The sequence below is a fragment of the Brienomyrus brachyistius genome, chromosome 9, assembly GCF_023856365.1.
Source record: "Brienomyrus brachyistius isolate T26 chromosome 9, BBRACH_0.4, whole genome shotgun sequence".
NCBI lineage: Eukaryota > Metazoa > Chordata > Actinopteri > Osteoglossiformes > Mormyridae > Brienomyrus > Brienomyrus brachyistius.
Genome location: NC_064541.1, coordinates 18,822,923 through 18,964,573, shown reverse-complemented (window position 1 = coordinate 18,964,573; position 141,651 = coordinate 18,822,923). Strand labels below are relative to the sequence as shown.

The window sequence follows — 141,651 nt, the reverse complement described above, 5'->3', positions numbered from 1 at the left end:
GTAGCAGCTTGTGTGGCTGTCTTGGGTTTAATGTATGACCTCTTCAAGAGGAGACAATGAAAAAGCAGATCTCAGAGCAGTGTTTACATTGAAAGGAACAGTGTGGTAAGCAGAGGAGAGCAGAGAAACCTCGCTTTTCCTGAGGGGAAATGCTCTTCTCTGCCTCATTCCCTTGCCCTGTATGTCCACTTTTGCATTAAATGCATTTGTAAAGTTTCATATTTACTGAAGCAAATGAGCTTTCCTATTCATCTGAGATTGAACACTTCTGAATGCAGATACAGGCTCCTGAATCACTGTTTCATCTTGCAGGACCTTCGCGGGAGACTCTAGTTCACTGTAAATTTCAGACTGGCCCAGCATGTTAAGGAAAGAGGGTCAGTGTATTATGAGCAGGTCATTTTCAAACTATAACAGAACTTTGAAGCAATAAATGAGAGCTGAAATGTTTCTGACTCAACATTGATTTCACTGAGTAAGACTTATTCACAATAAATGAGAAGCGTCGACCCGTCTTCATTTCCTGTAATCATCTATACTGGACTGTCTCTTGTTGGTTGTAGTGTCTTAAAGGTCCCCTGTAAATTGATATTTTCTTTGTTCATTTTCTCCATATATTAGCCTTTAAGTATGTCACTTTGAAAACAAACTAACAAACATAAAGTTAATTACAGTCTTTGAGGTTGAAAAGAAATGAAAGCATATGTAAGCAGAGTTGTCACAGCCTTTGCTTAACACATACGTTGAGATCAGCTGTGCTGATTCACGCTACCTGTTAACTATACCACCATTTCTCACTGAGTGGCGGGGTCCCTAAGTATATGGCGTGTGTGGGTGTGTGTGTGGACCAAATATACCTCACCTTGTGGGGACCAGACTGCAGTCAAAAAACTAAAAATGCGATTGTTTGGTTACTCGTGGTTATGGTTAGGGCTGGGTAGGGTTAGGGTTAGGGTTATGGTTAGGGCTGGGTAGGGTTAGGGTTAGGGTTATGGTTAGGGCTGGGTAGGGGTTAGGCTTGTCATAGTTAGCATTAGCATTTTTCACACAAAGATATGATTACAGGTCTGTGTGTGTGCATGTGTGTGCGTATGTTTGTGTGTGCGTATGTGTGTGTGTGTGTGCGTATGTGTGTGTGTGTGTGTGTGTGTGTGTGTTATCGCTGTATGTATTGAACAGTTGCTAAATAAATACAGCGTTTATACAGAAATAGCATATTAGCCAGTGGTCTGTGATAAAACTGAATCTCTGCTTGGGTCTTGATTCCATTCATGTGCCGGTTCACCGTGCTGTAACCTCAGTGCCTCCCGAACCGACCTCCGCCGTCTCCCCGGCTCGAAGGGACGCGCATTCAAAGGAGGACTTTTCAAAGACTGTTTAACTGTGCTTGATCTCATGTTTTATGTAAAGGAAAGCTGAGCAGGGACCGCAGAGCCTTCCGGAGCCCTTAAGGAAAGCCCCCCCCCCCCCCCCCCCCCTCCAGCCAATTTTAGAGTATCAGCGTTATTTCGTGGACCTCGGAGCTCGCAGCTGACTGCTGCGCGTGGAGATAAGCGAAGTAAGCGCTCTTTCGTACCTGGAGAAGCCTCGCCTTCGAAAATGAGAATCTCAGGCTGACTTTTGCAGGCGTACCCAGAAGCTGCACTGCCCTCGAGCTGGTGGTGGGGATTCGTTTAAGCGTACCCTCATAGGAGCCTCTGACAGGCGTTTGCGGCAGTTTCACACTCCTCGTTGCTGACAGATTTTCATGATACTTGCAATTAAATAATTAAAAATGGTTTTTACTTCAGAATAACAATGTATAGTGCTGAAATAAACTGAATTGGGTTGTTGTTTTAAGCCATACACATTCAAATAGGCAATTATATTAATGTTGTATACATTTTAATCACATGAATATTGTACAACAATCTTCAAAATGTTTTTCATATTCATATGCACCTGATTGCATAAATATCAGTGGTTGTACTTTTAGTGTATTAATATAGTGCAGAAATGTTAGCATTTTTTTGACTTTTTATCCATTAATGATTTATGCTTTATGAATAATGTTCAGCAGTATAATATGTCTGCCAGATGAGTGGATTGGAGCCACAGGAACCTGGGCAGCAGTGTTCCCAGGCTGACGGGCTTTCGGCTGATGCTCTCAGCTGGTCAGGGGTGATCAGGCTCACTGAGGTCAGATCGCCTTCATCACCGCCAGCATTTGTGAGCACATGGGGAGTGATCAGTCTAGGAGACACAAAATCGTGAAACACGCTATACAGTTGGATGGCTGGATAGACCCTCTCATCCCATCCTGGGTCACGAGGGTGCAGAGCATATCCTGGAAGCTATGGGTGCAGACAGGGAATAACCCAGGATGGGGGGCCTCCCATCACAAATTGCTGGTCTACTTCAGCGATTTCATTGTTGGTGAAGGCTGTTGGTACGCTCCTTAGTTCTCAGTATTTTTACAGGCACCTGTGTTGTTCTGTAGAACATTAAAGCCAGGTTAGAAAGACACCATGCACATGATTGGAAGGTTGCCGAATCCTGGGACCTTGACAGACTGTTATCACCATTGGGCCCCGTGAACAAGGCCCTTAACCCCCAGCCCCGGGGGGCCGCATGCTGTCTGACGTACTGTGCTTTGACCCCCAAGTTTGCTCCCACCTGTCTGTGTATCTAATGGAGAGCAAGATGCGACAAGACAGTTTCCCCAGGGGTGAACATCTCGGTGCAGGGTTTCCCAATCCAGTCCTCCCTCCCAGCAAAAACGTGGACCATCTGTGGGTCCCCGCAGACCGGGTTGTGAAATACTGCAATGGTGCTTTCTGACAGATATTGCGATCAAAATGTAGTTTTTACCATGCACATGATATGGAAGAACGTATTTTTTTACCACAGACACAGAGTCTTGCTACGGACATGTTCGTCCGCGCACAGGCAGTTCGGCGGTCCCTGCCCCTCCATTCTCAAATGCGAGGCGTTAGTTGACTGCTGCCCCAGTCCTCGTTTTGTGGTTTCTGTGCCCCCCTCCATTGTGATCCTCGCCCGCCTTGCCCCCCGCCATGTGTCCACCTGCAGATGTCCGCATTTGAGGGGGGTGGCCGGTTTGGGCACACGCTTCGTTCGCGCCTGCCAGCGTCCTGGCCAGGCTGTAGCGGCCGCTGTGTGCTTCAGGGGAGATAGCCGGACCCCACAGCCACCCCCGATGCTCTCAGGCACCTGGAGTGCGGGGGCTCCCTGTTTTCCTCCAGCGCGCATAAACAATGAAACTGACCCCTCTAATTGAGCATGTTTGTCTTGGAGGGACGCCAGTGGGCTCACTTAGCTGCCTCATCGGGGATATGAACAAAAGTTGTTTCTGTGGGGAAATGTTCTCCCTCAGGGGTGGGAGGGGGGTGGCAGGGGTGGGGCGGTGGGAGATGGGGGGGGGGGGGTAATGATGTTTGTTAGACCAGATCCTGCACGGTGAGACGCTATAGATCAGGCGGTCAACACAGATTCCTCATTGTGCCTGAAAACCTGAATCATCACATTTGAATTGAATTACGTCGATCTGCACAGCTAATTCATAAAACTTATCATGAATACCAACGTATAAAGATAAGTAATGAATGCGTAGCCTAAGCCAGGATGGGAACTCAAGCCCCACTGAAACCAGGCCACAAAATAATTTCATTTTGCAGACATTTTAAACGTAAAATATTTGTAAGGAAAATTAGAATCAAGATTCAGGGAATTCCAGCCTAATCATACCAGGGAACACGGAAGCTCGTCCTCGTGCCATTTCTGAAATGAGTGGCGACAGAAGAGATGGACGCGGTATTTGTTCATTGCAGGTTTCATTTACAGATGATCATCATATATCAGTGACATGATCTTAGGTCAAACCAAAACATGTTTTTTTTTTTTTTTTTTTGGGGGGGGCGGGGGGGGGTTTGAAGCAGATTTGGTTTGGGGACCTAAGGAATTTTTGTTTAAATCCTGGTGTGGGAGAAGAGGAGGTGGTTGAGGAAGATGGAGGAGAGCAGGGAGACGGTCACTTGGGAAGGGGAATTAGGGTGGGAGGGGGGTCATCCTCATGTCTGGGCACTGGCCTAAAGAAAGGGCAGGCATGCCTGTCCTCTGCGTGACCCCTCAGCGAGGAGCGCGGGAGTTATTAGGTAATCAGCCGGCACTGGCACCTCCGCCGCGCTGCCTGGGCTCAGCCAATCGTGTGCGCGGCCCCCACGCGCCCACAACCAGAAGCAACTTTTCTCCACAAAGCTCCACACTTTGTTTTTCCTGTCCTTTTACTTTTCTCCTGTTTCTCCTCTTTTTTTCCCCCTGCCTACTCGCATTACGTTATTGATTTATTTTTTTCATCTTGTCATTTACCTCACTGACCATGTGTTTTATTAGCTGGCGTCCTGACACCCGCATTTGGTGTTTGTCTTTTTTTTTATTAAAAAAAAAAAACAGAACTTCAAGAGGAGAAGTGAGAAGAAGCAGCACAGCTGAAGTGTATTGATTTTGCCCCAGCAGTTGGGTTAGATTAAGATGCCAATACTGGAATCTCCCTTATCCTCTGGTTCATGTTGAGTTCACTTGTCATTTTCTATAATTTGAAAAAATAAAGGCCTTTAATGGTGACGCTCAGAGTCTCCACCAAGCAACGGAGACGGAGCTGCAGAATCTCCGACATTCTGAGGGAGTCGTAGAAGTGTTTTACATCCGGCTTGTAAATTTTGCAAATCGGTAAATTAAAGTTGTAAATTTCTGCTGCTGGTACTGAAGATTCTTCATTACTAATTAAATTCCGTTGCCAAGAATCCTGACACGCTGTCAAAAATGCAACAAGTGCGATTAGCATTCTTAAAGAAGAGTAGCCAATTCCTGTACGTGTGTGAGTAAGCATGCAGCTAAATGAAGACCCTACAGCTGCACGAGCTGAATATGATGCAGTTAAGTGGCCATTGATTATATCAGAGCAGAGGGAGATTAAGGGTGTCTCTGTGTTAATCTCTCTGAGACGGAAGGCTTTGAAAGTGAGCTGCAGATAATGCCCGGTCCTGATGGAAGAAACCAGCCATATCATCCAAATCCGCCTGAGCGTGAGTGATTTCGCCCAAAGCTACAGAGCCCATCCAGACCCGAGAAGCTGGTCCAGTGGAACCTTAGAGGAAATCCAGTTTAAAGGCAGACTTTCACAGATCATGTGACACTGGTTTAGTGGGCTGTTGGGATCTGCAAACACTGTTTGCTTCTGAGGTGCTGAGAGGATTGTCTGCGATTTTTCTGTTTTCTCTGGGTTGCGATCAATGTCTTTAATTAAAACAACATAAATGACTGCAAAGGGAAAGTAAATTTAAAATTTTCACAGAAACCAGATCTGAATATTGAGCCGCTTTGGAGCATTTTGGAGGAGTCAGTAAACGTATTGACCTGCCCACTGTTCTGCAAGAGGAACGGCTCACAATCCCCCTGGCCGCTGTGCAGGACGTGCATCTATCATTCCCAAGACAAACTGATGCTGTATTGGCTGCAAAAGGAGGCCCCACATCATACTAATAAATTATTGTGGCCTAAATCCAGGTATTTCAGTGTCATTGTCCATCCCCTGTAAGACTTTGCAGATTTGTCTTGGTCAAGTCCAGTTAAAATGTATCCCCCATCACGCCATGCTTATAGAACATGCTCCGCTATGTGAGACTCCCCAGCTGTGAAGCATTTTTATTTATGTGGTAGTTTGCATTATTCCACAGCAATAAAAATGAATCTCGTTTTAGAGTGTACATGTCTGCGACTTCCTCCTGTGACCCTGCTTTCTGGTGGAGAAGGTGTCATAGAAATGAGAGGGGCATGTGCTCACTGTCAGGCTCTGAGCAGGATCCGGTTAAGCGTGGTGAAAAGAACAGAATGACTCTTTTAGGCAAAGCGCGGACCAGGACTCTTTAACAAGGGCAACATCCCTTTAAGAGCTTATAAAGCAAACACAAAAATAACCTGCACTGTTGGACTGTCATGGATTGCAGGACCATTTATGGACTGTCTTTTTAAATTATCTGCATACTTCTAATCGTTCCTACTGCTGAAGCTTTCCGATGCGCTTGCTGCCCGTGGCCAATAAAACGACTCGAATCTTGAATGAAAGTACAAAAATCCGGACCGTTCTTCAGTGCAGAATATGCCACCCATCCTCCCAGAAACATCCCGCCTACACCCTCAACATGAAGAGCTGCTCATTCCAGACAAGCTGGCTCGGTATCATTACCTGAGGTGATCGATTGCAATGGAAACGCAAAAGAAGATCTTTGACGTTCTGCCGCCTACCGGTTCACATGTGACATAGAAATGCGAAGACGGTCTGTACTGTAACGGGCGGGTGAGTCATGATTCTGGCGTATAATCAGAAATAGAGAAATTTCATTATAAAATAATTTTATAATGTGGTTGTATTTTATTTTGTATTCACACAGTGGTCTAGTAACATCAGCTCTATGTTAAGAGAAGGAAAATTAAGCTGTAAAATCAAAGAACATCATGCCTACTATGAAACATGGAGGGGGGGTCGGCTTTGTTCTGGGGCTGCTTTGCTGCATCTGACACAGGGAACCTAGAATCTGTGCAGGATACAATGAAGACTCAAGACTACCAAGGCAGCCTGGAGCGAAACATACTGCCCAGTGTCAGAAAGCTCAGCCTCAGTCGCAGGTCATGGGTCCTCCAGCAGGATAATGACCTAAAACATACAGCTAAAAGCACTCAGGAATGGCTGAGGAAAAACATCGGACTCCTCTTAAATGGCCTCCATGAGCCCAGGTCTTAATCCTGTTGAACTATCTGTGGAAAGACCTGAAAATTGCAGTGTGGAGACGCTACCCTTCGAACCTGAGTCAGCTTGAGCAGTTTGCTCAGGAAGGGTGGGTCAGACCACCTGCTGGCAAATGCAGACGCCTCACTGTGAAGTGCAGAGATCGCTTGTTTGCAGTGATTGCGGCAAAAGGTGATGCCACAACATATTAAATTAAGGGTCTTTTTTTGGCTGCACCATTTTTATTTGTTCAATTATATAAAATATTCATTAATCAAAAGCAAAGTCTGATTTGTTTTAAATATGGAATAAACATTAAACGTTTGTCAGTTTCAAGTAATTTTAGAGAGTTTTTTTTGTGGAAGGGTACCAACAAATTTGTCGACGTCTGTATATATAAAGCTTGTCCTCTGTTGAAATGTGATGCAGGATTTGAAAAGAGTGGACTGGTAAGTAGGCCTGAAGTGCTTCTTTAGCAAAGTTTAGCCCTGTGACATTTCAGATCATTGAGATAACGGAGGACCGACCGCAGGAAAACACACAGACTTTCGCTCCACACGCACCTCATCCATAACTGAGCCTCGCAGTGCTGTGTCCTTGTAAATCAGCACTAACTGCACATATTACACTGATCCCCACTTCATGGAGCGTAGGCGTATTCAAAGGGGAATTACAGCTGCACTGAAAACCTGTCATCTGGCCAAGGAGGAATTCTGTGTAACTGGAGTTGTTACACTATATGTTACACAAGATTTTACTTTTTACCGGCATTTCCATTTGTCTCACTATTTGACCAGTTGGCTCAGTTCCCTCTAAATCTGTAATTAAGGGCCCTGTGAGAGATTAAGAGCTGCAAAAGGGCCAATTTGGAACATTTCACTGAATTTTTCATTTCAGATACACATGCTAATCTCATCCGCAAAAGCTTCGCCATTTCGTTCCTGAACATATCTGTACTATATGCTCTGTGTTAATACATGGATGCAGGAGGGGCATGCTTTCCATGACAAATTCGGGGGGGGCAGCACATTGTAGAGCCCCAAAATACCCCCCCCCCCCCCCACCTTATGGCAAAATCAAAGAGCGATTGAAAGTGCCAACCCAAGCAGGGGGCCCGAGGTCACCATTTCTCAGGGGGCCTGAGATGTCTCGCTTCTCCCCTTCACACACACGCAGATTTGTGTTCATATCTTTGTGGGAGACTCTCCATTCATTTCTATGAGGAAAACCCTAATCCCAAACAATAGTAAGGTTCAGATCATTTATATATTCTGCTTTTGCCTCACAGCATTTATCCGAATACAGGATGAATCAATCATTCATGAAAACTTTAATGTACATGTTGCTCTGTATTCATGGAGCAGCATTTCTCCCTCAGTGTCACTCTGCCCACACTGCTGCAGTCCACTGTTCATTTCCTATTAGTCTATTAGGAAGCTGCTATAGGGCTATGAGGTCACACTGCCATACGGTCACAGGAGGGAGGTTCTTTGCCTTTCAAACAGTCATGCATTACAGACCCCTGATCTGTGGAACTGATGGTGCCGGAAGATGGGCCTGAAGATGTACCTCTGTATATGACTCATGCATATCAAGGCTTGTCCTGTGCATGCTGAATGACAATGCTGGTTTTAAGATGGTAATACACAAGCGAAATTTTAATTATTGACTCTCGTATTTTCTGGGTTTCCTTTCATTGGACCTCAGGATCAGAATTAGCCCAAGACAAGTGTAGCTGTCAAGCAAAAAATTAGTACTGAGAATAGAAATATCTTTAAGATTAAAATGCACTTCATTGATCCCAGTGGGAAATTTGGTAACACTTTACTTGAAGCTTTCACCTATAAATACTTTCACTATAAATGCTTTCATAATGCATTATAATGGTCGTTATAAGAACTGCTTTTGTTTAGTTGTGAGCTTCATAAAGCATTCGTAATGCCCGCATCAACACGGGTTATGCCTTTTTGTAAATATTTTTAGCCATGTTTATAATGTTTTATGACTGTATTACAAGGTGTTATGAATGTGTTCATAGATTCTTATAAACATGGCATTTATAGAATGTGTTACCAAGAAAAACTGGAAAACCCTTCTCATGTCAGGGCTACTGGAGCCAGGCTTGGGGGGGGGGGGGGGGTCAGGGAAATATAGCCCATGTTTTAGGCTCATGACAGTGGAGACTTCGGCAACATGGAAGGACCCTAAGCTGGTGTGTAGATATAGTCAGCCTGACCTTCTCATATAGTTCCATGGGCTCAGGAACTAAATTTCTTGATTGGGGTGAAATCTCTCCAGTTCTCCATGGTGAAACCCCTCGGGCGTGGGACGTGGGATACCCACAAGTGTCAAGCTGGCGTCTACGCAGCTGGGGCATCCCCCAGGCTATGTGATGATCGCCTCTCTCCAGCCTCGAGGTGCGGGGAGGGAAATATTCGGGCTCTCTTTGTGTACGCGGCACTCAGCTTTGTAGAGAAAACGGGCAACATGCTCAGGAGGATCCCTCCTACGGACTCTGTGGTCCTACTGGGAGACTTCAACGCTCATGCTAGGAGCAACAGAGATACCACTTGGGTCCTGAATTGGAAGTGGCGCATGAGGAGGAGGCAAGATGTGCTAGGATGACCCATGAGCAATAAAGCAAATTTCGGCGTGGCTGTGGAATAATGAACCGACTCCCAACACACACACAGTTGAATGAGGGTTCCTGGGACTACATGTGCGCTTTTGGCATATCATATGACCGCATGGCTTGGCGCAAACGGAGGTGCTGCTGGAGTATGAAGTACTTGGGCTAGTAATGTATGCTGTTTGATCCCTGTATGAATACAGCAAATTGTTTAGAGTGGGTGTTGGCATCTAGCACCTTGTCTCCGGTCTAGTTTGCGGTTTTCATGGATAGGATTTCAGCTGGAATGGTGTCCAGTACGGGGGATAAAGGTGACATCTCTCCTATTTTCATATCATGTGCTTATAGCCTCATCCAACATGGACCTCCAGCATAAACCTGAGCAGTTGCATGCTGAGTGTGAAGTACAAGGGATAAGAATCAGCACTTATAAATCCACGGCTATGGTGCAAAGAGAATTTCTGTTTTCAGGTAAGGGGGAAGAGTGAGCCTTTTAGTGAGGGTGTGTAATCACCATGGGATGTGGTTCACGAGTGCTGAGAGTGTACGTGACAGGAAGTTTGGTTCGGTGGGGGCATTTTGCGGGCAGCAAGCCGGTCCTTGGTGGGGATGTGGGTGTAAAGTCATCCGATGAAGTTCACGGTTTACCGGTCAATCTGTGTCCCTTCCCTCACCTACGGTCATGAGCTGTGGGTAATGACCGAAAGAACAAGGTCGCAGGTACAAGCGGCCGGGATGAGGTCTCTCCATAGGGTTTCCAGGCTCACCCACCGTGACAGGGCGAGGAGTTTGGGGATCCGGAGGGACCCAGGAAATAGATAAGCTGTTCTTTCATATTGAGAGGAGTCAGCCAAGGTAGTTCAGGCACCTAAGGATGCCACTCGGTCAGTTCCCAGGGGATCTGTTCTACACTGGGCCGAGGTCCCAGGGTGGACCTGGAACATGCTGGCATGGGAAGGTCTGGGGATGCCGTAGAACAACCTGGAACCTTTTATCCTTGGAAGGAGAAGGCTGGTCTGACCAGCTCAGCATGCTACCCCCGTGACCCTCACCAGGAGAAGGGCTTCACAGGTCGTGGTAAGAAATATCTTTCGAATCTTATAGCAGCTGTTTTACACTATGTTAAAAGCAAGGGTAACTTGCCTTAAATTCAACTTATAGTTGATGTGTTTGGAATTGTTAAATATGGATGCATTGAATGCAGGCCCGACTGCCCAGGGTTGGTTCCTGCCTGCGCCCGTTGCTCCCGAGATAGGCTCCGGTCCCCCCTGCGACACCAGTTGGGGTTGAGTGGTTATGGTGATGGAGGGATGGATGCAGGCCTTTAAAACTGACATAGTCAAATGATATAGCTGCCATATGTCGGAACAGTGGCAATAAAGAAAATATTATCAAAGTTCAGCCTTGCATTTGCATCACATAATCATCACTATGTCTTATCAAAGTACAACAACTGGCCGGTTCGTGATAGAAGCACGCAAAGCATAGACGATCGACCTTGAGCTGTGCAGTGTCGATCCTCAACTGACTCCAGGCGTATAGGTGTATTTATTTCCTGGTACGATACTGACCAGTGAAGACTGTGAGGAGGGTTAGGGTTACAATGGGCAGGTGTCCGTGGACTGGTCACGATATCCCCCCCCCCCCCCCCCCGTCACTGGTGCCATTATACCATGGAGCTCTGCAGGATCACTCTCACTCTCTCTGTCACTCAAGCCCTGAAACTGAGCAGCTCTAAACGAGTCCAAGGAATAGTGTTTCCAACAGGTGAGGAGCTGCCGGAGGCCCAGTGACATGTCAGAGTCGACCAAGCCGCAGCCAGTAAGGAGAAGCCACCTATGGAAGGTATAGCTTTTGTGTATTTGGAAAAGATCCACACATTTTTAATACCACACACTTCATGTATAAATACACATTTTGTAAATATGCATAATGTTTAATGTACCTATACATTTTTTGTATGATTGCATGATGCGGTTTTGCTAATAAAGAAAAATGTTCATTTTATTTCAGTGAAAATCACAGATAATTGCGGGTGGCGAAACAAACATTACCGGCACGATCTAGCATCTCAGGGCTCTCCACGTAAGAGATACGACCTACGTATGACATACATCAAAGGGTTACGCTTTAAAGGATTCAAGAAACAAGCTAAGAATCACTAAAACGTTACAGTTCTTCATCTGGTCAGAAAGCCACTTCTGATAAATTATTGCTCAAGAAAAAAAAAAAAAAAAACAGACGTCACAGTACTGGCTTTGTGAAAACCTGTCAAAATCCAGTGAATTGCCGGAGTGCAAGTTAATGAGACGCATAGCGAGCGGTTATTAGTCTTCCTTTCCAGCACCGGATTCATTAAAATGTCTGATTTAAGGCGAAACAGCTGGCAAAAACTGCTATTAAGATCCCTTCTCAGTTCTCTAACTTCAACACCTCTGCAGCAATGAGTCTTTAAACTACATTGCTGTGTGTGTCTGACCAGGCTGTGGTTCCATTTATATCTATGATTAATGGTGTCCTTCCTTATTGCTATGTGCAAAACCCACACACTTAAGGAGAAGGAAGCAGTAACCGCAATTCAGATGAAGCTCCATTCTTTCATCCCCCATAACTGCTGAACCAGTACAGGGTCGCAGTGAGCCTGGAGCCCGTTACAGTGCTGGAGGTAGGGGGCTCCCTGGATGGGCTCTCCAGCTGTATAACCACCCGAAATGCATGACTGCATCATCCTGGACACTCATGGTGTAACCAGCTCTACATATGGGTCAAATAACCAACACAGAACCAAGATTATAATGCATGCCAGGCAATTTCTGCTTAGCTTTCCTGTGCCTTTTTAAAAAATGATTTAAAGCTGAATAATTGAACATATTGTAATTTGTCAGTGTAATTAACACAACGCATGTTTCACAGCAAGAAATGAAAGGTCCAAATATTTCATTAATATTTTATAGACGGGAATGTACACTCCTCTGTTAGCACGAATTGTTACAATTGTTGTTATTTAATATTACATTCTCTCTTTGTACATAACAGAGGATTGTGGGATCGTATTTTATTATGTTTAACTCATCAATATTAATAACAATAAATTATTGAAGCGACTGCAAAACGTGAATGGCTCAATTAACTGCATTTTCTGAAAAGCCTTGAAAAACCATCCAAATCTAATTTAAAAGAAAGCGTCGGTTTTAAAAAGGGAAACCTATGTTTGTATTGTTATATTCTATGTGCATGGCTAAGACTGCATGCCAATATGATAATGTTCCTCTTGCAAGCAAGTAAATATAAGAGAATTTTGTAGGAAAATGTATTCAATGCTGACGGTTGTCATTGGCACTATAGCATCTCACTGCTTGTCATTAATAAGAAAGTATAAATTAGTATAAAAAGAAAGTATATATCTTCAAATATATTCATAAGTTTGACGCTTTGGGTTATTTCTTCGCGCGACATAAGGCTGTCAAAATCTCCCGCAAATATCATAAGTGCAAATAAAATAATATCCAAGTATTACAAGGGTCGGTGTTAATGCATTTGTCGATGCAACGAGAAAGTAACTGACGTGTAACAGGCAAAACATATCGATCAGTTACGGTGCTCCAAAGCGTTTGAGGACAAACACCAGAAAAAATGAAACTGCTGAAAGTTAACGATCGATCCGTCAGTAAGTGTCATGCTTTATTTAACTCATCGCATATAACGTCTGAGTCACGGCAGGGGATTTCGTGTTTTGCGGTTTTAATCTCACTTTCAGCAGCAAGTTGCTGTGCTGGTACAAAAAGTACGTGTCTTGTGGTGCTACAGAGTCTGATCCATCGGCAGAACTATGGAGCTAATATAATATAACATATACACACACACACACACACACATATATATATATATATATAAAGAGAGAGAGAGAGTGTGTGTATAGACACACACACACACACACATATATATATATATATATATATATATATATATATATATATATATATATATATATATATATATATATATATATATAGAGTGTGTGTGTGTGTGTGTGAGAGAGAGAGAAAACACGCGGGTGTCGTTAGCGGTATTTAAATTAAAGGTTTTCTCGTTCCTATCGGCAACTTCCAGCTAAAAAAAAAAAAACAAGCAGTCGACACGTTTCCGTCATCTTACCAAAGATCAGACTCGTTTCATATATGAATTTGTTTTTAAAAAGGTATAAATAAATGCACAGAGCGCCCACGGTCGGAGCGCCGCGTACGGGCGCCAGTGCTGCCGCAGGGCCGGCGGCGGAGCGGCCGCGCCGAGGATTGCGGCGCTCGGTGATGTCACGGCGCTTTTGGGTCATTTGAAGGTTAGCAGCCCCACAAGGGTTCATATAAAGTTCACTCGCATATATTAGGCGATCCGATCTTTCATTCCCTGCGACAAAACTAGTAGGAGGTGAGCAGCGTGGTCGGATGAGCCATCCGTCACCAAGGGGCGACTCCGTATTTTTTTCTTTTTTTTAATACGCAAAGTGTATGATGGAAATTGTGCATGTATGTATTTTAATCGCGCTCACAGCGCCAGACGCTCAGACCATTTAATGCTCCGGCGCGGAGGGGGATAAGGACCGGGGAATCCCGGGTACCCACGGCAGCGAGAGGTTGGCGGAACATGGCAAGCGGTCGCCGGGATCCATCGCAAACTGTCATCGACGTCGTCTGTCATAATTCATTATTATAAGACTTGGGGGAGGAAAAAAAGCACCAAGAACGGACGTGCCAAAAAAAGGGGGCAGAGTTTGATGGAGTTGCGTCGACTTTTTTTTTTTTTTTTACACATGACTCCAGTCGGGTTTGAGCTGAAAGATCACAGCGTGTAAAGAGGGACTGTCGCGCCGGGACAACATGTTTGATTGCATGGATGTGATCGCAGTGAGCACTGGACAAATGCTGGGTTTTTACTCTCCGAGTCCTTCCTCATGCATGCTTCAGGAAAAGGCTCTCAAAGCCTGCCTCAGTGGGATAGCTCAAGCAGACTGGCCGCATCGTCGGAGCAAGCACTGTACGTTCATTTCTTTCCATGCTTGTTATTTCCCCGTTATTCGTGCATGCAAGACGGTCTCCAAGAGGGCATCTGCCGGCGTGCCTTTCGTAATATAGCGCCTTTCGCCGTGAAACAATGCAGCGCTTTGCCCTTAAATAAATTAACTTATACCAGCCTTGTGTGCGTGTATCAAAAGATATTAAACTGTGCATGTGCAACTTTAGGACAAAGTCGCAGAGAGGTATTGACCATTTTGTGAAAGTGAAAAGGAATAGTTGCACGTTATCTAATTATTTTAATATAAAATCATATTAAAATATTATTATTGCAGATATGTATCTTGTAGTTTGCAGATATGACACACTGGCGCTTTGTTCATGATTCCCGTCATATATTTATGTCTATGAGCAGACAACACCCAAACTGTGATGTTTGTACAGCCTTCTTTGTCACCTTTCTCTGTGTTTAAAAGCCTTCTAAGAGGTTTTTTTTTTTTTAAAGGATTACATAATTTCATTTGTACTACCGTGGTTTACGTAAGATTGCATATATTTACACGAGTATATAGATTTTAGTCACGATTTTAGTTTATTTGAACTGGCAATATCTTAATCACTCATCCAGTGAAAGTAAATGCCCACAGCCTTGCATAATTATACATATCATTTTCATTAATGCGTGCGAGCGCTAGGCGTTAAAGGTAATAATAGTAACTATGGTGATAAGTACATTTTTACTGCAGTCATGAGAAAAACTATAGATTGTGTGTCTCAGCTCTGGGCACTTTGCGGGGCTGGTTAGGTTTACAGATATGCTAGAAAGCCTGCAGGATGTATCCCTAATTTCCATAAAAAGTTGTTATTGTCATTTTTAATAGGAACCTGGGAAAAAACACTGTTCAGCGTCAATGAATAGCCATAAAGGGGAAGACTGGTTCAAAGTGAATGAATACCCTTCTTTGTTTCCTGAGTGATGTTGTGCTCGTTTAGGAGCACGTATGTGAACATATGTCAGGTGAGCCAGTCAGGTTAGTCTATCGCAAAGTCATTGAATTAAACACAGACAGCGGTTGCACATATTATATGTAGCCATATGTCCCCGGTGTTACACTAATAGTCATAAAACTATGTCTCTGCATTGTTTTGGATGCAGAGATGGGGCGCAGAGAAGTTTAATGTTTTGTTAGAAGGTGTTTTTATGGTCTCTTGTCGTTACGGCACGTTACGTTTTTCCCCCTAAACATTCCATAGATTGTTATAGTTGCGGCAGAGCTTCATTAATTCAGTACTTTTTAAATATATTCTGCGCAAGAAATTGGGTGATTCCAAATAACCGGTTTTTAAACCGACCCTCAGCTATACCCCCCCGGGGAGCCTGGTTTAGGGGGCATGCCGTGTGTTATATTTTAGATTTATTAGACTGTGTGGCTGGGTGGGCAGCTCAGTCACTCCCACATCTGCCTGTTTGTGGTTGTGCACTTGGCTCCATGTTCTCCTCGTTCGGGTGTGAGTTTCCTCTGGGTGCTCGGGTTTCCTTCCAGAAATCCAGAGATGTGCCGTACGTGTCTGTCGCCGGTGATGTGTTGCCCTAATGCCCCAGATTGGGGTTGCTGTACCTGCATCTATCCCTGCGTTTGCAGTGATGTACCCCGGACCACTATGACCCTGGCTGGATGCACATTACTGAAAAAGCAAAAATAATTAATAGTGCTCTATTGGACTGTGACCATATCTGGACATTTCGGGTTTTCACTGGAGATTTGTACTGATAAAGTGGAGATTTTTTTTACCTCCGCATAGTCTCTGTGCACCCATTAAGATTAATAATAGAATTTCAGTGTGATGGACACCAGTTTTCTGCATTTATTAAAAGAGATGTGTAATAGTAGCCCAGACCCGCTGGTGACAGCTCAGTTTGCACTGCGCACGCTGTAAAATGTATTCTCTGCATTGGTATTTTTGCAAATGCTGATTGACGCATAATTAATAAGAAGTTTAACTGGAGTAAACATGGTAAGAGGACTGGTATTGAGTGGCACTCATAGGTGAACACGAGGCTGCCTAATCGGCCGAGGTGTTACGAGGAGTCGTTGCAAAGGGGGGGGGGGGGGGCATCACTGCCCCCTTTAATGGCTGACAGGACATAACCGGAAGGCGAGGATTGATTACTTATTTGTTACCTTCATAGGAGCGGTGCGATTAAGCAGTGCAAATTGTGGAGAAAACAGACAATTAAGTACAGGCTGCTGGGGTGTTCGGAATAGACGAGCTATAATTTATAATGCACCTTTTTTCACAGATTGTAAACTTTGAAAAGCAGCTTGTGTGGTTGGAGGAGACAGGAGACTCCTTTGAAAAGCCTGTCTGTCAGAGTCAGACGCATCGGGAAGCAGGCAGTCTGCGTGTGGGTGTATACATATGATATTCTGTGTTCTCTTATGGCTCTTGCCTTTGCTGTGTCCTGTCCTCTCATTCTGTCTAAATTTACTACATTCAGACACAGACGAATCCAGATATCAGAGCCTTCCATACATATGGATGTTATTTTAAGATTTTGTTGTATTTTATCACGGTTGCATAATATTTTCTGGACTGGGAAGCATAATTTTTTTTTAAATGGAATTGTGTTTATGGAAATTTTGGAATTAATCTTGTGGGCTGTTTTCCAATTATGCTGAAAGTCTGGCAGCCCCTGTGAGCTCAAGGCTGTGTGACAAAGGCAGAGCACTGTTTGTCGCTGCGTGCGAAAACCCTGCCTTGGAATTATCGATTACTGAGTTACACCTCAATTATATGTGTACAAGAAAGCCGCATGGATTCATGTAATTATAAATTGGACGCGTGATCTTTACTCCAACCATTTTCAGTTCAGCTGATCAATCGAAAACTGGCCCATTAACGCAAAAGATGTTTTGCCCCTTAACGGCACTGCAGAGGTTTCGGACATAGCTGCTGCATTCTCCGACTTGAAGATGCAGATATGACCGTCATTATCCAGCCTGTGCAGATATATGCATCTGTTTGGCCGATGATGCTACCAGGCAGGTGTATGTGTGCAGACTAAATAAATAGCAGATAAAATGGAGCTGATCTGCCCCAGTAGTTTTCCTGTCCTCTTCGGGGTCACATGTCATGGTTTTCAGGGAGCAGAATTGTGTTTTCATTCTTTGGCATCAAATCGATTGGTTGCAAGTGAAAATATCTTATTCTGAATGTGGGAATGTAATTTTGGTTTTATATAGTTGTTTTAATTAAGCTCCTCTGGAATTATGATTCAGAAGTTTTGATAATCAGTATAGACACATGATGTTTATGTAATTTGTTGCATAGCAGAAATGCTTTACAGTCAGTGGCTAGAATACTGTTTACTGTACACCTGTTTGCTAATTCAAGTAGTGTGCTCCTCCACACAGCAAATGGCGTGGCTGCAGCTGAATACATACAGCACACAGGCAGGGTGAAGAAGTGCGCTTACTGTTTGGCTAAGCTTTTCGACGGCTAAGACGCCTGGTTAAAGTGATTTTTGAATGCAATGTGATGTTTGGTGCCATATGTTGAGGTTCCAGCGTCGCAGATATAGCTTCCCTCCTGGGATTTTCACGCACTACAGTATCCAGAGTTTACAGAGAATGGTGCGATGGACAAAGCACATCCAGTCCATGACATTTTTGTGGCCAAAATCGCCTTGGTATTGAGAGAAGTCAGAGGTGAATGGCCAGACTTGTTAAAGCTAATCTTAATCTTAAGGCAACAAGTGCAGAAATATCACCTACAGTACTGTACAGACTTGTCTACCATTAATGCAGTTCTGGAAGTAAAAGTGGATCCTACCCAGTACTAGCTAGGGGAACCAAGCACAGTGGTAACTGAGTGTATTTTAAGTAATGGTAGCATTGATCATGAATTTTATTTTTGAGGGGGTTTCAAATGGCTGTGCTATCACTGAATAAATACAGTTATGCCGGCTAATGGCAATTAGCTTGGGTTAGCGCTTACGTCATCTTCAGCATGACCCGGTCAGGACGGTCTCCGTGAGGTCAAGGCAGGGTCATCGGAGAGTCAACCCCAGACCCAAGCCTTGTGAGAAGCCATTCTTCCTTGAATGGCATTCTGTCTTTTAACAGTGCTTTGGGTGTAATGATCTCCTGCAGGTACGGCTTTTTTAGAGTGACGATGGTGCTGGAATTGTAGTACAAAAAAATTGTCGCTCCATCACTGCCAGAAATCTCTGGAGGTTTTCCTTAGACGAGGCATAAAAGAGAAGTTTGAATAGACTCTGTGCAGTGAAATACAGTGGCGGTGTGAGGGGAAGCTGCTTCAGACTCCCTGTACTTTCCGTCTTTACATACTGAGCTCCCCCCCCCCCCCCCCCGCCCCACTCGCCTGACATTGGGCTCTGAAGTACTTTTATTGCTGATCTGAGAAAAATATACAGCACTGTGCAAAAGATTTAGGCAGTCAAAGCAAATGTTTAAAGCGATTTATTTGCTCAGTAAGCTTGTATTTGGCCCAGAAAAAAAAACAAATTAACATTAGAACACGTGAAAATGAACAGTAGCAGAATAAAAACCAACAAGAATTTCTTCAGTTCTCACAAAAAGTCACTAATATCTCGTTGGACAGCTAGATGAACGTTGCTTCTTTCCCAAACCTCTCCCCCAGGGTCACCCCAGCCATTACATGTAGCTCAATTAATTAAATTCATCTAATAACTTAGTGAGGTATTGATTAGCCAATCAGAGTGTGCCAAGTCAAAAATACACGCGTGCATTGGAAGGTGCAAATAATGCGTTGGTGTTAAGAGAGGTTTCGGAATGGCTCAGCCAACACACTTCGACAGACATCATAGATAACGTGAAGATCATTTAAACGTCATTTGCTGTGACTGCCTTTCGTACAGTGAGGCATATACTTAATTTCCAAATCTTCACTTCCCCTTTCCTTTTGAGGTTACAGTGGTCCTTCACTCAGATTCCAAATGGTGCCTCACTGCCATACTCATTGAATGCCCTGGTGTTTTACAGTGTTGTTTTTCTGTTACATGGAGGTAGTTGACCTTGCTGGAATGTCACCTTCTACTATCTGGTCATTGGGGGTGTTTCAGGCTCTGCTTCATCATGGTCCAGTAACATGATAAACATCATTGTGGCTTAATGTTCTGCTGCTTAAAGGGCTTCGGAATTCCAGAGACCAAAACTAGAGAGTCCTTCTGGAGCGTCATCTTTTGTTCGACCATCGTCGCAGTTCCCCGATGGAGTGAGGCAGCTGGAAGGGCAGAGGTGTCGTGGGAAGGAAGTATTTCGTGCTGTACTCAAGTCATTAGGCCCGCTAATGAAAAAGGGGGCCTATCTTGAACCAACAGGAACCACTGCGCCTTGTCCTCTTAAGACACCGTGAGACACAGAGCACCTCGAAGTCCTTGTGGCCGAGCGGCGAGTTCGGAACTTGGTTCCGCCTCGGCCGTACGGAGAACGGCCATTAATTGGTGTGTTTTCCTGTCTGACCCTGACTGCAGGTTCAGCTGGGGGCTAAAAGTTCAAGGGAAAGACACCAGCCATTTTTCTTACTCCTCTAAAAGGGCTCCCATTCAGTTACACGCCAGCTATCTTTATTCATCTAATGGTTGTTTTAGCTCAGCCTAGAAGTCGCCTTGCAGATTTAAGTGGTTCCTTAAATCTATTGCTATACAGCAAGAAAAAAACAGCATTTCATGTGACCTGTGTCCCCCCCCCCCCCCCGCCCCCCTCCTGTGTTGCGCATCAGTGATTTGTCCATCTGGATAAACTACATTGCACATTCCTTTCCTGTGTGAATTTCAAGTGTGAAATGAGGTCTGGCCAACAGAGATGGCAGTAAAATCCAAGCTCTGGTTATCTCTGCTTCTGTTCTTAGACGTTGCTGTTCCTTACTTAATATCCACGGAGATATCATGTGCACGCTCTGCACTTACATGCACGCGGTTGGAAAGTTCTAGTGCTGTTGTTGCACTAGATTCCAGCAGTGTGTAAAAATTGCAGGCGTCCCTGTTCTGGGTTATATAAAAGGGCATCTCATTTTCATATTACACTGGGTGTTGAACATAAAAGGTTTAAGGTGAGAGATTTATGACCGAGGATAGTGCATAACTTTTTGCATGTTTATGCCTCATATGTTAACAGTGTGAGGGACCTAGTATTATGAACTGTAAATTACACCCAAAGTTACTATTTCCAAAGGGATTATATATAATTTTATTTATAACTAGTCTATAAACATGAACAACCAGTTCATAAAATATAGCTTATTTATGTATTCATTTTATATTTCTCTGCTTAAAAAGTAGGACTCTGAAAGCAAACCTAGAAAACCTTGATAAATATTACCTTAAAATGAAGTCTTACTCTTTCAACTTTTAGTCCACGTGTCTTACTTTCAGATGACTACTTAGGTGACCTTGTATTCAGAAGAAACCTCTCTTTTTTTGGGTACGGATTATAATCTGTGGCTCGATGCTCAGAAAATGGACTGAGGAAAAACACCAGCCCCGTGGCAATGAAAGGGCTCCATCTGCTAGCTAACGCTAGCACCGTGCTCAAGGTTAGGGGATACTGGAGGTTTTGGATTCGAGGCCATTTGTGGTCCCTAATCAATCGCCTTTCAAGATGTACAGTGGCTAGGAATTAAATGTCACTTAACCCGTCTAATATCAGATTTTTTTTCAGCTACACGCACTAAATATGCTCTAAATAAGCACCTGCCTGGAAGCACCTACCCACTTATCTCGCCTTTTATCTAGAAAGTGGTACAAGCTCTTTATAGAGATGCTATTAAAGATTTATGTGTGTTTTTGCTTAAGGCTGCGTCATTCCGGGTTTAGGTTCATTGCGCAGTTAAGGTCAGAATAACAATTCTGGATTGTTAACGAATTTTACAGAAAAAAAAATCTAATAATAAAACCGAAAACAGAGACTCGGGTAGATCGAAAAGAAAGACATTCACTGGTTAGCGCATTCGTTGGAAGAATGACGGCTTTCTAATGACATGGAAAAGAGTAAAATGAAACATGTTCTTTTCTAAGAAGAGACAGCATAGCTGGTACTTAGTAGGAGGAGGAGGTCATGGAAAGAAAAAGAAAAAAAACACACAAAGAAGAGCCTCCGGCTAGTGGAAACACTGCTCCCTCGCGCTGTCCCCACAGAGAAGGCTAAAGAAAGATACCGGCATCCACAGCGGTGCCGGAATAATCCACGGGCTCAGAGAAGCCTATATGCCCGAACTAAACAAAACGTGTGTATTTTTATGGCTGGAAACCTTATTTTACCCTGCAAAAAAGTAACCCCACAGTGCTGTAAATATACAGCAATTTCGTTCATAATCATAATCTTTATTAAGCAGTTGATCTGCTGCTGTTGCGCCGGTGGTGTCAGCACCTCGGGAGAGAGGGAGGATTTCAGGATTTTTGCACTTGGACCTTGGTGTAACCGAAAGGATTCATCCAAAACTATGAGCAGCATCAAATCTATCTTTCTTGCTGTTTCCGTTTATTAAATGCCAAGCTAATCAAATATGCCCCTAAAAGCAACTATTCTGTGCCCTCTGACTACAAAATGCTTTCTGTCGAAGGTAAAGATTTAAAGGGGAATGAGGTCCACCTGTGTAGCTGATCCAGGATCAGCGGGGCAGTGCTTAACCGGGATTCCAGTCTATGCATTTTTAGCAAACCAAACCGCTGCGGACTCATGAACAAATGTAGTACTATGGCCTGGTTCGTGAACAGTTACTCCAGTTACAAGCATAACTGGCAAAATAGGTAAATGTCTATATAATTTTATTAAAAACCTGTATGTTTCCTGATGAACTGTATAACAGATGTATTCATATTCTATTCTAATTGTTGATCTGCGATAGCAGTCTCTTGTATAAACATAAGTAAACAAAACATTTGAAAATGGTGAAATTTTATTTTGAATGTATTCCATGTACATGTCAGTATATATTCGAATGCTGGTTTAATTCGATTTAAAATGTTACTGAGAAAAAAGCACATGACACTGCACCATGATCGTTGTTGATTTACTCCCATATATTGCTGTTCTAAATGCACGATCGGAGCCCCCCCTGTAACCCGCGGATTATCGCCGCTGTAACGGGACTCCCCCTTGTGTCCCGGCAGCTGTGGAGACACGGAGCAGCAGTTCGGAGGAGCTGGTACCGAGCCCGCCGTCCCCGCTGCCCCCACCGCGCACCTACAAGCCCTGCTTCGTGTGCCAGGACAAGTCGTCGGGATACCATTACGGGGTCAGCGCCTGCGAGGGCTGCAAGGTGAGGCCTCCCCTCCGGCGCCACTCACAAACGGGATAAATAACCTATATAAACCGCGGCTGACATATACACCCCCCGTAGCTCTTGATTTTTCCTCGCACGCTTTCTAGCAAAGTTGCATTAAAAGCTCTGCCATGTAAAAAATGCAGGAAGCCAAGCTTAAAATGCGCATCACGCCGGGTTTCCCCTCTCGCTGTCATCATTACCACGGGGCAGCTCGAGTACCGCAAGGAATCACCGAACCAAACCAAGCCAATGCAATATAGCTGCTTTTTTATTCACTTTTTTATTATAGCAAATGACTTTTTTCCCTGTTATCGCCAGTCCGGGCGCTTGTGTGAACTTCGATGATTCAGCTTTCGCTGGAAAAGCGCGCTGTGCCTAAATGGTTGTGCAATGAGCCTTCGTGTTATGTGAGATGTGACAAGCCCCAAAGTGTGTTTTTCTTATATATATTTATATATTTGTAAGCAAGCCAGAACAGAGGTCTGCTGTTTTTTTAAACCCAATCACATGCAGAAAATGAACGGTACTGTGCAGAAATGGACGCGCTTTAATACGGAATATCTGGGGTGCGTTTTGCCTGCGTTTCGGTATTTAACTTGCGCTTTCACAGTTTAAGGCGAACAGAATAAAACAGCACTTCTCCTATTTAACAGAAGAGGCAGAACTCTTAACTAACTGACAATTACGGAGGGTGTGTTTCTAAAAATCGTGATGCATTTCTGAGAATACCGTGTTATTTTCAGTTATGGTAAAAGCTTAATGCGCAAGGAATAAGGGCGAAGAGAAAAGTCACTGGAATGAATACCGTGGAATTGGACCATTTTTTTCTCCTCGCACCGTCTTATCAATATTTAATGTGTTTATTTTTAAGCGATTTACACTCGCCAATTCTGCAGCTGGCTGTTTGCAGTGAGCCGGAATGAGCTGCTTCAGCAGGGACTGGCCCGGTTGATGCCGCTCCCGGGTGCCGAGCGGGTCACGCCTGGAACCGGCCAAGAATGGCGACACCTTCGCTCACCTCTCCTGGTGGCTGAGTTTCCTTCCTTGCCTTTAACTCGTGACATTACTAGGTGTGAAGTAGGTGTTGCACTAGTCTGGCCAAGGGCTTAACTTTGGATTGAATACGGTGGGGGTTGAGGTCCTTACTCGCTCATCATGACAATATGATTATTTGGGGGGGGGGGGTTTATTGGCCGGTTCTGATCATTTTTACCCATGAGTCTGGCCATTCATTATCTCCAACAGGGACTAAGCAGATTTCAGCCAGCTTGCTTGGATCTCCCTCTTAATAAAATGGTTAATTTTCATCCATCCCACCTTCGCCGTAAACCTATGCAAACATAAAGTGAAAGCCACCAAGCGTTATCTTTTAGGTGACCTGCACATCCAAGGCAGAGGCAGGTTAACTGCTTTAATTTAAATACACTGTTGTGGGTTTTCTATTTCCAGTATTTGAGGAATAATGGCATTTTTAAAAAATATATGTTTCCTCTTTTCTGCCTGTTTTTCTTGTTCTGCTGTTAAGCAGTAAAGGCTGATGTTTGACAGTCACAGTTTCGTTTTATTTACGTGGGTTGATGAGATGAGTGGCTTGATCAGCATTCATTAGCACGCTGGCCAGTTACTTGTAGGGCAGGGTGTGACTGAGGGTTAGGACTCTGTTGCTTGAATTGGAAGGTCATCGGTTCAAATCCCATGGCTGCCAGAGTGATGTTACCATTGGACCCCTGAGCAAGGCCCTAACCCCCCAGCTCCGGGGGCAGTGCATGCTGGCTGACCCTGCACTGTGCACTGTGACCCCCCCAATCTTTCACCTGTGTATATGTCTGTGTGTCTCATAGAGAGCATGATAGGTTAAGCAGAAAGCGCATTTCTCCACAGGGATTCATAGAATATCATTCTGATCTAATCCTACACATGAGTTTGAACCCAGGTGTTGTTAGCCTTGCCTCACGTAGCCAGTCCACTTAGCCTCCCTCCAAACTAATGAGAAACAATCCAAAGTTTCACTTATTTAAATGATTTGACACAAGATGAAGCCCTTGAGAAATCTCACATTTTAATAAGCATAACGGAACATATGGAGGCAGCAGACGTTTAATCATATTCAGGGATGGCCGAGTGCGAGCTCGCGTCGTTCGCAGATTCTGCTTTGAGCTTACTGTCTGCTGCTGTCGAAATAAGATGGTGTGACAGTGCGTAGAGTACATCCATCCATCTTCCGATCGCTTATCCTGGGTAGGGTCACTGGCGGACCTGGGGCCAATCCCAGGCAGCATAAGGCACAGGACTGGGGTTCACCTTGCATGGTTCGCCAGTCCATCTCGAGGCACATGCATACGGTCATGTCACAGGCAATTTAGAAACACCTAATTTAGTGTCTCCCAATCCGGGCCTCGGGGACCCGCAGCCGGTCCATGTTTTTGCTCCCTCCGTGCTTCCTGGCAGACAGTCCACATTTTGGGAGGAAAAAAACGTAGACTGTCTGTGGTCCGGTCCCCAAAGAGCGAATTGGGAAACACTGGTCTAACTGCATCTCTTTGAACTGTAGGAGAAAAGCCATGAAACACACACAACAGCGAGAGCACATGTAAGCTGCACTCGCAGCTGAGGCAGGATCTCAGCCCTCAGCTCTGAAGGTGCGAGACAACAGAAAATTGCCACGGCTTCTGGGATGGGCTCTGGACCACTGTGACCCAGCATAAGACGAGGAGGTTTAGAAAGTGGATGGATGATTATTGGTATCAGTGTAACCTTCTGAGTTAATATATCACTGCATAAAGGAGAGGGATGTTAAAATCACAACTTAATTCAGGTTTGTGCTCGCCGTGGGATGTACAAGTTCAGAATTAGTAAAACTTCACATACCTTCAGAAATAATCCAAAATGGCTTGCAATATTGTCTCAGCATTCCTTTTTTTCACTTCTGCCTTCCTGGATCGTATTTCTATGTAAAAGTTTGCCCTGGATATGTCAGGACAATGAATATCTTACAATTCTGTGTGATTTTTAAACTTAGACGTGCCACCAAGCAAAGAGAGAAATTGAACACGCACCAGGAAGCCTGAGGAACGACTGCTGAAATTCTGTCTTGCTTTTACTGTTTTCCCACAATGCACTTTTGCCTCCTTTCGGGGAAATTGGCTTGACCGCGTCGCTCTCCTTTCCATCGAACCCTGCGCGGTTCGGGAAAGCGCGGAATGGCAGATGTCGCAGAAGGGGCCTCGTTTCGTCACTTTGGGGAAACTGAAAACTGTTTATCTGCACCGTGGGTTACACGGGGACTTGTCGGTGCACGCAGACGACAGACATCTGTTATTCATTTTCCGCTAGTGTCCGCGGGGCTCTCGGAAAGCTCTCCGTTTTGGAGCCAGATATGGGGAGCGAACGAGCGCGCGGCGACAGGCGCGGCCACGGCGAGGAGTTAGGCGGCATCGGTGGCTCCGATCAGACGAGGCACTGCTATTCCATTCTATCGCGCCGCCTTTTCATGTGTCATTACAGTGAAAGGTACAGATTTTTCTATCACTGACACCGTGGTTAGACCTCGCTGAGTCAGGCCGGCTGATAAGTGTGACACCGTGGTTCCCTGGCATTATCTTCCTGCTTTTTATGCCGTTGAAAGCCGCTATTTAACAGTGTCCCTCCAGGTCTAGCGTGTTATCTGTGGGGGTTTTGTGTTCATCCCGGCAACAAAGCCCATCTTTGTACACCTTGGGGTCCTTTCATGTGCCCGTAGCCTCGCCGTGTATCTTCTCGCTGCCTCCTTGTCAGGGGTCCCTCACCTTCTAGTCACCTTTTTGCGTTTCAGAGGATTACACCCCCTCCAAAAAAAAGGAAAAACAAAGAGTTTTTTTTTCCTTCATCTCTCACTCTGCCCTGGTAATAGAGCGGCCTTTTCTCCTTGTCTGGCAAACTTGAAGTGTAAGCAATAGCCCAGTTTAATTGCCCCCTTTCCGCTGCCACTCTCTCTGGTTTCAGGTGTCCCTTCTCCACTTTCCGCGGTAGCGATAAGCTGTCAACACAATTAAGAATGAAAACTAATCTGATTCTCTCGGCCGGCCCTGAATACTCGGGAAACACAGGCAGCTACAATGGCGAGGGGTAAATAATTGATGTATGTCACTGTTTTTTTTAAGCTGTAAATGAGAATTCCATATATTCCACGGCCACATACGACACCTTAGCCTTCCCCATTACCAAAACAAGATGAAAGATAATGACTCCAATGAAGGCACTGTTTATAGAAGGAAATCAGGTTGAGGAAGAGCACATCATTCCCAGGTGGGAGCATATAGGGTTTCCACCAGTAATCTGGCACCAGTGGTGGCTCTGTTGGATGAGACATTGGGTGAGCTGGACCTGGCCCATTAGCCGAGGAAGTCCAGTGCCTTGGCATTACTTCTGAAGAGCTCGATGACGTGCCCAGCGAGCGGAACGAAAACTGGCGCAGGCCAGAGCTTGACTGCGTTCCAGAGACTAGCTTCGCCGTGCGATATCAAAGGCTTTTTATGGTACGTTAGGCCAGCGCTTTTTCGCTCGCTCATAACTCGAGCTGCTTTGTTTTAATTAAGCCATGAAGCTCGCGGAGCTTATCGAAATGTCTTGTTGGAGATCTGTTACCTCAGAAAAAAGTATCGCTCCTGACAGGTGATGCGCATGTACGTGATTAGCGCACCTCCCCTCGCCAACGTGACACGTAGACGCAGGGCGCCTTAGCCTTAGGGGCCGACAATGGTTCTGCTAAGATCAGTACAAATAAAATGTTTTTTCTCCGTGTTAAAAATAAAACAGTAAATCTGCACATTCTTCAACATCATTCTGTAAGCGTTCTGTAATTTCAGAATACTTTGTTTTGATTTTATATTTTCTTCATAAATATAGTACTTAAAGCATACTTTCAAAATGCATTTAGGTTATTTCCTAGGACCGAGGTTAAATACATTTCTTTTATTGTTTTATTTCACTTACTGCACGTGGATAAAACTATGTAGTCATATGCATTTTCTTTAGGCTTGCATAAAAATGCGTATTTTTTTTTAATGAAACTCATTAGAGCAGAAATTCAATTCAATTAAAATTTGAAGAGCCAGGTGTCTTAGAATCAGGTCACCTTCCGAAACCAAAGAGCTGAAGTTAGCAGCTGGTTATGTCTGAATTTTTTGGAAACTCTCATCTTACTGCATGCGCTGCTTCTTCCATCTGTTCGTGTTACACTGAAACCATGAGCAGTAACCTGCATATATTACGTAAGTAATTAGCATGTGTGAGGGACTCTGCTGTGAGGCAGTCTCCTCTGCTTAGCTGGTTAGAGAAAGCGTCAGCTTAGCTGGTTAGCAACCAATGATGGGACACCATATGCACAGAGGTAGCTGCACCTACAAATGTGTCATTTCTCCTGCATTATGTCCTGCAGCACGCATGAATCCCGACATCGCATCACGGCAAAACGAAAATCCGCAGGGCAGAAATATCTTTTCTACATATAGATGAAAATGAGGAGAAGGAACAAGGCTGGGGTGTCAGACAGAGCGTCCATAACGTTGTTTGATAGCAGTCATCACCACAGAGTCTTGGGCTCTGATTGGCTTCCCATCCGTCTCTTTCTTTATCTCTAGGGCTTCTTCCGCAGAAGCATCCAGAAGAACATGGTCTACACATGCCACAGGGACAAGAACTGCATCATCAACAAGGTCACGAGGAACCGCTGTCAGTACTGTCGCCTGCAGAGATGCTTCACCGTGGGAATGTCCAAAGAGTGTGAGTGTCATCGGCCCTGGTGCTCAAAGCAGGATCTGTAAGCTCCTCGTCAGCATTCCACCCGGGCCCCCACCCGGTCCCCACCGTCACCGTCTTTGTTCCACTTTCCTTCCACATAGAGTAGACGGTCCCCTTTTTAAGGTGTCACAGCTTTGTAAAGGCATCACTGTTGGGTCCTGGGGTTGATAGGCCCCCAGTGTGTGACAGGTCGCGGTTTAGACGATCAGCACTTGTTCGTTGGTTCGTTTTAAAGGTGTTTGCCCTCTGACGGGTTGGAAGTAGGTCAGAAGCCCTGAGAGTATGAACTCTGTAAGCGCTCTGTGAGTTCTGAGTCGCCTGGTGTAACCTCTCCTGCTCTTTACCCACAATGCACTTTCAGCTGGTAGCCAACATTATTAAATATTAGACTAACTTATAAAATTATAATGTAAGTCAATTTAGGGAAGGTGATGGAGCTGGTAATTGAATATTCACACACTCCAGTGGCTGTAATTGCTATCTTCTGGTGCCAGCATCACTACAGTTCGTGATTTTACTGCAGGTTATTTGCAGCCCCGTGATGGCATTGCAAACCAACGTACGACAGACGCTTCCTACGGCCGAGATCCAGCTTCTTTTACCGTCTCGGTGGATTTTGCCTTTTTCAACCCAAAGCATAAAATCAATTTCCATCGTTTGTTTTAAGTGCACTGAGTCACAGTCCCAGCGAAATTGCCTGTGGAAACAAGCAGACTTTAGTCTGAAGGGGCCGCTCCGCTTAACGAAATTATTGGCGATTATATTCAGTGATTAAACCGTAGGTATGCAAAAAATAATGTGCTACGCTGGCTGCTGTTCGTAACCCAGTTGTGTCTCTTTTCGTTTGCCATTGTCCGTCTTCTCCCTGCCTGCGTGCCAGAAGATATATTTAATAAAGGAGTCTGAACACCACTTAAAGTCACTGTTTTCAAAAGGTGTCAGGTTTTCTGCAGTCAGACGTCTCAGTTAAATGAACACTGACAGCAGTACATGTATGCGCGGCTTGTTTATAGCGTGTACGGTTTATTCAGCTGTGGACACACGCGTTAAATAGCAAAACTATATCTGTAATTAAACACCATTTAGTTACAAAATATACATATATTCCTTTGATAACCTTTGTACATCTTGGGTCAATGGCTCTGTTTTCGAAATTGCAGGTAGGTGACGTAATGCTGAGGCAGCACGGTATTATTTTACGAGACGTGCTTTCTTTGTAAGGTGAGGGACCCAGTTAGCGAGGAACAACCTTCATATCGGACGGGTCAAAAGCTATATCAAGACATCGCAGATGCGGTTGATTGTTACCAGGTTATTGATTATACTGATTAAACTGTAATGCCGGCAGAGAATGTGTGTTATAGGTGATGTGTGTTATAGTATGTGTGGAGCAAAAACATTATTCCTGCTTGTAGGTGATAGGATCCTGCTTGGGATTTATCTTTCCCTTTGGTGCATATTAAATATCCATTTATGTTCATGACTTCCTGTCCAATGGATCATTTGAATGTTCGGGCTCTATGAGGTTTTAGCTGTGGCTGCCCATTTTTCCATGTGGCAGTAATTTGGTTTCAGTCCATGGTAATTACACAGAGTGATTTGCCCATCACGCAGTGTTCTGTACTTCCTAAATCACGGGCCCCCTTTCATTGCTCTGCCGACGGATATCCCCAGTGATTCCAGGCAGTATTTCACTCTAACGTGACGGATCAATGGCCTTCATCTTAACCCCGCGCATTTCCGTCATCCGCATTACCTTCTCCCGGAGGATGGTGTCGCTCAGCCCCACCTGTGGGTGTTCCTCCTAACGTGCGATAAACACCGGCCAGCCCTTAGCCTGGCCAGCGCTCACTGGAACTGCCGTCTCTCGCTCCATCCGCTTCCGGCTCCCAGATCCTAGCGCTCGCACACTGTGCCTTCGAGCAAGTTATATTTAAGCTCCGATGCCCTATGAATATTTCATTTCACAATCACTCTAATCTAACTTTTGCTTTTTTATCTACTCATACTATTGCTCGGAGTCATTTTTAATTAGCTACGCGTGGTTCGGTAAATAAAGAAAATTATAATAAAAGATTTACTGCAATTTAGTTGGAGTGCCGCAAGGTCGTTTGCGTTGCTGAAAGATTCTACCTGTCCATGCAGCTGCGAAGCACGTGTATGTCTACAAAGTAAAGGCCTTATTTAATCGGCAATAAGATCACATCTTTTAATGAGGATGGTTTTCTGTTGCAGTTCTTAACTTGGTTACCTATCGTACATGCATTAGAAATCAAGCTGTCTGAATAATGCTAATATTTTCATAAATATTAGTTTGCATCAGCATTCAGTTTATTCACCAGCATGAGCTCCATAATAAATCCCATATTCCATGGATCTGACTCTCAATCATTTCAGAAAGCTGAACCATTGCAGGAAAAGTTGGGTCTCCATTCTCCTTTTATTGGCAGCCAGCGCTAAACCCTGACCTTGCACACAATATCCCATGCAAACCATCCCTAGAGGTCAGCTCGTCAGCTAGGAATTACAGTCATGAGTCTGACTTAGATTACTGTCGATTAGGCTTTGACACGAGGCCTCTGCGATGACACTGATCTGGCAGGGGGAGTCAGAATGAATTAATGAGTTATAATAACATATTTACTCTCTGGAGAAGCTTGGCTTTTTGAAGTAGACAGCATGGCAGTTAAGGACATCGGCTCGGGTATGGAAAGTTGCCCCTTTAAATCGCGGTACATTTTTTCTTGTAAATCTCATATAAATGTTGTATAAATCAGTAGCAAGTTACTTAGGTTAAAAGTGAAATAAGCTGTAAATTTAACCAGTGGAGTCCTCAGTTAATTTCTTTTCATTCTGTAGATGTAGAGCTGGGAGGTTTGAAGGATTTTTATCGGACGTTATAGAAAATCCTCTGCGTCGCGCCTGCTATTTCCGATCTGGTGGAGTCTGACTTACTCCTAGCGTGCGTCTGTACGCATGAATATGCGAGCAGGTCATCCCCCACTCGGAATGAACAGACGGTTATTAAAAGCGGACGGCTGGATGCATGGTAGAATCAGAATGTTGGCATGGCGTGGGGGAAATTTAGATTAGCTGATTTTTTTAATTAAGAGCAACTTTTATTTCCTCCATCCGCCCTTTTTCCATCCGTGGCCTAGACATGAACCTGTTATGGCTGGTGTTCTCTACACCACCCACGTGCCCACAAAATGCACGTTTTTCACCGTGATTCTCTCTCTGTCTGTCTCTCTCTCTCTCTACCTCTCTCTGTTTATCTCTCTATCTCTCGCTCTCTCTCTCTCTCTCTCTCTCTCTCTCTCTCTCTCTCTCTCTCTCTCTCTCTCCAGCGGTTCGCAATGACCGAAACAAGAAGAAGAAAGAGTCCCCCAGGCTGTTTGTGGAGAAGTGCGAGCTGAGCGCTGAACTGGAGGCGACCGTCGAGAAGATCCGCAAGGCCCACCAGGAGACCTTCCCCTCCTTGTGTCAGCTGGGCAAGTACACTACGGTAAGTCCCGTCCCCCCCTCCAGGGGGCGACCTCCAGCCCCTGCCAGAACCACCAACCTAATCACTTGACCCTTGACCTCTCTAGTACACAGTGGTGATGAATAGCTTGGAAAGTTCCAGAATCACCTGCGGTTAATGCTGTTTTCAGTGTGGTACACTGGCTGCTCACAATTGCTTGTGCCATCTTATCACGGGCAGGTGATGCCACTCCTAAGATGTTGTTTTATCTTATAAGCACAAAGAGATCACTTTCTTTTTATAATGTGAGCACCACTGTACCGTGTCACTGATATTAACAGCATAATCCGACATTGTGAGTATTATAGGGAAGATTGATATCAGCTAGACTCCATAGCTTGTTGTGCTTTTCACGGCAGCGTGCTCCCGTTATTGCGATCACTATTACTCTTCACCTAAATTCAGCTTCGCATTTATCATGCATTCTCAAGTCATGGATTAGTGTCCTTTGAACCGCCTTTAGGGGAGCACTGGGAAGAAAGATAAGGTTTTCCAGTCGGCGCTTGCTGGAACGGCAGATTGTGCCGGCGGTCACGTGACCGGCAGCACGCAGCGTCCCAGCATTCCAGGGGAGAATAACAGGCGTCGTTACATGGGCCAGACACGTCTGCCCCTCAGGAGTTTGGGCAGCAGCCGGCAGTAGTGGGGAAGAGTCCAGTTTTTAGCATGTCAGCTAGAGCTGGAATGTGCTGGGGCTCTGCGTTTGAGGGGAAAATCCCTCAGATTTGAATTTGCTTTGATGGCGTCCAGTGTCTCTTCTTATTGTTTTCTGAAAACAGATTGTCCAGGAATGGATGTGAGCCATCTGCCAAATCACTATGCGGACAGGAGCGACTTTGTTGACGCCTCCATTGTTTACACCCAGAAGATCCGTCACCCTCCGCGGTTCGATTTGCGCTCGTACCACGCGCACCAAACCTCGCTTTCAACTGTTTAAATGACGCTCCAGCTAAGGGCACGAGCCCAAGAGTTGGATTCCCAAAAAGCACATGCTACTCTCTCGGTGACTGTTTGTAGGCTTGGTGGTGTCTCAGTTTTCATGTCGCCAAACCGTCCAGACATCGCGTCGCTGTATATGGTATTTTGATGGTGCAGCATTTTCAAAAGCAACTGCTGAAATCTTGGCAATAAAATGCGATGGAGGTGGGGTTGGGGAGCCCCCACCCCCCACAATATATTTCACTGTTAATTTTGGCGTCAAGATTTCAAAATACTGTGATGTACCAAAAAATACTATGGTATACCCAAAATATTGCAGAATACCATATTTTCATAATACTGTCCAAGCCTCCCAATACCTGTACTTATTTGGACCAAACGCCCCTTTTATGATCCATCCATCCATCCATTGATTTTCTGTAACCGCTTGTCCTATTCGGGGTCACGGGGGATCTGGAGCCTATCTCAGAGAGTACGGGGGCACACATTTTAGGAGTGTGCTATTACATTCCCCCCAGGTTACAGTGCTGAGTTGAGTGTGCTGAATTCAAATCTGACAAGAAACCGCCTTCGGTAGACATTTTGGTCGTCGCTTAAAATGTCTGACACTGACAACTAGGCAACATATATATAAAAGCCAGGCACCCCGATGCCTGATCTCTCCAGAGCTGACAGCATCTCGCGCCGTAAATCATCAGGCTTAGTGTCCCTCATTTTCCCACCACAAGTCTACTCAAGGCTCCAGTGAAAAGCAGCCGCAGGTTGGGCCCCTCGCCGCATTCCCGTTCAGTGCGTCTTCAACCGAGTGTATGAGACCAACAGCCCCCCCCGCTTTGCATGGTCTGGGACCAGCACTGGTGCTGAGAATCCAGGTAGCAATGGTAGTTAGATCTGTCCGCTATAATTGGCTTGCCGTCTAATATATTCTGCAACTTACTTTGACCTGTGAAACTGTATGACTAGGAAACATATATGTTTATGCAGTGAAGTCAAGGCCGGTTGTTAGGTTTTCGTTCTGCGTCAGGGTGTCTGCGGAATAATCCGCACAACTTGCAGCAATATCCTTATACTGGGCATTTATAATGTGTTAAACAGGCATACCCACAGTAATATCTGCCAACAGACACTGATGAAATATCATTCAACTTAAATTTGTTGACATTTATTACTATTTAAGCATTTTAATGGCCTTTAACCATAATCACTGATGATACACATATTTATCGCGTCACAGTCTTTACCACTCAGGTGTTTTATGTGAAAATTAAATTAAAATTTAGATCTTAAGTATTTAAATTGGTAAACATTTTAAATCTCTCTTTTTCTAAGTGAAAATACAGTGAAAATGGTAAGAGGCTGAACATGAATATGCCCAAAACAATTAAACTAAACAGTGGTATTGACACTGATTAAAATTAATGGTTACATTTCTGTAATTCTAACGACTGTGTAGTGTATGTACTGTTAGATAGATACTTTATTAATGAGCTATAAATATATGAGATGTTTTAACAGAAGTGCGCAAAAGTTTTTACTGCAAATGTGAAATGCAAAATAGGGAAAATATTGGTTGAATTTGAACGGCTGTTATTTGCATCACTCAGGTTTGTACTCAAGAAGACGGCCGCACTCTTGTAATTAAAGAGCGTTCACGTGCTTCTAATGCACTTCCCTGGGCAGAATCGTTTGCTTTACGTTTAGGGCGCATATTAAGTTATCATATAACAAACTTACAGCCCATAAGCGCTTCCAGCAGCTCATTATATGGTGCTATAAATCAGTGTTAGGCATAAAGACATAAGAATGTCCTCAGTGGAACGGCGCCAAAATGGGCTGTTTTCGGTGGATCACATGAACATATTTAGGTGTCTTGCCGTCAGACCCAGAGTGCGCTTACAGGGGTCCCACAGAGACATTATATGTCTCGATGAGGCTCACAGAGCTCATTCTGAGTGATTTAAGTACAACATAATGCCTCTTTCGCTTAACCGGGGATAATATTTAGTGCCTTTTCCGTGCTTGCCGTTCTCCCAAGATGGGGCATATATCCGCCCTTTTATGTCTGCCGCCGTCTGCCCCCAGTGAATTTATTCCGTGCAGCGGTGATCCGTGTGCGCGGGGGCCGGATGAGCGGCAGCCGTCCCGGCCAAAGGGCCTCGCCGTCACACCGCGACCCGCAGCGCGGCAAATGGCGTCCGCCGTGTAAATTGGCGGCCGCGCGATGCCTTTGAGCGAGGAGAATGAGACGAGACTAAAAAAAGCAAGGCGTTCATTTTCACAACGCGCTTTTATCTGTGTGTGTCCCCCCCACTGTTAGATAATAATACTCAACAAAAAACACATACATTTTGGCTGCTGTCTGATGTTTTCCTTGTGTTTTTGTGGATAAAATTGAATTATATTTGTCAGTGGATTAGCTTTTAAAATTACTGTCTTCCCTATAACCATCTAAATCAGACACCTATATGAGAGATATTAGACGGTATCAACAGTCTCATATTTTATAAACAATAATTGTAACTACATCAGTGTTTTAATTTAAGCGATCTGCTGCGTCAAGGTTCAGCCGACCACACTATCCAACACTGTTTTATATATCAGGCGGGTTCACACACCTCAGTAAACACGCTTAGATCCCCTGCAACACCAGAGAGTCTGACTGCTCTCTGACTCTGCTCTGACTGTGAAATCTGGCCTCGGGCAAGGAGCATCACTTCAGAGCGAAAGTCTGACCTAACTGTACATCCCTGTCAACCCTGCAGCAGCTCAATGAGCCAGAACAAAGGTGCTATTCGCGGCAAACCTTCCGAAACATGGTGCCGTTCTAAAATAGCACCGCCGTCAGACTTTTTTTTACCCTGGCTGCTCTCCACCTGTATGCAGACCCTGGGTATTTCGCAGAGGTGCTCTCTCTCTCTCTCTCTCTCTCTTTCTCTCTGTCCCACCAGTGGTCTCTCAGCACAGCAGAAAAAAGGATGAGCGGTTATGCAGCATTTCCCAGTGTTACCAAAAGCGCTGAAGGGGGGGAGAGTTGTCTCCTAAAGGTGACACTAATGGGGGCTAAATAATAGAATTTAAACGAGTGTTCCTAGAAGCTTCTACAATGATGCTTTAAAAATAAAAGGCATCTCGTGTGGGGGACGCCTGGCGTCAGTCAGAGAGCCTGACAGGCAGCTCGTGCAGGACAGCAGCGGAAGAGGACTTCTGAAAGGCAACTACAGTAAATCGCAACAGTATAATAGCATGTCTCATCCGGGCTGCATTCACAGTTCATTGACCGGGCAATTAACTCTGTTGATTTAGGCCTTTGGGGGAGGAGGGAGAGAGAAGAGCAGGATCCTAATGCAGCTCCCTGCCCCGGGCAAATTCATTATTTGTGTTAGATCTGCCTGTTTTAAACATTTAACCTTGTGCCTCTTGCTTTCTTTGTGCACCTCCTGCTTCCTCCCGCCATCTAACCCGTCACAGGCCCCTTTTTCGGTCCACTGCCCCCCCCCCCCCCCTCATTTCCTGTAACTCTCGTCCGTGTGGATGTGGCCGAGGCCCCTCTGCATGTTTTCGGGGGGCCCCGTCCTTCAGTTTTACGTCTCACAACTGAGGCTTTAATTGATTTCCCATTTGAACAAGTACAACTCTGCTCTGCTCTTGCGCTCCTGTGAGACACAGATATATACAGGTGAGAGGAATATTGTTGCTCACTCACCTTATGGAATCGCTGCTGAACCCAAATATATTCTCACTAGCATGTCTGCTTTTTAGTTAGAACAAGGTGCTGTACTGCCCTAAAATATAATAGGGTATTCCTGTCATCATAATTAGTATATTGAGGTTTTTTTTCCCAGGCATACGATGTTAATTACCGGAGAGTAACGGGCCATTTTTGTGTGACCTTCTATGAATGAGTGCAAAGTCGCGGCGAGTATAAAATTATGGAGTGGATCGGTGTTAAGGAGCTGGATTTGCGATTGTGACGAGTTTATCTTTCAGCAGGTAAGTCAGGATACGTTAGATGGTGTGTCTCAGTCAGACCCGTCAGCCTGGTAGGGAAAGATGGCCCAACCTTTGGCCGTGTCTAATTGCCGGTGTCAGAACAGAAACGACGGCAGTCTTGGAGTCGGGCCGATGCGCCAAGACGGCACAGCCCCGCGGAAAATGATGATTTATGTCTCGTGGAATGCGACATGTATGGTTGAGTCCTGGTTCTCCGCTCTTTGCCCGGCCACAGAATTCGAGCGCCGACCACCGGGTCCGCCTGGACTTGGGCCTCTGGGATAAGTTCAGCGAACTGGCCACCAAGTGCATCATCAAGATAGTGGAGTTTGCCAAGAAGGTGCCTGGCTTTGGGGGACTCACCATCGCCGACCAGATCACCCTGCTGAAGGCTGCCTGCCTCGACATACTGGTGGGTCTCGCTGCCGCGTCACCTGTCGTCTCACAATGGAACTAGTGGGGAGCTGTCAGCTTGTCCAGATGAGATCAGTTTTAAGCAGATGGTGTAGCAGGACATCTTCAGTCAGCAGTGAGCACTCGCAGAATCATTTCCCAACGTCCCTCCTGGTATCCCCTACTGGAACCTTCCGTTAGTTAATCGCTAAACTTACACTTGGCTGTAACTGAGCGATTGGGCGGTTTACACCACAGTGTCATCATTTTAATTCAGCTATTTGAAAAACAGCCTTTTATTTTAAAATGGACTTTTTTCATCCTTTCCGGAATCATTCAGTCGCATTACTAAAATGAAAGTTGAGGCTTTGCACTTTCTCATTATGGTCCTGTCCTTTTTCTTTTACTTCATTTTATGATTTGATATAAGGAAAATGCAGGACTCAAACAGAGGGGGGTACACATAGGTGCCGTGTACATTTCTGGGGGTGGCAGTGCACGCCCCCCTATACGGCCACGCAGCTCTGTGACCTGATTAGCTCCTCCCCCAGTGGAGAGAGGATACACACCAATTTCAGCCCCGTGGATCCCACACTGCTTTCTGCTTTAATGTCCAGCAAATATATGACTAATGAATCCCGAAATATTGTTACACAGTAGCATGCAGTGTTTTCCCTTACATCCGGGTAACCTGTGCTACAACGTTACCGCATTGCTCATGTTATTATACAATGTGAACAGCTGACAGTTTAATGGTTCATAGTGTAAATAAATATGCCAGTATATTTTGTCTTGTGCTAAAATTAGTTAGCGTGGACCACAGGTAGGTACCAGCCACAGGCTTCGATTAGCCACTACATGAGAAACAGCTGTGGATGTTAGATTAAATTTGATTTAACACATTTTCCCACTGCAACCATAATAAGTGCAGTACAATGAAGATTACTTTTTAAACCAATTAAATAGAGGCAACGATGTGACCTTAGTGTTGAGACACAGCTGGCTTGCTGTGAGATGGTGCTTTCTAAGTACGTTGTGTACATTTGGGTTGTTTTGTTTTTGGAATTTGCCGGTGCTCCTTGAATGCTGTAATTTTTTGACATCTGAGCAGTGCATAATGGGATTGGACCGGCAGTGTTTCTGGGCTCAGTCCCTGTGAGTCACACTGAACATGTTTTATTCTGTTTCATCATGTGGTGGCTCTTGCCTCTCAGCGACAGCGTTGTCCTCCAAAATCCTCAAAGGCTGGACTTTTTCATGGCTCCTCTCCTTGCAGGGCTGTGTCTTCATAATGTGATACCTGTGCTTTCATTTTTCTCTTTTTCAAGATACCCTCTTTGGCATTATGGACAACTAAATGTCATTTTAGATATTAACATTATCCGTGGGGGGTGGGTCTAGCTGCACGTTTGACATGAAGGGCAAGGCGGACGTTCTGGAGCGGAGAGGAGGGTGGTTTGGAAATGTGTGAATGTCTTCGGGTCAGAACAGGACCTCAGACAAGGCACCATATTGTAAATGATTCAAGACATGCAGAGAGTGTGAAAATCCTATGTAAAGCCCAAACTCGAAGTGAGGGACCATTGGTGCAACTGGGAGACCAAACGGGAGACCAATCAATTGTAACAGGCCGAGAAATCAAATGCCTGCAAACTTGTAAAGGCGAAATGAAAATACTTGGATCAGAATCAAGAAGTGTCTCTGTGATGCTGCCGGCTCATCGTCCTTTTCCACACCCCATAGATCTTGAGGATTTGTACCAGGTACACGCCTGACCAGGACACCATGACCTTCTCGGACGGCCTGACGCTAAACCGCACACAGATGCACAATGCTGGCTTTGGGCCCCTCACGGACCTGGTGTTCACCTTCGCCGGCCAGCTGCTACCCTTAGACATGGACGACACAGAGAGCGGCCTGCTGAGTGCCATATGCCTCATCTCCGGAGGTAATGCCCGAGCAGGAAGCCCCGTCCGGCCATGCAGTGTGAGGAGCGGAGCGGAGCGGCTGCATACATGCTTTGCCATGAAGGCCGTCTCCTGTCACTGTTTCTGTGTGTTTCTGTTAAGAATGATAATAATAATAATAATAATAGTTCAACAATTAAAGTTCTAACAAGGTAAAGGGCAGGAGTTCAAATCCCATAAAACACACATAATTTGTAGCTGTTCCCTCTACTGTTAGTCCCTTAAGATAAAATCTTCACATAAGTGAGTAAATGTAGTAGAATAATATATGGGATGTACCATGGGTGTCCATTCCATCGTTATCTCCTACATCCTGGAAGCCTTCAGATGTTAACGTGCCAATTTAAATGAGTTGTCTGAAGGTAAATCCACACTGACTCTGCACTGATCAACACAACAGGGGCTCATAATGACAAATTATTTTGCGTTGTTTAATTACAAGGAAACCACAAGCTGTGCGCCCTGCTTTTCATCTAGATGGTGAAAAATTGAAGAATCTTTAAATCTCATCTCGTTTTTGCCATAACCACACACTTCTGAGTGGAATTAGACTGAGTGACTCATGCTGAGTAGCATGAAACTTTTAATTAGTGTAGCATGAGCTACGTGCAATTATGGGTTTCACTTACAGGGGTTCTAAATTGTGTGTGTTCACAGTGCCATCTACTGGGCAGGCGTAGAACAGCTGTTAAGTTGACATTCCCCAAAAAGCATTCATAGTATGGGATCCTGCGGCTGGTATTGTCACTGAAATAATCATCCATCTATTTTTCAACCACTTACTCTGAACAGACTGTAACTTATCCCTGTCAGAAGGTACAAGGCAAAGGTACGCTTCGGATGCAATGGCAGCCGGTCACTCACAGACTGACCGTTGGCAATGTTTTAGCCAGTCTTCATGTGTTTGGGCCAAGGGAGTAAACTCACATGACAGGAAGTACATGCCAGCCCCATATGCAGAACAGAGCTGGGAATCCAACCCTCAGTCTTACGCAATATGCCACATCATCAAATATGCATTCTGATCAGGGTATTCTGATGTTGTGCTTAATGTTCCAGGATTGGTTTTGTATAACTTGAGTAAGCTGAACTAGTTCTTATGAAAGTGCTGCCCATGATGTCAGGATTATCAAGCTGAATGTCTGTGAGGGATGAAAGGTGTAGGGATATGTCAGAGGGCGACACCTTGACACCTTGGGACGCCCTTTCAGATCGACAGGACCTGGAGGAGCCCTCCAAGGTGGACAAGCTGCAGGAGCCTCTGCTGGAAGCTCTGAAGATCTACATCCGCAAGCGGCGGCCCAGCAAGCCACACATGTTTCCCAAGATCCTGATGAAGATCACGGACCTGCGTAGCATCAGCGCTAAAGGTCAGCCAGCCAGGCCCTGCAGTGCCTCTCTGTCTGGGTCTGAAACTCGCTGCGATGCTAGCTAATTTCTGATGTTACGTCATTTTTAACGAGCAAAATAGGCATCCTCTAAGGTACTTTTGTTATAAAGGTGTTTTTGTGGTTGTTTTCTTGCAATCAAAAGTATTGCAAGTGTAAGAATGATGTGAAACCTAAATTTTTAAAAAAGGGTTTTATCTTTAAATTTGTTTTGGAAAGAAATATTCGATTTCCAATTTTTGTATCCTGCACAAAGCTACATTAGGTCTGCGGAAGTAGAGAGCAGAGGGCAAAGACCATCCTGGAACAGGATACTGGTCCATTTTTGGACACATACACCACACACTATGGGCAATTTAGAGACTTCCCTTAACCTAGACCACATGTGTTTTGTGGGAAGAAAGGGAGTAGGATGAAAGGACTACAAGACATCGAGGAAAGAAGCAAAGATCTTGTCACACAGAGCCAGGGGTGGGATTCAGACCCTCAGCTCTGGAGATGTGAGGGTACATCAAACCCAATGGGCCACCACACCACCTACGTAACCAAGCAGAAACACATGTGTGAGGTGCTGAACGGTGCATGTCTCCTGCCAAACAGGCGCTGAGAGAGTCATCACTCTGAAGATGGAGATTCCGGGGGCGATGCCACCGCTCATCCAGGAGATGCTGGAGAATGCCGAGGGCCAGGAGGAGCAGAGCTCCGAGGACAGCAGCCCGAGCGGGAGCTGTGGTCCGGGCCCCAGCCTCTCCTCCCCCGAGTCCACAGACTGCCCCGTGCCCCTCGACTGAGCAGCTCAGGCGTCAGGTCACAGCTGTAGATCTTCACATAAGACATTGCTTTGCACAGCTGAGAAGAAGGATCTGGCAGATACGCGGTCGGACGTTGCCTCGTGTCCCCTTGGATTTAACGACACAACCAGGCCACAGAGGACCTAAGCTTAGTGTATAAATCATTCCTTCCTAGCCTTTGACATTTCAAATTCGGTAACTTCATTATGTTACAGCCCTAAAGAGAGGAACACATTTCAGGCTTCCATTGTATAGGTTTATATCTGCATGGTGGAACCAGCTCGGTAAACAAACTGAACTATCTTTGTCATCAACGTACATTGTACATACCATTGTATGGCTCAACTTTTTCTATGATTGTTGTGGTGCTTTTGTCATAAATATAAGACCGTTTGAGGCAATACTTCAAGCAAAAGCTGACTTATTAAAAGGCCTTGAAATAGTCATACAGAATGTTCTCGCATATAGATAGCTTAGCAATGTATTTACATCTGTTAACCAGTCATATTTAAAGATGGTTTTTAACTTTGTGTCCATTTTCCGTTACTCAGTAGGACTGCAACAAGCTCTTCAAACCTGGATGACCTTGTAGCCATCGGTTGAGGACATTATTAGTGGTTTTACTCCGGTCCTACTTAAGAACGGGTATCCTGTAGTAAAACACAGACACAGTAAATTGGAGCTTATGGTCATTTTAAAAACACCACAGAGCTTTTCTTTTATGTAGCTCGTGTTTGCCTCTTGCTGCTGGTAGTGCAGCCATAGAATTACACACAAGCCGAGGGGACTGTACATTATGATTAATGAAGCAGTTACTTAACTAGTTATCGTGCCAATCACTCGTCGAGTGGACTTCTCCTGTCTCATTGTGGCTGCTTTGGGCTGTTCGCCTCCGAATGTTCTCAGATTGGCACTAAGTCTAGAATGCATCATGCATTGTTGAAGCACTTATCGAAACATGATATACTCAGATACATTCTTTGATAACTTTACTTAAAATAAGAGGAATAATTAGATTTTACTCTTAAATAGATCTTTTGAATGAACTTAGAAATATTAGTACGTATTCTAAGTCTTAAGTTGCATTTCATTTTCCAGGGTCTAGTCTTCCACTATAGACATCCGACAGGAAAGTCCCACTCGTTATGTAATAGCTGATATGAATGGGCTACATATTAGATTTCATTTACAAAATGCTACTACTAAATATACAAAAAAATAAAACATATTACTTCTGTTTTAGATAATGCAAACGTTATTCAGACACATATTTTCTACCAAAACAAAGTTGTGTTGGGCAAGGTATCATTTGAATACCAAGTATATTGTTCCTGAAAACATTGCACTTTCCTTTACGTAAAATGAGTTCAACAAATACCTCAAATTATGCAATGGATAATGCAGACAGGAAGAAAAAGGCCTATTTATCCAGTGTTGAAGAATGTGTTATTCAAAGCAGTATTTTAGCAGTAAATATTGCAGTATGCCCTCTAAAAAAATGGGTCTTACCCACATTTGTATCTCAGTAGACTGGATTCGGTGGAGACACCTGCGAGATGCTTTAACTGAGTGAAGCTGAGGGTCTGCTTTATAAATGAGGTATGAAACATGGACACAGTCTGCTCGATCTACCCATAAGGCATCACCAACTTCATACTGAAACCCGGCACCAGAAGCAAACAGCAGGGAGCAGACAAATTAAGGCTAAAGCCTTATCATGGTGTGCGCCTGCCAAATTGGTGTGTTATCAAATGAAAAAAATCAGGCACCACATCATGTGGTGTCGCAGAGGAAGATGTTGGAAGATTTTTGGCGTTGCTACTCATGCACACATCTGACGTTGATGGTGAATAACATGTTTTTAAAGGACAGCAACACATCCTTAACTCGTACTACTGCTTTCTTGGTGACTAAACCTGTTTCCATGGGAACCGTGTAGTGAAAAATTTATTTATACTCTGTTGAATGTGTATTTTAAACAGTGCTTCTTCAATAATTAACAATGCTTTTTATGTTCTTATACTGTTTACCATTGACTTCATCGGCAAAACGATTAAATATATTTATTTTTAAATAAACATGTATAGTTTTTTCTTGAAAAAATCTACGCATTTCGCAGCCAGTTACAATGACGAATTTATAGTTTGACATGCTGGAATATATTTACATGCCAAGACATCCCTCGGCCCGCCCTTTGACCCAAGTGTCCAGCAATGCTTAACAACAGTCTGGTGTCTGTTTAAGCATAAAGCCTTAGGTATGTGTGAGAAGTGGAAGGATTACATCATCTCGTTTCCTGAATCTCATATCCAATCTAGGGAACTATCCAAGGAAGCGCAGGGGCCCACTGTGGATGGGATGCCAGTGTGTCAGAGGGTACATGCAAGCGTATACAGCAGGTCATTTGGAGACACCAGTCCAGCTGAACTGGATGCATTTGAACAATAAGATACAAAACCTTACATATGGTGTCGCCTGGTCTGTAGAATGAATGTCACAATCGGCATAAATTCCATGTATATAAATATATATATAAACATACATACTGTCAGTGTACTGTTAAAAGAATTTTGTGAATTCATAGTATGTGAAAACGTGCATTTATAAAATTTATTTTTCCTCACAAAAAAAAACAATATGCAATAAATAAAACCTAAAGCAATCCTTTTTATAAATCTCCCCATTTTGCATCATGAGAAAAAACTATTAAGAAAAAAAGACTTGAATTTTATTTAGCACATAGCATTAAGAAACAATGCTTTACTCAAAGTATTAATACTAATTAAAATTAACTATCAATACTGATTTAAATCCTTTTCATTTAACATTATTAAGAGATTTATATATATATATATATATATATATATATATATATATATATATATATATATATATATATATATATATATAAAAGCCTTTCTGACCCAGACTGCAGCAGCTAGGACCTAGATCCTGGAAGCAGCCATCATGGTATGTCGTGCATATGCAGGCCTGGCCGTGGCTATGCTGTGCCCACTAGTGAATTTGTACAAAACCAGAAGACAAGGCAGCGTTTCAAACAGGTGATCTAATAGCTGAGAATACATGGGGGGTTCCAGGCTCAAAGCTCAAGCGGGGCTCCGTTTTGATATTTTGCGGCGGATGATACCGATCCTGCGGATTTGTTTACACGACCACAATGCGCCTCAATTAGAAGATGCGGCAGATGAATGGCGGTCTCCATGGAAACGGAGATGGCACACGTTTTCACCTTGATGTGGCTGTCCCACTGGGACGTGGGTGTCTGTCACAGGGGTTTAAAATTAGAATACCGTTTCCAGCCATTGACACGCCTGGCTGCCTGTTCTCGGCGCTAATGAGTGTGGGTCACAGCATCATGATAATAACATTAACCGCCGTCAGTGCCGCAAACAGAATTACAGACCAAAGAAATCATTTCATTTCATTGGACTGAAGAGCCTTTATCTAAATGATTGCAAGGTATGTGTGGCTATACCACTGGCCATGTGTGTTCTCTGTACGTGGCTTGCCCTGCCCTACCACTGCCTTCCCTTTATGCAATGGTTGTTGGATGTTTTTAACGCTTCTTGGTAACTACATCTCCATAATTAATTATTCGTCTCTGAAATGCTCCATCTCCTTTCAGCATATCTTGAGCTAATGACTGTAAGAGAATAATCATGGCTTGAAGACCTTGTTGAAGATGAATGTCCCTGAAGACTTCTGCAAATATCTCAGAGTCCATTAATATGTTCTTAATGACGGGCATTAGCACCTGATGAGGAAAATGACGGACCGCAGCGACCACAGCTGTGGCCGATAACTAGCAAGTAAATGTTTAACGGCCAATCATATGAAAAATAAACAAATTTCTGCCGTGAGAGCTAACTGAGCATCACTAGCGAGGGGCTCCCAGTGAAGCATCTTTTTCTGATTAAATTACGTTTGAAATGTGCGTCCAAGCTAACGGGCGACCCTGAATGGCTCACTTGTCACAGAGATCTAGTTAGCCGTGTCTGCCACCCGTGAGTAGACTATTAGATTTAGTGGCACTTAAGCCATTTTTTTTTACAGGGCGGTGTGCGTTAGTGTCCAGATAATTAGCTGCTTCTGTTTGCTGTCAAGAAATATGGGTGGTGTGCCTCAGTGAAGCATATCTGTCAAAGTCAATATATTTTATGCATGGCAAATGAACTGTAGGTATGGCTTATTTAAGCATCTATGGCTTTAGACAGATATACAGCTTGGGGCTTGAGTATTCTAGGTAGGACAGGTTCTCACGTCTTTTCCAGGCTGCTGACCAATCCCCCCTCTCCTCATGAATCTATTGTGTACTTTGAAGCCTTGTCCTCATCTCCCTGTGCTTCTATTCTACTTGCGTGTCCCTGAAAAACTTCCATGTGGTTCTGCATCAATGACCTCAACATCTCTTGTGATCTCTGCTTTATTCCACCTGCCTCTTCTGACTGGGCCACTCTGATGTCACCTTCGCCTCCTGTCCCAGCTGTAGGTGCTCAACCTGCCACATAACCCTCAGCAAGAGCACAGGGGGGTGTAGATGATGCCTTCTTGTTCTCCCTATAAACTCATTAGTACTGCACCTAAAAATGTTTTCAACCCAGTGAGAGCCCCAGGCATGTTGTGACCTGATATAAGTTGGGCAAGGAACGCTTAGCAGTTTGACCTACAGCTGTGTCAGGTAGTGTATAACCTCTGATATGCCAGGGACCGAGACGGACAGCCCTGACTGACATGCAAGTTCACGTCTGCAATCTGGCCATGTGCGCTACTCAAAACAAATATTCCGGCCACGAAATTCGGTCATCTCCGATGCGTTGTATCGTATGTTGGAGTTTGGGAGGTCATAGAAGACCCCTCCAGCACCTTTAAATCCTTCCAATGCAAGTAGAACACCTACCATGGTATAACCTGGGAACAGGAATGCTATAGCAGCGTTTCTGAACTGTTGGGTCACGACCCAAACGTGGGTCACGATACAATTTTCAGTGGGGTGCATGCATGCAAAAAAATTCCTCCGCAAAAACATTAAATGTGGATAATACCTGTAGATGCCATCATTTTGTAGACACTGTGAAGGAAGCAAATTAATAAGGATCGGGTCTGAACTCTAATAGTTTGTATTATATTACAGCCTCGCCATGGGTCCTATGCAACGTCATTTCCAATATATAGAGTTACCTTTTACCATCCCGGCCCCTCCCCCAGTCGACAACTTTTACCGTCTCCACTCACCATGCCCAACCCCCCTTCAGTTGTTGCTACTCAACAACTTCTGTCGTGAAATTGGGTTGAGACTTACTCACCGAGGAATGCTGTGGGTCCTGAGGGTGCATCCGTTGGGAAACACTGACCTATAGTACAGTGTGGGTCTGCAAGGGGTGCAGAAACAGCACAGAGTTGTGGAGTAATTTGTATCTTAAAAGGAGAGTATTCTGCCAGTTACCAGTTTAATGAGATCCAGATGGCTCCGTTTAAAGTAATTGCCTTGTTAGCGTGTTTCATTGGGTCAGCTGAGAAGAGGGGGAAGGTCACCGATCTTGTCCCAGTGAACTCTGTCATGGCTTTAAACAAGTGATGTTCATTGTTTTGCTTAGTTTTTGTGGGGGGGGGGGGGGGGGGGGTGGTCTTGGTAGCCTGCATTTTAGGGGACCTGGATATTAGATGTTTACAATGAAGTCCTTGGTTTGGTTAACCTTTCCGTCCGCTGGGTTTGTCCGACCCTATGAGCAGACAGGAATCCCAGTCCTGCCACAGAGGTTTCTTGACATTACAACATCTGATGCTGCTCAAGGGTAGCAAAAACATTTCCTCCTCAGTTGATTGATACAAGCACATCTTTAAATCCTACAATACACTTCTGAATAATTCCAATGCTTCCTTTTATGAGTTTCATCTTGCAGTATTTTAGTCAAAGCAGTCATTTTGATCAGGGTCACCAAGGAGAGCCAATGAATTCAAATTCTGTAAGACAAATCATGTTAAGATACGGACTCCATATACTTTACAAATCAATTTTAAAGTTAATGAATAATAATAATAATTACGGTCTGGAAGGTATTCTGTGACTAATTCAGTTTAATATATTTCAAAAAATATATAGAGTCATCAATGCTTTACACTTGTGAATTACATCATGTGTCGCAATCAGACACCTCAATCAAGCCTAATTAATTAAGACTTTGACTGGAACGGAAGCTAGTATATCCTGCAGCCAACCAGGACTAGAACTGTCAAATCCTGCCTGTCAATTAGGCTTAGATCTGACATCTAATTCTAGAGTGATGGCTGTAATTGTATTTATTTATATTAAGCAAATGATGGCCTTCAAATGATGACATTATACTTAGAGGTTTCTTTTTTCAAAGAATTCACATGAAATTTACATTTATATATGTATCAGATGCCCTTTATCCTAAGTGACATGCATTTGAGAAAGTAGGGTCTGACCATCTCTGCAGGCAAGGGCCTTGCTCAGCCAATCAGACTCTGCCAGCCACAGGATCCGAACTGGTTACCTTCCACTGGGCGCAACATTCAAGCTCAGTGAGCCACACACCAGCCCACAATGAAGTAAGGGAAATAGCTCAAAAAGCAGCCCTGGGCCCTCAATAAAGAATGCCTCAAAATCTGAATCTGAGAGTTAATGTAGAACAGCCAGAAGAATGAGGAATATCACTGATAATGAAAGGCTGTTCATCAAGGATCCTTTTAAAGTATGACCGTAGTACATGTAGTCTTGTCTACCTTAAGCTTGCACTAGGCTGGCTGCTACTTCCACTGAATTATATTCGTTATATGGGACCAAATTAAATTCCAAACTGAGTCTATTTTAAACCATCTCAGGTATTAGCTGTTGTATGTATAATGCTTATTCCACAGCTAAAAATAAGTTTAGCTTATTTTTATTTTAAAAATAAGTTGATACATATTTAATAGATTTTACAGATATTAAGATGTTTTTTTAATGAGTGGTTAAAATGAAAGAAAAAGTCCATTACATTCATGTATCTACCCATATTCTTTATGTTGTTTGTTTTAAAATCTGCAGTTAATTAATTATGCAGTTGTGATCATTTTGATTTTCATAATTCATCCCAGCTCATATATTTATATATTTTATATATGAACATAACTTATAATTTTGAACACTAGGAACACAGTGTTAGTTGATTTATTGATCAGAATTTATTCTTAAGTCATTAAATTTCCAAAGCACAAAAACTGTTAACATATGAAACTCATATATAGAACGTCATATATATATATATATATATATATATATATATATATATATATATATATATATATATATATATATATATATATATACACATATAAATATATATATATATATATTTTTTTTTACCATTTCGATGTAGTTCAGGCAAATAAGAAAAAGTATTTTGATGACGTTATAAAAACATGCAAGTGAGCTGAACTACATGGATATCACTAACAATTCCAGGAGAATTAAGAAAAAAACAAAGAATGTAGAAATAATTAAGTAACAAACACCTTATCATGCCCAAACATGCGAGACATGTGCATTCAGTGACACATTGTTTTGGTTTGTAAATATAAGCACCGCATACAGACATGTATGTAGCATATATGCTGTGCCAACAATACAAAGTGCTGTAAGAGAACCCTGAGATCTCAGAAAGCGGAAGAACGCAGCTCTAATTTACTATCTTTGGAGGAAACACATAGCGATATATTTTCATTGCCAGGCATGAACTCCAAACTTTCAGAGAACTAAAAAACGATTCACTGTTCCATTTCACCACAGAGGAAACTAATCAATGAATAATGAGGTACAGATTCAGAAGTTAGAAATATACACTGTTTACACTTTACAGCATATACTAGTTTTCACATTTCTCCCTTGATAATCATGTGCAATTACTGGGTTTGATCAAGGCCTAAAATCGTAGGAAAAGCAATAAAAATTGTGCATAAAGCAGAACTCAAGTAAAAGCCGGATATTATGGATTCTGAAAACGCTAAACTTCCCAAACAAACTGGAGGTTTAAAAAGCACAAGTCCATTCTCTCATATTTTTATGTATTAAAACTTATTCAGCGACGACAAAAGTAATCAGCTCCCTTTTCTCGAAGAAGCCCTGCATGTTGATTTTAAATCCACTTGCTCTGTGAGTAAAAATCCATCTGCTCTCTCAGTAAAACTGGCAGACACAGGTATTTTCTAAACCAGGCTTACTGAAAGCCGGCAAGCTTTTCTATTCAGCATTCCAGTCATACTACACATTTTAAGGCTACCTGCTGTGGAGAACATAAGCTTGGTGAGAACATAATAAAGTGTTCTCATAAAGTAATTCTACAATTCAGTACAAAAGTCCTATAATGAGTGAGTCATTGTTTGAAGAATTGCATTCTTTAGTTTTCTGGCAGTGTGACCTGGGCACCGGTTGGTCGTAAACATGGTGCTGCCACACCTTTGCTGGCCTGAAGTCTTCTGTTCTTCTGATCTAAGGATGATGGTCACTCCTATTAACCAAAATGAAGCAGCCAGCGATTAACTAAATACCATTCAATTAAAATCAACAAACTGAATAACCTTTAACAGCCTACACTGAAACAGTAATTTTTGACGCTAGCATCTCTTTTCATGGAAATTCAGTAAGTCTGTGTTGCAAATAGACATAAAAAGCTTAAAATAACACCAAAATCCAATATTGGCAGCTGCAACGTTGTAATATATATTCTGGATTAAATTTAATTTTCTTCCTCCAAAGAGATGTTACTTATTATGCAAGAACATACAATTAACTAAAAGCAGTTAGTTCGCTCATAAGCTAGTCTTTGCAAGTGCCTAACCCTACTAAAGGATTTGGTTATCGTATCGCTACAATGATTACAAACCCCCTGATTTTGAATGACCTTTTCGATAATGTGCTGCAGTACTCATGTTCTTCCAATACCTCTTCAATTATAGTCTGAAAATATAGGGGGAAAGATACTATTTTTATTACCAAACATCTTGACGACTGCAGCAAAAAGTGGAAATGTTTACGTAAGAATAAACAGTACTGAATACATGTAATTCTTACCATCATCTGTTCATAGGTTACTCCATCTTGAAGACTTACATAGTCAGAGTCACCTGTGAAAACAATAATGCACTTGGCTGTGACATATTGATTGCTGAAGAGTCGAAACATATTCAATACTGCTCTGTAAATGGCTTATAAGATAAATTATCCACCATTAAACGATTATTCAATTTAATGCCACCATTAAACTGACTTTATCAGTTGTTTATCACCAGAGTTGGGTAATTCAGGTCCAGTGAGTAAAAATCCAGACCGGGATTTTGTTTCAACCAACCAGTTGAATACTTGGTGACTGTGACTCTTTATGGTCAACTGGTTGGTTGAAACAAAATCCCAGTCTGGACCTGAATTACCCAACTCTGCTTATCACTACCCTATATACAAAGGAAATTTTATTCCATTCACTGCAGAAAACTTACACCAAACAAAATGACTTTCTTGACCCTAAGAGACATTTTCTGAACACAGCGGAAGTCTGTATGTGTTTATTATGTACGCGCTCTGAATGCTATCAGTATTCTGCTTTCAACAATAAAATTCCTGTATTACACTAAGAAGCAGGAACCTCCTTTTCCAGTTTATACTTCTCCAATTCCCACTAATCCATGCTGTTTAAAAGTACTATAGATGAGTAGAGGAGGGAAAAGGTGTAAAACTGCCACCTGTGTCATGGTGCATTTTCATGCATTTACTGCTACAGTAAAAGCATGAAATAAACACAAAATTATGGAATTTGCATGAAAGTCCCCTTTTTCTGGGGCACTAAATTCCATAAAATTCTAAAAAATAAACTTTAAATTTCAAGTTGTTAAATCGAGTTACATAAAAATGACAGCATGCATTAACTAGAAGACCTTTGGTATCAGTTACATGAAGGATATTAATGCAGACCTTTATTATCAATGGAAAACCGTTTCCCCCCAAAAGACTGAATGGAGGATGACCAGTTGAAATCGATCTGCTCGATGATTTCTGGAGATCCTTGCAGGAGCTGTGGAGAAACCAAAGAGTGTTTGAGAAATCAGAATGGGGACAGATCCTTCTTCACGCCAAGGAGGCTCAGGTCGCCTCGTTCCTTTTAGTTCCCCTTTTGTTTCTGTCCTCGGATATTTGGCTGTGCTGTTCTTTGGCTAAGCATGGTTGTATTTGCGCTTGCTAATCCTCCTGACCTTCTTTAGCTCCATCTTAAGATTGTAAGGACTGCTCCTGGAGTCAAAGAGAGTCTTCTTGAACCTCTCAACTACCCAACGTTTAAAATCATGCTGAAGAGTTGGTGGAAGCTGGAAAACAACAGAACAAATATGGAGGGTTAAAGAACATTGATAGATTTTTCCACTTGCAGATAAAGGGATTGTTGTGATCTGAGACAAACGCACCCAAAGCACAGCTAGACAAGCCCCATATAAGTCGTTGAACAATCTCGTTCATATATATTTCATATTCTTATGATTTCAATATGTTACAGATAGTAGAAGATTTTTAGAAATATTAATAAGAATATCAGAGACATAATCTTTATTCAGTATTCTAAAAATTTATTTTGAAAAGAGAAAACATGGTTAAGCCACTATCAACAAATCTCCCCAAGGGAGTGTAATTGGAGTTCATTCAGTTCGTTAATCTAAATTCTGTCACAGGCCCAAACCTTTTATTTGCAATATGGCAATATTTCAGGCAGAGAAACGACAATCTTGCACCTGACTGATGTATATAATTTTATGCAACAGCAGCAGCAGTAGCTGGACGGGGTCGTCGATTTGCCGGACTTTCTTCTGGGGCACACATATCCCTGCCGATGCTGCGGGCCACAAAAGTCAAAACAATGATTCCGGTAAATTCTGTGTGGCACTGGAGACTTACACACTATGAACCTGAGTATTTGGTGACCCCGCTTTGGTACTTTGTGAGTTTCTGTTGTTCCTAAATGCTTTTACAGTAAAATCCCGCTATAACGGACTTCAAGGGACCTGGCGAAACAGACCGTTAGATCCAAAGTCCGTTATATCCAGAGTCGCTGTCTGCCCAGAACACAACTACAGGACACCATTTACTCATGCCACACCCCAGCAGGCACACTTGTGGTATAGATTATTATACTGGACATGTAGTAATGCAGCTTTACCTGACCAGATGCGTGACTATTAATAATCCCAACTACATATCCTCGCTGGATCTCACCGGCACGCCGCACGCATTGTGGGCGGAGTCTGCATGTCCGTTATAGCGAACAAAACTACAGCTAAAAGCGGCCCTGGGGAACAAATTGTTTGTCTGTTATAAGTGAAATTCCGTTATATGCGAGTTCACTATATCCGATGCTCTTTCTGCATGTTCTTAAAGGCGCACGGCCGGGACTGGCGGCCCTCATCCGTTATAGATAATATTCCGTTATGAGTGAGTCTACTATAACGGGATTTTACTGTACTTTGCAATAATACCACTTACTGTATAACTGGAATATACAGCAGAGAAGAAATTTCACAAACTGACTCATTGCAAAGGTGGCATCCTATGACAGTATTACGCTTGAATTCACTGAGCTCTTCAGAACAACCCGCTCTTTCACAAATGTCTGTAAACCCGACTGCATGGCTGGGTGCTTGATTTTACACCCGTGGCAATAGGTCTGAGTGAAACACCTGAATTCAGTGATTAAAGAGTGTGCCCCAAGATTTTTGCCCATATAGTGTAAATGCTAAGTGTTCAGTTCAAGTAAAGCATCACTTCCCCAAATTTCTGCCTTATTGTTGACATTACAGATGGTATAAAATTTGTGTTTCTGTATAAATGTCAGACTCATTCACACTGCATAGGCTGCCAGGTCCCTACTGGTGGCCAGAGAAGGAAAATTGCACAAAAAAGTTAATTATTATAACAGTCTGAAAGCAAGTACTTCCACTATTGCCTGACATACCTGGCTGGGGAGTTGTTTTTGTAACAGCAAGATCTCCACTGAAATACAGGAATTTAAGTTATCAGCGTGGGTAATACTAACAGGCCTGTGTCTCGGTGATCACAGAGACGTCCCCCTTCCCAGCACACACATACAGATGAGAGATAAGATAAGATAAACTCACCCAGCGCAATTTCTCTCCTCATATGCAGAACTGCTGACTATGCGTTTTATACACCCTGTAAACAGAAGAAAATGCAAAAATGTGGCCCTCGGCTCTGTTCCTCAAATCATCAGGATTTCCGAGTTAAAAACACTTATAAAAAATATTTTCAAGTTCTTTTTTTCATTTGATAAAAATGATGAAACAAATGACTGGCTTACAGATGCTTCCCAATTGTAACTGCATTGCATTTATTAGCTCATGATTTATGGCCTCTGAACAAGTCAACATAAATATCTGAATAATATTTTTGTCTGTAGTTTCCTCTCCATCATAAATATACCTTGAAAGAGTCTCTGACCTCCACCAAATGTCCCATGGTTAAGACAATTACAAGAGATGCTCTAAGGCTGACAAATAAGGCGATGAGAAGGAGTGCTCTGTAGCCTGTCATACTTCATCACCGTATTTGAGTCTCTTATCTATGTATATTATTAACTAAAATGCTCAGTGCACTGTAACTGATTACAAGGGTCGATTACAGGGTGCTAAATATACTTGCTTTCTAACGTGAAGAGCAAATCATGTGCCAGGATGAAGAGGTTCAGTTACTGTTCAAAAACAATGCTAAGACACATAATGTAAGTGATTTCGAATGCAGTGCTACTGCTGGTGCCGTACTGTATGTGGAGGTGGCAGCCTCTCAGAAAGAGCCTCCCTCCTGGGGTTTCCACACACTGCTGGAGCAGGGGCTCTCAAACGACATCCGACCCTCCCAGGCTGCTGAAATCTACCAAGGGGCACCTCCCCATGGACCCTTATTTTGTGTGGCTGATTAAATCTGGACCTCGGCAGGAGTACCTCTGGTCTACAGTTTGCAGAGAATGCTATGATGAACTAGAACATCCACTGTGGCCAAAAACTCCTTCTTTGGCTAGACTCGCGCTCGTTAAGGCTAACAGGAAGGCCCCGAGTGCAAAAATCTCACCTCAGTATAGCAGTAATGTGAGGAAGGGCCTCTCTGAACACATAACTCACCTACCCTTAATGCAATGTCCTACCACACACTACATAAGCGTAACTGATAAATTAAACTGCCAACTGTGTGTATATACTATGCTAAGTACAATTGTGTACAAAAATATGCAAAAAAAAATGTGCGTTTGTTAAACATTCTTCTGCACTAAAAGTATAACTTTGTGGGAAAAGAAAGGAGGTTTGATTAATTAGCTCTGATTATCCAAATTCATTCAGGCCTAAGACAGCAGTATCACTTCCATTGTGGGTACGATTATCAATAGACTACAGGAGAACAAAGCATTTCATTTATTCCTCCCTAGTTTCTAGGTAAACAGCAAATTGTTTGTTAGTCTTTGAAGGCAGACTTTATCACGACGTGGCTTGACAGCTCTTTGGAAATTTTTGTACTTCTAGAAACTGAAACTGAAATGCAGTAAAGATGATAAAAAGTCATTTGTAAGAATACTGCAAAACCTTTTTTTTTAATCTTGAATTAATAAGTTGATTTACTGACTTTAATAGGAACTAAATATTAACAGGAAAGGACTGTTCATTCAAAACATTTTTTTTTATTCAGCGTTATTAAAAAGTTTTATTCAGCGGTGTTTCTCACAGCGGCCCTTGGGGAGCTGAGATGGAGCAAAAACATGGACCATCTGGAGGTCCCTGAGGACCAGGAGGGGAACAGTGTTCCACAAGCTCAGGTGCACACTGGATGGGATGCCACCTCACCACAGCGCACATGGACACATAGTCACACTACAGGCAAGTCAGAGTCATCAATTCACCTAAATGCGTCTTTGGCCTGCTAGAGGAAACCAGAAGACATGAAGGTATGAAGCACCAGCGCTTGACACCGAGCTGCCACACCATCCCTACCCAAATATCCATGTTTATAATACCTACACATACAAACAAACTTTCACAAAACTGTAACTAAAGCACTGTTAGTTTCCAACATACATGCATGTTTTTCCAGGAACAATAACTGCCTACACAAAACTGACAGAACTGACAAAGATACAATAGAAAAGAAAAACCCTAAAAATATCAGACTGACTCTGGCGTAACTGAAATGTTAGAATTATTCGGCTCCCTGCAGTCAGGGGAGATGTCAGCGCTCCTCCGTTTGAAAGCAGTAAGAACACGACAGGCGGGTTGTGGGTAAATACTTCTTGCCGAACAAACGCAGCTGGGCTATGCAGCTTACCCTGTTTGGAGCCCTGTGGGCTTTCCCATAGAGGGCGCTCTACCAGGCCTGACCCTTCCTCCTCCTGAGCGGGGCATTGAGTCGGGGGGGGGGAAGATTCAGTGTCGCAGGGGTCACTCCTCACATCTGCTAGCCCATCAGTGCAACGGCTGGGTTCCGCACCCATACCCTGTTGGATGTTCGGGGGCCTTTTAATTGTGTGCATTTCAGATTCTTCTGTAATTTTGTGGTGGGAGGGAGGAGGAATCTTTTGGACAATAAAAATGCAAGAAAATGGTTTTTACGCATCAGGTACCTTTTTATTCACAGCTGGAAACTGTAAGAGCTTTAATGAGCCCAGTTACATAAAAACACATCAAAGGAATCATTATTTTCTAATATATTCACAAGATCCAGCTGAGTTTCAGCACTGTGAGGATCTTACCTGCGAGGCGTACGAATGAGAAGCACCGAGCCCACCTCTACTGGCTTCAAGAAAGTACTTTAGTGCCCGTTTTCTGTCGCGCTCCAGCTTCCTCTCCAGTGCCTGCTGGGAAGTGCACAGGTTGTCGATGAACTTCATCATGAGGTCAGAGATCCTGGCACTGACCTCCACGATGTTAGGACGCAAGTCCGCATCTGGGGTCAAGCACCTACAAGACACCCAAACAGAAGCATTTACATACTAGAGCATTTAAATCTGTAAATCCTAATCACATCTTAAAACTCTGTGTCACACCATTTCCCAGCATCCCATTGGCAGAAACAGAAATTTAACCATCTGGATAATCATGGGTATTGATGTTAGAAATTCATATCTATCAGTTTGTTAGCGATGCTAATCCACTGTCAACAGACTGTAACCTAATTAGACTATAGAAAGGTAAATCCATATTTATAAGTATTTCATTAACAATTACCATTTAATGATGTCTGTTACTCTCGTAGAGAAGACACCATCTTCCACTGGTTCATAGACAGCCTCAACAATCTAATACCAAAGAACAAAGAGGAAATCATAGATACAAAAACACCCTAAGTTTTGTTCCGTCTGGAATATTCCATACGATGCACACAGGAGGTGGCTGAGATACTTATTAGCTTATTAGCCAAGCACACAGTGCCGGTGCACATCCTCTGTCCGAGTCTGTGTGCCTCACCTTGGTAGCGAGAGTTAGCACGTTGCTGCTGTAGAACGCAGGGCGCAGCACGGCCATTTGGTACAAAATGCAGCCCAGTGCCCACACATCAGCCTTCTCCCCATAGGGCTCACTCTTCACTATCTCTGGGCTGGGGGTGGGGGGGTGGAGGGAGAGCAAGCGTCTTCTTAGCACTGTCACTAAGTCCATATGTCGGGGACAGGGTGAACGTGACCTCTGACCTCTGTACCATCCAACCGGTCGCTCTGCCATTGGGCTTTAACCCTTTTACTCTATAATACCAAGAAGGCATTTGAGGCCACAATAAACAAACCTGAGCAGGTTAGGAGAGGGACAGACTAATACATGTCTTATATTTAGCAGAAGCTTTCATCCAAAGTGAGGTACAATTGAGAAAGCAGGATTGGACAGTTCCTGGGGCTACTGGGGGTTAATTGCCTTGCTCGAGGGCCTAACGGTGACATCACGCTGTTGAGGCTGGGATTTGAAGTGGCAGCCTTCCGATCAGGCACAGTCTCCTAGGTGACATCAGCAGATCCTGCACTAATTCAGCCTCGCAGAACGTGAACCTCCCCGTTTTTCCCGCAAGCACCTTTTTAGATGTGTGTGTTCACAAGCACTCACCAAGAGTACAGTATGGTGCCGACCAGCGATGTTAGCTTGCTGCTGGCCTCCTTCTGCTTCGCCAGGCCAAAGTCCGCTAAACATCAAATAACATTCGAGTACAAACATGGCCGCGTGCTGAGACCGCCACAAATTATTGTGCTTATAGTATTTCCACCAAGCATCCTACTCTGTAATTTAGCAAATTATAAATCCACTTTGGCAAAGCCTAGATGTTATTCTTACTTTCCTCTTTGATATGGAAAACACTTCTTAATCACAAATCAGTATTTGCATCTGTACAAAAATTCACATATCAGAATTCTTCCTCCTTTTGTAGAACAAATGGAAGAATACATATTGCAAAATAACATCTTTTTCACAATGTCTGTGTGAGTCCAGCGCTCTTACACAGTGTGATGCACTATACTCACTGATGGTAACTCTGTCCCTCTCTCCTAGCATGATATTATTAGGGGAAAGGTCTCTGTGAACGATCTTCTTCTCTGTGTGGAGATATCGAAGCGCCAGGCACATCTAAGAGGATTCATTGTGGAAACAGTAAGAAATTAGGAAGTCGGTATCCATCAATAGCCCCTTATTCGTCGATCTGTTTGGTGAACACTAATTACTCAGGCCTAAGAGTCAGTTTCCTAACCTGAATGAATATGTTCCAAATTCTATCCTCGGTGAATCGCTGCTGCTTCTCTTTCAGAGAGTTTAAATGTTCAGCCAGGGGTACGCCATCGATCAGCTCCATGACGATGTAGAGCCTGTCACCTACCAAGCGAGGGAAAACACTCTGCATGACCAATACCAATCAGGAACACGCGGCTGCAATTTCCTTTGGGAATAATTAAGTATGTATTATCAATGTATCCCTCCATCCATCCATTCATCCATCCATCCAGCATCTGAAAGGATTCCACCTTGAATTTCATCTTTATTCACTGATGCTGCTTTGTTCCTTTATATATTCTGGCTAATGCTCTCATATAGATAAATATAAACATGCAAGTATGTTCCATATATCAACTGCTAAACAATTTTGATTTTTTAATTATTTCAGAATATCAAGGAACATGATTAGCCACACTGATATCAATATGACTTGAATATAATTTGTGTAACCTGTAAATTTATGCATGTACTTACTTTCCAAGAATGTCTTGTAGTATTTAACAATATTTGGATGGCTTATCTGTAGTAAAGATAAAAAATAAATGACATAATTAGTAAACACTAAATGGGTGGCATGGTGACTTGATGAGCACATCATCACTGCGCAGATGCAGGGTTGGGGGGTTCAAATCCCAACCCTGCTGTATGTGAGTGCAGTTTGCAAGATCTCCCGGTGCGGTGTGGGTATTCTCCAGTCCAAAGAAATGTAGTATGGCTAGCTGGCATTTCTAAATTATCCATGGTGTGTGTGTGCCCTGTGATGGACTGGCATGGAACCTGGGACACCCCCCCAACCCTCCCAAAAAATGATAAATAAAAGGAGATAGAAATACAGGTGTAGCAGAGCATGATAAAGACATGCAAATTATCATTTATAAGCAACGTCGGTCTCATTTCTCAACAGCTTGTCTGAATCTTCATCAGCACCCAAATTACTTCCACTCTATGCTGTAAACTGCACAGTTGTGGGGCCCATATGCGTGTTTGCAGATTAAAAAGAATTATGCAGCAGGACAGGCAGCTTGCGAACTCGACAGGAGCCTGCATGGCTAATCGCACACTCAGGCTACCTGCTCCTTAATGATGCTCAGCTCACACACCACCTTCTCCACGCTCACGTCCTGGTCTTTCTTATCTTTGCCAAAGGCAGGATTGTGGAGGTTTACTTCCTTCAGAGCCAGGAGGTTCTGTCCGTTCTGCTTCCGGACCTTTCGCCATGTGCCAGGAAGGATGAAATAACATTAAACACCATACTGCCCTACAACGGGAAAAGTCTGCACCTGTACATCTTAGCAAAAATCAATTGTGACCGAAATCGACTCTCTTCGGTGCTGTTTTGTCTCGTGAGAAAATACCGTCGTTCAACTATGCTTAGATTCAAACAAAGCAGAGTGTGAATCTCACCGTAACCCTAACAACCACACTAAAACTAAGGGAAAACCCCTTTTCACATGCGATCTTAGAAATGATTCAGAAAGCAAATGTCACCAAAATTACATGCAATTAAACAGATTTCGTCTCTTTTATCGGTAATGTGTTAACTTAGGTGATGTGGTGTTTTTCTACTTCAAATTACATCCAAATCAAAATCATTTTGACCTGAAATAGTTTATAAGAGAATCCACTGGAAATCACTGTTGTTTATGTTATACATACAAGAAAGATATTTTCACTGGGTAAGTAGAAGTAATATAATAAAAAAGGGTTGAATAAATACTGAATTGACTGCTTATACCAAACGAACAGCCTGGAGGGAAGATGAATCCATTTATATCTTACCAGGAAAATCTGAAAATTTAGCCACTAATCCTGCTGAGATTTTCAGCGGCTCGGATTTCCGTCTCATTACGCTCTAATGTTTAATGCTGAGAAATGAGAAATGCTGCAATAAATTATGAATCTAATTAATTATAGCATGAGGTTCCCACCTTGTACACACTGCCAAAGGCCCCACTGCCCAGATGGTCCAGGACGGCGTAGCCATTGATCACTTTTAGGGGGGACCTGTGCAAGTTCACGGCCTCAATACTTTCCCTCAGAATCTTTAATTCTTCTTCCTGCATACATATGAGATTTTCACCATTTTATACACTTGCAGACACAATCACCTACAGAAGTACCATATGTAATATGCCGAAGGAAAGGCTGTTACGAGCCTAGGCCTTGACTGCAAAATTGCTTGCGCCCTCTAGTGGCGAATAAGACCAACTACAGAATAAGCGAGCAACTGCACAAGAGAAATTGTGGTTCAGCGAAGAGCTTCAGCCCTGCTGGTAGGAATGTGCCGCAGATTCCTTTCTCATGACAAATTCACTTCCTGGGACATTTCTTCACTCAAAAAAGATTTCGAAAAAGGTAGAAGATTAACCAAGTCTTTCTTGTTATTCCTTCTATACAGTTCCCATAAACTGATAGATTATATTATATTTAGTTAGCAGATACTTTTGTCCAAAGGAACATACAAAAAAGGATTAGAGAGCAGGTCAGCCAGTCCCCAGAGCAATTAGGGTTAAAAGTTTTGTTTAAGGGTGATATGATCATGGGATTCGAACAAGCAACCTTCAGATTACAGAGTTCTGCACCACAGAGACACCCATCGCCCCAGATTAAGAATTTTTCAATTTTTTGCAAATGGATTGCCAAAGTGTACAACTTACTTGTTAAATATCAATTATATTAATAATATATATGTACTTTCAGCCTGTAATGCCATATTTGAATGAAAAACACTTACGGAAAGAAGAGAGAACCTCGCTTGCAGTGGCTCATATGAGGTGATGTCGCGAACATAATGCCCGACGTCTATAAACATCTCGAACAGCTCTGCAGAAAACAGTCTAAAGTTTCAAAAAACGTGAATAACGCGCTCTGCCGTTGTGAGTAACATTAACGCAGGAAACGTACGATCACCTTTTAAATAGGCGCCGATTTCGCTCCACGCTGAAGAGGAAACGCAACGTCCTGAAGGCGTAGCACTGGCGAAAATAGACACATTTCACGAAGGACGTTAAATTTTCCTCAGAAATAATATTATAATCAGGCAGACAAGTGGCAGAAACAATTAGAAAAACCATAAATGCAACAAATGTGTGTGCGCATTTGCATTCACTGGGAGAATTCATGCAGATGAGTGTTTCATTATGTATACGGGCAATGCATTAGTGGAGACGCTGGAAACCTGGAGGGATGTTGCTTTTGGCCCAGGCTGTGAGCTTTGTGGCAGAATCAGCTTCCCTATGATATAGACCCCATTCTCCTGGGAAGACGAAGGGCAGGGGGGTTATCGCTTCACTGACAATGCGTGCACACTCAGCATGTTACCGCTGGATTTAGGCAAAATCTTGAAGTGAGTACCTGAGATAACACCATAAATTATGCATAGACTTCAATTTGCCTAAAATATACTAATGAATTTAAATAATAACAATATTGCTATTTAAATCCAAAACTGAAATCAAAGGAGATTTAAAAGACATACAATTTACATACAATTGACAGTTTAATCTGTCAAAAAACCATTAAGAGAACCAGGCCTTTGTATTATCAGGATGGTGTAGGTGAGCCTTATTGGTGAGGACAATGTACAAAGGTCCAACCTGTACAACCTGATGAGCCGTGGTGTCATCCAGGATGAGCTCCGTCAGTGCAGCACAGCATGCTGTGAAAGGACGCATGAAGTAAATTGCAACAACTTGGTTGTACCTCACGAAGCAAGTGCACAGAACATGTTAACATTACATGCAACTAGCATAACATCCGAACGTCACGTGCAGCTAAGCAGACCAGTGGAAGCCAGGGCTCTGAAAACAGTTTCCAGCCTTATATCTTGGGAACTAACAAAGGTCAGCGTCTAAATTCCTGATTTCAAATTATGCGTGTTTTTCCGTTCAACTAACAAGCGCTTGTAACGTACATTAAGGGCTGATTCGCAGCAGCACATTGCCTGCTGTGACTTCTGACTCTGACTGATATGCTTGCGGTTGGTTTTTTTCTTCTTTATTCCCAAGAAAATGACTCCGTTGTGTTTGCTTTTGGTTAATATGTCCCCTGTGTCACTCTTAATCAACTGCCATCAGCAATGACTGAGTGAGCATCCTGACTCATACATGCACACGGTGTGTGTGTGTGCAGCACAGGTATATTTTACATTGTGGGGACCAAATGTCCCCAGAATGTGATAAAAACGTCTTAATTTGACGTTCTGGGGACCAAATTTTTTCAGTCTCCATAAGGGGAAATCAAATTTTATTTAAAAAAAAAAAACTAAAAATGCCAGAAGTCTAGTATATTATTTGGTTACTTATGGTTAAGGTTAGGGCAGGGTAGGGGTTAAGGTTGTCATGTTGGGATTAAGGTTTTGCCCATAGAAATTAATGGATGGTCCCCAGAAAGATATGTGTACAGGTCTATGTGTGTGTGTGTGTGTTAGAAACAATCACCTGTTTGCAGAGACATCACATTCTCCAGTGTTTCCTTTGGATTGAACTCCTCCGAGACGCACTGCCTCTGGATCCGGCCAGCAGCATTGGCGCTGGACAGTGTCTCCACAGAGCAGCGGTCCGAGATGTATTCCCGCTTGCTTTGAGGAGCAGGACGTGGAGGTTCAGAAGACTGCATGTCATTTTCACCCCAGAAACTATGCCCAGCAACAGCCTTCACTGATGCGTCAGTCTGGCCCATGCTGCTTTATGCAGGGCCTGTCCGATGCCGCACTGCAGGACTGCGGGCGACGGACTCACTTGCACAGAATATGCAGCAGTTGCTGCACCCCGCCCCAAGCACGAATCTCCGCCGCAGCACCAGGGTCCTCGCACAGCTGTACCAGGACCCACACCGCGCTCCCCAGCAGCCTGAGGTGATCTGACTGGAGCAGGCTGAGGAGCACGGGGACGCCCTCGTAGGCCCGCACCTGCTCCCGGATCCGTGTGGCGGGACACAGCAGCCTCAGCAGCTCCGCACTCACTCTGAGGGACGGCAGGCATGCAGGAACACCGAGAGGCATCAGTGCAGCCACAGTGACCGCGTGGCGAAAAATAAAGCACATTTACCTTTTCGAAAGCAGGTCATACTCTTGAAGTATCACGAGAAGACTTCCGACTATTGGCAGCTCTCCTATCTTCTCCTTATATTCCAGACTAGAGGAGGTCATTCAACAGAGATCATTCAAAAAGAATACTGACTGCATACCTTCCATGAGACAAATAAAACCCTTAAATCCTTAATGTCAACAAGCATGATCCTCATTTGAGCCAGTTTATTAAGACTTAGGATCTGCCTCTATCCACCCTTTTTCTGAATCTCCTTGTCCAATTCAGGGTCACGGAGCGTTCAGAGCATATCCCAGAAGCTCCAGTTAACTTCAGCATGTTATTGGGCTGCGGAGGAGAACAAGGGTATCTGAAGGAGACCCCACGATGACACGGGGAGAACATGCAAGTTCCACACATATGGAGCCATGGCGGGGACTCGAACCCTGGTCCTGGAAGTATGAGGTAATAGTGCTAACAGCTGCACCCCCACACTGCCCTGATATCTGCCTCTTAACTGTAAATTTTCTTGATCATTATAAGAACAGTCAAGACATGTGACCATCATTAATGAAGCTCTGGGCCGAGAGGGAGCATGGATACCTGTCTGCCAAGCTGGTGAGGGCAAGCAGAGCTCCCAGTAATGCACTGCTGTCCCGCGAGGTCAGAAGCTTCACCAGGATCTAGTCACATAGAGGAGAAGCTCAGAGACACACACGGGGGGCACGAAATCACATGGCTACTCATCAGCTGTGCCACAATTCAAGACCATACATCAGGTGTAAGATAAACCACACAGTAATTGTATCATTACAGTCACGTGGTAGAAACGCGCCGAGTCTTTCGAAAAAAAATTGTGAGAATTACTAGAAGATTCAAGAACGGAGTAAAACGAAAGTGATGCAAGAGAGTCTCGGGCCTTGAGCTAACAATGACATCATAATGGCAGATGATGAGGGGGAAATGCCACAGGCGAAATGAATGATGGCATTACAGTGACAGCAAAAATTGCAAATGTCCTGCCATTGAACAAATGTATGAGGCAATCTGTCATTTTTATGTGGTTCTGCTCTCCGGAGCTTCTCCCACGCCGGCTGTCGGGATCAGAGTTTGACGCTGAAGGGTGATGGACATAGTGCACCGTTTGCCAAGGTCTTATGGTCCCTATGTCCATCGTATTAGACTTATTTGTGTTTCTTATCTCTTCAGTCAAATGACCCAAGATCAATCCCGATTGGCTAATACTGCACGTTCTGCCTGGAATTTACTTCCACCAGACCAGTGCTACCCGCCTAGCCCTACTACTGCATCTCTGAGATTGATACTTATCAGTACTCTGGGGCCGAAGATTTTTGTCAAAGACAATAAAGCGACTGAAGCAAACAGATTTAAGTGACAAGGCCAGAAACAAAGAAAGTGGGAGCAGAGAGAACGCAGACAACCTCGTGAGCACGACATTTGACAACCCAGGCTCTTTGGTGTTCAACAGCAGAAAGCTTCTGGAATATATCTGTGCACAAAAAACAACAAAAAACAAAACAAAAGAGTCAATATTTTAAAATAAATTCATTAAAAGACAGAACAGATAACATGTCGCTCACATGTCATGTTGACCAGTTTGTCCACAGCAAATATTTGATATCCTCCCTCCAGATAGTCACTGGACACTGATTCCATATACTGTAGAGAAGTGAAAGACTTAGTGTAGAGCCTCATACTTTATTTAAACTTATTCATACAATTTACAGAAAATGAAACAAATTTGTATAGATTTACCCTTGCGAGGGCATCAACTCCATGGAGTTCATGGAAAACTTTCTGAAACAGAAATGCAAATAAAAGGCATCAAATACTAAGAATCAACAAAATGACAGATTTGTGTTTAACCCTAATCGGGCACGCACAAAAGAATGCAGAGTTTGCTTTTCATATGGTAGAATTGCGGTTTCCTTAAAACAGAAAATGTCGCTTAGCTAGTTTTTCAGGTCAGACATTTTGATAGGTATTGATGTTATGACACAGCCCATCAGGCACGCTAGCTATTGTCTGTGAACTGAAGCATTGATGTCATCCGTGAGATTGAGAAGATGGGAGTAGACACTTCACCTGATGGTGTGGGTCTCTTATCAACAGCCTCAGACAGATCAGCACTCCTAAGATGTTGTCAGGAGAAGCTTGCCGGAGCCACTCACTGGAAGCACAGGACAATAAAATGAAATAACCATAATTCATCTTGGGTTCACCCAAGCTATGTCAATATCTTGCCCTCGCTCTGTGGCTCCCTGTTCCCATTTAATCAATACTCTTCCATTTTGCTTTTCTCATCTGAAAAATGTTGCTTAAAAATGTGCTGCACAAACAACATAAGTACCTGGGAACAAGTCTATTCTTGATCAAACAGGTGAAGATGTTCAAAAACAGCTTGTGCAGTGGGTGGTGGCTGAAGTCTCTCTCATTTCTGTATGTCACGCTTGTGCAAGAGATGTGAGTAATTAGCGGGTTGGTACTAAAAACAGCTGCGGAGCCAGCAAACAGGAATGGGATGGGAGTTCTGTACTCCTGTGCCACGTACCTGAAGCTCTCCAGCTCTGAAGCCTCCTTAGCTGTATGCTTGCTGCTCTTGTTTGAGCTTTTGTTGTTCCGGTGGTGGACATGTTGGGATCTCGGCTGACTCCCTGCTGCAACCTAAGAGTGCAGCATCTTTGAGTAAAGAATCGTCTGTTGCTACATTTTTCCATTTCAGGCATCCTATTGCAGATTTATACAGCAGAATAGTTTTAATGAAATGTAGACTGGAAAGCAAGATATGCCGTGTTGCATATATGAATATATCTGTCCTACTATTCATTTCATTTGCCCTGAGCAGGACCATATCCCAGGATCTACAGAGCAGAAGGTGCAATGCAGAAAAGACATGATACTGTTAAAACGTAGATAGGATATCGTTACGTCCTTGATGGGACACCACTCGATCACAGGATATGCACAGATGTTCACCGACAAAATTAATTTGAAGAGCTTCTCTTTAAATGATGGGAACAACTAGGGCAGGGGTGCGCAATACGTCGATCTACCAGTCGATCGCAAAGGTAGAGTGGATGGATCGCATGGCATAAAAAATAGAGGATGGATGATGCGTTCAACCGCGCCAGCTGCCGCAAAACTCCAGCAAGCAGCCGAGTCGCCTCCAATTAGCCTCCAATTCATTTCTACTAAACTTAAGAAAATGTATAAAAATTAATGGGGGAGCTGGACCAAGTAAGAAGCCAAAAACCTGCCACTTCCATACGGAATGGGGGGGGGACTGTTTTTTCTACAATGTTATATTACAAGTGCGTTTGCTTCATCTGTCAGTCTAACATTGCTATTGCGAAGAAGGGAAATGTGGAGCTGCATTTTCGGACTGTTCATAAAAACTACGTCATTAACTTCCCTCCGAAAAGCGAGCTGAGAAAGAGAAAGGTGAAGGAACTAAAATCCCAGCTCAATTCAAAAATGCTTTATTTATCCCAAAGGGAAATTAATAATAATAATAATAATAATAATAAAGAATACTCAATATTTTTATACATAAATATATGTTTTGCGTTTTTATAGTAGGTAGATCATTTTGACTTGGTCATTTATAAGTAGCTCGCAAGTTGAAAAAGTGTGGGACCCCTGACCCATAGCCATCCACAAACACAGATGCTAACTGCAAGCACGCAGATCTTGGCTTGGATTCAGACCCGACACCCTGTACCACTCCTAAATGTAATGATGTGTTTTTAAGTATCACAAAGCATAAAAGGAAACTTTACCTGAGGTCTGGAAACAGGGACACTGACGAGGGATAAGAGGGTTTTGAGACTGCACAATTCCCTGGTGGGCGGAGGGGGTAACTAAATTACTATAAATTGTACATAAATTGCATAACAAAATACATATACAGATATTAAAAATAAAATATTTTACCTTTCAACTGGTCCTTTCGACCTTGCTAGTGATTTGTCGGGTCTTTTCACCTTTTTACCTTGGCTGGCCATTTTAAAAAGTCTGGCCTGTGGTTCTCACGAGTCATCCCTGGAGATGCATATTTACATATCGTATGCGTTGTAATACGACGTTATTACAACAAAACATGGACTGCAAGAATGCTATTTACTCACGAATTCTCATTGCCCCATATCTATGTGTGTGCAGTTCATTAAATGCGTTTACCCCGCCTATTAATAAAGATGCTGTATAAATGTACGTGTACATATACTTATACATACGTATATCACGGGCAAACCTCTACATATATGCCAGGGGTTGTGATATATATTCGACAAGTATATTAACCACATTCATAATTACCAGTTTATGGACAACTTTTCTAAAATAATAAAGACAATGGTAGGTACTAAGCGTAAACACTGACATTTTATGATCCCTATAGATCCAAGATCAAAATTATCTGAAGAACTTCAAATAATACAGAATGCAAAAACTCTACACGGCTGTTGGAATCTTGTGTCTAGCACTATTCAGGGGCTAATTTTTGGTATGCATTCAATTAACAACCAAATGTAATATTATCAATATGAATTGAGTTTTTTGTATGTTAAATTGTATGGGCAGAGGATTTAAAATAAATATTTCCACCCTGTTTAAAACTCACCCTGAAAATGTGACACCAGGTAAAATGTGAAACCAGCGACACTTCCTGAATCTACGCCGCAGCAGTTTACTGAAGATGTAAAGGACGTTGACACGTCATCGCCGAATCACAGAGGGCTGTCTTCAGGCGTACACACAGACCGGCCAATAGGTAGGAAGGATGTTAAGGGTGCCCTCATCACCATGGTGATTGTTGCTCTCCTCAGTTTCCATGACTCCCCAACTTATGAGGAGCAACAGTTCGTAAGGTACTGTTACCGTTTTGGTGGAGGTTTTCGATACACGAAGGTAGTACATTTTCAGAGAAAATATAAAATATCGACAGTTTTTTTTATTGTCCACTATGGGCAACCATAACAAGACTCGTTCATACACTCAAACTGTAGATGGCAGGAAGATTCGCACTTTCAATCTGACTACAAGGTATAACTGCGATATTATTACCATTGAATATTACATTACTGGTATAACGTATAAGGACATACGGTGGTGAAATTTAGCCAACGACGTCATATTTATGCCTTAATTTTCAAAATGGGTTAATTCTGATTATTTTATCTATCTTTATAGTGTATGCCATATTGTGAAATAAGAGTCCAGTGTTTTTATGTTGTAGTTAATGTGTACGCATGTAAATGAATCAGTAAACACGCCTCTTTAGTGTTCTGCAGAACAGATACGACCGCAATATCATACATCTTCCTGTTGAAAAAGGAAAAAAGGCATTGTTCAGTAGGGTAGTTGGTAATACTTCATATGAAGACATATTATGCTGCAAAATCACCAAAAACAAGATTCTTTCATTAAATTGGGTACATATACATTTACAGCCTCAAACGCAAGCCTTTTTTCTCGGACTTGTTCTCTTTATTGAGACCTAAAATGTCATAAATGTCTGGGATTTCGCTATGTTTCATGCTGACATTTGATTGTATCTCAGAATACGTTCAGTGACCATACCGGCGTTGTTTCACGCCACTCCGTCCTGCCCACTGCGTCCTCTCGTATTGCGACGCGAAGTATCCCCCCCACCGAACCTAACGAATTCATTTCCTCGCGCCTCTCCCGAGGACTCAAACATCTCGTGGTGTGGCTCGAGAGACTATCGCGAGATGTCAAGCTTCGAATTGCTATTCACCAAGCAGTAAGTGCGCTGCTCGGCCCCCCATTTGCTCAACGCCGCCAGCGCTGCCTCTGCGCTACGTGAGGAAAGTGACGTATTTTGGTCAGAATCGAGGGAGCCGCCGTGGGTGCGTGAGGATTGTAGCTGGGCTGGTTACTGAGGAGGCTACGGACGTCAACAACATGGGTGAGTGCATTGTCCGATCGCTTAAATAATATCGTTTTAAATGTTAAGCTTTGGTTTGATCCTGGCAACGCCGTCGGTGGATATAAAGCACCAACGACTGCTGTGATTCAGAATACGTTTTTTAAAGAAAGTGAGCGCGAATGGGGCATTTCCTGTGAGATTTTTTTTCCACGATATCTATCTTTTTATCTCGCCTCTTTTTTTACTTTTACAGAATGCGACTTGTTCTCATCAGATTTAGAATGTGCCAATTTGGATGTTAACTTTATTTATTAGGAACGGAAGAAATCGATGCTGTGTCCAAAAACAACCAACAAAATTGTATGAAAGATAGTTAGTGGGCAGCTAACTGGCTTCAGTAGGTATTCCATCACGGTCGACCTATCTGCCTAGTATTGTACCTTTTCGTTCGCCTTTTTATTATCGATCTTGCCTAGCTAACTATTACAGTGCTTAGATTAATAGGGCTAACTTGTAACAGACGGTTACAGACTACGAAACCCCCCCCATGTCTGTTTTCTGCCTAGCGAATTCTATACTGTATGCGCATAGATGCTGCCAAGATAAATGGGTTTTTAAGTATTCTTTTAAAATTGTATTTCTAATTTAACTTAGGCAGCAGCTAGTGAATTGCAGAAAAGATTGCTATTTTTCTCCCCACACCACAAAGTTTTTTTGCGGTGCGTGTTTTGTAACTATCTAGCTAAGAGAACTTCGGGATATGAAACTTTGCATGCGGTCCTTGGTGGGACCAGTAAGGCACGCTGCTCGTAGTCTCTCGGTCAGGCGATAAACTTATGTGGATTAATGCGGCTTTTCGCGATTGTGTTTGCGATCCAGTTATAGTGAAACTTTAATAAGAGATGATGTTGCTTTATGCCGCGACACAATCCGTGTTGCAACTATGCGTCATGTGTCATTGCACAACACTCACAATATTTTCATTGCAGGTTGTACTGTGTCGTATTGAAGTACCTGAATAGGTATTTGTGCTTAACTTGTGTTAACCGGTAGCCGGGAGGATATGCGGAGTAAGATTTTCGCTGTATAGTATAACTGACTGTATACTGTGCAAATGGGGGGAAAAGCTCTTGAATCTTTACGCCGAGTTTAAAATGAAGCGACAAAACAGGAGATGAATGGAGGGTACGGTCACGACAACGGAAGCTGCGGAAAGCCCCGGCTTCGCTGGTACTGTGTCCCGCCCACCGCACGGAGCCCCTCGTTCTCCAGCCTAAAGTGCACTGTTCCTATACGCCGTTTACATATGTTTTTAATATTTATAATTCCTACAGAAGGCTTAATTTGGAGAGTTTTAGGTCTCATCGTTTGACAGCTCAGGGTCAAAAAAGGCCAAAACAGACTAGTTTGGACAAAGAACTAATCCATTGATGCAAGACTTGTGTAACAGACTGCTAGGTAATAGCTAAGTGGAAAATTGTTAGAAAATTAAAGTTACCTTGCAGAGAAATGCCTGAGAGTATCTGACCTGCGTCTCTTTTGACATCCAGCAGTTGTGTTGTGATTAGTCTGGGTTGACATGCACTTTTTAGCCAGCAATATTAGTAATAGTTTTGTTAGGTGTTTAATATTTATTTAGCTCTCATTTTTGTATGTTGGAAAATGAGCTTACTTGTTAGCAGGAAGTCGCTACACATCAACGGTATGATTTTTATGCTAATGCAGTAAATTCTTTTGAAAATGCAGTGTATTGGGCTTAGTTTTGAGAATTATTCACCTGAAATCATCAGGTGCTCCAGATATGTAGGGGTGTGCAGGCCACGTGAGGCACCATTGAGTTTGTATAGGTGGCAGTGAAATGGTGCTGGAAAGACAGTTATAGGCTGACCTCAGACTGAGAGGAAGCTGTCAGTGATGAAAACCGCAGACAGAGGAAAGCAGTTGCTGCTACCTTCCTGAGACCGACCAGCATCTGTTCTGGTACGAGCAGGGCCCTGAGAGCTTACACCGATGGACAAAGAGTGTATTTTTCTACTTCATTTTTTTTTGTTTTGTACAATTTTTCCCCTTATGTCTCTCCCATTAACTTTTCAGCGTTTTGATTAGAAGCTGAACAGTCTTCTGAAATATGTCCTGCCTGTACAAACCTAATCCAGTGTTCCATTGTCCCTACTGCTTGTGCTGCCTCTTGTCCTATGTGATGCTGATGAGTTTTGTATGAGGTCTCTTTTGATGGGCATGTGGTAAATGGGTGAGTTTGAATGACAAGCTTCCCAAGAACCTGTTTACCTGTCATGCAACTACAGGCTTATGTCACTGAGGTGGAGCTCATTCAGGGTGACCAGTGACCATCGCCTTCATCGAGATATTCGGCTTAAGCTACACACAAAGCAAGCTAACAGAAGGAGTTCTGATTTTCTTTCAATTCAGGATTCTAGCGCATGTTTCCAAAAGTTAAAAAAACACACTGCTATAATTCAGTAATAAACACCTTGTATGGTATGCAATGGTATGTAAATGTCCATCATAAAGGTGATACGCGGAGAGCATCATGGTTTCAGAGGTCGTACGGCGTCTTAAAAAATTGTGAACCACTGCTGTAGATAGTTTTAGAGAAACCACAGTATGTTTTCAAAGCGTAATTAAATCCAGCCCATCAATCTGTCGTTTTCCTCAGAGACCAAGAACAATGATCTCCCCACCCCACAGTCAGCAAGCTTTGACACCTGCTGTTAAGTGGATTATCTGTGTATTTAGTTTTTTTCTTTCCTTTTTCTTTTTGTTTTTTTGATTTTTCTTTCTGCAAAAAAATGTAAGTGCCCCAGTTAGGGCACTTTTCCACTGCACCAGTTATGGTACTTTTGGTGCTTTCCCTTTTCCACTGACTTCCGGTCGAGTACCAGTATAAAGGTTCCAGTACCTACTTTGCCAAACCAGCTGGGATACTTTTTTGGTATTTCGGTACTTTGGGGATGGGACTTGCAAATGCTCCTTTGTCGATTTTGTTTATGGCTTTTGCAGAATTATTATGTATGGACATTATAGCACAGCGTAATCTAACTGACTCTTATGTGCATCTCAGGTGGTGCTGTAATAAGTATCAAATTTAAGCCCGAGGGTAGATTCTAAGTTCTTGTTTAAAATAACATTAATGTCAATATAGGTAACGTAGTTCCCCACACCAGGGAGTGTCCATAGTGTATGTCAGTAACCCGGATGTGAGCACAAATAAGAGCTTTCCCTCCTGGTCAAGAATGCGATTGACTTCACCTCTTACTACTCTTACCCTGCAGTAGGTGTCTTCTTTAGAGAGGATGTCTGTCTGTGAGAGTAACTTAACTTTTGAGAGTATTGCACACATGATGCATTTGATCTTAATAAAGGAACATAAATTAAAGCTATACAAACATTATTAGCACACACTAACACCTATTGAGTTATATGTAAATTGTGTGTGTTTCAATTCCACTTGAAATAAACCTTGCCCTCATTTTTAAATGTTTTTTTTGCACATATTTGGATGGGGTGTGATAATATTGCTGTTCGACCAACGTTCTTGAAGGCTGTGTTACTGAAGTCTTGGCTTGCCGGTGCATGGGGTTTGACGATCCCAGCTGAAAAAAGGATCCTTATCACACATGTCCTGTACTGAACTGAACGGCTTTGTTCTTAGGGCGTCTGTGTCGGCCGTCATTTGAGGCAGGCTGCCTGAGAGGAGTGTTGCGCTTCATGTCATACATGGTGTGTTTATAAAAAGGAAAGTGAAACCATAGCAGCCAATGCCATGCAGTGCAGTCATGCTGCTGCATAATCTTATTAGCTTCTGCCTTTTCCTTTCTTTCATTCTGCCATATATAGGTAATGGTATTAGGGATGCACCATTACTGTTATTGGTATCCAGTCCAATACTGTGCTCATGCCCTTGTACTTGTTTTCATGACAATGTGCCAATGCCTGTGATACCAGGAAATGACTTATCAGTGATATCATTAACAAAATAAACGGGGCAAAATATCTGTGTTGTGGAAATACTTCAAAGGTAACGGCTAAATCCAAAGCGTAGCGGACTGTAAACTGTGGTCTACTAAACTATCTAGAGGATGGACAAAATCAGATTCATACAACTCTAGTAATCTAATTAAACACAAGAAAGAGTGTGACAAATTGCCACCTTCAGAAAAATGTACTGCGTCACAGCTATTGCAGAGAGAAAATGTCAAACGATAAGACTCGTGCAGTGAAAGTAACAGAATCCCTTACCCAGTATTGATGTGGCACAGTGTTATAATGGTGGTACATGGAGAGCATAATTCACTGCAAAATAGATGTTGCCCTAGCTGGAAGCAAAATGGCAATCCTAGTTTTTTTTAACATATAGCATTAGTCATTGCATTTTATTGTGGAATATTTATATCATATATTTGTAAGCTTATTCTTTTAACCAGTAATAACAGAAATTTACAACTGTTAGTAGGAGATCTTTTACACAGTAAAATAAATAATAATTCCTCATCAGCCTGTGTTAAGAAAAGGTAGATCTAGCCTGATTAGCTTGCTTGATGGACTAAGGTGCGTAGTACCATGGAAGGCTTTTGGTAAAGTGTTGTGCGGAATGTCGAGCCTCAAAGATCGCTGGACTCTAAGGCAACATCACATACGGAACTGAATGTCAGACAGAAAGCAATGTTTCATTATGAAAGATAGAAACTGTGGTTAGTCCGTTTTAACCAGAATCATGCTGCAGTCTTCTATGTTAAGGCTAGAGCTGCACGATATTGGGGAAAAAAATCACATTGCAATATTTATTTTTTCTGTGATATATATTGCGGTATTAGGATTTTTATAAATCTAATTAGTTCAACAGCTCTTGGTATAATTTAATCATTATAGAAAGAAACAATATATCACGCATCCTTAGTTAAGGCCATTTTTGATCTAGATAAATTGAGTAGACTGACCCGCGGAGTACACAAATACCAGTGCTGAAACGGACACAGCCGAACGGTGGCAGGAAGAATCATCTTGCATTACAGACACTGTCTAGTTGATTTAGGCATAGAAATTGAAACCCCCCACCCCCCGCATTCATCGCGTTGTTATTGGAGTGGAAACGAAAAGTAACTAAGATAACTTTAGGTACCTGGACATCAGTTTATAAACAACATCATGCTCTGTGTATAGCTGTGATCACAACATTAGAATGAGTTTATAGAGGGATTGCTGGTGTAAGTAATTGCTTAAAAGGGTGCTGTTTGATGATAAGCTAGCAGAGCAGAAGCTGCTGCACCCAGAGGAGGGCTGAATACGGGAGTATTAAATAAGCACAACATCCTGAGGAGAACAGAAGTTCAATGCTGTTGACTTTTTGCACCCTTACTTGAAAATGTGGGCAGAAGTGAACTTTTCAGGGAATTGTTTGAAAATCAGCTTCCCGGTCATGCAGTAGAGGCACAGACTTCATTAATGTGAGTGAGTGGTCAGTAAGACTGGGTCAGATGCAGCTGATAAATCAACTGAATGGACTGAATGCTCTCCCGTTTTTGGTGACATTTTCCAGTCCCTGCACAATGATGCTTATAGACACACTTCCCCCTTTAATACCTTTAAAAGGTTTTATTTTGTGCTATTTTCATTTTATTGCTTTTCTAGTAAAGTTACATTTCCCACGGATTAAACAGTTGGTACGTGAAATGGGCTGTTTTGGTGCTTAAGGAACTAGAATCTGTGTGTCAGTCTCTTTTTAACAAACATGACAGATTTTCTTTGTTGTTGCTGTATGTTATTGGAAGGATGCAACCACATTTTAAGTAGTTGAATTGATTCAGCATCAGCTGTTTGATTAAGGTATGCAAATAGGAATGCTGTTCTTAATCATTCTTTTCTGTTGTTTCATGCAATGCTGTTCTCACTGGATTTCACACAACTGTGACTGATCAAACGGTGTTCCACTGCCCTTTCACGCCGCCCCCTGGCCTGGATGTCGCTGCGTCTCTGCTGCTCCCTGTAGCTGTAAGTATCATGGTGACGTGCTGTATGATCTCCTTGGGGGTTTCATCATGTTCTGTGCTCCCTGCAAGGCAGCCAGGGTCACCCCACATGTCAGCATCCCTAAATCGTCCTCCTTTTTTTTCTCATTTCTTCTCAGCAACAGAAAAATCTGGAAGGATATGTTGGCTTTGCAAACCTTCCCAACCAGGTGTACAGAAAGTCTGTCAAGAGAGGCTTTGAATTCACACTCATGGTCGTAGGTAAGAAGAAAGCTCTTGGCTTGTATTCATCAGTGACAGTTTTACATTACTGTCCTACAGTTCATGTCTTTGGCATTGGGCCATATTTTAGATGAAATGGTTTGAACCAGAAAGCCATGAACCTCATGGTAAGTCGGATAGAATGATGTGACATTCAAAAACCATATTAAGAGCTTATGTGCTTTTTTTTTTGGCATTCTATGTATTTTTTTCTCACCTCACTTGTGTGTGTTTGATTTATGACCGGGAATTTTCTTTAATTACATTTGAGGCAGTCTATGCTGGAAGCTGGCCAGCTACAAAGAGGTATATACCATCCCAAAGCCCTCTTATAGCCTCGGGAAGCGGGGGGACTGGGAGGGAATTGCTCATTAAATGTATGACATCACTTCCTGTCTGTGTCTACTCAGCTGCCTCAAAAACCCTTCCATAGACTGAGGGAATGCCAGGAATGTATCTCTCAAATCTTCAGATAAGCTGCAAAAGCTGCAGACTCCCTCACGCTCAGAGGGGAAGTCCCTTCAGTAAAACAGTGGATGGAGTTGAACGTATTGCAGTGATTTCATTTGCCCGTTTTTAATTTTTTTTTCCCCTTTGTTACTGTGTAGTAATCTCAGTTTTTCTTGCCGGTGCTTTTTCTTTTCAAGGCCTGTCTGAGGGAGATGCATAAAGAAATGAAATATAAGCAAATGATCTGCATTTGAATATTACACGACAAAAGTTTACTTTGCATTGAAGTTTTGATGTTGCATCATTGGATAAGATTGCAGCCATGCTTAATACACATAGTCATTTAAAATAGTTGTCTGTAGATGATCTGATATCATATCCTAGCATACCAAAATCATTTGGTTTAAAAAAAAAAAAAAAATCCAAGAATTTGTTTAGGGCTACAGATATTTGTTTTTGTTTCTGCCTGTAGAGTTGCATGTCTTTGTATAAAATGACGGAGTTTGTCTAAATACTTCCTCTCCATATTTTTAATATATATAAAAATAAAAATAGACAAATGAGCTTGATGGTATGACCTAATATAACCTTAATATATGCGAAACAATACATAGAAATGCCTGTAAGGGTACTGTGTTTCCTGTAAGGTTAATTAATGGTGGTCAGTGGGCTTGGGCGGTATTACAGTATGCTCCAGTATTTTAGGAATCCCAAAGGTATTAGTTTTAATACCCTAAAAAATACAGGCCTCTTTCTGTTAGACTGATACGGAGATGTTGTATTCAGGCGATGTGTTGTAGTGCACAGCATTAGCGGTGATTGGAGCCCTGGTTAAGTGTGTAAAAAAAGTAAATGGAAGTACATAGAAAAAGTAAAAAAATAATAATATGCATGCGCAGGTTAATGCCACAAGAACAAAAGGCGACATAAATTGCTGGAGCATGCGCAGCATACATGAAAGCTAGTGCATGCGCGGCTGCAGATGGGGCCTGTGCCGCAGATCGCGCAGTGACAGTGGTGTCGCAACACAAAGGGTGATCTTTTTAACTCTTCAATAAAGAGGTGTCTCCTCATTTCCCTGGCACTTATCTTCCATACCGATAAGCCCATGTTGGCTCGCTCTGATTCCGGTGTTGCCTACAGTAGCCTACATAATTTACTTTTTTTTTTCCTCCTGAAATACTGGTGTATACTGGGGGGAAATGTTTTGTTGTGTGTTATTAGGTGGTGATTTGCAGTCAGAAAAACTGAACACCTTTTGAAAGTAAGCCTGACTATATAAACCTATGTATGGATCTCTGAATCTTATACATATAGAGCAATAGTTTCAAGTTAAAAATTACAGACGATTGCGCTTGACATGCAGATTGAGTCTGTTCTGTTAGAATATAGTATATAAGAATTAATAGGTGACTTGTTTTGGGCTTGTTCCTGCCTGAGAAAGAGGTATCTGCTGAAGGAGATCAAACGCATTATTCAGAAACGTCAAACAGCAAACATTTACCATGAAGGAAATGTGTATTTACACCCACACGTACTGAAAATGGTCGCGTCTTTCACTCTGACGAGAGGAAGCGCCGCATGAAATGGTCTTTGGCTTGACGGCTTGGTTGTACTTGGCTGTGTTTTATGGTAATTTCTATAAGGGATAAAGAATCATTTCCAGTACTTTGTCTCAACAATTGCTGGAATACTGTATAATTCATCAGCACGAGATTTAATCCTCTTGGAGATGCTGCTTCCAGAATGAATCGCTGTTGAAATTGCTGAGGCCAGACAGCACTATCAGTCTTGCTCAGAGCAGGAAGTTTCAAATAAGCCCGGTAGTTTATGCAGCCTCGTAAAATTTCCTTTAAAGGAAATGTCCTGGATGTTGATGGGATTGCCTGGTCAGCCTCAGCGTTATCGTAAAGCTGTGACTCGTGGTAGCAGCTGCTTCAGATGTTAGCAAGGCCTCTCATTATTTAATGCAGATAATAAGCTGTAGAATGCATTTATTTAACAGTATTTGGGATATATTTAACTTTTCAGTTAATGTTCCCTAAGTGGGCATTCTGGAAGTAACTTAGCACATATTGCCTACCTGGCCTGTGAATTTACTGCAAATTAAATGTGGCAGATTCGTCATCAGCAGGGGATTAAAAGTCATGTCTTTTAATGGGAATAACACACTCAGTAATAACACAAAAAGGGAGGAGTGAAACTGTGTGCTTATGCACCAAGTTCACCCGTCGTTGATCGTGAGGAATTGTTCCAAAGCGCACGTGGCTTGGACAGCCTGACGCTTGGCTCTGTCACCCGATTGGCTGGCGGACCCGCGTGTCAGCAGTAGTCTCGGTAGGCGGCAGTGTCATTTTCCCATATTGCGTTTTGGCCACATGAGCAAGACTTCTGAATATGCACATTAACGCAGTGCAGATGGAGAGCCGCTGAGCTCCAGGTTCCTCCAGGCGCTAATGAATGGCAATGCGCCCGAATCCTCTCTGTCTGAGCTGAGCTGGCCAGTGTTCTGCAGCCTCCTGATTTAAACCGATGCGTCTGAGCTTCTGGGTCTCTGCACAATTCCACTCACATTCGCTGAGTCCAGCCCAGCTTGGACTTCTGCCCCACAGCGAGATGTTTGTGTTTTCTAGGTCCTTCTTTTGTGGAGCTAAAGCAGTTCTAAACATATACATACACATTCCCTCATTTAATGGTCAGGCCAGCCGCAGGGCTCTCTGTTTTGCTTACCCACACTCGTCCAATTTCTCTGCTCAGGATGGGCACAGTAATCAATCACAGTTAATCTGCTTTATGTTAAACCACAGTCTGGCAGCATGAAAAGTGAGAGGTCTTTTTTTCTCTCTCTCATGGTCAGTGGCTTGCTGTGCTTGTTTTATATTTTCTGCTGTAAGAACTCCTTATGTACATAAGTCTATGCAGTGTGTTTTTTTTGTAAGAACTCTTTTATGCACATTTTTGGATGCAAAGTACAATTTTTGTGCAGTTCCTGTTGCATAAAAACAATTTTGAAACCATATTTCAACTGATAAAGAAATACATAAATATAAAGATTTTTTTTTCCCCTCAATTTTTGCTCACAATCTACCATAGAACTTCCTTGTCCTGTAGACTACAAACTAGGCTGTCAGTGCCTTTTGGGAGTATCCGCAAACAGCATTTGTGCTCAGCGTAACACTCTTGTGAAGCCTTTGAACTATGCTTTCAATCCAGCGTTCGGTTTAGGCTGGGGCATGTGCTATAATCACCAGTCCTGACATTTAGACAGTGTTGGCTTTGAACTTATGACTTCTTGTTCACAAACAGTTATTTTGCTTTTGTAAACTCATATTTTTTTTAATGAGTTATATGTAACGTGTAGTCTTTCACATAGCCTGCTTGTGTTATGTGCTTTAATGTGTAGGAAAGATTATCCAGTGTATTTGCATCACATCATTATTTCATCGGTGTCTCACTGATCTTTATACTTTCTTTCAGGGGAATCTGGCCTGGGGAAGTCAACACTTATCAACTCGCTCTTCCTGACGGATTTGTATTCCTCCGAATACCCTGGTCCCTCGCATAGAATCAAGCAAACTGTACAGGTAGTTTTTCCCACTCCGTCTCTGTTTGCTTTGTCCGTAAAGGAGACGCTCATTCACATAACTGGAAGGGTGCATGCATGGTGCTAAGAGTGGTGAGTGTTACAGCAGTAATATGATATAGCAAAAAAACAGGCATGTAACCACTATCATAGTAAAGAGTCCTTTGTTCCTTTCTGTTCTGTTGAATCATCACCAAAAAGCCCCACTTTAGTTCCCGCCCTTCGCCTCTCATTTGTCATGATATGGTGCTAAATCTGTAGTCAGCAGCCTTAAAAGTTGCTTTTTTTGTTTACACGTATATGAAGGCAGCTTAGATTTGCATTTCCCCCCCCCAGCTCTCCACTTCCGCTCTTCCTTGGCTGCTTAGGTGCTGTAGAGGCATTTTATGGTCTCCAGGGACATGCAAAAATCTGAAAGCTTGAGGTCTGAATGGCTTTTTATGCATTGGTGACGTGCGCTTAAGGCATGGTACTGGATGGCTCTCGTTGATGGATCAGGGCATTAACTCTTGGCCCCTCCCTTAAGCCTGTTATATTTCTGATACCTCTGATACACTCTAGGCCTACTTTTTCCATCACTTCTTTTGGGAAATGAAGGAATACTTAGACATTCAAGTGATGGCCATATGGAATTTAGTTTGTTTTTATAACTTTGCAGGAGATGTTGGTAAGGCCCCTGGTAAGCGCTGATAATGCAGCTTTAACTTGGCAGAGTTCAACAGCGAGTCTCCTTTCTTGGATCTCAGCTTACCGTGTTCTGGTTATAACACCTGCTTCTTAACTACTATCTTTCTCTCTGCCCTTTAGTTAAACTTCATCAAAAACAGCTCCGTTCATGTAGGGACTGGGGTTTTATATAATATGGATTTCATGTCCATGTCCCTTGAGTATTAATTTTAACTTTCATGGAATATCTCTTTGGAAAACATTGAAGCAGTCACGCATCTTTGAAGTGCTTACCACATTCCTGTTTGAGAAGAACCCACTTGCAGCCCAGCTAAAATTTCAGGCCAGGTTTTGTGCCAGCAAGCAGTGCATTGTGGGTCCTCCTCTTCCTTCTCACAGTGCGAACACTTTAGGTAAAGCAGTGAGAGTGTATGTGTAAAAAATAAAAATGCCATATAGTGTTAAATTTGTGCTTTTATTTGGAAAGAATTGCACATGTGGAAGGTAGAAAAGATTTTGCTAAATAATGGGGAGAAAATAAACACATCAATCAATTTCTGTCAAACACAGATTTTTTGGACTATTTTAATATTTTCTTATTATGTCTATACCTTCAAATTGCTCTGTTTGAGTACCTGTTTTCGAAGTTAGAATAAAAGAATTTAAAATCCTCAAATTATATTATGTTTTATCTTCCAGTTCTATGGGACCTGGAACGTAACACATACCATAGACAAAAGGCATTCAAAGTTTAGGGATCTGTTTTTAATGTCCCATTGTGAAGTGGCAGCGTTGTGCTTTTCTTGGGTTAGCATCTCTTAAGCTGAGGTCTGTGTCGTCAGGGACACCCTTCATCTTCTGTGGAGCCTCTCTGGAGGCCAGATCCTTTAGCTCCACACAAAGGCTGACATTGGCTTGGAAGGATCCTGTTGTTCTGCTGATCATGGACAGATCATCCAAGCAGACTAACCTTGTCCTACACTTGAGTGACATCAGGCCTTTGACGTGACACTTATGTATTTACACCCCCCCCCCTTTTGTGATATGTAAATATCACTGTATCACCGTGTTCTGGGATACATGATTCTTCCATATCTTTGGTTAAGTACTTTCTGTTTTTCTGGTTTCGCTACATAGTTGGATGCGCATGTCACCACATGCTGTATGGGTGAGAGACGTTGAAAGCATGAAATCAATTCCTGTGTCTCTAATCTCTGTACAGCTCCTAGGTCATCACTACTGATTAGTGTAAAAATGTTTTCACCTTGTGTGGTATAAAAAAACAACCACAATGGCTGACTGATAAGTGAGCCTTGTCTTTATGTATGGTTAACAAGTATTGGAGTTACCAGATGTTTTTAGTATGTGATGGAAGATTTCATTTGGATAATTGCCAACCTTAAAGTAATATAATAAAAATCCACAACGGGCCAGTACTGGCAGAGCCGTCTGTTTTATTCATTGACATTTGATCTTGCAGTCTGAGAGAGAGCCATGGGGCATCTTATAGTACATGTATAATAGGAGGAAGTTGAAAGTTCCCTGAAAGGACAGAAAGCTGTTTCCTGATTTGCCGTGCTCCGGCCTGTTTTGTCAGGAAACAGATCCTATGGTGGATTCCTTTCCTGGTGCGCAGACCCCATGCATAAATCACATGCAGGCACTTTTGAGCTGAATTCCCCCAGATGTTCGGTTAGGACCTGCCTCCTGGTTACTCAGGAGTATCCCCAGTATCGTTTTTACCTTGAGACTCATCTGAAGGGAAACAAAAACAAGTCGATAAAGGAAGGCGGCCTTGGAGTTATGAATATGCCGTTCTGTTAACATCGAAACCTTTGGCGCCATGACATTTTCGCAAATTAAGTGCCTTTCTTCTCAGGCAGTAGCAGTATTGCAGTACCCATATGTCTGTAGGTTAGGGCATGATAGCTTCCAGAAAGGGTGAAGGCACAATGCAATGCCAACGTGCTGCAGGCCCTTTCTCATTCCAGCACTTTGCATGAGATTTGAATTCCTGCACTGCTGCAAAGTGAGATCTTTAGCTCCTGCTCGCTCTCGATTGCTTGTCAGTGGTTGGATCTGTGGTTCTGAGTATTTTTGAAGTTAATGAATCTACCAGATTGATGCACACTATAAAGTTACATAGCAGTATAACTTTGGCAGAAAACAAGAACTTAGGAGCAAAGCATGTATAAATAGGTTATTGGGGGCTGATTATATTAAAGTACCTTTTGTTGGCCATTTCCAGAAGCTTCTTTTCTTTCCTACCTGACATTTGTTTTGTTTTCGCGAAATTTCTTAACATAGAACTGTCCTGCAGCCTGCAGTAAGTTACGTACTGATGGTTGCTTAAAGCTAACTTGATTTCTTGGGTAATTGTTGGTGTGATAGTTCTTTCATAACAGATTAAGTTGGTTCTTGGCAATGTGACATTGGAATGAATGAGTAAACTGATGAGCAAATAAGCAATGGCTGTCCTTACCTCTTCTGTAATCGTCTTATTTCTGTTTGGTGTATTTTTTCATTGAGGTTTCAGAAAAAGGCAGATTTAAGCTTTATTGTGGCTGTCATCTGTATTGTATTGTCCTCCTTCAAGCAAAGATGTGCCCGGTGATGTCACAGCCTTAAAATTCCAATGAAACCCTGCCCTTTCAGGTGGAACAGTCCAAAGTTTTGGTAAAGGAGGGAGGAGTCCAGCTTCTGCTTACAATAGTTGACACCCCAGGATTTGGTGATGCCGTGGACAACAGTAACTGGTAAGTTTCAAACTCCATGCTCCCGACAGACCCGTCCTTGAAAAACGATGGTTTTTTTTTTTTTTTTTTTTTGCATTGATGATTATGTATTCATATTTATTATATTGGGGTGGCAAGTTCACTTAAGTGTTTTAACTATATCTGCAGCTGGCAGCCGGTCATCGACCACATCGACAGCAAGTTCGAGGACTACCTTAATGCAGAGTCCCGCGTCAACAGGCGACAGATGCCTGACAGCAGAGTGCACTGCTGCCTCTACTTCATCGCCCCCTCAGGACATGGGTGAGTACTGCAGCCAGTACGATAGCGATACACCATGTGTCCTTCAACCCCCCCCCAGGGGCTTTTTATCCGGTGCCCCATGAGCCCTAATGCTATCGATTGCTTCCAAAAGCTGTTGTGTGAAATGGGATGTTAGTCTTAATTGTTCGCTGCCATTTCCCCAAATTGCTTCGAGCAGCTTTTTATCAGCGGAATGAAATAAAAATGACTTCTTTTAATGGAATGGAATAAATGCTATTATCTCTGTTAAAGAATACAATCTATTAAAGAATACAATCACATTTTCTTTTGCTTTTATCGATTATGAAAATAATTTAGTCTGAATTAGCCTGGCCTCATTTCACTTAATTAAATGATGGCGTTTTGCACCAAATTCCCAAGTTATAGCTGACAAAAGGAATGAAAACTCAAAATGTAAGCAGTCCAGGATTGCCTCAGTCGGTTAATCCCCACACACCTCTCCTGGCAGACGTCTGCTTCCTCTTGCCGTCTGAGGGTCCCGGGTTTGACTTAGACGCTCAAGAGGCTCACCTGCTTTTCTTGCCGGTGATCCCTGGGTCTCAGAATGTACATATTAGTTACAAAGGTCTTGGGGTTAAAGAAGTTAAGTAGAAAATGTTTAGTTTTGCTTTTCGTCTGTAGGATAAACCTTTGTGGTTCTACAGTTTATATGTTGTCTCTTTGTTTGAATATCGGAAATCTGCTGTAAATTTATCTCCAAGTTAATTGCACAAAGAGCTGTAATGTTTAACGTCGTGCTTTCAGACAAACGGCTAGTTTTGTCAGTGTGAGTGCAGAGCTGAGCGTATGGCCGTTGGAGCTGAGCGAGCTGTTTTTAGCCTCTTCGCTGTCGCCCGCTCCCCTCCCTCCTTTACTGCGTTTCCTGCTCCGGGCGGTTTGACAGCAGCCCCCCATAGGGGGCGTCAGCTGAGCACTGACGCGGCGCCGTAGGGTTGCCAGGTCTGCGCCCGGGCACTGCCCGCCCGCTGCCATCGCCGCCGCCTCCCTGAAGGTGTTAGTGCTGGCAGTGCGTGTCTGTTTGCTTATGATCACGCTGCGGAGAACAGGAGGGCTCCTCACTGAGTGTGTGTGACCTGGCGGAATGTAAGAAACAAGCCATTCACTCCTCATAAGTGTATTATTTAAAGGGCTTGGGCAGAGAATACCAAGCTTGTAAACAACGTTTATTATTGTTTTTATGTTTTTGTGTGGTGCTGCCTTGTGCTGGACTGCATATTCTGCTTGCAAATACCCAGCGTTCATATTTGTCTTTACATTGAAAAATGTAGGTTTTCTGAAACGTACTCTAACCGAGAGTAATTTTATAGTATTTAGAAAATATAAAGTATAATTATAGTGTTATACCCATCTCAGTATTTTGATAGCCATCAGTATTTTCTTGTCTCCCTGTCAACACCAGCTGTGTGTGTTGCCGAATGTGTTTGTGTGGCAAGAGAATTCTTTTAGGTGGTGTTCAGTACGTATGATTGGTGGGCTTGTAAGCCACTGGTTTGCGGGTCAGTCCCCAGTAAGGGTACTGGAGCATAGTACGCCACCTGGATAAGTGACTCTGCAGTTAAATGCCGGCTACATGACATTCAGCCTGAAACTGCTGATTCTGTTGCTTATGAAACCAAAATAAATGCTACTTTGTTTATATTCCTAGTTGTGTGAATGTGGAAGTGTGCACTACACATTCCCACAAGGCCGCCATAGCCGCTTCTCAGCCAGTACTAAGTCAAAGTGAGACGCATCATCACACCCTGCATTGGGTGCTGCCTTCCAGAGTGCTAATGTGCTAACCGAAGCATATTCTGACATCAGGGGAATACCTATGCTGTGCAGATGAGGCGTGTGAACGGGAACAGTTTTGCATCGAGGAGTGAATGCGTTAGTACCGTGACGGACTCATGTTTAAATAGTTAAACAGTTTGACATATAGAAGAAGAACCACGGCTTTTGTGGTTGTCATGTTTTGATTAAGCCGCCCCTTCACACTAATACTTTGTTTCCTCTCCCAACAGACTGAAGCCATTGGATATCGAATTCATGAAACGGTTACATGAGAAAGTAAACATCATTCCCCTCATCGCCAAGGCTGATACACTCACTCCCGAGGAGTGCCAGCAGTTCAAGAAGCAGGTGCGTGTGCCTGTGTGCGTGTGCCTGTGTGCGTGTGCCTGTGTGCGCGTGCCTGTGTGCGCGTGCCTGTGTGCGCGTGCCTGTGTGCGCGTGCCTGTGTGCGCGTGCCTGTGTGCGCGTGCCTGTGTGCGCGTGCCTGTGTGCGCGTGCCTGTGTGCGCGTGCCTGTGTGCGCTTGCGTGTGCCTGTGTGCGTGTGCCTGTGTGCACGTGCGTGTGCCTGTGTGCATTTCTGCTTGATTTTGCATCAAGGGGAGGTGTAACCACTTACCTGTGAATTTTGATGTTGTGGGGATCCCCATCAGGTCCCCACAAAGATCTGTGACTAATCAAAAAAACTAAAAATGCCAAAAGTCTTGTTTGGTTACTTATGGTTAAGGTTAGTGCTAGTTAGGGGTTAAGGTTGCCATAGTTGGGATTAGGGTTATGCACATAGAAGTAGATGGAGTGTAATGTGAAAATGACATTAAGCCAGTGACTATATTAGGAATCAGTCCAGCATGAAATCAGTCATTTCATTTTATTGGCGATGAAGATGCAGAGCGGGATGAATGTGGAGATGTGACAGCATGGCTGAGGGGACAGTCGACATCAGTGTGACCGGAGGGGAGCAGGGACCGCAGTTCCTCATGGACACTGCCGCTGGCTGCATTCTGACTTTTCTTTATTTCCCCAAGATTATGCGAGAAATCCAAGAGCACAAGATCAAAATCTACGAGTTCCCAGAGGTGGATGACGAGGAGGAGAGTAAGCTGGTGAAAAAGATCAAGGTACAAACATAGATGCAAGGTGCACAGGGTGGTGACTGGGCTCCAGGGAGGGCCGGGCGGCTTTGTCTGCAGCCCAGGTATACGGGTCTAGCTGCTCCTCTCGCCAGCCGTCCCTTTGGTTACCCATTAATTTTCAGTGTTTCAGTGAAGGGCAGTGTGCACACAGTAAACTAGCTGCCATCTGACGGGTGTGAGTATGAACTGGCATATTAATTTACATGGACAGTCTGCGATATACACCTGAATGTCACATTGAAATTGTCACATTAAAGTGGCAGAAGCCTGTAGGTTCCTCCCCAGCTCTTTTCTCCTCTCCCATCTGAGCAGGATTTGTTGTTTTTCAGTCCCTCGTATTTTCTCGGGTGACCTGCTTTATTGGTGCGTCTGGATTTTCTGGAGCGTATCGGGAGTTAAATGTCTCTCCACCTGGAGAGCTTGCTCATCCAAAACTCAGGTGCACTAAGGAGTAGAGTGTTAACGTGTGTATCTACCCAGGCTGGGAGCCGGGGGCAGCCCACAATGCAGCGTGCACCTGCGAATGCTGTGCTATTTGTGAAAGTCTGTCTGTCCTTGCAGGACCGCTTGCCTCTGGCTGTCGTCGGTAGCAACACTACCGTAGAGGTCAACGGCAAGCGGGTTCGGGGGCGGCAGTATCCCTGGGGCGTGGCTGAAGGTACGCGAGTCTTGTTGGCTCTCACTGCCAGTAGAAGCCACGAGAGCTGACCTCCGTAGGAGTAACTCACTCTTGTGAAGTAGCAGTGAAGGTTGTTGCCAAATCTTTAAGGGCTTTGTGTTTGACATTATATTATAGCTTATTTTTATATAGGGCCTTTCCCAGGGTCTTTGGCCTGTAGCACTTTACAAGGAACTGGCATTAACTTTGAAACTGTGGAATCTACTTCAAAACCTAATTAATTATACAAGATATCGTTGGAAGAATTTGACCTGAGCAGCTTCAAGCTGACATTATTCTTGAAATGGGAGTAAATAATTGAATTGGCACACATGGTTTTTGTTATGCTAACCCTTTCCAGCATGTAGCTGGCTGCTTAATGGAAGGCCCACTTAGAGTTCCTCTCTCGACTCTGACATGATGTAGGATGAGGATCGGAGGGGGGTCAAGGATTCCCTTATTTTACATAAAAGCAAAATGGGATCCGCACAGTTATGAAAGTACTAGAGGAAATAAACATTTAGTCCTTGTGTCTGGATGCTCTTATCAGACTGTTATCTATAAATGCTGAGCTGGATTTATGCCTACAGTTATTGCTGTAGCTTTACTTTTAACGATTGTATGAGTATGAGGGCTGTTTTGTTTATACTGATAAGTCATGTATTCTGAAGTGCATGTCTCATGATGTGTTTCCTGTTTCTCTGCAGTGGAGAACGGGGAGCATTGTGACTTCACTATCCTACGAAACATGCTGATCAGGTATAAATACCCGTAGTAGGCTGGTCATGGCCAAGCTGATAGTTAGGATTAAAATTCTTAGGTTTTGGGTCTGGAAAGCTGGGTATATGTGAAGTCTGACACATGGAGGTCTGTCCTAAAACACCTCTACTGCTGTAAAACCTGTTATTAGATTGGAATAGTTGTGTGAGAGAGGAGCGTATAATGTGGGTTCTGACGGGACTTGGTTGCGTCCTTGTAAGGACCCACATGCAGGACCTGAAGGACGTGACCAACAACGTTCACTATGAGAACTACAGGAGCAGGAAGCTGGCGGCCGTCACTTACAACGGCGTCGAGAACGACAAGAACAAGAGCCAGCTCACCAAGTGAGTGTCTGCTCTCTGAGAGAGCCGCAGCGGGCTGACCCGCGAGACAGAGCAGTCACCCACCAGCTCCTCCATCACGAGCCCGAGGGTGTGCAAATGAGAAACCTGACCTACGTGGCATCAGGAAATCTCAGCGTCGGCTCAGAAGGCACGGCAGGCCTGACCTCGCGCTGGCCGGGGGTACACCACAGCCGCTAGCGCGAGCGAAATCCTCTAAACCAGAGCCGTCCTCTTTATGCCACACGCCCAATATAGGCTTCTAACCCCGACACTTCACCAGTGCTCATGTGGCTATAGCTAACGCAGCCTGCAATGACACCTACAACCTCCGTACAGTAATGTTTTCTCGTTTTAGTGCATGAACTGTTTCCGGCATGTTAAGTTTGTTTTTCTGTTTTTTTAGACTTGACACAGTTGAAGGCATGTAAGTGGTCATTCCCGTCATTCCGTAAGCCTTCAGAGCTTTACTGTGCCCTCCTGCGAGGCGGTGCCGGGATCCCCTGTCACTCTGCCGGGTCCTGGTGTGCCAGGATCCCCTGTCACTCTGCCGGGTCCTGGTGTGCCGGGATCCCCTGTCACTCTGCCGGGTCCTGGTGTGCCGGGATCCCCTGTCACTCTGCCTTGTCTGTACGCTTTGAGGGGGCCTTCTGCATATAAACGTAGCTGTGAAAGGAAAGACTGGACATCCTGGGTTGATGGCGGCACTGTCATTGTTTCTGTTAATTTGTACGTCTAGTGCGAGCTCTGCTTTTGCCGCCTATTCTTTGAGGTCACTAACACGCTTCAGCATCCTGAGCTATTAGCCTGGCAAATCCCTCTATGTTATGTTCTGTGGGTTCCTGGTCCTTTTACTTTATGGACGAGGATAATGGTTGAATCTGGATTACCTCTTAATCACAGGCATATAGCTGTGTTTCAGTGTTCAATGTAATCCCCTGCTTGTAGTTTCACTGTGCTACTGTCTGGTGATGGAGTAGATCTTTCTGCCAGGCTGCATATAGAGAACAGACATTACTAAGCATGATGTCTGGGATGAAGCTGCAATATTATGCGCTATAGGATGTATCTGACCCTCTGTGGTGTGTGTGTTTGTGTGTGTGTGTGTGTGCGTGTGTGTGTGTGTGTGATCCACACACGCTTATGGAATCCATCTATAGAAGCCCACTGGCCCAGATGGAGGAAGAACGCAGGGAGCATGTGACCAAGATGAAGAAGATGGAGATGGAAATGGAGCAGGTCTTTGAGATGAAGGTCAAGGAGAAGATACAGAAGCTGAAGGACTCTGAGGCAGAGGTAGGATGTTGTAGATCCAACAGAGTGGACTGAGGGCTGTCCAGAACCGAGCTGTGGCAGTGCGGGCCTTGCCGTGTGTCAGTGCGGGCCTTGCCGTGTGGCAGTGCGGGCCTTGCCGTGTGGCGGTGCGGGTCCTGTCCCACCCACTGCTACTGATGCCCCCTCATCTGGAATTTGTGCAGCTGCAGCGACGCCATGAGCAGATGAAAAAGAACCTGGAGGCTCAGCACAAGGAGCTGGAGGAGAAGCGCCGCCAACTCGAAGAGGATAAGAGCAACTGGGAGACGCAGCGGCAGCTGGAGCAGCAGAAACTGGACGCCACCAGGTGAGCCCTGCAGGGGGCGTGATAACCCAGTGTGCGGCTGTCCGGTCACCCAAAGCCCACATTCTGTTAGAAGCTTTTTGCTTTTTGCCCCTCTTAATTTCAGTTTCATGACTTAAAGTCCTCAACATTGATAAGCAATAATAGCCAAATGAAGCTTTATGAACCATTTGCTGTATTTTTTCACCCCACAAGGTGGTGCTCTTGGCTTGCTTTGAGGCATGGTTTGTGTCCTTTTATGAACAAATAGCACCATCTGGTGGGGTCTTAAAATACAGCGATTGGTTCATGAAGCTTCATTTAGTCATCACTATTTATAAGCTCATTTTAACCAGTTCTGTAATTTTTGTTTCTTTCTCTTCCAGGACCTTGGAAAAGAACAAAAAGAAGGGAAAAATCTTTTAAAGTCTTTGGGACCCTCTGTTTTACTCTATGCCAATATGCCAGCCTGGAAGTCAGTGTTTCGTTTAACCAGCAACGCACCAAGCATGCTGGGATGGTGAGAATGGTGGTGTTGATGGACAGGGGTTTACCCTCAGGAGGTCCTGAATGTGATCGCTTTTACTGTTATCACGTGTGTGTTTCTTTGAAAGGCAAGTTTATGCAATGAAAAATATCCAGATGACATACAATCGTTTTTAGTGGCCAGTGTGGTTGCACAAATGAAACCTTTGTTCTTCCATTAAACCGTTTGATGTTTCCCAGCACCGTACCATTACTGTTCTTTCCTGTGTACTCTGTTCTCCGTACTACAACTTGTGGAACCTCCTGCTAGTCAGAGTCACCTGATGAAAATTCCTTTATAGGTGTCAACTCTCTCTCACTCAGGCTTTTGATAGACAAGATGAAGAGAAACTTAAAATGGCAACTTTTAAAGAAAAACAAATGACTGCTTTATTTTCCAAAATGTATTTGCTTATAGTTCTCGTAATTTAAATTACTTATCCTTGGACCACCGCATATAACTTTTTTTTCCCATGGGATTTTTTTTTTTAGTTTCTTTTATATATTGGCCCTGCTAAAGTAAAATGTTTAGCTTTTGGAAGGATGGATTAGTTTATTGACAGAATGAACTAATTTCAATAGATACCTCTTTATTAATAATAAAACAATCTCTAACAGTATTCATGACTGTATGAGAATTGGATTTCCAGACAAATTTGAATCCATAAATTTTCCATAGCTTTGTTCATCTGTGACATATACAGTATGTATTTTTCATTTGTATTAAAATGTCACATAATAAACTTGTGATGATATAATCTGTCTGTCTTTTTTTAAGAATTTTAATTGGTGCCCTTTGTACAGTAGATGAATTTTTGTTATTTTGCTGTTCCAATGTTTTGTCAGCAGAGGGCAGTAGAAACATAAATGTGGTTGCCGCACTTATAACTGACTATTTACTTTAAGAAAGAATGCAAATAAATGTCCGTACCTGACGCATACAAATCTAATGACGTATACATTAATAAATTCTACAGTGTGTGTTTTTTCGTACAACTAAAAGCTGACTGGTTAACATATTCACTGTTGTATTGCTGAAACACAGGAAAGCGTGTAACCTTTCAGAACACATTTCCTAGGGGGGCCATGTGTGCTAATTTTGTATTAACCTCGATTAATTGGTCCATCTGAAATGTCATTAAATCCAGTTGCCATATCAACTCCTTTCACGAATATGACTGAAAAAAGGACATTTCTATTTAAAAAAAAAAAAAAAAAAGTTTAAGTAAAATATATGTTGCCCTTCAAAAAGATGTTCATGATCATAACTACTTTTATTTTAAGAAACTAATTGTAGACAATGCAGTGTAAATTGACACATACCCCCTAAAATTGCCTTCCTTATGGTGTACATCAGCCACTACTGAAGGACTTTGGACTTAACTGAAACCCCAGGCCAGGGAGAGTGGACAGGCTGTCTGAGCTGATATGACATCACTGCACTTCACTGGGAAGTTGGTGATCTTGTTAAACAGGTCTCTCTGCCGATTGGTCAACTGAAACCCTGCTCATCGGGGTCAGCAGCTGTTCTTCCAATCAGAATCAGAAGAGGGTCTTCACTCTTTCTCACCATTTAGCGTTTTTGTCGGGTATTGACTTTTTTTTCAAGCTTCAGTATTTTCCAATGTGCGGTTTTCTCACTGATATTGAATCATTTATTAACGTATTTCTGTTTTGTGCCTAATGGTAAGATAAAGGCTAAAGATCTACTGTATTTCTGCTACTTACCCATTACAAAGTCATTTCTAAAAAGAACCAGGCTATTAACGAAATGGCTGGAAGCAGTTTGTTGAAGTATGACAGGAAGATGTGAAAAATGACTTTCCTGTAATAAGATTTTATCAAGGATGACAAATAACAATTTGCACCAATTAGCTTATTATATTCAGTGCAGATTATCCGTTTTCCATGTCACTCATCCGGTACAGCAGTGTTTTCTGGGGGGGGGGGGGTCATTCTTCACAAATCCATCTAAAAAATGGCAGCTGACTGAATATTTCCTCCTCGTATAGTAATAAACTTGAGTGTCCTGCACGTATATCATTAATTAATTTGCTGAGCAGTTACGCACGACATTTGTATACAAGCAATACTTAAAAGAAAAAATATTTTTAAATCATTTGCATCTTAATGCTTTTTAAATTATAAGTGCTGAGACAGTAGCTATAACTACTCGATTATTAGATCACTTCAATAATTAAATTGTGCTTTGTCATATATTTTGAGATCATTGGTTTTACAGGCCTATGCAGATATACATAACTAACAGAAAATACAATGACAACTTCACTAAATATTGCTGAGTTAATCATTGTATAATAGCATTTGGTACTGGTTGCAGAAACCATGTTTCTTAGCTTCTAATTTCCACATCACAGTACAATGATCAGGCAAGATCTCGGTTGCCTAACATTGGGGTAATTTACCATCCTGCAGCCAAAAATATGTACTGGCAAATATTTTCTATAACTAGTCGTACATAAGTATATCATGTGCAGTATATTATTTATTTGCATAGAACCAGTGTTATTTAGTGCAATTAATTCTAAGAATTAGCTGACAAACAAAATGATACAAGTTTAAAAAAAATGATCAGTGATCATTTAAAAAACGACCTTTTTCCACATCTCAGGTGGCCAAATGCGATCAAAACGTCTTTGGGTACTTAATGGATAAATTGGTTTCCCTAATTTTAAACATTGCCTTATCTTATATATGCGGAGAAGTACCGAGATTAAAAATTGATAAGGCAACCCCCCATAAGGTAATTCTCATGTTTGAAAGTTCACAGTGACAAACTTACTGTAAGGCGTCTCTCCAGCACACATTCTTAGAGGCCTCATTTATACTAACGTCTTTGACCTGTGAAAGAATGAGGGCAAGTATGTACATAGGACTGGTTGTTGAGAAAAACGGTAAACTTAAAATTAAAATACGACAAATAAAAATTAAATGTAATGAGTCTGGTTGTTTTCTCAAAATTTGTTTTAAGTACAGATTCCAAGAAATAAAAAAAATCCCTTAAAATCGTATTATTAAACTGAGGACGACAGATAAACATGATGTGACATAAAGTGTCACATTTGAGTAGTTATTCAACTTGTTTTTTCCTTCAACTTAAATAATGTTCTAATTATCAAGAAACATAAGGTGACGAGATAACAGATGTGTAAACCTTTACTCAAAGTGTGTTATATTATTATGAGCAACTTCATATAAGGTCGATATATTAACAACAGCCGCTTGTATCTCTGTAATATTTATACGCCTCGATCGTGTTTAAAGGATCGATTATTATTATAATTATTATGCACTAAATGTACATGTTCCGATTTTGTTATAGAATAGGTGGCGATGTCAAGGACACGGCAGCGTTGGTGCCCGCTAACATGCGGGAGACGCAGTAACTGATTGTTTCGCGGACTGTCAGCCAGCGCCGGAGTCCCGCCCACTGCCTCGCCTGCGCCAATTCATTACGTCTGTCGAGGAGGGTTGGGGGGCCGGAGCGTGAGCCCCGTCCGACCGATCTGTGCGCCAGCGAGCTGAATGTCGCCAGACACCGGACTGATATACGGGGAAGCGCAGGAAAATGCAAATACGGATAAATACGAGAAATTCAACGACGTGATTGCGCAGATATCAGGCTACGGCGCGCGTGTGAAAGGATGCAGAAGTGGTTTATTATTTAACTAGTCGGGTTTATTATGATCGTGTTATATAAAATCGAGCCTCGTTTTATAACTAATTTTTAATCACCGTTATTAAGGTTTGTCACTGATGTCTGCGTCAGTCATGTAGGTTGCGCTGCGTATCGGAGGTGTGACCGGTGCTGTCACTTATTACTCTGTGTTTTCGTGCACTTCTGCCGATGGTCTGAGGAGGTTTTGCTGGCAGGTGATTAGATAATGGGGGGGAATCTGGGCTGTCACCGGCCGATTCCGAAAGATCCGGATGATTTCTGTCACAGCAAACGAAAGTATAGCGCGGCCTGCAACTTCAGTCATATAATGGTCAATCAGGAGCGACTCAACATTAACACGGCCACCGAAGAGGAGCTGATGACCCTGCCGGGGGTGAACCGCACTGTGGCGCAGAACATTGTTGAGTACCGCGAATGCATCAAAGGTTTCAAGAAAGTAGAGGACCTAGCACTGGTGAGCGGGATAGGTGCTGCCAAACTGGAGGTCATTAAACTGGAAATATGCGTCAGCAACAGAACTGGTTCCGTGCAATATTCTCCTTCCTCCGCACGCCAGAACCACGAACGCTTGGCATACACCGGCATGAACATTAACACTGCTACGCAGGCACAGCTTGTCAGCATCCGCGGCATAACGGAGAAGATCGCCAAAAACATTGCTGACTACCGAACGCAGCACGGCCCATTCAAAACTATAGACGATCTGGTGAAAGTCAGTCACATCAATTTTTCTCTGCTGGACAAAATAAGGTCCCAGGTTTTTGTGGAGCGCTCCAGGGCGCCTTCCACCAACACAAACGGCGGGCTGACTTATACCAACAGATCACACGCGAGCCCCACGTCTCTGAGTCTTCGGAGTGATGATCTGGACCTTCCACCTGGAGGCCCGGCGGAAATCATCTCGACACGACCCAAAGTGGAGGTGTTCTTAGGAACGCGCGACAGCAAAGCCGCGGTGCGAGTGGCCACCTGGAGTTTGCAGAGCTGCACCATCGAGAAAGCAAACAACCCAGGCGTGAGAGAGGTCGTGTGCATGACGCTTCTGGAGAACGGGTGAGTTTGCGCTCATCTCCACATGCAGGTTCATGATTCCCACAGTTCTTATATGTAAAGTTTGCTATTATATACTGTTGCCACGGGAACGCGTCTTGAATATTGAAGGAAGTTCGCTGACAGCTTCTAGACTCGCGTATCAGCGAGATCTATATATGATAATAATTGCCCAAGTTCTCCAGTAATTAACCTACTGTAACCTCGTTTTAAGTCTGCAACCTCAGCAGGCGTCTGGAGACGTGTCTTTTGCATGTTTTACGCAATTTCCATAGACATGTGATACTTTCATATTTGAAATGAAGTAAAGACAGACATCCCACCCACTGCAACCTGCACTGTAAACTTTGTAATACGATCGGAGTCGTCGGCTACATGAATCACACTGTACTCCAAAAAATATGACAGTGACACCCAGTTAAATTAAAGTGGAACGTAGTTATGTAGACTGAAGCCGAGTGATAAGAATTATATCAAAACAATGACATGGATATTGTGCACAATGCCTTTGACAATTAAGCACTGCCCATCCACATTCTGTGTTTTACAAATTCACGCGTTTACGCAGAGATGTTGAGCTAGAGCCGTAATTGTCGCGCATACGAAGCGGAACCCGAACATACCCCCCTTTTCCACGCTATAGGTGGATTTCTGGAGCGGCGCGATGTTATTGGTCAGCTCTGCGATCAGCTGTCAGGTGATCACGCGCGCATGCTCGGTCACATGCTCAGGGGTGGTCCCCGAGTTTGCTGAGTGAGTTCCCTCGAGGCAGAAGTAACTGGAGGTCAGCTCGGCAGGGTTATTAGAGGTTACCCCGCTGGATCCGCTGGCAGCGGGCGCGGTCTTGTCGCCTTCGCTGCCTCTTAGGGACGAGCCTGCTTGCTGAGTGAAAGTAGGGAAAAAGTCGCCTGAAGATGCGTGTGCTGGGGATTTCTTTTCTAGAAAATGTTGTTTGGAATTTTTCTTGAGCCCCGGGGTTGGCCCTAAACAAACTATGGTGCCTAGAACATTCTTTACAGTGGAATTCACTAACAAAACAATTTCTAGTTAGATCGATCTGACAACGGGTTCTCATTGTATTTCACAATTATTTGTAGTTGCTGTTGCATTTGTTAGATCTGCTGTTTACCACAAAGTAAATATCATGCTGTCATAAGATCACCCGCGAAAGACAGCAAACCCAGAGTGTCAATATTGCCTGTTGACTTAGGCTGAATTGCACGATATTACCAGGACATTCGAGAAAGTTCCTATCGCATTTATAATTAAGGCCTGCGTTTGTTAGTGTTACGGCAACACCTCTTTTTACAGGTTAACGTTGAAAAGCAAGTCATTGCATAGTTATCCAGAGGAATTAGGAGTGAACAGTCACCATGAAGTTGAAGGTGAAAAGATTATTTTGTCCTGTCATTCAGATTGCATTGAAAAACTTCGCACATACTGTGGAATGAGAGCAGCACATACAATCAGTACACAGTCTGAATACAGTCACAATATCTCATGTTTACCTATAGGTCATATATTTATCCTAATGTACTGTCCCATCAAATGCCACATTTATTAAATCAAGAATTACGTCAGTCGTTATATTTATTCATATTTGGTCACCTTTTGGTGGGGCAGAGAAAGAGGGGTAATCCCCAGAATGGCTCCAGCAAAAGAGGACTTAACAGAAAGGGGGAACCACAAAATAAAGGAGAAAGTAGGAGACAAAGTAGGAGAAATAAGAAATATCTTAAAACATAATCATAAAGTGGGGCAGCATGGTGGTGCAGTGGTTAGCACTCCGCCTGGGTCACATGTGTGTGGAGTTTGCATGTTCTCCCCATGTTGTCGTGGGGTTTCCTCCGGGTACATGTGTGAGTGAAAGGTGTGTGTGTGAGTGTGCCCTGCGATGGGCTGGCCCCCCATCCTGGGTTGTTCCCTGCCTCGTGTCCATTGCTTCCAAGATAGGCTGCAGACTCCCCGCGACCCAGTAGGATAAGGAAAATGGATGGATGGATGGATGGATGGATAATCATAAAGTAACACACTAGGAAAACAGAGAAAACTGGGAGTTAACTGGTAAAAATATGGACCTTTGCTTATGACTGGGGCTGCACCCTCAAAGGTCTGTCAGTTGTACCCTTAGCTGTAGGTAATTGTACCTTTCAAGGTACAGAAGTGGACTCTGAGGAACATTTCTGTACCATTGATGGTACATTAATGCTGTTCATATCTTTGGATGTTTCTCAGAGTCCATTTCTGTAGCTTAAATGGTACAATTACAAGGGTATAGACCCAGCGATAAGCAAAGGAACAAATGTTTACCTTTTTTTTCCGAGAGTGTAACAACAACACTAGGGAAGACATAAATCTAAGCAGAACAAAATTAAACAAGGTACCAGCAAGGTAAAGCTAAAACAAGAATACAAGGTAAAGACAAAAGCAGGTGCAAATTAAAACAGCAAAGCAATAAATATTTAAAAGCAGGTGAGGCTGACCTCTAGTCAGCCTAGGATTCATGATTGGCGGGGTTCAGCCTCTGAGCTGTTTAACTCAACCCATTGAGTTACACAGCAGCCCGGGGAGCAAGGAGACACACTAGGGGCTGAAGGGCTACAAGACAGAACCAGAATGACCAGCGACACCTGCTGGCTAAATGGGGACAAGGCACATAGGACAGGGTCTGACCGGCACCATCCCTGACAGGTCTTCCTTACCAATAGTGTACTAGTTGTGTCCCTCTTAATAATAGATTTTAAAAGATTTAGCAGCATAAGTAAGTGGCATCTGTACACATTTCAGAAAGCTTTGATACAGACTGGAATGTATTTTGGGGCAGGGAGGTAAACAGACAGGGTTATTCATCAGTTTAGTCATACTGCTGTCATTTAGCCAGAATCACATCCATGCGTTAAAGTTCATAATGTAGGCCTATGTATTGTTTAAATGATGCCTCGATAAAAACCGCACATCCCATCCCTACTGTGGTCATTTTGCTAGTTGAGTGTTTTTATTTCCATTTATAACATGGAACTTGAGCTATTCTGCCCTACAAAGGAAAAACACAGTAACTACGCTGACACTGAGAAAAGGGGGCTTCAAACAATTTTGAATGGTTTTGCTGATAGGTCCGTTTTCTCTCTGTTAGCCTTTGCTTCACTCTCAGAAAACATTCCCCGTGTTCATGAGTAACACATTTCCTTGACGGTTCTGCCTTCCTCTGGGATGCTACTGGCCGGAGTCAACAACCCTGAGGAAAACATTTTGCATTTTGTGGTTCGTAATGATTCTGGGCAGCGTTGCTACTCCGCCTCACAGCTTCGCACATTCCTAAGGATTCGGGCGTGTCATTTAAACTGAACACGTTGCAGTTCGGTTAGTTGAGGTCTTTGGCGGCTGTTCATTGGTCACAGTCTTTATTCTCTGCAACACCCAAGGGATTAAATCGCGATATTAATTAATTGCTTTTGAAAAACTAAAGAGATTTATTCCAGCTATCTTCAGTGGTGGTTACTCGGTTTTAAATAAAACTTTCGCGATGCATCAGGGCCAAATAAATGAAAAGTGAAGTGTGTTTCCAACAGGACGTTAGAGGACCGAAAGAACAGGAAAGTAAAGGTGATAAACATCAGAATGAATTAGCATTAAATGAACTATAGCCTCGTCAGTAATTAATGATATAAGATACTTCCATGTCCCCCTTTGGTGCAGAAGTGTATAAGGAGATAAAAGAGTGCAACAGAAATGAACTCCCATTTCCGAGCAGTTGGAACCACATTGTGGGGATTTATAACTTGGCAAACAGGCTGGAGCCGGTGTCCTCAGCTGCGCAGGACAGACGTTGTTGATCCACGCTTCACAATCAATGTGTTTGCGTCTCGCGAACCTCAATGTGGTACGACGTGCAGGATCTGCTTATCCCACCGGGACCGGGCTTCTCCGCGTCAGCGCTATAAATATTGAATAGCGGACTGCTGCTCGAATGTCAGCGTGGCTGCGAGCCGGCTGTGAGGATACTGGGAATCGGTGATGTCCCCAGCACGTCAGCTGATCTGATTCATATACAGTACCCTTTGAGATCTGGAACTGGATCACAGATGTCGCAATTGAGGTCAATTTAAATACGAGGCACTGACTGCCGGCTCGAACGACCTAAATCTGCACAGCAGATTGACGTCGAATTTCAGTTAGCAGAGCAATGACACAAAAAGTTCAATTGCAGATGGCGATTATGTAATATGTACTGTAGGGCACAGTGACTTTGGTCCAACTGCAGTTAATCGTCTCGCCGTCTCTGCAACATTATTCTCTTGAAATTTTCTTATCCATATGTGTGGTTTTTCTGTGTAAGTTGAACAGTTTGGTTTTAAGTTTTTATTAGTTGAGTTTCTCTTTTATGTGTAGGTCTATATGTGGGTCTCTCATTTACGTGCTAGGAATACCATACAGCTGCAGCTGAATGCCTTTGAGAAATTATTTTTAAATAAGTGATACTACATGAACTACAAACTTGACTGTGACCCTCTCAGTGGTCGAGTTAATTAGTGTTTATAGAATTGTAGGTCATTTCCCCTTTACAAAGGCTAAATGAGTAAATATTATACCTGCGGCAGCTATTAAGCACACTGTGGACTGTAGCATTTTATCGTTTTATAGCTGAATGGGTAGTAACACGGAATAGTTCACCAGTTATCTGTCTTCATCTCTCCCCAGTATCCAGCTCCTAGCTGTTCAGGACCTGGCTGACAGAGAGGCCTTAGAGAAGGTAAACATTCTCTACATCTTCCCCATCCACCCTTGCCTTCATCTATCTTCTCACACTCCTTTTTGGACAAGTCAAACTCTCCTTGCATGTACACTGGTGCTATGGTAATTCCTTACAGAGATCAACAGCAGTCTGATCCTTTAAGTGAAGGCTGCAGCTCATTGGCTATTCCCCGAGCCCTTCCTTTAAGCGAGGGCCATTGCTCATTGGCTATTCTGAGTTCTTCCTTTAAGCGCAGGCTGCATCTCATTGGCTGTTCCATGAGCTCTTCCTAGGAGTGTTTGTATCAGGGTTCCCTAATTCCATCCCTGGAAGGCCAGTTTGCCAGACAGTTTACCGACGTCCCTGCTCAGACATGGTAATTAGCTGATTCGTTTGTGTTTGAGCATGGGGAAACTGCTAATTGTGTTCCAAACTGCTTCAAAAAGTCTGTTACATAAAGGGGTGGATGAATTCTGTACTGCAGCTCACTCATAGTGTCCCTTCAGTGCCATCCCACCTCAGATCTTTCTGAAATGCTCTTTCATGGTGCATAATCACAGGCAGGTCCCCCACGCCGGTTTATATCAAAATTAATGCTTGTCTGGAAAACAGAACTGCTAAAGGTGCATCTCCTCTTTAGTTTGTCATGTGCCTCAGGTTCTCCCACGTCAAATCTCCTCTCACAAGGTCCGGAATAAACAGACTCTGGTACTGCATGTGTTCAGGTCTCTCCCCCCCACCCCCACCCCCGACAGAACCGTCCAGTAAAATGTTGTCTTACACAGGAATCGGCTGCCCTGTCGCCCCCCTCTTTCATTTTCCCAGTCCCTCCCCCCTCCTGCTCACTCCGCTTCCTGTGCCAGCACTGCAGCATCAGTCAGGCCGGTCTTGGTTTAGACGGAGATTTGCATCTGGAGGTGTTGGGGTGGGGGCTGCGACGGATGCATGAATGAATCAGGCCCCTCCTCAGGGTCTAGAGCAGGTCCGCTGCTATGGTCCTTCCTCCGCTTGGCAGGTCTACATGGAGGTCTACATCAGGATTCCTGGCTTTCGAGAAGCTCGGAATACGTAAAGAGTAAGGACGGGCTGTAAATTAAGTAGGAAACCGGGCCAGACTGCGCTGAGTGTTTAAATAAATCTCAAGATAATATTCTTGGATCAGTCAGCTGAACATAATGCTCAGAATCCTTAAAGGCGGATGCTTTAGAGGATCGTTTTATTCTAATAGGTAAGTCAGGTTTACAGATTGTCTGGGATTTATGGTCTCATAAACCCAGCTAGGCAGGGTTGGGATTAGTTAGTAGCCTAAACTGGATATGGGATGATGGATGGATGGATGGATGGAATTTAGTTTGGTATTTGGGGATTTAAAAGGTCTGGACTGACCAGCATTTCTATTATTGCCAGGCTTGCATATCAGCTTCTGCTGGTCTGTTGTTTTGACAACAGTGACCCCAGAAGTGATCCTGAAAAGGTGGAGCCCCCTCCCTCCCTACTCCCCCAGTGCTCCCAGCTGTGAGTCTCGCACGGATTCCCCGGCAGGCAGTGGCTGTCACTTTCCCTTCCCCGACACCGTGCCGGCGGTCCTGCAAACTTGTGTGCAGGTTGAGGCGATCCCCTTTTAAGCGGTGAACTCTGTCCTTTCGCTCTGCATTTTGCGTCATGCGGCGCCTATCGTATTTCGCTCGGAGAGCGTCGCCTGCGTCAGGCATAATGTCATGAGTCCTGTCTCTGTGACAGCCAATCAGAGGGCTTGGACAGACAAACACCATAAGGACCATGGACCATATCAAAGCGTTACTCCAAAAGAATTATAACTGTTTAATAACATATATATGCTGGTAATTTACCTGGAACCATTTATGCTGCTCCATTGCAATTCTGTTTAGCTTATTTTTTTTTTCTTTTTTGTATAATAGTATAGCTGTAAATTTATGTATAATGAAACTGGCATTAAGTACGGTCTGTTCCCTCTCTGGGATAGGCTCCGCACTCACCTTAACCCTATACTAAGTACTTATGGGAGATTAGATGCATAATCAGCAGGTGTTATTATGCGTGGGACATTGTATTGTTATAGTACAGGTGTAGTAGACTGATTAATGGGGAGTATCACGGTATGGTATTCCGCAGCTACCTCTGACGTAAGTCTGCCGAAGTGAGTCAGAGCGGCAGTTTTGTGGAAAGACAGCTGACTTCCTCCTTGGTGATCACAGTGAGGTCGACTCATGAAACATCCACAGCAGAAGCAGACCAGGAGACTCTGGGCTGGTTGTGGGCAGGGATTCACGCCCCCCCCCCCCAGGCATCACTTTGATGGGTAATGACAGAGCTGTGGTGGCGGACATGGAATCGATCGGTTTGTCGTCCTGTCTTCTGCAGACTTTAGTAAAAGGGAAATCTAAACTTCCTCTTAATGTTGACATGGAGAACTCTCTCGACTGTGGTGGTGTGATTTGTAACCCTGCTCCGCGGCGAGAGTCAGTTTGGGCTGGGCCAATACTTGGATGGAAAGCTGGGTGGCTGCTGGAAGAGGTGTTGGTGTGGCAAACAGGTTAGCTCCCCCTGTGGTCTGTGTGGATCCCAGTGCCCCAGTGCAGTCATGGGGACACTGTGCTTTAAACGGTGCCGTCCTTTGGATGAGATTTGAAACTGAGCTCCTGACTCTCCTGGCTCTTTCCAAAGAGTCGGGGTGGGACCCCAATGTCCTGACTAAAATTACCCACTGTTGCCCTGTCAAATCTGGCCTCCCAATCATCCCCAATATCTAACTGGTGAACTGTCTCCTGTCCCTTCACCACCTTATCTACTCACTTTTTACGACGTGAAGTCCACGAAGTCTGCGAGTGCTTGGACACTTCTTGAAAACGACGGAACGCACTTGATATCCGAAGAGGTGACCAACTATGTTATCACTTGTGTTAGTTGTGTTTGGGGTTTTCCTTCACTGTAGCCTAGGCTATGTAAATATTTGTTATACAACTATGCGTGCTTAAACGTACATGTAAGCGTCTTAGGAGCTCTGTTCCCCGTGTTCAATGTAAACATCACTCATCACCGATGCAGTGCATTGCTGTCACTTAGCCGAAGGTGTTTCCCAAAGTGTGGATAAATTGCACGCTGCACTTGGCTTATCTGAGAGACGGGACACCATTGGTTACTGGAGCTTAGTGTGTGAACATGTGCACCAAGTGTGGTACTGGTGGGCAAATGGGAAGATGCCACTTCGGATGTGTGCTAAGAGCACTGGTGCAGAATGGTTGCCATCCAGGTGGGGGCTTCACAGTGGTGCTGGTTGAAGTGGCCCCCCATTCTGTTCTGTAAAGTGCTTTGGCTGCCTTGAAAAAATTCGACAACTCCCTGGAATCTGTACAGACACTTCATGGACTGATAAGCACCAGCCCATCCATGGTGTGCATTATGTTTTAATATCCATATGTGTGTTTTTATGTATAAATATGAGTGTATATTTTACATTGGTAACTACTTTTATTTTCTTCGAACTAATATATCTTTTCTTATCAGTAGTGGATGTGTATAGTTTATGTTTTGTTTTACTTATTTGCAGCATTTGGAAGAGTGAACTAAGAGTTTCATTGCATAGACGGTGCACATATGACGATGCGTCGCTTGAATACTGAATGCTGAATGTTAAAGAACGCTGCATTAAATGGGTCGTTATTAAGAACCGCGGCTGACGTTCTCTGCGTGACCGTCCCGGTCTGGAACCTCTGACTCCCAACAGCTTGATGTGACATTTGATCCCTTCAAGAATAACTCCTGACGGACTCCCAGGAATGAACCTTGCAGGCAAATAGCTGGACTGACGAGCGTGCTGACTAACTGCCCCCCCCCCACCTGCAGTTCTGCACGGAGCTGAACCAAGGCAGCTTGGCCAGCATCCGGAGATGGAAAGCCTCCCGGGGGACGTGGAAATGTGCCGTTTCGGAAAAGCCAGCGAGGCAATCCCACAAGGTAGGGGAAGTCCGGCCAGCAAACCCGGAGGGACCCACTGTTTCATTTATGGGCTGAAGGTCAAAGGTTGAAATGGTAGTGATGAAATGAATGTCTATGAAAAGCTGCCAGCCACAGACTGTCCTTTAAAGTCTCAGTCCCCAACGCACCAACAAACACGCCCTTATCTCATTCTTATTACATTTTATATACTTAGCAGACACTTTTGTCCAAAACAATGCGCAGTTGAGAAAGCAGTCGGCCAATCCCTCACCGTAGCTGGCGTGTCACTGCCAGTGGCCATGGCTTCAGCTGCTTTTCGATTAACGGCTTTGGGATTGTGCTGTCCTGACTCGGATCGTTGAGCGCCACTGCAGAAAGGTTCTGTTTATTCGGGGCGTGACTGCGGCGATGGATCGCTGATTACCCCGTGAGTGCCAAGCGGGCACCGTGGCCTAGAGAGATGGCAGCAGGTGGGTCGGCATGGCGAGGTGCCCAACAGGAGAAACTCCTCTGGCTAAAATAGGGCCACTGGAGTGGGTGAGGTAACTAGCTGGTGTCATGTGACACGGCCTGCATTTGTGTGACTGGTTTTCTCTTGCGTACGATTCATTCAAGATTCTTTATTTGTCACACGCATAGTTATACAGGTACAACATGCAGTGAAATGTATCCTGAGCCGCCGTTTTGACTGTGCAACATCAGAATAATTTAAGAAGGAATAAGCAAGAATACAGTTATAAGGGATGTGAGGAAAAAATAAATGAATAGAGATTTGAATATAATACAGATTGAAACAGATTTACAGATGTGCAGGCTGCAGTTATAAAGTTAAAGTGCATTGTGCGATGACAGCATAACAGTGTAAACTGTAAGAAACCTGAGTGACAGTGAAGCATGAACAGTGAAGTAGTGATGATGGAGACAATATGGAGCGAGACAGTATGGTTCATGCGCGATGCCTTAAGTGTGTGACTGGGAGTGTGGCTTGCGATGCACTGGCTTCCTGTCCGGAGGATCTGGTTTCCTGGGGTCGTCGTGGCTGGATAAACACTTATGGAAGGTGAATGGATGGTTGTACGGTACTGCGCAGAAGTCTTAGGCCGTCAATGGAAATGTGTAAGGCCATTTATCTGGGTAATAAGCGTATATTTGCTCAGAAAAAAAACCACAGTTGAACATTAGAACATTAGAACTTTTTGTTCTCCAAAAAGTCAGTGAGATGTTGTTCGATGCAGCTTTGGTTCCCAAACCTCCCCTCAGGGGCACCTCAGACATTCCATGTATTTAAGTGTCACTACCCACTCAATTAATTAATGAGCTTAATTAGTTAAATAACTCAGTGGGGCAAAAATTGACTTAATGAGTCAAAAAATACATGAGTATGTTGGACGATTGCTGCAAATACTGGGGTGATTTTAGGAGAGGTGTTGAACTGGCTAAGCTGACACACTGACAGATATAATATCATAGTTTTACATCAACATCAAGATCATTTAAACATTATTTTCTTTGACTGCCTAAGACTTTTGCACAGTACTGTATGTTTCCAGGAGTAGTACACAGCACATGATTACAGTCTATTTTCATGGACATCCAATAAAACAAATCAAATGATTATAATTATACTGAAGTGGGGCGGTTTCATTTGTATTCTCTTCACAAGCTGCTCAGGCGCTGCGTTACTGTAAAGGACGACATCTGTGGAGCATGATAGCAGAAAGCTCATCTGATTCACCGTTAGTACACTGACCCATGACGGCACAGTGGGCTTCCACGAAATCCAGTGATTGCAAGGAAAGCAGATGAAAATCTCAGACAAGTAGCGCTTGAGGAAGTGTGAGACAGACCAGGGCTATGCTTCCCTCTGCCCTAATTTCTGCTTTCTCAACCCTTAGCTGTAGTAACGGTTGTGACAACATGGAGTTATTACTGGCCTCGACCCATTCAGTTACACGGGTCCCTGCCTCCCAGTAACCAAGCGTCCAGAATCCAGTTGTTTCTAGACATCTATCTTTCGTAACCCTCCTCTCTGTCACCCAGACTGTGGAGTTTTCCGGATTCCTGTGGGACACCAGCCCCGGCATCGAGATGAAGGACGCCACCCTCATGGAGAGTGTGGTCGTCAATGGGAACGGCAGCCACGGCTACCCGCGACCTTACCTCGCTCATTTTAACGTGAGTGATGTCGTGGAAACTGGCATTGTGGGTGGGATGCTTGTACTCGGCTAACCTACTGTCATTTTTTAAGCTTCAGAAAATGCAGCTTAATTATAGTTCTTTAAAGTACATGTACCGGCTGCAGTATTTCTCAAATATAACACTATTAACCACAAGAAGAGCAACTGCAGGGGTTTGTTTGTAACTCTGTAAATCGTATAAATACCCGCGGTTTGTTTACTTCCAGTACTGTCTTTGCACTTTATCTTTGCTGTTGTTATATGTGTTTGTGTCTGTGCACTTTAAATGTCTCAGTAATGTATGCAAATGACATACCCCCAAGATAAAGTATATATAATGTTAAAAAGTAGCAGTTGATCTGCATAATATTTTTACTATTTAAATGAGAATTTTATTAGTGGCATAAAGGGTGCGGGCAGGAGCTCACTGCTGAAACTGATCATTTTTTCTTTCATTTTCTGTCCAGATTGGGTCGTCGGCGCTGACTGTTGTGAACGTTCGTTTGAGGGGTCCAGTCCCTGAGGGAGAAACCAACGGGAGGAACCACTCTGAGTCCCACAAGGCTTTGCGCTTCACCGACAGCATGCAGGAGATCCTGAGAGGTCAGGTTTGAGGAGATTTGAGCATATCTGGAAGGAGTAAGCAACTCGCGTGTGATCTCCCGTGTGTGTCTGTTTCATTGAAGTGTCTGTTGCTCCACAGGAGAGAAAGACGTGATGGTGCTGGGAGAGTTTGGGCGTCCAGCAGACAGCGGAGAGCTCGACCTCCTGAAGAAGGAGAAGTTCAGCGCTCTTATACCTCCTAACATATACACAAACATCAGCACCAAGTCTCCCCAGGGCTCCTCCTGCCTTGACAACATCTGGCTGAGCCGGTCACTCAAGAAAGCTTATACAGGTCTGTGCGTATGTGCAGTGTCTGACAACCCTGGTTTAGGAAGCACAGAGTCGTAAACATTTAACTTTAAAATGCTGCTGCTCGTCCCGCCCCCTTCCCCAAATGTACTACGGTAGCGGGTGGATTTCAGTAGCAGCAAAAATTATTTATAAACAGGAAGCAAACACAAATTTCCTCAGGAGTGAGGCACTAAAACTAACAAACAGAAAAGACGTTATCCTTCCATGATCTTAACCTATCAAACAGAAGTAAATAAACAACAGAACTCCTGCCTCCCTACTTATCACAAAAACAGGGGAAAACTCAAAGTAAAAAAGTCTGTGCTGACAGGCTCCCCAAGACCGAGTCCCTATTCCTTCCAGCCCTGTATCCCTCTGTCTCCCAGCAGTGGCTGTTTTTGTGCCTTGACACCCTTCCATGTCTCTGCTGGGCTTTTCCAGGTCACGCTCTGGTGGTGAGGGAGGGCCTGACGAATCCCTGGATCCCCGATAACTGGTCGTGGGGCGGGGGTGGCATCCGACCACTGTCCTGTCCTTGCGGAGATCTATGCTAACGTGGGCAAAAAGGAGGAGATGGGAAACGGCAGCGCTGTGCCAGTGGTGGAACGTTGCGAGAGCGCATCCAAGCACGAGCGCTGACCCGAGCCCCTGCCCTCCGATTGGACGCTTTTGGTCCGCAGACAGGAAATGACATCACGGGATCCTGCTCTGCCGTCCAGGCTCATATTGTGGCAAGATTAAGTTTACCTACTAATGTGAACAGCACCAAGATTGCCTTTTTAATTCGTCTTCCATGTACAGTAGAGGTGATATTATATTATCAATATTATTATAAATAGCCAATAAGTGCATATGGTTTATATTACGGGCGCTGAAATGTGCCAAAACCTCCCAGGAGGAAACTTTGTTAATTATATCTGGTCCTTCCTCTTGTCTAAAACAGCTGCTAACTGAGGGACACTTTTAGACGCTCTATAACATGAGAATCCCCGTGAAACCTCCTTTTACGTATGCGGCCTTCTAAAGGTCAGAATCGATACCTTAAAATAAATCCGTCGTGAAAGAAAATGAAGCACTAAAGCCCCAAAGTCTCCAAATGATGGGGCCTCTAGTGCAGGTGCCTTTTCAGACAAGGGCTTGGTCTCGAGAAACATCTGTTGCTGAGTAGGTACCTTTTATATGACGTTGTGTTTATCAGATAAGAGGCAAAAAACTGTTTCTGATATAATGTGTAAACAATGTTATTTTCCGAACTTGGTTTTACTGGGATAAGATATTCCTTTGGGCCCCCACACCCCCCCGCCCCCCACGCTTGCTTCTTATGAAGACTGTGCTGCCCTCTAGTGGCGTCTCTGTGTCTGCGCTCTTTGGCTTTTTCAGAAAATTCCGTCACCGGCAGCCTCATGAAAATGCGGAGAGTGACCTGGATATACTGCTGTCCAAACAAGTTTGAGGAGGGGGGGGGGGGGGACTGTTTCTACAGTTATGCATCTCGGCAGGTGTATTGTGGCAGGGCAGCCAAATGTTTTCATGCAGTTGACCTGGTGAATACAAGACAGGAAGAGGAAATGGAGCCGCACCCACAGATACGTCTGAAACAACGGCACCACTGCAGCCTCGGGTTCTGAAGCACAGCAGCCCAGAAAGCCTCCACCGCCTGTCTTAAAGCTCAGGAAGAACGGGGGGCAGCGAGTTCAGAGGTTTTGTTGAACTGGTCGGTTCATTTGAGTTCAGTGTCCAGAGTGGGGGGGGCTGCCTGGCTTATTGAGGGCCCCTAAGAATAGAGTTGAATGGAACTGCTCTGAAGTATGAAGAACAAAGCCGCCTGTTGGCTATTTATTTATTTTTCCTGTTTCTAGCCCGTTAATTGGATAGAATCGTATCCATATTTTGTTCTGCTATCCGTGCTAAAAATATCCACGAGTAACTAATTATTTTATTTTATTTATTTTTTTTAACCTGCAGTGCAATTTACACAAATAGTCGCCAAAAGCAGTTCAACTGGCAAATTACTTGTTTAATCCTTGTCTCTCTATTGTCATGCGCTGCAGTGATTTCAGGTCACAGTTCAAGAATGTTTCCTTAAAGACGTTAATAACAAAGCTGGCCGTCAAGGAAAATACTGTTTTTGTTTTTTAAGTCTTTATGAAAAGGCGAAATACTGCCCTCCGCAGGTTAATTTTAGAAATAAAAGCACAAGACTTCCCCCAAACAGGAGCTAAACGAGAGCAGGACTCACACTACTTAAATGCCCATGTTCGAATAATATAAAAGTGTGTGTGTGTGTGTGTCGGTATTCACCATAACAGTGAATCACTCTCTGACTATTTTACCTTTTTTATTATGTTGTAAAGATTGTCCAACTCATCTGCAGGTTTCAAGACAAGGTACATCAGGGAAAAATCTGTGTGGCGTGTGTCTGGTCTGTAGCATTGTAATGTTCAGCTCCTGAATTATGTGTCCCAGATTTGACTATGCAGTGAAGCAATATAAAGGCTATTGAGGGACGTGCACTGCAAGCTGTGGAACGAGATGCCATCCATAGCTGTGTGTTTGCGTTTGTAAGCTGTCTTCAATGGAAGTTCCCCAAAGTAACAGCCATGTTACTGCTGTGCTGTCGCTTCATGACCCACCTGTCACTGTATTCCTTCCCTTTATCTGCTCCTTTTGGCCAGAGCGGCAAAATAAAAACTGGATACATGGCAAAGACTAACTTGTAAAAGCATTCGCCGAAAATGACGGCAGTGCTTCCACAGCCAGGACCTGAGTCTCTGCTCTCCAGTTGTTTTCCTCCGTTACATTCAAATTGTATTGTACCCATGAACTTATAGATTCCTGGTTACTTATGTATACAGTCCCAGCCAAGCCGCCTACAAAGGACAGCGATCGTGCTGCGTCACGTGACCTGGCCACCTGACCTAACCACAGTAGAAATGGTTTTAGAGACGTTTCCAGAGAGCAAAGAAAAAGCAGCCAGTAAATGTTCAATATATATGTGGGACAGCTGGAAAAGCATCTCAGGAGGCCACCTCGTGAAACTGGCTTAGAGGAGAGAGGAGGGTCATCTCAACTTGCCGAGTACTCTTACTGTACTACGTTATATATGTTTCACTGTTGTCGTTAATTCAAACTTAATCACCAACACCCATCAGTTTCAGTTTTGTGGCAATATGCACTTTATAAAGGGAAGCAGAAGATGCCCAATCTGATCAGGATGGACTTAAGGAAGGTATTAAGGTCACTTAGGGGACACAGAGGCACCTGGATGGCACCTTGGACGACGTATTGAGAGCAGGAGAATCCAAATGAATCCCCAGATTCATTCTCAAAATATCGTCTCTTCTATCGCAGTTACAAGACGGAAGTCAGGATGCCTGCACTGAGCAAACAGCTAGTGAGCAGCAGGTGGCGCCATTACACCCAAAATTGAAGCTTACAATAGAATAGCTAGCTTTATTGTCATTCAGAACATACACCGGTTAGTGCACTTCAGAACGAAATTACGTTGCATTGACTCACCATCGGCCTAGCAACAAGCTTAACAGTCAGAACTACAAAAAAAAGAGTTATTTCTTTAGCGGTTACCTTTTCGTGATATTTATGTTGTGACATCCATGATAAATAATACTGGCTGCGATTTAAATAAAGCTGATTCTTAGTATTTTACCATGTACTGTTAAAACGCTTGAGTTCACACATATTTAAATCGGACCTATAAATTGACAGTCTCTCACTGCATTCATCGTCCGCTTGGCCATACTCATTTGCTCAGCATTTATCAGCTACTAACTGCATGACTTTTAAACTTTAAAACCTGAACAGACGCACGGATAGCGCCTCGAAGGTACAGGTCCTCTTTCTCTCAGCAGGCCGTGTCTCGTGTTTTTTCTTTTTTAGAAGATTTTCGTCACATAGAATCTGGTACACTTCATTTGTTTTTTTTTTCTTCCTTAAAATATAATGGATAACATTTACGCGAGAGAACAATGAGTTTATACCATAACAACACAGCGCACTTGGTCTTTATCACCGTTTTAATAAATCAAAGCAAAATCCTGAAAGGACAATAACTGAACCAGCAACATTTTCCAATGTGCGCATGTGTACTCTGTTACAGGTGAGAAAACACAAGAACAGCAGCGGCAACAACATCAACATCAACGCAGTATTTATGAATAACCGTACAACGACTTTATAACTTTCTGTCTAACCAGGTAAGGCTTCACTTGATAGCTGGTTTCAAAGCCATCTATTCTTCAAAGGGCAAATAATTTGATTTAGTCCATGCCGGGCACCAAAAGCAAGATATACCTCTTATTTGAAGGCAGTGTTAATACTATTGTATCTTCAAAATGAAAAATCTCAAAAGAAAGTAGCAGCTAGCGTCCAAAATTTTAACATACATATTTCAAGGGAGCTGCAGCACTGCTGTTGAACCACGTGACGGAAACATCCTTATTATGTTTGTAGTTTGTAGGACTTAGCGGTACTGCTGCTGTTTCTCTGGCATGTTCCATTCATACAGACCTGCAATAGAGAGGTTTACAACAAAACATGTCCGATTCACCAGTTACATCGTGTGTAATGAAATATTCTCCTTTCATAATCCAGCTCTCTTGCAGACATGCACGTCATTGGTATGATAATTGAAATATTAGCTGGATACATGCTAATTAAGTATGATAACTTTGAATGGTAAATTATATACGCGCGCGTGTGTGTGCGCGTGTGTGTGTGTGCGCGCGTGTGTGTGTGTGTGTGTGTGTGTGTGTGTGTGTGTGTGTGTCTGTATGTATATATAGACGCAGAGGGGAATGATGTGTTCCAGCAAAGCATCACCTCTCTTACCTGCCATCCCCTGGTTCCTCTTGCCCATCAGTCCCACAAAGGAATTGAGTTTCTGCCCTGGAACAACAGATGTACAAGCCTGAGAGGGGTCTATTTGCCCCCAAACCATTTACCTCTCTCAGAATGGTGACCTTCACCATAACTGCTGTGCTCCTCTTCCAGTTACCACTCAGCTGCAAAACCCAAAATATTTAGTTTTGCGTTCATCATGAAGGTCGGGTTCTGGCCTCGCTCACCTCTGTGGAAGAGTCGCTCACCTACCTGCAGGTGTTGTGCTCACCTCCAGTCCAGTGGATGCAGGTGTTTTGATGTGTGGGGTGTTTAACAAACTCTCCATGTGTTCTACCTCACACAGTACTGCTTCTCAGTTCCAAAAACACCTCAAATCACACAACTTCAGCTTTTACTGTGTCCATTATCACTGTTCTGACTTTTCTTTAAACATCAGAATTGCATGCAGTTTGCTTTCGATTATATATGTTTGCAGCTGCCTCTGTTGTCCATATTGTGTAACCTTAAAGCATATTCGCTTAAAAAAATTATAATAATTGTGAAGGCAAGTTGTTCATTTTATTGTGAGGCTGAGCTCACCTTAGATATTTGCAGATGTTCTGTTCTGCAGAAAGTCCAATATGTAAGTGAAATTGGATCGGGGATTATCCATAGAATAATCTCGTTATTAGTGTTCACCATCTCCTAAAATTTATCTAGAGGTTGCACTAGATTCAGAGTGTCACAGATTTGCATATCTCCAATTTCTGTGCCTCAGGACAGAAACCCTGACAGATACCCTCCTGCAGAGATGTAACATTCAAAAGTCTACCCACAATATTAGCATTACAGCTTTGCCTACATTTCAATGCACATTAGGTTGCGACAAGTGACTAATAAAAGAGTCTGTTTATAATTCAAATATTAAACTGTTAGTTATGTTGTTTTTTAATTTATTAATGCATACTGTGCATATTCATGACAGCTGCTCCTCTTATAAAATTAGGGACTGAATTAAATTATTATTATTATTATTATTGTATTTTATGAGGTTATTGACTATGAACTAATTGGAATTATTTTTTAAAAGTAAAAGGGGGTTACACCTCTGGGACCCGGGTTCGAGTCTCCGCCTGGGCCACATGTGTGTGGAGTTTGCATGTTCTCCCCATGTTGTCGTGGGGTTTCCTCCGGGTACTCCGGTTTCCCCCCACAGTCCAAAAACATGCTGAGGCTAGTGGGAGTCACTAAATTGCCCGTAGGTGTGCATGTGTGAGTGACTGGTGTGTGAGTGTGCCCTGCGATGGGCTGGCCCCCCATCCTGGGTTGCTCCCTGCCTCGTACCCATTGCTTCCGGGATAGGCTCCGGACCCCCCAGTAGGATAAGCAGTTTGTAAAATGGATGGATGGATGGAAAGTATTAAATATTCCAGATCTGGCAGTGTCAAATATCGGATGAATCCACTGGAGCTTATTCCATGTGACACGGCCACAGGCATAAACCATTAGCGCATTACGCTAGCAGAGCCATACAGCGACGTACACGCTTTACATGCCATAAGTCCTACAGCAGTCCAACTTACATCGTCTCTGTAGAACACTGCATGTGTGTACATTTTTAATGGAAAATGTTGTGTGTCCAGCTATATTACATCTACCCCTGACATATCGGTGACTGTGGTTCCTTTTATAAGCTCCACTGCCACAGTGCCATTGTTCTTGTAGCTGGAAACCACATTTAACTGCAGTGTTTCTCCCCAGTGCACTGTTCCACTTCCCACCGTTGCAGCTCCTTGGTAATGTTGCAGAAGTCCCAGGGAGAGAGGAGAGTCATGCTGTCTTCCATTTAAGTTCAGTAAGAGCCAGTTCTCTACCAGCACAGTGTGTATGCGAGTGTATAAATAGCACATACATTCAGCACTGTGGGTTTGGGTCCCCTGTGTGTGTGGATTCTGTATGTTCTCCTTGTTCACTGCAGCACCCTGTCCAGGGTGTACCCCTGCCTTGTGCCCTGTACTAATGAAGATACACGGAGACTGAAAACCGAGCCACATGCAGATGGGTAATCAGCAAAGAAATCGGATCCTTACTGGAAGATCGTCTCCCCATTAGACCAAAAAACTGCTGAGGTCGAGGTTTTCTTGCCGCTCTTCTCAGTAGAGTATTCAGTGCCTCAGACTTTAGCCTTGAATCCTGTTAGATAAATATATGTTACTGACATAATATTTGATACCTATTCGCTGTCTGAATCAAACACAAACCGTCAATCAAGTATCCACCACAGAACTGGAATGTAATTATTATTATTATTATTATTATGGATTATTATTATTATTATTATTAGTTTTCGTGTGTATGGCATCATTTTCAGTAATCCTTTATCACTTCGTTGTGATTCATAGCCTCTCCTGGGAGGTAAAAAAGGGAGTAAGCCGAGGAGAGGTAACCGAGTGTTGCAATACCAACCATTCATCTTAATAGCCTGTTTTTGCACTGCAGGCATGCGGTTGATTATTCACTCACTCACATGCTAAATCCTCACCATTATATGGCTCCCCGCATATAAGGCTAATTCCACGATTAAGTGACAAGTAAACGGAGAAGTCAGCGAATAATCTACAAATTAAACAAAACGCCTTTCTTGTATATGAAAGCCTTTTTGTACGTTCACAAATTACAACCCTGTCAAGCAATCAAACAAACGTTCGCCCGATTTCGGAGCTGACAGATATTTCAGCAATAGGCTAAATCAGACGATAGAGATAAATCACACGGCGATGTGTACAGAACAGAGAAAGTTTTACTGTTTCTCAAGTTGAATTCTGGTTAGATGTATACGATGAAATTATAATATCTATATATGGATAAATATTTTTTGTCTCGCATTACTGACATAATACGAGTAATTTATCAGCCGTAAACCTTTTCAATTTCAAGAATAACTTGATCTTTATCGATAGCTGCTTTTATTTTGGATGTAACAAATTTGAAGAAGACTTAATACTTGATTTTAATTACGATCACCCATCAGTCATTTATGCAGTACGAGACAAGGATGACAAATGACAATAGTTAATTTCTTTTGTTATTCTTGGATGAAATAGAGAACAACAGACGTACAGAGAAAGTCTTGGAGAGAATCGAAAGTCTCTAAACGTGACTGTGGTGATGAAATACAATAAGTATAGTAACCAGCAATGAAATGCATACCTGTATTTGGTCCCTCTCGATAATTTCATTTCCATAGTCGCCGGGATCATATTCTTCGCAAAAAACTTCCGTCATAATAAGAAAGAGCAGCGCAGCCGACAGCAGTTTCATTTTGCACGCGTAGGTTTGTACAGATCTTCAATCTAAGCACTATGTCTTTCCAGGTTACACGCCCTGGCAATGTGTGAAACTTCGCTAGTTTAATGATGTACAATGATCACATAAATATATGCAGACTATTCTGACGAGGGGCTTTTGAGGTGTTGAGAACAGGTGATATTTCGAGGAAAATTGTTATGGTTTCGTGGGAATTGCAAGGTTGCACTCAGAAGAAAAATATCCATTCCATAACCTTACAAAATATTTGGGTAACATCAAATTTGGCCAGGATGAGCGAGTCAAACAGCGCTCCCAGCAGCTCCCATCGAGTCGATGTGGGCGCAGCACTGTGTCCCACTTATATAGTACTGGGAGGTGTCGAGCATTTCAATTTTCTTTTTAAAAGGGTTGTTTTTCGGGGGTCGTATGGAGATATCGCATGACGCATTTCCGTCCCTTAATTGGCCCGATCAATACTCAATGAAACAACTCTCAAAAAACAAAAAAAAACGTATTGAATTTTACAAACAGGGACACGACGTGACCAGTTTTCTCCTGACATTTTCCAATCCATTAACATTAGGGAAGAAAACTCTATAATCCTGCATTATCCGTAACATCCAGAAACAGTACTAATATGTGAGATACATAAGTAGTAATCACATATAACATATATATTGAATCTCTGGAGTTGCTGCAAAACTCTAATGGCTTAATAGATATTTGGGATTGACACAGATTTGGGCATGTGATTCGGTTTCAGGACAAACTCTGCTTTCATTCATTCATTCATTCATTCATCCATTCATTTTCCATACCAGTTTGTCTTATGCACAGTCAGAGGGTCTGGAGTCTATCATGAAATAAACAGGCGCAAGGTGATGAATGACCCAGGATGGGGCACCTACCCACCGCAGGGCAGGCGCCCCTCACAGACACAGTCACACCTACCCACCGCAGGGCAGGCGCCCCTCACAGACACAGTCACACCTACCCACCGCAGGGCAGGCGCCCCTCACAGACACAGTCACACCTACCCACCGCAGGGCAGGCGCCCCTCACAGACACAGTCACACCTACCCACCGCAGGGCAGGCGCCCCTCACAGACACAGTCACACCTACCCACCGCAGGGCAGGCGCCCCTCACAGACACAGTCACACCTACCCACCGCAGGGCAGGCGCCCCTCACAGACACAGTCACACCTACCCACCGCAGGGCAGGCGCCCCTCACAGACACAGTCACACCTACCCACCGCAGGGCAGGCGCCCCTCACAGACACAGTCACACCTACCCACCGCAGGGCAGGCGCCCCTCACAGACACAGTCACACCTACCCACCGCAGGGCAGGCGCCCCTCACAGACACAGTCACACCTACCCACCGCAGGGCAGGCGCCCCTCACAGACACAGTCACACCTACCCACCGCAGGGCAGGCGCCCCTCACAGACACAGTCACACCTACCCACCGCAGGGCAGGCGCCCCTCACAGACACAGTCACACCTACAGGCAATCTGGCAGCTCCAGTTCCCCTTAGCATGTTTTAGGACTGGGAGAGGGAGCCAGGGTACCATAAGCTTCCCGAATGCCAATTGCACATTTTCTTCAGGGTAATGTGCATGAATTTGTGTGTGTGTGTCGGGGTTGCAATTGGAGCCTATGACAAGCAATCCTATATTTTTATAATAAATAAGACTGATATTGGACGGCTACAATACATTCAAAGTTTATTTGTCCGTCAACACTGGGCCACGTAGAATTAAAAAAACCAAAAAAAACAGGCATGCAGTTGCCGTTAGCTACAGTCTTACAAGTTTGAGAATTTAATTGGGTTTGCACCTGCAACATCAGGTGAGGTACCATTTTCAATCATTATTTTAATAAAAAGCCGAAGTTTCTTGGACTGGACATTCTGATACCCAGTATAGCTTGTCTAGACAGCGTGACAAATTAAGCTGAGATTCCAGCACGTATTCAGGCAGGAGGAACACAGCTTCAGAAGGCACTGCTGTACTGCGGCTGACAGAAAATGCCACAGACTGTGGGCGTCAATGTGCCCTGCCTGATTTCCATGCGACTGTCTCACATGTGCAGGATAAAAACTAAACCCCCCCCACTGTCCCTGCAGTTATTTAAGTGCCAAATTTGCAACAGACACTTATCTATTGGAACTCGTGTCACGGCAATGGAACTTAAGATTAATGCAATGAAATATAATATGTAATAATGAAATAAAGAGATGTGGACATTGTGTACTTGACTGTGCTATCGCTGCACATCCCTGCGAGCAACGTCTGCTGAATTATCAGAAAATGAAGCACTCATTGCCTGCCACAGACACTTCCCACAGCAGGCCGCCCCTTCAAAATAGGCAGACTGGTAGAGAGGAGGCTGCAGGCCTGCCACCACAGGGATAATCATAATCTTGAGAGCTGTCACTGGCTACCATAGTTTACATCAGTCAGCAATACCCCAAATACTTCACAAAAGCAGCTCGAATAGCAACGGTGGGGAAGAAGGAGTCGATTACTATCCACAGGAATAAAAAAATCTGAAGGCCTCGGTAGATGCGAGTCATTCTGCTAAATGCTTTGGCTAAGTTCATGCAATTGCATCTGCTTGCGTTGTGGTCCATTTACACCAAAGTGTAAAGCTTGTTTTCGAAATATCGGGTGCAGCTTTTTGGCAAAAGCATAACTTCGCACTTGGTGGCGGTAACGCAGTCCCTGTCAGGTCGGGTGGAGGCAGAGCAGGTGGGAGAGGTACGCTAGTCAAGACCGGAGGAAGAATAAAATGCTGGGATGCTGCGCAGGAAAATCAGATACAGCTGCCAGAATAAACGGACAGCCAGGAAGAGCGGCGCCGGACCTCAGTGTGAAGCCCAACAAAAAGATGATTGTAATTTCTCTCATTTTTGCTGATAATGACCTGCTTTATATTTAAAAAACGTTTACCCTCATCACCTTCAGGTCGGTGCTTGGCCACATGGTTCTAATCATCTATGAACTTCAAAGAAATCCACCTAATAGTTTCATAATTTTCAGAGCTGGACATTGGACTGGGCAATCTCATCTGCAAAGGGTAGCTTTTTTGGGTAACCAAAAAGGTCAGATTTAGGTCAGCTGTTCAAACCCAGATGTGAGGACTCTTCGGCCAATCAGTCCTCTAATTAGTAATTTAATTAGAGAGAGGCAGCGAAAACCCGCATACCCTAAGGCCCTTTCTGGGTAAGACTGCCCACCCTTGATGTAAAAGGATAATTCTCGTTAAGTGAAACACAATCGCCTTCTCTAGTACACCTATAAAGCGTTCACCTGCGATTTAGTACTATCTCCTTTTACGTTTTGGCAGCGCTGAGCCGCCGTAGAAAAACGTGGCGAAAGATTTTCTGTGCAGTTAAGAAAGTGATGAGAGTAAAACCGAAAGAGGAAGCTTTAATTATTTAAAAAAAAAAATAGAGCCGTTTGCTTTCACAGCATCTTGTTTGGGTTCCGACATTAAGCTAGGTCGCTACCTAAAAGGAGGAACCTTTCTCCTGATTATCTTGTAGGTAGATTCTACATATGTAATCGATAAGAGCATCCGAAGTCGAACCCGTTAATACTCTAATAGACATGGCTTTGCTTTATCCAGCGCCGTTGATGCTTTTATTCATCGCCAGACTCGGGCCGCTTGATGCGAATTCAGCTGCAGCCAGAGTCAAGTTCCATCTAATGCATCATGCGGATGGTGAAGCGAGTGAATTTACTAACACGTTCGAAACTACAGAACAGAGCATTAATTTGCGTTCCCATGGACATTATGGCAAGGACGGAAAACTGGGTTTTGATCCAGGCGATGCGGCGCCGGCTTTTCAGATTAAAACCCTCGATGGGGAGTTTGTCTATCCACCTGCAGCGGGATTGAAGTTTTCGTTAATCATTCATGCATACACTGCCAAATCGGCTTTCCTAGAGTGCTTATGGACGTCGGAGTCCTCTCTGATGGACCTGGTTGAAGGTCTCCCTAATAACGCCCAAGCGCTCTTTGTGTCTTATGATGACACGGCAGCAGCAGACGCGCTGTGGATGAGGGAACAGATTCAACGGGTGGCAACTGCACAGAGGTAATTATAGTCTGCATCTTTAAGGTGACGGTCATGAGTACGAATATGCCATAGACACTTGAGATGGTAACCATTATAAATACGAAATATTCCAAAACGCTGACTTTATATTCTTGTAGGTAACTTTCCCCCTGCATCTTAATTCGTGTCTCGTTTGGGGACTTGAAACAATTTGTAGTCTCTAGTGATTAACACATGGAAAGACATACTTCATACTGCTTTTGTTCATGGTAAATCACAGGCGGAAAGACGTATTGGCCAGGGTACATTTCTCTCCTCTGGCTGTCCATGAGCTGGGAAACTGGATTCCCAGTGTGCTGTACTCTTGGAGTTACTCTAGACTTCCCCAAGTTGTTTTCACCTCTTCAGGTACTACGTTGTCACTTTCGTGATAAAGTTTTTATTAAAGGTCTAAACTTTTTTTTTTAATTTAGGTTAAGATCCACTCCATGCCGTAAGTAGTGAAATGTTTTGAATCTAACAAACATTGTTTATGGCCACAACAGCTTTAGGGTTAAGCTGTGAAATCTTTTATGTGAAATGTGTGAAAAGCAGCTAACTGTTAGTGTTTTTATGAGTAATCTCCGTGCTGATTTACACAAGTGTTTTTTTTTTTTTTTTTTTTTTTTTTTTTTTGCTTAAACAAAGCCCATTGTTGAGTGTTTACCTGCAGTATTTATGTCACGATTGTCATGCATTAATATTCAAAAATCCTTCCGAGGCATGAACCGTTTTATAAACAGCCATTCTGTGTCAATGGGCACTTTACAAATGTCACACATTGTAGCTAAATTCATGTCACTATATATATATATATATATATATGGCCGAAAAACACACTTCTGAAATGCTTTTATAATCAGGAGCGCAGTAAAGGGGGACAAAGTTAGGTTCATCCCAAGCTCAGGGGCCCTAAAAGATTTGCAGCGTACAGATGCTCCCAAGGTTACAATGGTCTGTGTTACGATATTTGGTTTTAAAGTTTTTTTAATTTGCCTCATTTTCGGAGCCACAGAATCTTAGCAGTCATAATGGGAATATAAACCAATATCTCTCAGTTTTTTTAATTATTTATTTATTGCTGCTGGATGAATGTCTGAACAAATTTTGGTGCATAATCTCAAAATCAGTGGTACAATATTTTATTTAACTTTGCTTCAGTTATAATACTCCATCAACAACTGCTGCAAAAAGAAGTGCTTGGGTAAGAAAAGTAGCATTAAAAGCTCAGGTGGGTGTTTTTTAATTCTCATCTTACTCATATTCCGCTTGTATGTGTGATGTTTCGGTGTTGTGCAGAATGGGACATGCCTTTGGTCGCCAAAAGGTTGGATGCGAGATATGATTGGCTGAGGAGACACTGGGGTCAGAAGTCCTTTAACCTGGTTGGTGCAGGAGATGGGTGCAAACCCTCACCTGCTGTTGCTGGTGCCATTGCATGGATATCGGAGGGAAACTGCTCGTTTTTTACAAAGGTAAGGTGGACACATGCGATTCCGGAAATGACTAACTGGCTTGAAATGTTTTCATTTTAGTTTTTTTTCACCGACATTTTTGTGTCTGTATATTCATCACCTAGTATCATTAAATCCATTGAATTTGGAATAAATTACGACAAACAAAGAAGGCTACAGCAGTAGCTGAACAACAAGTTGTCTGAATTTGGAAGTCTGTCCATTTTCCATAATTGCTTAACCGCACCATCGTTCTGTTGAGCCTGAGTCCATTCCAGGAAGCACAGGGCCAGTAATCGCTATGGGCAATTTGGAGAACATGCAAACCCCACAAACACCGAGCCAGCGGCGGCGTTAAAGCTGCTAGCCCTGGCAGGGGCGGGCCGGCGAGCCGGAGAATGTTCGAAAGTTAACTTTTCTGAAAAGTTTAAATGAAGTAAAGAGAACTGAAATGCGTGTAACGGAAAGAAAAGCGACTTGAGGAAGTGGCACAGGAGCCGTAGGTTTTAGATTCAGGAGAAAGGAGAACTGCGGGCATGATTGACAGTTATATCAGAAATGTATCTGATTCTTCAGTGGTGGTTAGGGAAGGTCTGTTTGCTCGGTTCAAGTGAAGCTCTGATGAGATGGCAGAGCTCCGGTACAGGGCATGGTAGGTGTGGCAGATGTGTTGTGACTTTGGGGGGGGGGGGGATTTTTTGTCTGTTTTTGTCTTATTCTATTTAACATCATGAGTAACTTCCCCTTGTATTTTTGGTAAACATTGTTTCATATCCTTCATTGTGGGTGTCATGCTGAAGGTGTCCATTATTCCTTAAGATATAATTCCAGTTTGCACATTAACCTGCACATAAATCAAATGGGATTTACGTTAAACTGTTTACTCTTTTTATGAAGTTATTTTGGAGGATACCTGTGACGCAACAAAACAATGCAGTCAGTAGTCGGGCACAACAATAGGGTGGGATTCTAATCTATGGGCCTGGTGGTGTTAGCCCGGAGTGTTAGCCCGGAGTGTTAGCCCGGAGTGTTAGCCCGGAGTGGATGTTAAGCACATGGGACATCATAGACTGCTATGCAAGGAAGACCCTTGTTCAGCTGCAGACAATGATGTATCTTTAATATTATCCATATTAATCAGTTATACGTTGTTCAGTTGCCCCGTACTGTGTCTTCAGGTGAGGAACATGGCCTCCTCGGAAGCCAGTGGCGTTCTGGTGTACGCTGCCATGGGAAACCCGATTCAGGACATGAACTGTGAGGGGAGCGAGTGCCTCACACTGCTCACCATACCGGCGTCGATGGTGCCTGCGCAGCCGGCCGTGGACCTTGGTCTTCAGTAAGTCAGTCGCTCTCCAGTAGGTCCTCAGGCAGCCTGAGCATTAGTGCTGATGCCGTTATTGCTGTTAAGTGGTTTGCAAACACTGGTATGTAGAAAGGTTCACGTTGGGTAATGCGTGAAATGACCATATTGCTAGAACGGGCACTGATGGTCTAATGGTTTGGTAAAAACACACTTGTGATTGAAAGGTTGCTGGTTTGATTCCCCAACCGGCAAAGTAACACTGTGGAAACCCAAGTAAGGTACCGGGCTCAAGTTCTGCTCCCAGGGCACCGAATTAGCTGCCACTTGCTATGTCATAATGTCACGTGGGTTAAATGCAGAGGATGCAGTTCATTGTTGTGCACTGTGGCGCGTCAACAATGACAATTAATCACTTTAACAAGAACAAAAAGTCAAAGCCCCAAATCCTGTTCCCCTAGCAGCCTGGCTGTGTGTGCTGTGACTAATTAATTTGATGTTAAATAAATTATTTTTGGTTTGCTGTGGACAAATGTCAAATATTCTTTTCTTAAGTGTTCCTTAAGAAAAGGACATAATGACTTGGGAATAAATATCGATCAGTTTTATTTTGGTGAAACTAGGCAAACTATTTTTTCAAAGACAAAAACTCCAGCTTCAGGGAATGTGTGTCACGTCACCATTGCCATAGAAGGGTCTCATTATTTAAAGCGCTTGCTAATTTTTATTGTCTTTTAATAGAAGCAGAGAAAAGGCCTTATTAATTAGACTGGAACAAAAGCCAGCATAATTACAGGAGCATGTGAAACGGTGCCTTAATCTCCAGTATTCTTCCACCATAGCAAACACTCCAGTGTCAAATCTGCATTTCATTTTTTTATGCTCCTGATTTAGACAACTTCAAACCAGAGTCACAATGATTTTTATAATTAATGTCATCTTTATTTGTATAGCCTCAAAGGGCTGCTGGTTGCCGTGGGTTTGCTGCATGTACGCTTCAGTGTGAGCAGGATCGGTTTGTATTGTATTGTAGGTCATATTATTGGTTCAATGCGAAAAATAATATTGCACCATTCCATTTGGTGAGCGCTTGGCAGTATCTGTATATTTACAAAAGTATGTCTTCAGCTAATTTTTACAAGGTGAACCTTTTTTCCCGTTAGAAAATTGCCCAATTAGCACCAATTTATATTATTATTTTGCTTCTTTTTAAAAGTGTGGCATGATTAAAATCCTGCTGTACGATGTTAACTAGCTTATAACGTCTCTCACCCCTACACATTTTCAGACTGTATATTTTTATGGATTACAGTTAAAGTTTAATTGTGAAGACGGAAAGTGAGAGGCAGAGCCCACCAAAGGCACACTAAACGATATCGACCGCCGTTTAATATATTTTTATCAAATCGTGTTTGCACTGCCCATCCAAAAATGCGAGACGATTTAAAGTTGAGGCCTTTGGAGCTGCCAGTTGGAGCTGATGTCCAATTAAACTAGGTACACTGCGTCTTTTCGTACATGGTGTGATTCATCTGTTTATCTGGCTAACGAACTGTGTTTCACTCAGGACACCATGAAACTACATCTCATCCAAGTTTAATGGCTGTGGTTGCTGCAGCAGACGACCATTGACTGAATGAGCAGCTTTCTATCGCTTAGCTTTTTGTCAGCTTTATAACTTCAGTGCCGTCGGTTGAGTATGTACTAAAACAAGCAGCATGTTCTCTACCTACCCCTTTGATGGTCAGTCTGACTGTGGGTCTTCTACAGGAAAGGGAAGCCGGTGAATGTGTCCTTCCAGAGCACAGCCTTTCCTAACTTCTTCATGGGAATTGACCAGCAGGGAGCGTTGGCGGAGATGGGCCTCTTTGCCTACCCGTCGTTCAGCTTTTTCAATTGGCAAGCCCAGTGGTATGTGAAGCTCGAGGCTGAACAACGTTACTTTCTTTGCGTTAAGCAAAATATTGAAGCAAGATGTCAGGTGGCAGCTTCTTAAAGCTGTATTCTCAAGTCTGCCATTAAATCGACGTACCTTACGACGTTAAATCGCACGTTAAATTGGCGATGCGTTTAATGTTGGGGGAGTGATGTGGGTTGGCCCCGTGCGAGACCTGGGAGATGTTTGTAAGGCTGTTCTGATTTCGCTGCCGTTTCGCGCAGGTTCGATTTCTCTGAGCGTTTACGAGAGCGGCTTGCAGTCCCCGTGCGTCTCGTCAAGGTGCTTGAGGACGTCGTGATGCAGGGGGACAGTGGAGCTGTCGCCACAGTTGATCTGCCCCCAGGTGCTACACAGCTCATTACTTCATTTCTTAATTACTTGGCCCTGTTAGGTGGGTCTGTCCCATTAAGGAGTCACTTCACAATTTTGCTATTTTTCAGCACCAAATCAATGTTGGTGCCGTCAAATTTAAAACATTTCCCCCATTTCTGTCTACCAGTTCAGAGCACAGTGACTTACCAACTTCATGCCCTTGGTCTTGATGTGCTTTATGCCATAACACATGTAAGGGGAACTGTAACTGTAAACCATTATATACTATGAATAGTTTACGTTATGTTACATCCTGTTTTATAATTTATTTGTATGTTTGTTAACCCCGGGGGGGAAATGTGCAGATATGACAGATTTCAACATTCTGGAGCTAGATGCTTCGCTGTCCTGTCCGGGGAAGCGTGACGTGACCTGTCCACCTTGGGACCACACAGTGCAGCTGTACATTTGCTGCGACCACTTCAGCTCACTCTGCAACCAGGAACTCGGCCGCTGGATCACCGCGTTCCGCAGGTACGCCGGGGCCGTGCCCCCCCCCCCCCCCCCCCCCCCCCCACCACCACGCCAGAGAACCGAGGAGGAAGAACACGAGCCTGCAGACGTTGTGTAGCTAGACTCACAAACAGTTGAATGTGGCTTGCCTCTTTTTCGTTGTCAGGGTGAAGCAAGCTGTAAGTTAGGAAAAAAAATCCAGGCGTGGCTTAAGAACTGTGAAAAACAGAAGATATAATAGTCGTGTTATAAGGCATTTTTGTTTCAGAGCTAGATTTAAGGCTGCTGAGGAGCTCTCTGCCCAAGGAAAAATCACGGTGTTCTTTGTGAACACAGAAAACAGGCGATTTAGCAAAAGTATTCCAAGAGGCAGTGCATTGCAACATTGAGCCAGAAAGTAATAATCTGCAGTAACATTCCTGGAAGGAAGTAACATTCCCGCAATGTCTGCTCAGAAACATAATTTTCACAATTCTTGCCATGCTGATGGCCGTCCAGTTCTGTAGCGAGATAGAAAACGACAGAATAGCAACACACAGCTTTGGGTTTTTCGATGATTTAGCGAGAAGTATTTTAACTTTCACAAATAATCCAGTGTCCAGATTGGCTTACTGCATTTTTATTTATGCTGTGTTTTAGGGGCTATGGATTATTTTCTGCATAATTCAGCAAAGGAAAAATATAACATTTGTCACTTTTCTGTTGACTTTTATTGCAATACTTCTTAGTAAATTGAATAAAAACAAGTGATTGTAAAATAAACCGTAAAACTGGTTGATAATGTCGCTGTCGTGCTGTAATCCTGTCATTGTAACAGAGGCACTGGGCACTGGTTGACGGACGTGTCCCCGTTAATTCCACTGCTGAACAGTGGAAGGTGCACATTCACCATGAAGACGGCGCCGTGGGCAAAGCCGTGGGTGGCAGGACTACGCCTGCGATTCAGTCACACCGGTGAGTCAGAGCGGCTCTGAAACCCACAGAGATTGTGCCGGAGGTCTAGGTGATGCCAGTATGGCGGTATGGAAGTCCATCCATCCATAAACGACCGAAGTCCGCCGTGTCAAAGCAGCCCACCCACGCCGGTCCTGATAATTCGCTCCTGTTCTGACGGTTCCTGTGTTCACTGCTTTTCAATTCATGTTACTGTTTGTGAGATGATTGTTCTACTTCTTTGTTTACTGTAATTAAATAAGCGCTTGAAGGGAAAATACGTGACTGTATTGCTGACACGTTCAGCCACGATTTGTGGTTAATGGCGCTCGGAAAGGTTAGTTTGTGAAAAGGGAGGACACCTACGCGATAAAATATATTGGCATGTTTCTGGTATGCACATTCCCCCCCCCAGGATCTTTAATTATAATTTGCTTTGAGTTTGCAGATTACATACATGTTAGTCAAATTTTTTATTTAAAGCTTACAACAATTGGCAAAACAAAATAACCGACATAAAACAAACAATGTGTCTAATTTTGTTTCGCAATGAATGACACCCCAATCCGGCCACTTTTTGTTTCTTGATTGAATTATTTAGAGAAATCCACTGTTAAAGACAGTATATAAGTGCAATAAATGCATGATACTTACAAGGTCAACAAGTAATCATGTTGATCATGATCTCGATATGGACTAAAATTATAACCATTATGATTTTTTGAGCAGCCCTACTGACATGTATAAATGATTCTGCTTCACATATAACCATTTGAACCCCACACGTAACCACAGGCACCTTCACAACACTTTCTTTTGTGGTCCTATTTAGGGAGAAAGCTGCGCGTCCGATTGGCCGACTCGTGGGTCTTTTGCGAATGTTGCCCATGATTCACGGTTGGAGTTACGGAAGCTCTCTGTTTTATGTCAGTTACCCAATTCTCTGGGGTTTAGTATCCCTCATCACCTTCTCGGCTCACCATCTGGCCGTCACATTTCCCCTGATGCTGTTACACTGATACCTCGGTTCCTTGGCCTTGAACCTGCTGTAACCTTATTTCGATCTAGCCTCCATGTATACATACATCACCAGTAATGTCCTTTTAATGTGCACGGACATTGCTGCAGCTGGTACAGTGTAGCGCAGTGGATCGCATGAATATATGGTACAGTGCTTGATTATTTTACCATTCTATCTAGTGAACTCGTTTTTGAATCTGCTGCCTTACTGAGCAGCTCTTTCTGAATTTTTATCATTTGGATCTAGTTTCCCTCCAAAAAAGGGTTTTCTACATCCTTGCTTTTTTTCCCGTCTGTTTATGGAGCAAATGTGTATTGGAGACTTATGTGTAAAGGTTATACTGCCTTATGCTAAGCCTGCATTGCATGTTTATGTACTTTGTGCAGAATTCTAAATTACAAATACCCTTTTTGACCTTGGGACATGCTCTGCATCACCTTGAAGTTGCGTACTGTTGTTCTGTTGTCATAGAGATTGTTTTCATTGTTTTGGGCAACATTGCATTCAGTTCCATTGACTTCAGCGTTTCGTTCCAGCGTCCAGTCACTTTACGCGGCTTTTTGCTGCTTCTGTGTTGAAGGTGATCCCTTGACCCTTGGGTGGGCGAGCTTTGATCTGGATTCATGCTGTCTTTGCTATTACCACTGGGGTTTAGCTTGATTACTATTGATCGGCTCAGCTGATTGTCATTGACGGTTCGTGGCTGGTAGAAGGCTTGGATGCGGCAGATGCATCTCGTTTGTTGCCCATCACTTGTATCATTTACTATTTTGTTGTTTTAATATTTTGTTTCTGTCTTTTAAACACATTTCAGAGTTTTATGGAATAGGAAACGGCGGCCAGTCGGCTGTTCACAATTTTTGTGAAATACTTTTTTTTTTTTTTTTTTTTTTTTATCCCTTAATGCCTCTCCATCATAATTATTGTTAATTTTAATGTTTACTGAATGTGACTCAGAATTATCCACAAATATGTAACTGCTGTTTGCACAGAGCTTTAGAGAATCCTGTCTGGCAGAATAGCCTAATGCCCAGCTTCACCCCTCCAAAATATGTCTACGATAATTCCATGGGAAAAAACAAAAACAAGCACTGATAACCTGTGAGAGCGATTGGCAGAGTGTTGGCACCGGACCCGAGCTGCTCAGGAGCAATCTGTCCCCATTTCTCTGAGGGGGATTCTACCACTCCATGCTGGATTGCTGAGACAGGCTCCAGTATCTCCAGTCATCTTCTGATAGGCCTGTAAACGCTTGCCAGAATGCCGTCTGAGTGGATTGTGTTTAAGTGATGCCTTGTTAAGGTTTATCAGATGACGGCTGGTAATTGTGTACAAATCACGTTACACAGGAGAGGCTTCGTTCAGGTTAGTAGCAGCACGTATCTGAACACTACAATGTGTCATCAGCCTCTCATGTGTAATGGCTGCTTTCTGTCGCCTTTCATTTAAGCCACGTCACGCGGTTTCGTCAGGCTGCTCTGGGACTCTTTATGATTTACTGTCCCACAAATCAATTCATACAGAGCCTGGCCACCTGCACCTGCTGAATTATTATGGTCTGTCTTCAAGGCTGTGCAGTCAAGATGCCTTTCTGCAAGCATATCGGGCGAGCCGGGATCGTAAAGATGTCTGCTTACTGAATGTTTTGCACTCTCCCAATATCATTAGACGCCATCTACATCAAGTCCTGATTTTTAAAGATTTGGAAAAACATGCAAGTCTAATAAAAACAGCGGCATGTTAAAAGGACTCTCTGCATAATATTATCATAAGTACTCGGCATAATACTTTGTAATGAAATCCATTCACACAACATGGTTTTCATTTTTTACAGCTGGAATAATATTGTCTGAAAAAGTCCCACATCTCCTAAATGTAAATGTGTTGCTCCTTCGAGTTCAAAGCCAAGTTGAAGCATCTTCTAATAAGAACTGACCAGGTTTCTCGGAATACAGCCTTTAAGTGTCTCCCTAATTCTGTTCAAATACTTGTATTGCCGTTTTTATTTATTGATTGTTTTCCCCCAGCCTATTTTATCGCAACACATTTCCTGACGACATTCTTTGTCTTTGTCTAGATTTGAATGACGGTAAATAAATGAATTAGCAATGCAATTATTTATTATTCAATTTATAAAGTAAATAAATCGTGTTTTGACTCCTGTTGGGAATTCACCAAAGGAGGACCTATGCAAACGCAAATACTTTATCTGACGCAATCTGTCCATTTGCTTTGTTATTGATTCGTTATGTTGATTTCATTGTTTAAATGAAAGACTTCCTCAAGCTCTTCTGAGATGAGCACTTAGCTGTTTCTTCCGGTTTGAAAATATGCATATTTTCTTATTTTATCTGCCCTAGTTCACTAGATTGATATTACTTTGTCACACCTGAAGATATGAGCACAAGAAGGATGTTTATCGTTGTCTTTACATAGTTTAACTTGTATATCCTTTCGTGAGTTTGCTGTACTAAATGCCCATAATACTGTCTTATTCTCTAACAGGGAACCACTCTGACCAGCTTTACCCATTCAGCCTAAGGCCTCTGTATACTGGAGGAGTTTTTGACAAAGAATACAACAAAAGATTTCAGCCAATCAAGTTCACCGTACCGCTGTCTACTAAAAAAGTAAGAGAAAAAGCCATTCAGTAGGGGTGCAACGAAGTAAGTAAATAAAAAAAAAATAATGGGAATCATTTCTGGGTTTTACTAATCGCAAACAGTCTGGAACAATAAAGAAGTTTACCATCTTCAGCTAGCTCTTACCATAGGAATAATCACTCGATCGTGGTTGGACCAATACAGTCACATGACAATAAATTTTTTTACAAAATATACAGCTTGCCCCAACTTTAAATGGAATAATAATTTTGAAATTTACATGTTTTATGATGTTAATTGTAAAATAAAAAATTAGTTTAGCAATAACAGTAAAGTAATTGGAGCTGAACCGACTGCATCTGTAGCAGTGGGGAGGGGTTGGGTGATTATTGCGTTTCCGGAAGACATAAGGTTGTGAATGTTTGTCTTGAATATGGTCTTGGTTTCAGAACCGTTACTCTTCAGTGTCTTCTCAGACGTTTAAGATGGACCTGCAGTACCTCCTGCAGATCGGTGTCTGTATTCACACAACAGCCACTGATCATGTTCTATAAGGACATGCTGGATAGATGAGCATTATGATGTAAGATGCCAAGGCCATGAATCTGAGAAGCTTTTAAAGTCCATTTATGCAGTAGAGGCCATGCAGGATGTTGTCCTACTGAAGCAAAGTAGAACACTGAAGTTTCAGGCCCGTGCTTCCTTTGAGCACCACCACCCGTATTGATTTTTAGGTGGAGGTCTACGCCGTGATCACTGGGCACGGGAGCGACGAGAACGGCTGCGGGGAGTTCTGCGTGACGTCGCATCATTTCCTGATCAATGGCATCCACAACAACTCCCTCGTGTTTGACTCTGCCGGTACCGCTGCCCGTACATGGGATGATGGACCCACTTCTAATTTAATGTTTTTGTTCCTTGGGATGAAAGTCCATTGCTAAGCTATGTGCCACATCTGGGGAACACTGTATGGTCATGTGATCAAGAAAATATCACGCAGTGAGACGGCTATTGAGAGTTAACTGCCTTATTAAATGGACCATATTTGAGCAATCTGTTATGCACATTTACCTCGTAATCCAGATGAAATGCTTTCAAACGGGGTGCCAAAGACTGGTAGCAGAAAATGGTTGTCATCTAAATACTAGCTGTAGATCTCTGTGGTTTAAGAGGTGACCCAGACCACTGCGGTCCTTCTATGGACCGGCTCTGTGGCAGCTGGTACCAAAATTGTGTAAACACTTCCAGTTTTTAGAGATTGCAGAACTTTATTCTCGTTACTCTAGTTACTTATTTAATCATCCGGTGTATGACATTTCTAAGCAGTCTGTTTATAAACATTACAGCTAATACGTGTGTTTAATCATTTTTAAATCTTAAAGCCAAAAATGCTAGGTGTGGCCTCAATTTTGGCCGCTAGTGTCGATCGGTGGCCTGTTCTCCCAGACACGGCACCCAGAATAACACAAGCTAGGGCAGCTATCCATCAGACGGCCCACAAACAGATCACCCACCTACTCATCCTACACTCCAGGTGTTCCTGACTAACTTAATCGCAGAAGCTGAAAGCTTTCATTTGCTGTTATATGATTGGTGGACACTTACAGTCTAATAAGAGATTCTGTTTTTGATAAAGTTTAATCAAGACTGGCTTCGAATATCAGGCGAGTGAGACGTGCTGTAATGGGTTTCTCAAATTGACCCGGTTATCTTGTCACTTTGACAATATTTAAAATTAGGCTTCTGACAACTTGTGACACAGAACGTTGGAAGATGGTTTAGTAAATATTAGTCACATTTATTTTTTTTGCCAAAACACTTACTGCATTATTGCTGTCTGTGTGGGTGCATGCTTTGTTCTTCGGTTGGCAGGATGCTCATTTCATGATTTAGATGAAAATTACCGTCGGATTGGTTTTCGCGTGTTTCGTGAGAGACGGCATATCGGCTGATCCATCGCTGCCTGCATTACTGTGGATTCTGTTTTCGTAATTTTCCACACATATTCCTCCTCACTGGCCGACGACAATACCCTCCCAAGATTCTCAGAGCTGTTTGGAAAGACGGTTCCCTTTGTCGATAATGACCTGTAATGGGCAATCGAAGGAGCTGCTAAATCAGGCTCTTAAAATCAGAACACACTTGTACAAATAAATGCATCAAAATTATCCATTAATTTATTTTCCATGCCTATTAAATTGACCTTGCGATTGAGGGGAAGTACGATAGGGAAACGAGCCGTTATAAAAATGATCGTCCATCATTGTCTCTCATGTAGGATGTCATTCCGAAAGGCCTATTGAATCTACTGTAGTAGCAACGTATAAATACGGACGCAGTTTCCTCTCTGTTCTGTTTCTGTCATGTAATACATTATTTAACTTTAAAACAGGCCTGTGCAGTTATTTTCCATAGGTAGCAAAATCTGAGCTTCGGTGTCAATTTTTTTTAATGAACCATGAAAGCTGCAACATAGGAATTTTATTTATTTTTTTTGTTTTAGTTTTGGAAGTACAGAAGTAGCAGTTGTTTGATCATTCGTGGGATTTGAACATAAAACCAGTTTCTTTTGAGTTTTAATAATGGGGTGGGTCAGTAAAACGAGCTTTCGCCCCAGCCTGAAGGTGGCGTTATCTCGCATGTCGTTTGCTAGGCACCGCGCTGGGCTGTGCCATGAGAGCTGGGGAGGGCGCCGTGCCCAATGAGTTTGGCACCTGGCTGTACGGCCGCGGCGGCTGGTGCGATGGCATGCAGGTGGACCCTTGGAGGATAGACGTCACCAAGCAGGTACCAAGTCTGACGTCTGACTGGATTGATTCTTTTCTGTCGTCCTGTACTAACGACTGTGTCTTAAACACTTGTCTTTTTTTTTTCTTTCCTTCTTTCATGTTATTGTAGCTTCCCCTGGCAAAATGTTTTATTACCCTTTTTTCCATCCATCCATCCATTTTCCAAACCGCTTATCCTATTGGGTCGCGGGGGGTCCGGAGCACAATGGGCACGATGCAGTACCCTCTTTTCCTCCTCAATATTTCAAGATGCATATGGTTTATTTTATCCACACCTTTACATTTGTTAAGTATTGGAAAGAGTTGGTTGCTCACCCCCCCAGCTGTCTACGGTGGCCCAGTTCAGACCAAGTAGTAACGTTACCAGTTAATACTACATTTCAGTTTTCCGTGGTCGGAAACGGGGAAAATTCCAGAAATAATTTCCTGCCGCCGTTTTCCTATGAGCCAGGTGTGAAGCCTCTGGCCAATCAGAATCAGTGATTAAAGTACCTGGGAGACCGGAAAAGGAGGCCTGGTTTTGGAATCGAGGTCCAGATTTCAAGGGCTTGGATATATGGGGTGTGTTTGGTCTCATTATTCCGTAGGTCTTAGAACCCATGGATTCGAGGGGGGGATTACTGTACTCCTGTAGGCGCCTTAAATAACTACTTGATAAACTTTGAAGTCATACTATTTTTCTTTTTGAATATGTATGTTTTTAAATGAAATTATGGATAACACAATTCCCAAGATGGGTAGATGGGAGTGTTTTCTCTCTTCTTGAAAGCGTATCTCTCTAGGCCCACTGTCTGATAATTGGGCCTTTTCTTGTTCAACTTCAAAAGTCCTTCTATGTAAACTTTGATCTACATATGTATTATTAATTATATTGAGGTTTTTTTTTGGGGGGGGGGGGGGGGCATACCTTGCCCAGAAGTTTAAAGCATTAAGGTGTAAGATGGGTGACTGATCGCCCCAGTGGTCCTCGTGACAAAGGCAGAGGTGACGGCTCCCATCACAAGGGGCGACACTCTTGTTCTCAGGTGACGCTCTTTGAACGTCGTTGCATAAGGCGTCTCAGAGCAGCTGAGCTTCCCTGACATCGCTGCGTGGGCCCGGCCTCCCCGTCATCGTGACAGAAGGCAGCCGTACCGATAACTCATGCCGTTGTGTGGCTGGTGTGATGAGCGGACGTGTGAAGTGGGAGGCTCTCGCTCCATTACTGGGGCTGGCTTTTCCACGAGCGGATCGACCTTCCGTCGGCTCGAAAACCAAATCGACTTTGCGTTAATTACTTACCGGAACTGAATTTACGACGGCACTCTCGTCCAGACCCCGTCCACAGACGTTGCATTCCAGACGCCTCGCTGTGAGCCCGTCATTCCGTCTCTGGCTGCAGGTGTGCTTGCTGTGTGGGAATGTAACATGTTGTACATGTTGCTACACTCATTATTTTAAAATCTATGTATTAATCAATGAACCAGGATAGTGCAGTAGATCCTACATGGATATGAGTAACTGAATCTTCTGATAGATATAGACAAGACCAGCTTTATATTAGAAACATGTGGAACTTTCATCGAAAAAAATGCAGAAACGCCAAGATTTGACTTAATTACCTAAAATGGACCCTGCAAAGCTGAAAGATAGTTTTAATTGGTAGAATAAATAAAAAATCATGCAAAGTCATGCATTTCTCCTGTATTATATTCAGCATCATCTTGTATTCACAGTGTCACTTTATTAGTAGTATTAATGCTAAATACATTTTATTTATATAAAATATGAAGAACCTCGTTCTTTAAATTGGTCATATTCCAGCCTGGCAGCATTATTGTAGGCGGAACACAATTAAATGTTTTGTTTATCTCTACGTATTTTGTTATAAATAAATAAGATTTAGTATTTTTGAAGTTGGTAATGGAATGTCAGGCTTAATAAAAGTAAGTATATAATTAATGTTGTATGGCTGGACCTTGAATGTTTGAATTGAATTAGAGGAGGACAATGGGGGGGGGGGGGGGTCTGTGCAGCACGGAGCCTCTTCTGCAAGTGAGGAGGCAGGGCTGAGTGAGTCATTCCCGAAGACGTACTGACTCCCGCACACAAGGTGACCACCTTCCCATACGCCCGGAGAAATGTACAGTCTTCTCTGTGGCATTGCGTCTTGTATGCGCCCATGCATACTCTAATGCGACCCGTTTGCCCTGAATTCATGAGGCATCTTGCCGAAAACTCCTTTGAGTCCCGCGCTGTTCTTCATGATTGTTTTTTGAGTGCTACTTTACTCCTTTATGATGCAGAATGGGGGGACAACAAAGTTCCTGGTGCGACACAGCAGGTTGTGTTTATTTCCCATTTCTGCTTTTTAATTTAAGATATTTGACATGAGGAACGAAAATGGTTTCTGAGGTTATGAAAATAATTTGTCAGCACTGCTGTCTAAACATCCACACCAGTCGGGTTTGACGGTTCTAATGCTGCCATTGTTTGTTCACTAGGGGAAGTTCCTCTTTCAGAGATTAAGCTAGATTGCTTACCCTGGTGCTTTGAGCACTTTTTAATGTTTTGTTTTTAATGTTATTAATGATACTTGTAGTTTTTTTTATTCCATTGTAATTTTGAATACCAGGTGAGTCATTTTAGCTTTACAGTAATGATGCAAATCAATCCCAACCCTTTAATTGAACAGGGATTCCCTTTTGGTGCTACTGTAATATATTTTAAATTTCCTCTCTTTCAGCTCAATCTGACTGGGCCCAATTCTCTCATCTACTTTGGTTTGTATCAGGATAAAGACCCGAACCCCACATCCAATCCAGGAAATATTATCATGTCCTCTTATCTTGTCTTTTACAAATAATGTTTTAGCGAATATGAAGCGTGCTTTATTTTTGTTCTGAATGTCTTTGCGAAGAGTAACAATTGATTAAATGAACCTTTAATTGTCTAACCATTGTCTGCTCTCTTTTGTCTCTTTCCTAACACACACGTCTTTTACCGTCACTTGGAAACGTACATAATTCCCTAAAAGATCTCCAGTGCAACGCAAAATGTTCGCCAAAACATTGGTATTTTCAAATATTAGTATTATCATATCAGAGCACCTTTCCCTCCGGCACTTTTAGCTGTTTTTATAATTCAAGCGTGTTTTTCATTAGTGTTCCTCCAGCCAGTGCCATTTCTCAGGGACATTTCTGCAGTGACGTCGCAGCGTACCCAGTGACGGGACTGTACCCAGCAGTGCATCACTATAGAACCTTACATTGACTCTGAAATAAAAAGAATCGGACACAATGAGTGGAAGTCCACTCATGTGAGCCGGTCATCAAATTCACCCTCTGCTCTGATAGCGTTTTCATTGTTTGAATTGTTTTTGATTTTTGACGTCATTTTCAGCTCTCTGGTTTAGGGAAATGAAACCACGAGTGGGCATGTCACCCCTAAATGATTCGTTCTGCACGTAAAGTTTGAAATGTATGGAAATCCGCTGGCAGTCCCCCTCATTTTAATACAGGTGTCTATGCAGGATTTGTGTGACAAATTTAACTTCCTACTGTTTTTTTTTGCTATTTAAATAGCTTGCATTGATGCAAAGGGAGCATGTAACACTATTTTAGAGGAAAGAGTGGTTATATGCTGGCTTGTTTACATAGACTTGTTGTACGTTTATCTTGAAATAGCCGTTGCTTTGGTTTCCTGTATCTTAGAAGGACAGTAACTGGTGGATAATCTCTTGTTTCCTTCCGTCATTGAATATGGGCAGTCTGAGAGAGCGCTGTCTGAGAGCGACCTTCTCCCCGGCTTCTCTGGGCGTTAATCCGGTATCCCAGCCGGAGGAACGTTGCTGAATGTGGGTTACTGGAAGCCTGATGCTCAGGGTCATGGTGCCTTATTGGTTTTCAGCACAATATTTTCACCTCTGCTGAACTGCTTTTGATTTTCTGGAGTCCGTTGTGCACTCGGCTAGTGTGTATTAGAAGTACTCTGTGTACAGTCGCTTTCTATATGTTCTCTAATGTTCCTGTAACAGCAAGCAAGAAGGTCACCTACCTCATACAGTTTGGTTGGTCACATGAATTTTTCTATCGGAGATGGAACCTCATTCCCTGAATATTTATACAGGAAAACCACAGTGTTAATGATGGCTGGGGGCTTTCAGCTTCTCCGTGTTTTTATATGCCTAGTCAGAGGAGGGGGTGGGGTCAGGAAGACAGTGATCTTGATATAGAATAGAATACAGAGAATAATATATGAAGCCACCTTTTATTAGATCAGGATTTGAAGTAGAACTAAGAGACATTCCTGATCTCTAAGACTATAAGTCATTGCCTTTGGTTCTGTTTGGTTTTAGGTATTTCTGTAAGATTACCCAGACAGAACATCACAATGTCACAAGCCACAGGAGAATTGTATGTTTGTATTTCCCTACCATCTTTCTAAGGGTAATAATTGATACTAGTATTGATTGCCAGAATCAAGCCCATAGCCATGCTAAGGCTGGGCTCGAACCAGCAACCTTCTGATCACAGGCACTGAGGCTTATCTCACTGAACCACACGCTGCTTCTTCTGCAGGCCATGCTGAGTAAATTATTGACACTATGCTTCTGATTCCCACAAATGTGTTTTTCTCCACTTTCCCTGTAAAAGTTGATCAGGATGAGGTTGGGTAACAGTCTCTGGAACAGAATTATCTAGAATCTGTTATACTTCTACCCCTGGCATGGAAACTCTGATGTGATTTCATGTACCTGCCGCACATGTGGCCCCTAACTGGCTGTGGCAGTAGAGATTGAATCTGTTCACACTGGATCAGGTTAAGTCTGCACCAGAGGGACCTGAATCCATTGGAAAGGTGAATGTGTCACGCAGCTGATGACGAGCACAGTGAGCTAAAAACAAGAAGCATGTAAAGCTGCCAGTCCGAAGTCACTGGTTAGAAATGTAAGGAGCAAAAGCAATTGACTATGATGTCATGAAAACAAGGGAAGGGATGCAAATGGAATATGCACATAATTCCAGTATTTAGGAAGATGCTCTTTGTGATGAATGACAGTGAAGGAGTAGAGATTACAGTTTGGATGACACTGCAGAATCAGACTTCTGATGGCGTAATTACAGGTGCCCCGGGCTGCCAAATTTAGATCCTGAATGTAATCCTTTGTCGCATAATCGGATGGGAAAAATTGCACTTTCGGGTGCTGACCCTAATCGGGGCGTCAGTCTCCTCTATGTGAACTGTGATACAATAAGAAGGAGTGTGTTATATGAAAGTGATGTGATTGTAAAGGCTAACAATTGCTTCCTAACTCAATTCGAAGCCAGTGGAGCCAAAGCTTCTAAACCTCAATACTGGGGGACGTGCAAAACCAAGTGTTTGAAATGCATTGTTTGTCATTTAATAAGAGGACTTAAGAGAAAATGTGCCAAAGCCTTCAAGCAGTCGGCTAGAAACTGATAAATGACGGGTGGTTCTGCTTTGAAGGTATATGATTGAATAATTCTTATTATGAATAAAAAATGCCAAAGCTTGCCCAAGGCAAAAATCAGCTTTATCACACAACCTAATTGGGGATGATGGCTCCTCACCCTCACAGGTTCATGGTGGTGGGACGAACACACACTAGGGGTCAAAACTAAACAGGGGCAGCACTACAAACAGAGCTACAAAGAGAACTACAATGGGAACCAGGCAACGGCTCTTTGGAAACAGTCATAATAAGACCACAAGATAATATTAACAATGACAGACTAAAGCACTACAGATATTTCTGGCGTGTCCAATTGGGAGGAAGCACCGGGACAGACCCAGGACATGCTGGGGAGATTAAATCTCTCAGCTGGCCTGGGAACGCTTTGGTGTCCCCCCCAGAGGAGCTGGAGGAGGTGGCTGGTGAGAGGGAGGTCCGGGCATCCCTGCTTCGACTTCTGGCCCCACGAGCTGATGCTGGATAGACGGCAGGTAATGGATGGATGGCAGATGGATGGATGTATGTATCTCTACTCTCTCTTTAATGCACCATGACTAAAAAAAGCTCAGAGTTGCATAGTCATTCTGAAATGAATATAGCAGGAGGCTCGCAGCAGCCCTGGGAGGAGATACCTGCTCGTGCCACAGGTCATAGTCGATACTTAACTATAATCATGGTGGCTGCAGTCGGCCTTATGGTATTCCAAATCCATTTAGTGCTTTTGGCCTGTATTACTTGAGGTCTGTGCCCCCCAAGGGTCAAATCGCCCCTGATCCAGCTTCACACCACTGTTTCAGGCTGACATCTACATTCCACTAGGGGTTCCCAAACTTTTCTGCCCACGACCCCCCCAACAATGCCATGGACTTGTGATCCCCATTTTGGCACCCGCTAGGGCGGGGTTACCCTCAGTACATTTATCTCAATCAACTGGTTGCGATTACAGTTAAAATTGAAATATATATAAAAAAAAAATAATCACATTATTAAACATTGTGAAAATCATCTTGCGGAAAATTCTAGAATTTCACTTGGATCCATATAACCTGCAGGCGCTGAAACATGAGAAGCTGAGGTCTACGAGGTCTTGGAGAACGGATTGGGAAACCACACTTGGTAGACGGAGGAGATGGTGTTGTGTAAAACAGCCACGCATTTCAGGTCTTGGCCTTTCTCGCTGTGGTTTGTTCAAGGATGTTCTGACTTCCAAGGAGCAGAATAAAGCAGAACCAGGTTGAGGTATGACCTGATACAAATGCATACGTGCTGCGGTAGGCAGCAGAGGGCATCCAGGCCACCAGAGTGTGGGTTTGCTAAAGAAAACGAAGACGTACTCAATGTTCCACTTGTTAGATATATAATATTGTGTGTGTGTGTGGCTTACTTATATTCCCCAGATTTCAGGTTTTAGCACTGGTCTGTTTGCAAATGCTTTGCTCATTAAGACTCAAAAAGCAAGGAAGGGGAAATGATTAAACTTTGAGACAGATCATCCCAAAATTGAAGTAACGGCACTTAGTGGCACAAAGGGAGGGTGAAAACAGATGGCATTTGACCTTGTGAATGTGATAAGTCAAAAAGTATTTGATGGATTTTATTACTGCCTCACAAAAACATTATATGGATGAAGATGAAAACTGAGATTACTAAGCATGACGACGTTGGTACCCGTAGACCGAAGGATAGGCAATGTGTGCGTCAGATAGTTGCATTAACACGTCAGGTATAGAAGATGTTCTCTTTTTTGCCCCCTTCAAAGGGCAAAAATCACACTCTACCTATGATTTTAGGGATCTTTTCCAGGCAAATATAAATGATATTTTAAGAGCAGATACAGCTGTATTACAGTACATACAAAGAAGTAGAGTTAACCCCCATTGCCAATTGAAATGTAGAATAAATGAAAAGGTGTAATTTTAGGGTTGCATGACACAACTAAGACTCAGAGCATTCAGGTAAAACCACATTTACTGGCTTTCACATGTACAGTTGATCTATTCAGTAAATCTAGAAATTGTAGAGGTGGGGAGTATGGGAGGTCTAAGGGTTAGATGGGCAAGTGGGGGGTGGAAATGTCTGGGGAATACAATCATGTCATCCCCAACAGCCCCATTTCCAAACTTTCATGCATCTCTCCCATAGTTATCTCGTAATTGCAGATATCAATATAATACTATTTTTGCTTTCCTTAATTGGCTTATAGTAAATGCTGAGTTTCTGTAAACAAACCTGACTACATATCGCAATTTACTTTTCATTTACCGAGTGTGAGACAACAACTGCATGTGCGTTTCAGTCTATCAGTGCATTTATTGGGGACACCTACGACTGGATCCCAGGCCATCGCAAGGCACACACTCGCATGCAGGACAGGCGGAGGCCAGATCAGTTAGATTCATGTTTTTGGTCTGTAGGAGGAAAGGCGTGTGACCACAGGAAGACCCTGTAAACCACAGCTGTAACCACAGCTGTAACCACAGCTCCCTGGAGGCCCTTTCAGCCTTGCTTCGTGCTTGATGTGCTACCTGAAAAATAGAATTAAAAATTCCCAGAAGCCTCTTCTCTAACGGGATTAGTGTGAACTCTCAGGGCTTGTAATCATATTTGGGAGCTTGCTCCTTGGCTACACTTTCTTCTTCTACCCTTCCACGTAAGTAGGAGTCAGAAATGAAGTAAGATGTGGAGCTGGGATGAGGTACTCAGACTAACCAGTAGCGTCTGACGTCAATGTAATCCATTTAGTTCCTGGACTATTTCGTGATGTATCCTGGCATTGCGTTAAACCTCAAGATAATATGGATGTTTGCTACATGCCTTTGCGGACCCTCAGTTGAAAGCCCCGGTCTCAGTGTTGGCCTTTGTTATATTGTAATAGGGTGACACAGTGGCCCAGTGAGGTGCACTGTTAGCTCACATTTCTGTTCTCTGTGTGCAGTTTGCATGTTTTCCGCTTGTGGTTCAAGTATCTTCAATTGCAATTCAAAGCCATGCTGTTAGATTCGGCATCTCTAAATTACCTGTAACATGGCTCTGTGTGTGTGTGTGTGTGTGTGTGTGTGTGTGTGTGTGTGTGTGTTTGTGTGTGCGTGCGTGCGTGGATTATATTACATTGTGGGGACCAAATTTTCCGCGCAATGTAATAAAAACCTGTTATTTTGACGTTGTGGGGACCATTTTTCCAGTACGCACAAAAATCTGCGAATGCAAAGAACTAAAAATGCCAGAAGTGTATCGTATTTTGTTTGGTTACTCACGGGTCCGTTACAACCTTGAGCAGGGTAAGTGGTATGAAGGTGGATGCGATGCATAGACCGCATTTTAACACATTTTGTCTATTGAGAAAACAACAGTGTGATGTGCTGCCACCATGTGGCAAAACCGTAGTATTGATTTATAAACCTACACGTGCATTGCTCTTAAATGCATACCTCCAACTATATACAGGGAGGGATTGTGGGTTGTGTGGCCCCAGGGCCCCACCACCACCAGCACCACCACCACAACCACCACAATTCAAGGGCCCTTGGCAGCCAAACGCCCTCCCTATAGGGTCAGGGGCCCTTGTAGGCAGAGGGTCAAAGAATGTAGGCCCTCTAAAATAGACAAACGAAAATACATTGTTGATAAGCGTTACAAAATGTTTTGGGCTAGGGGCCCCACGGGCCCCCTGCACCCCAAGGGCCCCTGGGCAGCGGCCCCGCTGGCCCGGTCCGTAATCCGTCCCTGACTATATACAGCATATGAGACATTTTTAAAATGAATAATTGGCTAGATTCCTCCTACACACGCTAGTTCATTTTTGACACAAGCTTTCTTACAGTACAGGTGTCCTCTGTGTCAAAGCGGTTTTCATTTCCATGACAACCCCCAAACCAGAACTGTGCAAACGAACTGGCCTCGGAGTCATGGTACCACTTGGCCACATACTGTCGACACAGGCCTGGCTCCAGCATCAGTCTGCATGCTCTAGCTGTGACACAGAAAGAAAAAACACACAAGATGTGTATTCTGTTCTATAGTAATACAGCTCTGAAGGAAATCACTACCTAGCTTGAGTGTGCAGATGGTGAACAGTTTTTGTAAGATATCAGCATTGCCAGCGTTTCTGCTCATGTTTGGAAATAATTAAATGGATTACTTTTGTGTTTCGTGTGGGGACTGAGGAGGGTAAAACTGTTACGTTCAATCTATCTCTTCCACAAACTTGATAGATATGCAGAACTACGGTGATCATACTAGTGATTACTGACCGAAGGGAATCTCAAAACGGACTAGTAATATGATCCCTGATATAGAAAGTACAGGTGCCTGAACATAAGATTAGTTTAATTGAACATATTTATAAAGTCAATCAATCAGCAACTCAACTTGTTTCCTGAAATGATCAAACCAACAATATAATGACTGAACATTTTTATTCCTGGCCAGACATGGATCATGTACGCTAAGCAACAAAGTCTGCGTAAAGGGAGGTATTGATAGCTGCATGAGTCACATGGTTACTGTAAGAATTTTGCAACCGCTGTTA

At 43.3% G+C, this 141,651-nt stretch overlaps 6 protein-coding genes across 13 annotated transcripts; 4 read left to right on the top strand and 2 right to left on the bottom strand.

The window, feature by feature from the left end:
- The first annotated feature begins 13,777 nt into the window (after nucleotides 1-13,777).
- LOC125749444 (retinoic acid receptor beta-like) lies at nucleotides 13,778-43,536 on the top strand. Of its 2 annotated transcripts, none has more exons than XM_049026712.1 (8): nucleotides 13,778-14,441; nucleotides 22,575-22,723; nucleotides 28,348-28,489; nucleotides 31,855-32,012; nucleotides 37,195-37,371; nucleotides 39,096-39,300; nucleotides 40,531-40,689; nucleotides 41,308-43,536. In XM_049026712.1, the coding sequence occupies exons 1-8, from the start codon at nucleotides 14,285-14,287 to the stop codon at nucleotides 41,496-41,498; spliced, it is 1,338 nt and encodes a 445-aa protein (XP_048882669.1). In that variant the 5' UTR covers nucleotides 13,778-14,284; the 3' UTR covers nucleotides 41,499-43,536. The 2 variants fall into 2 exon arrangements, with proteins under 2 accessions (XP_048882669.1, XP_048882670.1); XM_049026713.1 differs by lacking the exon at nucleotides 13,778-14,441 and adding an exon at nucleotides 22,138-22,211.
- Nucleotides 43,537-48,867: 5,331 nt separating this feature from the next.
- nek10 (NIMA-related kinase 10) lies at nucleotides 48,868-69,024 on the bottom strand. 7 transcript variants are annotated; one of them, XM_049025201.1, is made up of 36 exons: nucleotides 68,930-69,024; nucleotides 67,971-68,090; nucleotides 67,283-67,390; nucleotides 67,129-67,189; nucleotides 65,901-66,013; nucleotides 65,700-65,798; nucleotides 65,435-65,519; nucleotides 65,105-65,146; nucleotides 64,930-65,008; nucleotides 64,771-64,838; nucleotides 63,932-64,011; nucleotides 63,350-63,436; nucleotides 63,041-63,265; nucleotides 62,741-62,880; nucleotides 61,898-61,959; nucleotides 61,480-61,557; nucleotides 61,212-61,276; nucleotides 61,036-61,138; nucleotides 60,230-60,358; nucleotides 59,372-59,509; nucleotides 58,776-58,821; nucleotides 58,279-58,400; nucleotides 58,055-58,157; nucleotides 57,642-57,717; nucleotides 57,018-57,147; nucleotides 56,778-56,848; nucleotides 56,303-56,510; nucleotides 55,879-56,047; nucleotides 53,670-53,724; nucleotides 53,507-53,544; nucleotides 52,290-52,390; nucleotides 51,762-51,872; nucleotides 51,484-51,583; nucleotides 50,590-50,642; nucleotides 50,402-50,475; nucleotides 48,868-50,026 (listed from the first exon to the last, which is right to left on the bottom strand). In XM_049025201.1, exons 3-36 carry the CDS (start codon nucleotides 67,351-67,353, stop codon nucleotides 50,008-50,010), a joined length of 3,201 nt encoding a protein of 1,066 aa, XP_048881158.1. In that variant the 5' UTR covers nucleotides 67,354-67,390; nucleotides 67,971-68,090; nucleotides 68,930-69,024; the 3' UTR covers nucleotides 48,868-50,007. The 7 variants fall into 7 exon arrangements, with proteins under 7 accessions (XP_048881158.1, XP_048881153.1, XP_048881155.1 ...); XM_049025196.1 differs by having other exon boundaries at nucleotides 65,700-66,013; XM_049025198.1 differs by having other exon boundaries at nucleotides 50,420-50,475; nucleotides 65,700-66,013.
- septin7b (septin 7b) lies at nucleotides 68,268-90,790 on the top strand. The gene is made up of 16 exons (XM_049025203.1): nucleotides 68,268-68,392; nucleotides 69,040-69,278; nucleotides 75,142-75,248; nucleotides 75,385-75,487; nucleotides 79,415-79,521; nucleotides 82,842-82,942; nucleotides 83,090-83,224; nucleotides 85,249-85,366; nucleotides 86,042-86,134; nucleotides 86,711-86,807; nucleotides 87,515-87,566; nucleotides 87,788-87,913; nucleotides 88,317-88,337; nucleotides 89,071-89,206; nucleotides 89,389-89,531; nucleotides 89,894-90,790. The coding sequence occupies exons 1-16, from the start codon at nucleotides 68,313-68,315 to the stop codon at nucleotides 89,931-89,933; spliced, it is 1,698 nt and encodes a 565-aa protein (XP_048881160.1). The 5' UTR covers nucleotides 68,268-68,312; the 3' UTR covers nucleotides 89,934-90,790.
- Nucleotides 90,791-93,509: 2,719 nt separating this feature from the next.
- On the top strand, nucleotides 93,510-109,252 carry LOC125749198 (endonuclease/exonuclease/phosphatase family domain-containing protein 1-like). The gene is given in 8 exon segments (XM_049026219.1): nucleotides 93,510-94,785; nucleotides 99,481-99,532; nucleotides 103,379-103,489; nucleotides 105,512-105,646; nucleotides 106,116-106,251; nucleotides 106,352-106,546; nucleotides 106,987-107,051; nucleotides 107,053-109,252. Coding segments are annotated over 8 exon segments (1,674 nt in total). The 5' UTR covers nucleotides 93,510-93,937; the 3' UTR covers nucleotides 107,185-109,252.
- Nucleotides 109,253-110,561: 1,309 nt separating this feature from the next.
- On the bottom strand, nucleotides 110,562-115,047 carry LOC125749199 (protachykinin). The gene is made up of 4 exons (XM_049026220.1): nucleotides 114,595-115,047; nucleotides 113,475-113,577; nucleotides 111,394-111,450; nucleotides 110,562-111,072 (listed from the first exon to the last, which is right to left on the bottom strand). The coding sequence occupies exons 1-4, from the start codon at nucleotides 114,703-114,705 to the stop codon at nucleotides 111,026-111,028; spliced, it is 318 nt and encodes a 105-aa protein (XP_048882177.1). The 5' UTR covers nucleotides 114,706-115,047; the 3' UTR covers nucleotides 110,562-111,025.
- Nucleotides 115,048-117,942: 2,895 nt separating this feature from the next.
- Nucleotides 117,943-134,603, top strand: si:dkey-256h2.1 (uncharacterized protein LOC337520 homolog). Its single transcript, XM_049027107.1, has 12 exons — nucleotides 117,943-118,801; nucleotides 119,043-119,170; nucleotides 120,101-120,276; nucleotides 121,434-121,594; nucleotides 123,329-123,469; nucleotides 123,719-123,840; nucleotides 124,175-124,343; nucleotides 125,140-125,276; nucleotides 128,782-128,906; nucleotides 129,614-129,740; nucleotides 131,533-131,666; nucleotides 134,394-134,603. The coding sequence occupies exons 1-12, from the start codon at nucleotides 118,311-118,313 to the stop codon at nucleotides 134,511-134,513; spliced, it is 2,031 nt and encodes a 676-aa protein (XP_048883064.1). The 5' UTR covers nucleotides 117,943-118,310; the 3' UTR covers nucleotides 134,514-134,603.
- Nucleotides 134,604-141,651: the final 7,048 nt, after the last annotated feature.

Coding starts and splice junctions, on each gene's coding strand:
- LOC125749199 (XM_049026220.1), bottom strand. CDS start 114,705: ATGAAACTGCTGTCGGCTGCGCTGCTCTTTCTTATTATGACGGAAGTT. Junction 113,578..114,594: donor TCGAGAGGGACCAAATACAG/GTATGCATTTCA, acceptor TTTATCTAACAG/GATTCAAGGCTAAAGTCTGA. Junction 111,451..113,474: donor AATGGGGAGACGATCTTCCA/GTAAGGATCCGA, acceptor CTGTTGTTCCAG/GGCAGAAACTCAATTCCTTT.
- LOC125749444 (XM_049026712.1), top strand. CDS start 14,285: ATGTTTGATTGCATGGATGTGATCGCAGTGAGCACTGGACAAATGCTG. Junction 22,724..28,347: donor GCGCCTGCGAGGGCTGCAAG/GTGAGGCCTCCC, acceptor CTTTATCTCTAG/GGCTTCTTCCGCAGAAGCAT. Junction 28,490..31,854: donor CGTGGGAATGTCCAAAGAGT/GTGAGTGTCATC, acceptor CTCTCTCTCCAG/CGGTTCGCAATGACCGAAAC.
- si:dkey-256h2.1 (XM_049027107.1), top strand. CDS start 118,311: ATGGCTTTGCTTTATCCAGCGCCGTTGATGCTTTTATTCATCGCCAGA. Junction 118,802..119,042: donor CGGGTGGCAACTGCACAGAG/GTAATTATAGTC, acceptor GGTAAATCACAG/GCGGAAAGACGTATTGGCCA. Junction 131,667..134,393: donor GGATAGACGTCACCAAGCAG/GTACCAAGTCTG, acceptor CCTCTCTTTCAG/CTCAATCTGACTGGGCCCAA.
- nek10 (XM_049025196.1), bottom strand. CDS start 67,353: ATGGCCAGCCAAGGTAAAAAGGTGAAAAGACCCGACAAATCACTAGCA. Junction 65,009..65,104: donor GAGTTGATGCCCTCGCAAGG/GTAAATCTATAC, acceptor ACTTCTCTACAG/TATATGGAATCAGTGTCCAG. Junction 57,718..58,054: donor GAGGGACAGAGTTACCATCA/GTGAGTATAGTG, acceptor TTTGATGTTTAG/CGGACTTTGGCCTGGCGAAG.
- septin7b (XM_049025203.1), top strand. CDS start 68,313: ATGGGCAACCATAACAAGACTCGTTCATACACTCAAACTGTAGATGGC. Junction 69,279..75,141: donor TACGGACGTCAACAACATGG/GTGAGTGCATTG, acceptor CATGCAATGCTG/TTCTCACTGGATTTCACACA. Junction 82,943..83,089: donor GCCGTGGACAACAGTAACTG/GTAAGTTTCAAA, acceptor CTATATCTGCAG/CTGGCAGCCGGTCATCGACC.